We start from the raw sequence: 144179 nt of genomic DNA, 5'->3' as shown, positions 1-144179 counted from the left end.
TTAGCTGGACATGGTGGTGTACACCTGTAGTCCCAGCTATCCCAGCTACCCAGGAGGCTGAGGTGGGAAGATCACTTGAGCCCAGGAGGCAGCGGTTGCAATGAGCCAAGTTCATGGCACTGTACTCCACCCTGGGAGACAGAGCCAGACCCTATTTCAAAAAACAAAAAAGGAAAAAAAGGTTTTCATTTGTTAAATGTCTCTATCAATCCTGAACGTCTAATCTAAAAAAAATAAATAAGAGGTAGGATTTGATTTTCTCTGAGCTCTCACCTAGCTTTCACACTTTAAAACCCATGCAGAGTTGGACACTGTTATAAAATCAAACTGTGATGGGCTTTTACAGTCAATCTGAGTTGGGCTTCGTTTTAAGAGCAAGGAAGAGCCATTGAAGAATGGAAGAGAAGGGCAATTTTAAAACTCTAATACATTTATGAAAGTGCTTTCAGAAATATTGTCTCCTTGAGCTGTACATTAACTGTGAACACGTGGGAAATTTCAGGCTGAGAAACAGTGGGTGTCTTCCCTGAGGTCACCAGCAAGCAAATGGCAGCTATGGAGCTCACACCTTCACCTCCTAGCCAGTCCTGTAGGCTCTACCTAATGGTATTCCAGGGAGTTTGAAGTTGTGGGAAGGGACTTCAGGCCTCTTGGCCAGAGGTGGGAGCACATTTCCAAGGATGAATGATGGGGCCTGGTTTAATCTGCACCCCTTTCCCACCCCACAGCAGAATCCCTAGGAATACATTCATATATATTTCACACTAGTCCTTTCAAAATATTTATCCTTTCACTTACTTCTATTATTTGGGATAAGATAGCTAGTCCCAGTTCTCTCTTCCTCCTAAACCTATTGATTGGGTGTCCCCAAATCACACATCTTAAGGAATGCTTATTTCCTCTGTTTTTCATTCCCACTCACTTAAATATCACCTTAAGTATCACCAAGGGGATGCTTCACATTCAGCCCTGATGAAGCAAGGGGCTGTAAGTACTCCTGGTTGCTAAACCGTGATGAATTTGGGATTCCTACCCAGGCTCATTCCAACCTAGCAGCATCCTCATCCTCTGTCACTATCTTAGATGAACAAAAGCTGACTAGAGGCAATGCAGGATTCTAAGTAAACTATTTTTTTTAAGAGTCTAATTAACAAAATAAGTGAAACAAACAGTAAGTTGAAGGGATATCATCTTAAAAAACAAAACTTCTTTTCCTTTCTCACCCCTCTGGCCTCCAACTCCATGCACAAGCGAGGAACAGGCAAACATAGAACACAAACCACATGCAACGGCCTTGATAGCCTTCTGACAAATACCTTTGTGTTAGAAAATGTCCTAAGAAAGTCAGAGAACTAATTATAAGGAGGAAAAGGCATGAAGGTAATGAATGTAATTTAGATAGTAAACATCCACATTTGTCTTCCCCCCCATGAACTCCCAGCGAGTACGCCCTCTCCTTAACCCTCATCTTAAGCAAACAGGAGGTCATGTAAGCCAAACCAGGGTCCCTGAAGATTTCAGAATAATATTTATTACTATTTCACAAAAAGCTTCTGGGATACCATTTTTTTTTGGTAGGATTAATTTACATTATTGAATTTGAGGCATGCTAGAAACATCGGAAACCTCTCCCGACCCACCATAAGGACAAATTGCTCACTGTCCAGATGTCCATATACGGCCAGACTTCCTATAAGTCTGACAGCTCCGTGTATGCATTGCGTATGGGTCTTGGCTCTGAGTCACATTCCTCCGGTATGTTCCCTGGGAGCTTTGATTTCCGCTTTGAGGGCTGGCACTAACTCCTACTTGCTCTTATAAGAAAATGTCTACAACTGAAAGTTGAAAATGTGAAGATTCCTTCTTTAAGTACACAAACACTCCAACCCTGGCCACTTTTCTGTAGTCCTGCCAGGTTTTCTCTGTGACTGATACCTGATCAAGAAACTTTTTTTTTTAGGGAGGAAAAAACAACAAAAAACATAAGGGAAGGAATGTAGTACATCCACAGCTGAACATCTTACAAGACTTAACCAAACGACCGGTACAAATGATGCCCTAGCAGACACATACACATACCTTATATAGCTTGGTAAACAGGACTCAGTGGCCAGCTTAGTTAATTCCTCATTTTACCACGAGGAAAAAAATGCTCTCTAAAAAGCATTTGCTAGATAAATACTTGCTTACAAGTCAAAATTAGTGCATCTTAACCATTTTGCACACAAATTCAAAGACCTTTTTCTCCCAACTCTGACCTGCTGTCAGTCAAAAGGACTGAGGTAAGTCAAAGTTGGACGAAGTTATAAGAAGCCACTATTTCCCACTTTACCGCCCAGGCACACGCAAACATTTGCTGAGTCATTTATAATAGTGCAAGAATTCAGATCCCATGGCATGAATTAAGGATGGAGTGTCAGCCTTTCCCTTTGAGTTTCCTGGCATTTGATGGTCCATATCACAATAAAAACATACTTCTGAGTCTGTGAATGTCTTGGGTGTCTTCTCACATTCTCTCTCTCTCTGGGTGTGTGTGCCTGTGTGTGTCTGTCTGTCTCTGTGTCACTTTCTTAATAATAATCTTTTATTTTAACTCCTTCAAAAAGAGATTCGATCATAAAGCCTCAACCTAACCTGATAATGCACAGAATCTTTTTCTATCCCGAGATTTCATAAGTTCTATATATTTCAATATGCTTATTTTCTCTTAAGCAACATTAAAATCATCTATTGGGAACTGACTATAGATTTTTTTGAGACTTCGAAGGACTATGAGAATTTTATAGTAAAACCAAATTCTTTCTCTTGACATTTTTAACAACAGAGCAGAATGGTAATATACTTACTATACACAGACAATGAAAAAAAAATCAAGAAAGACAAAACAATAAAGCACCAATTCCCTAAGAATTTTCATCTACTCAGCTCTCACTGAACCCTATTAAATTAAAAAAATTATGATTACCTACATTTTTTAAATGGAAATGGGAATATGGCTCCTACGTGTGACTTCCCTGAGATCTGTGAAAGGCAGTTCCAAGAATACAACCTAGGTCATCCAACTATAACCCAGTACAACAATTTATCCCCTCCATGAATGAGTCTTCCTGCTGCATAAGTAAAGATGTTGGTGGTAGCTTTCAGACTTTCCTGAGGATTCAGAAATTCCCCAACCCTTCTCCCATCTACCTCATTCTGCAAGTTAGGCGAGCTCACCACCAAGCCCACATCCCACCTTAGGTGAGACTTGTACTGCACATCCCTACCCTTCCCCAGCCACCACACCTTTCCAACCATTAGTGGTAGATGTAATTGGGGGTTTAGGTCTTGAAAGGTTTCACTGTGGCTTCCCACATATTTTGGACTTTTAAAATCATCCACAAGGGAAGAAAAAGTTGAGGGCCAAGTTGCCTTTAATACACATGTGGCTATTAAGTTAACTTGGAATGTTCCTTCTTTAAATAGGAACTCTTAGGCCTCTTCTTTTTGAGGAATGCTTGGAAAGGACATTAAATAACAATGATAAAAATTCTTCCTGAGCTTCAGAGGGCACCCCCGCCCCTTTGCTGGCCATTCACACTACTGACATGCAACTACACTGTACAACATGTGGCTGGCTTAATGAAGTAATTGTGCACAGATGATATGCTCTGTGCTGAAGTTGGAGTGGTTATATTTCTTCTTGGCTATTTTTCAATAGAATGTACTGAAACTTTAAAAATTTGATCAGCTTAAACAGGCTGTTTTCAAATGATAAATCTATAATACGTTGTTTCTAAAGCTGATCTTTGCACCAGAAATAGACATGCTTATCTTGAACCCATGCTCTGAAGCATCAACAACTTAAAGGAATCTACTCATTGGTAACACCAATGTCAAATGATGCGGTATTACAGAATACGAAAATGGTATGGCCCTAGAATCACTCTCTTTATATAAAATGGGAACTGGAGTTATTAGTAAAAGCCACTAAACAATATAGATTCCAAATGAAAGCACAGTGAACTAATTGGGTCCTTAGTGAAGCTAAGTAGCACTATATTAAGAAATGGAGATATGCTTAGGTTTATTGGCCATATTCGACATCTGCACACACCAAGGGAGAATAAAACCTATTCTTTCCTTGTCCTGACCTCACTCCCTCAGGCTGCACGCTCCTTGGGTAATGAGAAGTCAAGTAATGAGAAGTCACAATCACTATTCATAGATGTGTGGGGAGTCACTAAAAATATATTATTCACTGTCAGTCTTAGTTTATATCCACATACAACGGGGTACACTGCTCTTGTTATGGAATTAGGCTCTTATTTTAACAAGACAAACCAAATCCAATCCACATTTGAAGATTATACGTTTTAATATAAGAAAATGCACTCATTTCTCAAAGACCCTAGTGAAGCTGTGTTTAAATGCCCCTAGGTGAACCCCCTTTGAATCCCAGTGTTCCCACCCTGACACCCAGAGCCCCTACCTACCCAACAAAGAATCATTTGCTCTGGTAGAACAATGGATCCATTTTTCTGGAAACATTCATGGCCACTCGTCCCTTGTCTTTCCCTATATAAAACTCCTACATATATTAAGAGAAAACTAAGCAAGAGTTCTGGAAATCTGCTCCAGGAGACTGCATCCTGAGTCAGATCCCCGGCTTTGTTCTCTTTTTTGTCCCAAACCCGTTACCTCAAGTGACAAAGGATCAAATCTCAAATATAGAATTCGGGGTTTTCAGGTAGGCATCTTGAGGATTTCAAAAGGTCAAAAGCAACTCACTCTTTTTCTGCTCTTTGGAGAGTTTCAAGAGCCTATAGCCTCTAAAACGGAATCATTGCTAAGGAGGGGGGAGAAATCTTTTCGAATTTTTTAGGAATTCCTGCTGTTTGCCTCTTCAGCTACCTACTTCCTAAAAAGGATGTATGTCAGTGGATAGAACAGGGCACATTTATTCGAAAAAGAAACGATATAAGAAATAATTGCCAGTGTGTTTTTAAATGATATGAATCAAGAGTGGTGCGAAGAGGATAGGGTAAAAAAAATTCTATTTGGTGCTGGAAATACTGCGCTTTTTTTTCTTTCTTTCTTTTTTTTTTTTTTTTTTTTTTTTTCTGTGAGTTGGAGTGTGCCAGCTTTTTCAGACGGAGGAATGCTGAGTGTCAAGGGGTCAGGATCAATCCGGTGTGAGTTGATGAGGCAGGAAGGTGGGGAGGAATGCGAGGAATGTCCCTGTTTGTGTAGGACTCCATTCAGCTCATTGGCGAGCCGCGGCCGCCCAGAGCGTATAAAAGCCTCGGGCCGCCCGCCCCAGTCTCACACAACAACTCTTCCCTGCTGAGAGGAGGCAGCCAGTGCGACTCCACCCTCCAGCTCGACGGCAGCCGCCCCGGCCGACAGCCCCGAGAGGACAGCCCGGCGCGTCCCGGTCCCCACCTCCGACCACCGCCAGCGCTCCCGGCCTCGCCACTACCCGCTCGCCGCCACCGCGCCCTCAGTTCCGCCCGCAGCGCCAACCATGACCGCCGCCGGCGTGGGCCCCGTCCGCGTCGCCTTCGTGCTCTTCCTCGCCTTCTGCAGCCGGGTAAGCGCCGGGAGCTCCCGCTGCGGCCGGCGGCTGCCAGGGAGGGACTCGGGGCCGGCCGGGGAGGGCGTGCGAGCCGACCGAGCGCCGCTGACCGCCTGGTCCTCCCCGCAGCCGGCCGTCGGCCAGAACTGCAGCGGGCCGTGCCGATGCCCGGCCGAGCAGGCGCCGCGCTGCCCGGCGGGCGTGAGCCTAGTGTTGGACGGTTGCGGCTGCTGCCGCGTCTGCGCCAAGCAGCTGGGCGAGCTGTGCACCGAGCGCGACCCCTGCGACCCGCACAAGGGCCTCTTCTGCGACTTCGGCTCCCCGGCCAACCGCAAGATCGGCGTGTGCACCGGTAAGACACGCAGCCCCCGCCGCTAGGTGTCCGGCCGCCTCCTCCCTCACGCCTACCCGCCCGCTGGAAAAAGAAACTGCTCGTACTGAGTTTCTTTCACCAGCTGCTGCCAGCCCGCCCCCTGCAGCCCAGATCCCAACTCGCATCTCTGACACTCTGGATGTGAGCGCCCCAATGCCTGACCTCTGCATCCCCCACCCCTCTCTTCCCTTCCTCTTCTCCAGCCAAAGATGGTGCTCCCTGCATCTTCGGTGGCACGGTGTACCGCAGCGGTGAGTCCTTCCAGAGCAGCTGCAAGTACCAGTGCACGTGCCTGGACGGGGCGGTGGGCTGCATGCCCCTGTGCAGCATGGACGTTCGCCTGCCCAGCCCTGACTGCCCCTTCCCGAGGAGGGTCAAGCTGCCCGGGAAATGCTGTGAGGAGTGGGTGTGTGACGAGCCCAAGGACCAAACCGTGGTTGGGCCTGCCCTCGCGGGTGAGTCGAGTCTTCCTCTAAGTCAGGGTCGTGATTCTCTCCCAGGGAGGGAGTCCTAATTGTGCCAAGTGAAGGGGGTAAATATCTTATCCAGGCGTTTTACATGGTGTTTTTGTGCTCTGCTCTCGCAGCTTACCGACTGGAAGACACGTTTGGCCCAGACCCAACTATGATTAGAGCCAACTGCCTGGTCCAGACCACAGAGTGGAGCGCCTGTTCCAAGACCTGTGGGATGGGCATCTCCACCCGGGTTACCAATGACAACGCCTCTTGCAGGCTAGAGAAGCAGAGCCGCCTGTGCATGGTCAGGCCTTGCGAAGCTGACCTGGAAGAGAACATTAAGGTACATGTTCTGCTCCTATTAACTATTTTTCACAGGAAAAACAGTGGATAGGACCCAACTTAGGGCTCTTGCCACCCTTGTTAGTGTAACTCCGTTATCTCCAAAACTATCTAGCCATTGAGCTGTTTTGCTGGAATGAGAGCTTGTGTAATAGCAACCACAAGTTTTCCACTACGAAATCTTCTGCAGGGTTAGTTAATTCAAGACATTCCAAGAGAGGCCCTGGCTATTTTTGGACATAGCAAATGAGACTCAAACTTCCTCCCCTCAAAATATAAACAGAAGTCAGACAACAGAAGACTAAAACACAGAGGGTTGAAGAAAGCCACTCCCCTTGTAGAGTTGTTGATTTTTTTTTTTCCTCTTTCTTTTCTCTTGTCTATCTTAGAAGGGCAAAAAGTGCATCCGTACCCCCAAAATCTCCAAGCCTATCAAGTTTGAGCTTTCTGGCTGCACCAGCGTGAAGACATACCGAGCTAAATTCTGCGGAGTATGTACCGACGGCCGATGCTGCACCCCCCACAGAACCACCACCCTGCCGGTGGAGTTCAAGTGCCCTGACGGCGAGGTCATGAAGAAGAACATGATGTTCATCAAGACCTGTGCCTGCCATTACAACTGTCCCGGAGACAATGACATCTTTGAGTCACTGTACTACAGGAAGATGTACGGAGACATGGCGTGAAGCCAGAGAGTGAGACATTAACTCATTAGACTGGAACTTGAAATGATTCACATCTCATTTTTATGTAAAAATGATTTCAGTAGCACAAGTTATTTAAATCTGTTTTTCTAACTGGGGGAAAAGATTCCGACCCAATTCGAAACATTGTGCCATGTCAAACAAATAGTCTATCAACCCCAGACACTGGTTTGAAGAATGTTAAGACTTGACAGTGGAACTGCATTAGTACACAGCACCAGAATGTATATTAAGGTGTGACTTTAGGAGCAGTGGGAGGGTACCAACAGAAAGGTTGGTATCATCAGATAGCGTCTTATACGAGTAATGTGCCTGCTATTTGAAGTGTAATTGAGAAGGAAAATGTTAGCGTGCTCACTGACATGCCTGTAGCCCCAGTGACAGCGAGGATGTGCATTCTCTAGTCATCAAGAGACTGAGTCTAGTTGTTCCTTAAGTCAGAACAGCAGATTCAGCTCTGACATTCTGATTCGAATGACACTGTTCAGGAATCGGAATCCTGTCGATTAGACTGGACAGCTTGTGGCAAGTGAATTTGCCTGTAACAAGCCACATTTTTAAAAATTTATATTGTAAATATTGTGTGCGTGTGTGTGTGTGTGTGTATATATATATATGTACAGTTATCTAAGTTAATTTAAAGTTGTTTGTGCCTTTTTATTTTTGTTTTTAATGCTTTGATATTTCAATGTTAGCCTCAATTTCTGAACACCATAGGTAGAATGTAAAGCTTGTCTGATCATTCAAAGCGTGAAATGGATACTTATATGGAAATTCTGCTCAGATAGAATGACAGTCCGTCAAAACAGATTGTTTGCAAAAGCGAGGCATTAGTGACCTTGGAAGGCTGATTTCTAGGTAGGAAATGTGGTAGCCTCACTTTTAATGAACAAATGGCCTTTATTAAAAACCGAGCGGCTCTATATAGCTGATCAGTTTTCTCACCTAGAAGCATTTGTTTCTACTTTGATATGACTGTTTTCCGGACAGTTTATTTGTTGAGAGTGTGACCAAAAGTTACATGTTTGCACCTTTCTAGTTGAAAATAAAGTATATATTTTTTCTATAAATGGCTTGGTTATTCAATTATCCTTCTAAACATTTCTGAGTTTTCTTGAGCATAAATAGGAAACTCTTGTTAATCGTAAGGTAATTCACCAATAGTTTTCTAAATATTTTTTATTCTATATATTAATAAATTGATTATTCCATAGAATTTTTATGTAAACATACTTCACACGGAATCAAGTATCACAGACTTGCAGGTACAAACACCACATTGACTACACAGTCATTTTTTTAACAAAAAAATGTGTTATCTTCACAGAACTTTATAGACATTTTAAATTCAGTTCTATCTAGAATTCTTCAGTCTCCATTAACCCTGCTGTATTATACTTGGTCCTTTTGGCATTTAGTATCTCTCTGGCCATTATAGGTTAATTTCCAACCCTTCACATCACAAACTAGTCTATGTGCCTTGTATGTGGAAAATGTTTAAATTTTTTAAAAAATTTTATGCTCTAGGTCTATTTCTGAACCTCATTACCTGGCTGTTAAATCTGAAAATTATGAAATGAAGTCCTCATTTAAATGGAGCTATGTCATAAGTCTTGTTGTGTATAATTCTGTTTTCAGTTGCCATGATAACCAATGACAAATAGATGGCATAAATAGAAAAGGGAGGATGAGCAAATCTGCCATTCATTAACATTAATAGAAATTTGTTTTGAAAGTAATTCCTCCATTTGCCCAAATCTTTGACTTTATCAGACCTCCAGATTAATGGATCCTAACTTACCAAGTGGTTTATACATGAAAAAATGGAATTGTTCAAGAACACTGGTGTGGAAACAATATTGTACCTACCCAGGTAGGTTTTGACTAAAGAGTGAACCAAAGTGAATGGTAAACAAAAGAAACACACCAAAGGCAACTAGAGTCTTCTCCACACGAGGGTAGCTGGGGATTCTAGGGGAAAAAAAGATTGCAGACAGACTAACCTTTCCCAAGGTGATTAGCAATGTTGTAGTGCCAGTGTCATTTGGACAGACAAAAATACACCTGAAAATAAAGACTAGCTCTACAAACAAATGTCCACACCACAAACCAAAGGGGAAACTTCCCGTGTTCAGAATGTGAAGAGAATTTATAGTCAAAGCACGGGGCTTTAAGGATACACTCACATCTGTATACAGCAGTGCTGCCAGGAGCAGCACCCCACCTCCCCAAATAAATGCACATGTACACATACACCTAGGCATGCACACAGAGTACACTGTTAGTTCACACTTCCTCTCTGTCAATTCCTAACTGCAAAGATGAAGGGCCATGCATGATGAACGAGCCTGACTGTGCTGAATGAGAGCATTCTGGAAATACAGAAGTAGCAGGAAAAGCATAGATTTCACAGTTTCCAAATACCCACATTAAAAAAAAAAGAGTCAGTAGATTGCAAAATAAAAGTCCCACAGGCAATATTTGTAAGAAAATTAGATGGTAATGCACACTTTCACCCCCCAAATATCAGAGGTAGGGAGTGCCAAATCATCAACCACCATAAGATCTGCACTGTGTCAGCACGTGTGTGAGAAAAGCAGAGAAACAACAAGGTATCTGATGCTTCTGAGAACCCGAGAGCTCTCAAACAGCCAGCAGGTAGTCACTAGATATATAGAAGGCCAGGGTGAGAGCAGCTGTTGAACCTAGTAGGGGTTTGGCCTAGCACTCCAACAAAACTTACAAGCCAGGGCTCCCCTCCCAGGAGAAGACCCCCACACTCTTGGAAGTAGAATCTAAATTGAGCAGGTCACCAGACAGATATTTCTCAAAAGAAGACACACAAATGGCCAACAAGTATATGAAAAGATGTTCAACATTACTAACCATCAGGGAAATGCAAATCAAAACCACAATGAGCTATCACTTCGCACTTGTTAAAATGACTACTATCAAAAAAAACAAAAGATAACAAAATTGTCAGCAAGGATGTGGAGGAAAAAAAAACTCTTGTGCATTGTTGGCAGGAATGTAAATTAGTACAGCCATTATGAAAAACAGAAAGAAAATTCCATAAAAAATTAAGAATACAATTACTACATGATCTAGTAATCCCACTACTGGGTATATACGCAATGAAAAAGAAGTCAGTATGTTGAAAAGGTATCTGCACTTCCATGTTCACTGCAGCACTATCCACAATAGCTAAGTTATGGAATCAACCTAAGTGTCCATCAACAGATGGATGGATAAAGAAGATGAGGCATATATACACAATGGAGTGCTCTTCATTAAAAAAGAAGAGAACCCTGTCATTTGTGACAACATGGAGGAACCTAGAGTACATTGTGTTAAGTGAAATAAGCCAGGTTACAGAAAGAGAAATATAGCACTATCTCACTTACGTGTGGAATCTGAAAGGTTGACCTCATAGAAGTAGAGAGTAGAATGATGGTTACAAGGGGATTGGGGTTGGGGAAGAAAGTTAGTCAAAAAATATAAAATCTCACTTAAGCAATAAGAATAAGTTCAAGAGATCTATTTTACAATGTGATGACTCTAGTTAATAATACGTTCTATTCTTTAAAAATGCTAAGAGAATGGTTGTAAAGTGTTCTTAGCACAAAACTCTAACTATATGAGGTAACGCATATGTTAATTAACTAGATTTAGTCATGCCACAATGTATATATACTTCAAAACATTATGTTTTACTTGGTAAATTATGACTTTATCTGTCAATATAAAATAAAAATTGAGTGGGTCAGGGACAACAGAGACATTAAAGGATTTGGATTAAAATGAGGAGGGAAACAGAGGTTCAAAATCTCAGAAAGTAAACTGCAATATTTTTAATGCTGCATGAAAACAATAAAAGAGGGAGGTCTGTGAATTTAGAAAATTAAACCAAACCTCCTTCTTGAGCCAAGTTTAGTAAAACTAATTTTATATAAATTAGTAAAACAAAATTACTGAAGCCAAATCCCTACGAAGTCACTATATTTAAAAAAAGAAAATAAAGAATAGAATAACTTCTCTGCAGATAATAAAAAATGTGAGAAATACATACCTATAAAACATAGCAAAATATGAACTACTATTTCAAAAGAACATTAAGAAAATGATGTTGGACATAAATGATATTAATAGTAAGGAAATGACTAATGACATAAAATAGCAACATAAATCAGAATTACCATAACTTAAAAATATAGTGTCAGAAATCAATAGAGATTTAGAAATAAAGGAACTATATCAAACTAGAAGGAACATAAGAGTGAATAAACTAACAGATAAGAAGAAAAAATGTTTATATATAAAAGAAGAAATAAAAATGTTTAATAAAAAGCAATAAATATTGTGGATAGGCAAAGAAAATCCAGTATGTGGAGGGTAGAAATTCTTAAAGAAGGAAAAAAAAAAATCCTAAAAGCTATAAGTAAAAAAAAAACTTTACTAGAATAAAAAAATATTTGAAAGCACGTGTTGAAAGGGCGTGCCATATGCCTAAACAAATCAACCAACACCAAAACACATTCTAGTAAAACTGCTGGAGTTTAAAGAAAAGGGAAACGCTATTTGAACATGAAGACAAAAAGAACATGAGCCTTATAAATAAAAAGAAAATTAGCTCATCGTTAGATTTTTTTAATAGCAATACTTTATGCCAGAAAAAAAAAATGGAATAACTTATTTAAGATACTTAAGGAAAGAAAATGAGAGTCAAGAAACTTTTATCCTCTAAAACTGACTTTCAAGAATCAAGGATACAGACAAACTGTATGTGAAGGACACATACAAAATCTTGTATGTTAAAAACATACAAGAATTCAGGGCATATTGTTCCTGTGAGCCCTTCCTGAGGAACCTACTAGCAAACAAGCTCAAACACCACAAATGTCTGAGAGATATTAACCTAAGGACTGTAGTGAGAATTGAATATAGCTTAAACCCGGGAGATGGAGGTTGCAGTGAGCCAAGATCACGCCACTGCACTCCAGCCTGGGTGACAGAGCAAGACTCCGTCTCAAAAATAATAACAACAATAAATTAAAAATAAAAAGTAAAAAAAAGAAGAACTAATTGCTCACCTTCTGGGAGTGATAAGGAACTGAATCAGTATACACAAAATATAATTTTTTCTGATGACTTCAGTATCATTTTGTGTGTGTGTGTGTGTATTACACATCTCTCAGTGCCTCAGAAAAGACAGGCTGAATCTTTGCCAAACCCCAACATCACCTAAAGATGGCTTTTTTAAAAAAATAAATAATCTTTTAGTCAATAGTGCTCATCTCATGATGGTTAGTTTAAAGTAATTTTCTATTTCTTTTAATAATTTTTAAACTTTTTCAAATTTTCTGAAATGAATACACATTATAAGAGAGAGATTTTTGAAAAAACAAATATTCCATCTCAAAAAAACAGCAAGGAAAAGTGTTCAAGTATTTTATGATTTTCATTTAGATGAAACAATCCACAATACATAAATAAGTAAATAACTTAGCTATTCAAACCACTATATCTTAATTAGCCACGTGCCTAAGAGTACATGCAACACACATAGAATCTCTAGGGAATGCACATATTCATTGTATATTCAGTGTTTAACTCCATTTCTCTATGCCATAAATAAAATGGTGAACGATTTTCCTCTGTATAGCTATCCCTTACCTCATGAATCATACTAATTATATATAGACTGTTCCTAAGACTAAGAATAAAATAAGCAAAATAAAATATATTCTTAAAATACTGTCAGATTCTAAACCTAAATATAGGATTCAAAGCAATAGATATGTAGACCCATCTTCTATATTAGATGTTTAAAAGATAGTCAAAGAAGAGTTAGTAAGAAATGAGGAGCATCATTGATTAATTCGAATTTCTATCTCAATAATATAAAACATTTATATTAGGTCAACAAATTCTAACACAATTTTTGTCAGCACAGTTAACATGTATAATTTAGATAACTACAATAACTTTTAGTCTTTGGTATATATTCAAGAGAAATGAGCAAAAGACATACAAAATTCTCAAAGCAGTTTCGTCCATTCAAAAACTGAAAGTAAAAATCTGAATTCTGTAAACAGAAAAATTGATAGAGTGTAGAATATTTATATAACGGAACAATATCCATCAATTAAAAAGTGCATTTCCCCAAAACATGTTTCTTTGCCATATTTTGAAATGGCCCTGCAAAGTTGTTCTTTGTGGGGGAAAATTTGCACCTCTAAAGAATCTCTATTAATATAGCTAGATCTTTTTCTTCCAGACTCTCCCAATCCTAAAGAGATGAACTATGATTTGAATAGGAAACATTTGTCACTTCTTGTCTCTAAGGGCAGCCACTGTAAGACTTCAAAAGAACTTGGGTTTCCACAATGTTTATCTTAACCTGAACATTCCCTTATTCCCTATCTATCCCAGGTTTTTGTTTTTTGGTTTTTTTTTGATACAAAGTCTCTCTCTCTCTCCCAGGATGGAGTGCAGCGGCAGGATCTCGACTCACTGCTACCATCGCCTCGCGGGCTCAAGCGATTCTCCTGCCTCAGCCTTCCGAGTAGCTGGGATTACAGGCGTGCACTACCACATGTATTTTTAATAGAGACGGGGTTTCACCGTGTTGCCCAGACTGGTCTTGAACTTCTGAGCTCAGGTGATCCGCCCGCCTCGGCCCCCCAAAGTGCTGGGATTATAGGCATGAGCCACCGCACCCTGCCTCTATCCCAAGTCTTTAGACAAACTCAACCAATTGTCAATCAGAAAATGTTTAAATTCACCTCCAACCTGGAAGCCTCCCCTTCCCCCTACCACCCGCCCCACATCTGGACCAAACTAATGTATTTCTTAAAATGAATTTGATTGATGTCTCATGCTTCTCTAAAATGTATAAAACCAAGCTGTGCCCGGACCACCTTGGCCACATGTTCCCAGGACCTCCTGAGGGCTGTGTCCTGGGCCATGGTCACTCATATTTGGCTCAGAATAAATCTCTTACAAAAAACAAAAAGAAAAAAAGCACTATTATGGTGAATGAAAGAAGTCAGGCACAAAAGCATACACAGTGCATAATGTCATCTATATGAGATTGAAGAGGAAGCAAAACTAAGTAGTGATAAAGTCAGGGTAGTGGTTACTTTGGAGGTGGGGGCATGAGAGAACTTGGCTCACATTATTAAATCTATAATATATTTCAATTAAAAAGTTTAAAAATTAAATAAATATATTCAATAACTTTTTCTTTTTTTTACTTTAAGTTCTGGGATACATGTGCAGAACGTGCAGGTTTGTTACTTATGTATACATGTGCCACGGTGGTTTGCTGCACCTATCAAGCCATCATCTAGATTTGAAGCCCTGCATACATTAGGTATTTGTCCTAATGTTTTCCCTTCCTTCGCTCCCACCCCCTAACAGGCTCTTGTGTGTGATGTTCCCCTCCCTGTGTCCATGTGTTCTCATTGTTCAACTCCCACTTATGAGTGAGAACATACACTGTTTGGTTTTCTGTTCCTGGGTTAATTGGCTGAGAATGATGGCTTCTAGCTTCATTCATGTCCCTCCAAAGGACATGAACTCATTCTTTTTTTACGGCTGCATAGTGTTCCCATGATGCATATGTGCCACATTTTCTTTAGCACTTTTTAAAAAGAATTTTGCCAAAATATTAAAAGTGATTATTTAGGGGTTACTTTTTTCATCTGTATTATATTCCACACTTTCCAAATCACTTACAAAGAGTAGTTATTCCTTGTAATTAGAAAAAAAAAGTCTTATTTTAAATATTTAAGATGAATTCCTGAAAAATAATGCTCATAACAAGTTTCACTGCATAATTAAATTTCTACAGCACCATATAAATGCGAGATTGGAAGGACTATTTAATGAGGATAGAAACTCAAAGATAGAAGTACCTATAAGAAGAAATTTCCTCAAAAGGTATAAATGTCTTAGGGAGTCACTGAATTTCCCTTTTAACATCCCATGTGTAGGCATATCAATTTTTATTTAAGTCTGAGAGGATGGGTTGCTCTCTTTCAACATTCATATTTTTATTAACTTATCAGCAGGCTTATTCATTGAGTCATAATTCCAAAATAAAACTAATGAATAGAAACTGCTGAAACTATATGTTTATGTATATATAATGGGACGGAATCAACATCATTTAAGTATAGAGCATGACAAGATTTTAAGGTTTCTGGAGTCCCATGAGGAAAATAACATCTCACTATGTGTGTTCCACTTCAGCAATAAGGGTTATCAACACATTACATCACGTGTGTGTGCACTACAGTAGGACACTGAGAGGCAAATAAATAGAAAATACCACTTTTATGAAAAACAAAAATTGCTCTTATTTACTCTGCCTTTATCTATTTTTAAAAAAATACAAAAATTAACAAAACCAAAAATTAGAGACACTAGTTCAGGAAATATCTTGGAACTGGCAGGAGAAGCCAAAAGAAGGGAAGAGATAACACTGTCAGTCATTTTTACTTACATGTGAATAGATATTTTAAAGCAAATTCAGCTTTTGTTTTTAAGTTACTCTACATAGACTCACTTTCATACAAGAAACCAGGTTTGATGAAGGGCATCTAGGTCCCTTCCCTGCAAAAGCTGGGCTATAAATAAATACTGTAGTAATTACATTTTTAGTCCAAAATACAATAAAGACAAAGAGAATGATAATAAGGCCCATGAATCTAATTGACTGAAAACCATTTTGTATTCATTATCTTGTATTTTCAAATAACCTTCAGTCTACCATCATCTTTATAAAAACAATGCACAAAAACATGTAAAGTGTTTCAGTTTAACTGCTCCTGTGCTCCACGAAAAAGTTGGAGTTTAGAAAATACAGACATGTAACACAAACCATATGTAATCCAAGAGTCAAAAAAGCAATTTGAATTGGGAAATTTTGATCAACATTTTGAACTTAAAAATCTTCATTCACCGACAATGTTGACTGTTCTCCATTTTTCAATCCCATATATGTACTTGGGATTGAAGTCCTTTAAAATGGAAACACTTAGCATTAAAAAGGAAAAGATAAACTGCCATTCTTTCAGTCTTTTAAAAAATGTTCTTTTATGTCATTCCAGAGGGATTTATTTTTAAATGAGAATAGGCCCAACTCCTTATTTTTCTCCCCAATCTGAATTCCTCCCCAGCTAAATTCTTTCTGATCTGTGTCATCCTTGTTCAGTATTTGTTATACCCTCTCTAGGGAGGTATGATCAAACTCTAAAAATGACATTAAATCCAAGAGCTTAGGAAATATTTTCTACAACGTAAGACTGGTTTGTGTGTGGGTTTTCTTGCATTTTATTTATTTGTTTGTTTTTAACCTTTAACCATAATTTCAGCTGAAGACTCCCAGTGTGAAGATTATTTTATGTCATTCATAATTTTAAACTCAGGGTTATTAGGCAAGCTTGCATATTTATGTTAAGGAGCCCTGGGAGGTCTGGGCTATTTGCCAGGACTCTGTTTACATAGATGCCTCAATATCATATCTGGATGTGGTTAGAGAAAGGAGGCATGTAGAGCATCAGCCAATGCCATGCTTCTCTTGCTTTTGCTATTTGGGGGAAGAAGTTATATGCTTTCTAGTGTGAACTTTAGGAGACAATTTCTAGGGAGGACAGGAGCTCTGCCTGAGCACTGGGAATGTATGTTCCTGTGTTTGGCCTCGGTGAACAGCAAAAGAAAGTGGGAAAGGCAACTAGGAATGGGATCCTGGATGGTATGAAACACACTCGTAGTTCACTCATAACATTTCTTGTTGGCATTCATCCTTTTTAATTTGAGTCTGTCAATTTTCTATCTGTGGTTTTAGTCTTTCCCTAACATGGTAGTTTAGTGACCACACATATGCAGAAGATGCTCAGCTAACCGGAGTACAGAGAGGATCCGTTTGATGAGAAAACATTCACCAATATTTCAAGCCTGAAGCCCAGAATGTCTGTCTATGGGACTCTTCTATCAGAGGTATGTATAGTAGCCAATGGAGATAATAAAGGACTTTGAAAAAACAGTGTGGCATTCTAACTGCCCCCTAGGGCTTCGTAAGGAGCCTATTGAGACCTGGCTTGGGGGTGCTGCTAGAAATCAAATGCTCCCTCTAGCTATTGAAGAAATCCGACGTTTTGTAGAGATGTTTGGGATTGAGGTCCTTTAAAATTGAACATTTTAGGATTCACTGAATGAGATTCTAGGGGAATGGAAGTCATTAATCACTTGGAGCAGCATTCACCAGCAGGAAGATCTGCAGGGAGGTGCTGCTGGTGGTAAGGACTCAGGCCAAAAGGAGTGGCTGCTAGAAGCTGCTGCTATGGAAACCCATGCTAATTACTGTTGAAAGGAGCAACCAATGGAAGCTGCCATGGCCAGGAGCAACAGCCAAGAGGCTCTACTGGGAGATGTTTGAGAGCACCATTGGGTGTATCTAAAAGAGCTCAGTCAGGGGATCATCTGCTTGAAGAATCTTTAGGGTGGAGGGTGTTGTTTTGGTTCTGTTGAAACATGCTTAGGTGAATCATCTTTGATTTTGGAGAAAAAGAAAAAGACTATTGGTCTTATTACCCTCCACACTAAGACAGCATCATAATTTCCCTCAAAACCAGCTTTTCTGTGTGATTCTGTATTTCTATTACCAGAAGTACGAATCTACTTGTTACCCAGACAGAAACACCCCATTGTCAATGAATCCTCCATTTCCCCTTTTTCGGTTTTAATAATAGTTAGATTTTATTTCATTACACATCTATCTCGAGGAAAATATAAATGATAAAAGATCAGAGACATTCTTTCAATAAAAGCAATTAACTGATTAATTCAAACACCTGTGGTATTGGGTTGCCATTAGTAGTACCAGTGGTCAAATTTTTTAAAAGCCAGATTAAAATAGAAATTTTATTCAAAAAGGCTACAGTTGGCCCTTGAAGAACATGGGTTTGAACTGCACAAATCCACTTATACATGAATTTTTTTCAATAATAGCTATGCCGAGGGACAGCAAAACCAACTCGTACTCTTTTCCCTTCTCCTCAGCCTGCGCGTCATGAAGACAGCGAGGATGAAGACCTCTATGATGATCTACTCCCATTTAATAAGTATTAAATATTTTTTATCTTCCATATAATTTTCGTAATAGTATTTTTTTCGTTTTATTTTCTCTTACTTTATTATAAGAATTCAGTGTCAAATATATACAACACACAAAATATGTGTTAATCTATTGTTTGTGTTACTGGTAAAGCTTCCAGTCAACAGTCGGCCAGTAGTAGTTAAGTTTACGGTGAGTCAAAAATTTTACGTGAATTTTTAACTGCGCAAGGGGTCAGCACCCCTAACCGCTGTGTTTTTCAAGGATCAACTGCACTGCAGTATGGGGAAGGGGACTTTGCAATAGGGAGAACACTCTAATTGCAGGAGCGGCAAAGTCTAAAGTTTGAACAGAAAAAGGCCTTTCTTTTATAAGGAGAAGTAAATAGGGCTAGCAGGAAGTTTGTGGTTTGTGACAGAGTGGGGCAAGCGAATGGGGGTAGACAGATGGCATGAGAGTGGCATTTGACAGTAAATTTTTATTCTCTTTGGTCACCGGATTCTTGGAGCGAGCCACTGAGAAGATATTCTGTATCTTAGCATTTGCTTAAAAGCTTGGGTATAAGATAAAGTTCTGGGGCCTGTAGGGAGAAGCCTGACTAACATTTGGTCAAGCCAAGTCAATGAGCAATTGTGAGGCTTGGGCATAGCACAACTCACAGTTTCAACGTATGTATATGTATACACAGACATAAATATAGAATGGGTTTCTATATGCACGTAGGTGTATGTGTATTTTCTGTCAACTGAACTGTGATCAATCCTAAGAGCTGTGACACCCCAGAATAATTAACATATGTAGAATCCAAATTTTAATAATGTCCAATAAAAGGAACTAGGGTTTTTTGGAAAAATGGCTGATTTCATGGCTCAGGCAGAGAAAATACAAGATAAACCTGCAAAAATTTGTGGCACCAGCAAGTAAGAAATTGCTGAAAAAATGTTAGTTTTATACTGAAAAGACACCTTGAAGGAGCTCCCAATAATTAAACCTGAGGCAATTTAAGCAAAAAAAAAAAAAAAAAAAAAAAAGTAATGAGTCACAAGTACCAGAATAACTCCATTTCTTTTTCACCAACACTCAAATATTTGAACTTCAATTTAGAGATTCATTTATATAAAAAGTGGTTCCAGATACAGTCATGGGCCCCCTGTCCCTCCACCCACACATGTTTTGGGGAGTTTTATCTCCCAAAATATTGGAGAAAAATTTCCTTGCACTTCCAGCAGTGGGAGGAGGAAAGTAACCCTTTTGAAATACATCAGAGTACCCTTCTGAGCAGGGACTACCGTCGGGAGAAAGTATTTTACTAGAATTTAACCTGTGGGTGTTTTGTCAGAGTCTAACCAATTTAACACGAGATTCTTACAGACAATAATTAGTTGGGTCTTGATTTTTTGTTTGTTTGTTTTTCTTTGAGACAAGGTCTCCGTATATTGCACAGGCTGGTCGTGAACTCCTACGGTCAGTATCCTCCGTGCAGTCTCCCAGGTAGCTGGGGTTACACAAGTGCACCACCACGGCTGGTGTGTTTTTAATCTACCCTAACAAGCTCTGTCTTTTAATTGGCATATTTAGACCACTGACCTCTAAAGTGATTATTGATATAGTTGGCTTAATATCTACCATATTTGTTACTGTTTTCTATGTGTTGCCCTTGTTCTTTGTTTCTTCTTGTGTTCCACAGGGCTTTTGTCTTTTGTGGCATTAACTGAGCATTTTACATGATTCCATTTTCTCTCCTTTCTTAGCAAATCAATTCTACTTTTTTAAAAAGTTTTTTTTTAACGGTTGCCCTAGAATTTGCAATACACATTTACAACGAACCCAGGTTCACTTTCTTTTTTTGTTGTTTTTTTTGTTTGTTTGTTTTTTTGAGATGGAATCTCACTCTGTCACCTAGGCTGGAGTGCAGTGGTGCAATCTCAGCTCACTGCAACCTCTGCCTCCCGAGTTCAAACAATTCTCCTGCCTCAGACTCCTGAGTAGCAGGGACTACAGGCACCTGCCACCAAGCCCTGCTAATTTTTGTATTTTTAGTAGAGACGGGGTTTCACCATATTGGCCAGGCTGGTCTCGAACTCCTGACCTTGTGATCCACCCACCTCGGCCTCCCAAAGTGCTGGGATTACAGGCTTGAGCCACTGCACCCGGCCCCGCCAGGTTCACCTTCATATAACACTGTACAGCTTCATGGATAATACAAGTACTTTACAATAACAAGTAACCCGAATTCCTCCCTCCTGTCCCTTGTATCATTGTTGTCATTCATTTCACTTATACATAAACATGCATATATATACATGTACACACACAGAGATATACATAAATGTACATAACTTCTCTAAAAAATACAGTTTATTAATTAAAAAGTAGTCTCAGGCTGTAGTACCAGCAAGGCAACTGGTGGGAGGATATACAAAAAATGCAAACAGTCTCTGGAGGAACACACCCTCATCTCACATCCCACCTCATTCCTCTTGTACATCTAGTTCCTAAGGGTTGAAGGGAGCTCCTGGAGGGATACAGAAGCAGGTTTCTCTTACATATCCGGTCACATGTAACTGGGAAGGAAGGCATCCCTGGCTTCACTTGGGATGATGCAGCTGCTGCTAACAGCTCCTACCAATGAGACTGTGAAAATACTGGGCCTGGTTTCCTCGGGTTGGTGATCAGCTTTCTTCCTGCCTCTTCAGTCATTGGGAAACCATTCCCAGAGAGACAATGACGCGTCTCTTTAGCCCCACAATCTATCCACACTGCCAAGCCTAAGTGCGGCTTCCTAAGGGGGCTGATCACTGGCTAGTCCTATCACTCCTGCCCTTCCTCTAACCCCTCATATGCTTCAGTGAGCAGTGGATACCAAAGTCTTCTTTCCTTTTTTCTCAGAAAGCTTCCTAAAAGTGAGACTGAGTTGGGCTTTCCCCATCTTATTCCCAGGCATGAGGTCCCTTCTTGCCCTGATGATGGAAGTCAACACTGCAGGCCATCCTATCTTCAGAAATTTCTAGACAAGAAGCAATTGCCAATCTCTATTCACATATTCACATAACTCCAAACTCAGAAAATCTCTTCTAAATCATCTCCAACTTTCCATTTCCATAGTTCTCATTACAGGCCTCACTATTTTTGACGGCAATGTGTGTATGAGTCGGCTAATTAGTTTTGCTGTTCCACCCTCATTCTCCTTCTTAATTACTGATGCCAGATTAATATCTCTGGTCACATAAGTTTGTTGCTCAAAAAAAAAAAAATTAAGTAGCTTCTTAACTATTATCAAGATAAATACTAACTTTTCTGTATGGTATCAAAGATTTTCTGCAAAATAGCCTCGAAGGAACGACAAGAATCTCAAATTACTCTTGGACATACCTTTTATGCAAAAACCAAACTGGACTTACTCGTATTTCCTAAATAGTTTCCACATGTAACTTCACTTAATCTAGTGTCTCTGCCTGAAGAATTCTCTCCTTGATCTTTTCATAATGTATGTGTGTATATGTATATATATAAGCACATATACATTTATATTTAAGTCAACTTCACTTAGGATTTAAAGCCCTTCCCAGAAGTCAATTCCATGATCTTTGAATACTACCCTGAATCCCATAACCTCCTGGCAGTTCTCTTTCCTTTAAGATGCCCTAACAAATACTGTTCATGACTTTATCATTTATATCAGTTTTACCCATATTCTAGTTTTTTTCTGTCCATAGTAGCCAATAGACAAATGTGGCTATTGCATTTAAATGAATTAAAATTAAATACAGTATAAAAGTCAGCCTCTGTGTCACAGTAGCAATATTTCAAACCCTCAGTAGTGACATGTGGCTAATGGCTTCCACACTAGACAGCACAGATATAGAACATTTCCATCATCACCAAAAGTGACATTGGAAAGCACTGTTCTGGTTGTTTATTGAAGTTACTTTATTCCTTCTCCTTTCAGCTCCAATTAAAAAGGAGAGAGTGTTCGGAGATGAGGCTGGGAGGGTTGAGGAAGTCTAGGTCATAGAGACCTTGTAAACTATGCTGAGGTTTAGTTTTAAACACAAGGAGGCTGTGCATGGTGGCTCACCACCTGTAATCTTTGCACTTTGGGAGGCCGAGGAGGGCGGACCACCTGAGGTCAGGAGTTCGAGACCAGCCTGGCTGACATGGTAAAACCACTTCTCTACTAAAAATAAAAAAATTAGCCAGGTGTGGTGATGCATACCTGTAGTCCCAGCTACTTGGGAGGCTGAGGCAGGAGAACTGCTTGAACCTGGGAGGCAGAGGTTGCAATGAGCCGAAATCATGCCACTGCACTCCAATCTGGGTGACAGAGGGAGACTCCATCTCAATAAATAAATGAATAACATAACATATAACATAACATAACATAACATAACATAACATGACATAATTAGAGGTCATGGGAGGATTTAGATGTTAGAAAGATCATTCTGGCTGCTGAATTAAGAAAGGACAGGAGCAAGAGGGAGGAGGGAGAGTGGGGAGGCTACTGGAGAAGTCCAGGAGAGGCACATGGTGACACGGGTGGGAGCTATGTTGGTGGAGGTAAACGCAGTGGTCAGATTTAGTGCATATTCTGCACTTGGGACTTGCTGATAGGTTGGCTGGGGGATATTAACAGGAAAAAAAATATATCACCCCAGCCTTTTGCCTAAATGAATGGATAAACTGTGGTGCTATTACCTGGCATTGGAAAGACTAAGGAAGAAGTAGATTAATTTTTCTGAGGAGAGAGGTTTTATATTTTAGCATGTGTTATATCTAGAAGCAAATCATTTGATTCTGGGGCTGCTACTGTCCATAGGCTTGCTACCATGAAGGCTGCTACCTTTCTACCTGGATCCCAAGCATTTGCAAAAGCCACCACCTGGACACTCAGTAGACCATTTTAATTTGAGGTCAGGTGAACTTCGGAAGAAAAAGAGCTTCCTAAAGTCATCTGTTATGGCTCTTATTACAAAGAGAGAGAAAAGCTAAAGACCCAGAGAAGCAGGATATCTATATTATTCTATGCATGTGGTGGACATTTGTTACTTGCTTTTATAGCCTGACTTCCAGTCTGATAAGTGTACTTAATCTCTCTCTAGTGCAGGAGTTTGCAAACTATGGCCTGTCATCTGAATCTGGCCTACTCTCTGATTTTGTAAATAAAGTTTTATTGGTACACAGTCATGCCCTTTAAAAAAAAAAAATGTAGTATCCATGGCTGCTTTTGAGCTACAGTGGCAGAATTGAGTGACAGATTGTACGGCCCACAAAGGCTAAAAATATTTACTGTGAGGCCCTTTTCAGAAAACAAAAATTGCTGATCTTTGCTCTGGTGGAACCATTATTACCCAAGTTTCAGCCCATGTGCTTTGGGTAAAGCTGACCCCACTCATGGTCTCTAAGGCTTGCCTGGGCTAAATCAGCCTGCACATTCACTGCCACTGTCATGAGTGATGGCTTCAGAGGTAAGTGTTAGCCTCTGCCTGCCTAAACCATGAAAGCTCAAGAATTTTGTTGGGACTTCCGTGACAAAGATTGTAGCTTTTTGTGCTGGTTCTGAGTCCAGAAAAATCTAGCTCTGGAAGTGCCAATAGCCACCTTGGAACAGCTTATCTGAGGCTGAAGGTACTGTAAAGAAGAAAGAAGAGTTAATGCAGAGATATAGAAAGTACTAAATCCTGGTGATATGTTTTCAGCTTCTTTATCCCTCTCTGTCACAGTAGCAATATTTCAAGCACTCAGTAGTGACATGTGGCTAGTGGCTTCCATTCTAGACAGCACAAATATAGAACATTTCCATCACCAAAAGTGAGATTTGAAAGCACTGTTCTGGTTGTTTATTTTATTATTACTTTTTTTTTTTTTTTTTTTTTGAGAGACAAGAGTCTAGCCCTGTTGCCCAGGCTGGAGTACAGTGGCATGATCTCGGCTCACTGCAACTTCTGCCTCCCAGGTTCAAGCACTTCTCATGCCTCAGCCTCCCCAGTAGCTGGGATTACAGGCACCCACCACCATGCCCAACTAACTTTTGTATTTTTAGTAGAGACGGAATTTCACCATGTTGGCCAGACTGATCTCGAACTCCTGACGTTAAACGATCAGCCCACCTTGGCCTCCCAAAGTGCTGGGATCACAGGCGTGAGCACTGCGCCTGGCCTATTCTGGTTGTTTATTGAAATTACTTTAAGCCTCCTCCACATGGGATAATACAGAAATGTTCAGAATAATGCAATAATCCCAAGCTTCCAAAGAAAGACAATCTCTCCGTTTAAAGTTTCATTGCCTGGTCAGATGGTTGCACAAGAACACTTAAAAGTAGCATTCAATCAGTCAATCAATCAATCAATCAAAATAAACCAGAAACAATAACAGCAACACCAGAATCTTAGCAGTTTCTACTTTTCTATAATTAATAAAAGGTTATGTTCTTCTGAGTCAAGGTACCTCATTTAAGCTCAGAGAAGAAAGAACAGATTCACACCATATGGAAATAAGCAGTGTGTTAAATGAAGCCGTTGGGAGCTGAATTGATTTATTTAATGCTGATTTTCCATGAAGTGCAGAAAGTACCTTGCAAAGAATTCCTAACACTAGCAAAATTGGCAACAAGAATATTTCACACTTGTAGTTGAAAAAAGCGAATTGCCTACCTCAGTAAATCCTAGGAGGTGTCATTAGAGACAAATAAGTAACGTTATTGGACGCTCAAATACATCTATGACTTCACTCCCAGCATCCTGACGTGGAACCTAGTGACACCATGACAAGGATTCACTTCATGTTAACTCTCTAATTCTGTTAAAGTGCTAGTTACTGTAAGGTATGTACAACACTATTCTAGGAGAGTGGAACATACTGTTCTGTTGTTGTTGTTGTTGTTGTTGTTGTTGTTGTTTTACCGATTAATGCAAAAAGCCCCAGTTTTCAAATTGAATCATAGAAGAACTACTAGGGAGCTTTCCTCCTGAACAACTCTATCAGTCAGCGTTCCTGTAGAAACAAACGGCCCCCAAATCACAGTGACTTGTAACAACAAATGTTTATTTTTTTGCACAATTACATTTTGGCAGCTGTACCTCTGTTGCTGTGGCTTTGCTCTTTGCACCTTCTCATTCCAGGAACCAAGCTAAAAGAGTAGCCCCTACTGGGGACATACCATCTTTCCTGAGGCAGAGGGAAGAAAGTAAGAGGCAGAGCCAAATCACACAATTCCCCCTTCAAGCCGCTGCTTGGCTGTAGCATTGTACACTTCCAATGGCTGAAGCAAGTTACACGGCGAACCTGACCTGGTGCAGGAAGTGTATGCTGCCAAAGAGGGGCTCTGCAAGGAACATGGTAAGAGGTGAAAATGCATAATTATCTCACAGGGCCGAGAATGAATCCTTGGAACAGCAATGCAATCTACCACAAGACCAAATGTGTACAACCACCTTAACTGTATCCTTCCTGCAATAGACAATACCAAATTTCATCTTTTTAAAGTTTAAATTCACACAGGGTTTTGCTGTATTGCTCAGGCTGGTCTCAAGCTCCTGGGCTCAAGTCATCTTCCTGCCTTGGCCTCCCAGATTGCTGGATTACAAAGGTGAGCCACCGCTCCTGGACACACCAAATTTTATAAGGATAAGTATTTGATCCTATGTTCAATTCTACTCTTACGGAGAATTGAACAGCCTATTCTTCACTGTATACAAAGACTTAGCCCCTGTCCTCTTTTTCCCAGACTATACAACCAACCCACTGGGTAGCATCATCTGTAATCCTCCCAGAAATAAGAAATATCTGCATATTCAAATAAACGAAAGAACAGAAAGGCTAATGAAGCTGCCAAAATTCTTCTTCTTTTTTTTTTTAATGGAATTTTGCTCTTGTCCCCAGGCTGGAGTGCAGTGGCACCATCTCGGCTCAGTGCAACCTCTGCCCCTTGGGCTCAAGCGATTCTCCTGCCTCAGCATACCGAGTAGCTGGGATTACAGGCATGCACCACGCCCAGCTAGTTTTTGTATTTTTAGTAGAAACAGGGTTTCACCATGTTGGCCAGGCTGGTCTTGAACTCCAGACCTCAAGTAATTTGTCTGCCTCAGCCTCCCAAAGTGCTAGGATTACAGGACTGAGCCACCGCATCCAGCCACTGCCAAAATTCTTACTGCTAGAAATTTATGTGTTCCACTGACTCTTTTTGACACACCACGCTACCTACTATGTGCAATTGTCCTGTCAGGGAAATGGAAAGGCCAGGTATGGTCTGGGTGGAAAGGGGTTTTCAGTGTCATTTTAAGGCCTTAATAAACTCTGAGAATTCTTACTGTGGAGGTTCCTCTCTATAGCATATTAAAAAATCAAAACAAACCCTCATCCCACATTAAATATAATTCAGGACTGTACATTTTTGAAGGGGTGTTTATAATTTTGCTTTTGAAATCATTTGCCTCCAAGTGGCATTTGATTTATGATTGGCTATGATTTATTAGCTATCATCACCCCGTATACTTAGGAATTCTTTCAAAGTAAGAAATCCCAACTTCCAAAATTATTTTTGAATGTAATGAAATTCGTATGCATCCTAAATTTTACAATTAATACAGTTGACATAGTGTTATAGTCATAAGACTTTAATATTTATTACTTTCAATTTTCCCATTTCTAATATTATTTTGAGCCTATGCGTATTTTTTCAGGACTCAGTCATTTCATGGCCCTCTGAAAAGTCTCTGTGCCTATGCTGCCCAAGGAATAAAATAGCCCCAAAGATGCATTATCCCAAAACTATTCTGGATGAGAAAAAAATGCATCCCAAAAGTGGATCTCAGAAATAGAACCTTAAGAAGAAACTAAAATAAAAAGTCATTTTGCAAAGGTCAAAGAATAGAAGCTATGTGTGAGACAGCAGCACAAAAGCTAGAAACTTGAAATTAAAACTGAGGAACGGGAGTGAAGGGGAGGAAGTGGAGGGAAGGATGCTTAAGTAGTAAGCTGTAGACATTGCACCCCAGTGGCCTCATGGAAGTAGGGCCTGTTGAAGAGCTTGCTTTTAAGTATATTACATTTTTATGATGATCTGGAGCCAAAAATATGCCTTCATTTTCTCGCTCCAAATAACTACTTCCCCTGACTCCAGAACTCCTGCCCTGACACCATTCTTTCTCTAGTTTTCTGAGAGGCCTCTTAGCTCCCATTCCAGGGTCCTTGCATGATGCTTTCCCTCAGTGGGCCCTAGTGGTTCCTCCTTAGACACTGGGCTATCCTGAACTGATCTTTCAATTAAGAGTCTCTGACTCTTATCCCAGAAAAGCCTATATTTTTTTGGATGTTTTTCTCCTCGTGATTTGATTTGTCTAAAGCAAATTGTCACCCCAGTTGTTAAGGCAGATTCCTTCCTTAAGGCAAGTTGCACTTCTGTTCCCAAGATTCAAAAGGAAGTCTTGCTATCACTCTTTTATACTTATACTTCTAACCCCATTACTCTTAGAGTCAGGTGATCTCAGTGATTAAAGGATTTCTCTGACTGTGATGGAGCATCTCAGTCCTCTGACTTCCCATTTCCCACTGAATTCATGTTTCCAGTCTGAAGACCACTAAGTTTCAGGTTTTGAAGCAGAGACAATTGTTATACCATAAGTAAAATTATTTCCATAGATTCTAATGATAAAATCAGATGTCTCTTCACTCAATCTCAGAAAGAGAACTTCTGGAATCTAATTACTACCTTTTTTTCAGTTTCATTGTTGCTCTTGTTGGTGTTTTACTTTTAGTAATAATGCCCTGATTGATGAGAAGCAAAAGTGTAAGTCTGACCCTCAAGCCTAACCTCATCCCATCTTCTTCATGGAATGAGCAAGCAAGACATAAGCAGTCTCTGATCATGGAGCCATTGAGAATTTGCTTGTTCATGGTAAAGAGTTCTTGGGGAAGGAAGTATCACCAGTGGAGCTGTGGCTGCCTGCCCTAATCTCGGGTGGGTTAGGAGGGAAGTTGAGGTGATTGAGCAGAGCACATCACGAAGGAGGCTGATGGAGAAAGAAGCCTGGAGTTGAGTGTGCTGGATGCCCCAGACACCCACCCACATCTGACCTGATGGTATCAGCTGGAGGCCACTAGCAGTGCACGACGGTGTGAGTGCCATCCCTAGAATTACAGCGTGTGCCATATGTGTCATTGCCCACAAGGGGCCTGACACAGGGAGCTGAGCCTGGTAACAGAAATGATGTTGAAAGCAGGACAAGCTGGCAGGAACCGGAAAAGCTATCCTCTAGGTCTATATGTGAAAATGCAGGTGAGATGCTATGGAAATCCTTTACCACTGCACTGTCCAGAGCTGTCGCCACTAGCCACACATTGTTACTGAGCATTTGAAACGTGTCTAGTGCAACTAAGGAACTAATTTTTAAACTTTATTTAACTTGAATGTATTTAACTTTAAAAAGCAATACTCTGTTCAGTTATTGAAAAAGTTTAATATATGACTAGAATAATTTAAGTATATGACTCTATGTTTCAGTCATTAATTTTATAAAATCTGTACACAAATCAGATATTTTCAATGGAAATTTAGTGTCTGAGTTGAGATGTGCTTTCAAAGGCTAAGTATTAAAAAGTGTAAAATATATCAATTTTATAATGAATATGCATTGAAATAACAACATTGTATTGGGCTTAAATAAAATATATCACTTTCACTATGTGGCATTAACGTATTATTAATAGACTAATTTAATATATATTTAAATATAAATATACTAAACATTTGTATATTTTATGTAAAATATGTAACTATATAAATGTATAAAGTAATATATTTAAGAATATATTAATGTAACATTGAAACTAATTTTACCTGTTTCTTTTTATTTTTTAATGGGACTCCTGAAAATTTTTCAATTACATATATGACTCATGTATTTCTTCTTCTTCTTTTTTTTTTTTTGAGACAGAGTTTTGCTCTTGTTGCTCAGCTGGAGTACAATGGCATGATCTCGGCTCACCACAACCTCTGCCTCCCGGGTTCAAACAATTCTCCTGCCTCAGCCTCCTGAGTAGCTGGGATTACAGGCATCTGCCACCACACCCAGCTAATTTATTTTGTGTTTTTAGTAGAGACGGGGTTTCACCATGTTGGCCAGGCTGGTCTTGAACTCTTGACCTCAGGTGATCTGCCCGCCTCAGCCTCCCAAAGTGCTGGGATTATAGGCGTGAGCCACCGTGCCTGGCCTGACTCATGTATTTCTATTGAACAGCACTACTCTATTGCATGTTGGTGTGTATATCCATCTAAATTGTTCAATAAATGTAATTTTAATGGTTAAATACTGTACAAACTATTTGATAACTATTTTTTCCACTTCTCAATATGTCAAGAACATGTTGCCATAGCAATATTCATCTACAACCTTGCAAAGACTAAAATGAATGAGATATCCTTATCTGCCGGCATGAACTTACTGCTAAGCAAATTATTTGTATTGGACCTCCATTCCTCAATTAGACCTCCTCCTAAAACACTGAGGGCAGAGCAGAGAGGTAGCAGGTAGGGGAGCCCTGGACCATGCAATGAGATGTATTTCCAAGAATCTAAGTACGGACTTGGATGAAAGGAGTATTTACGAACTAAACTTTTCATAATACATCTGCCCTCGTTGTAGTAACAATAACAGACAATCATCTGTCAATAGTTTCTACGGGCTATTCTCTCATTCAGGATTATGATCAAGCAATAAATACCATTTTTAGGAGGTGACTGTATAGTTGACAAACCATACAGTACCCACAGAGTGCCTCTAAGCAACCAATACAAAACAGATTGACGAGACTTGCTATACTTAAAGTCTTGTAAGAGAACAGGGAGTAATAAAGTCTCAAAATAGATTCTCTAATAAGAAAAATTTTCCTTAAATGTCAACTTTTGAATTTCAGCTCAACTATAGCAAATCTGGACTTCTCATACTTAAAGAATAATTATTCTTAGATGGAAATATACTGTATTTGATATATTGAATATACTGGCACAAAAAGGCTAAATTATTTCACAAATTTTCAGATCCCAAAGGAATTGTTAATGGCACCAATACTCCTTGCACAGTAAAAATTGTCTAGAGACAATATTCATCATCAATGCTACTTCTCAGAGATGCAGCATGGTATTGGGAAAAAAATTACGTGTTTCTAGTGTTTCAACAACCTGCATTTAAATCCTGGATCCCCATTTACCAGTTGTGTGGCCTTAGAATGTAATTTAATCTTCCTAAACCTTTCCCCATCTTAAAAGGAAGCAGTAATAAATGCCCTGTATGTCAATGTAAATATCAAAATTTAGTATTTCATTCAATGGATCTTTTGAAGCATTTATTTTGTGCTAGGTACATAGTAGCTCATATATAAGTGCTAAGTAAACATTCTTTTTTTTTTTTTTCTTTTCCCCTTTATGTTACTTAACCATCTAACCCAGCTACATTGGAGAACACACAGGTGAAAGAGCAGAGATAGGAAGAAAATAAAAATAAAACATGACACCCTGCCATAAAAGACTAATAGGATTATATACAGTTTGGGTTTTTTCCCCCTCATTTCACTTGCCCCTAATGATTTTGTTTCAAAAGACGTTGCAATGGAAGTCCACTGCAATAGAGTCATTTGCGCTTTCTTTTGTATTACACTGACATCGTGTGGCCATCTGAAGACGTCTCTAGAAATTGACAACTGTCATTCCCAGATTTTTAACCTTCAGCTGCAGAGATGCCGCATGAGTAGTTGAATCTCTATATTTAAGAACCAAATGACAAAACAAGTCCCTTTTGGAGGCTTTAAACATACTATGTACATGGATAATTCTAAGAATTCAGATTAGTTGAATAATTTGACATATTATTCTTTTGTGCTTTAGATAGTTAATAAAATAGTTATAGTTTGTTTGTAAGTTTTAGGGAGACAAGGTTTCACTCTGCCACCCAGACTGGAGTGCAATAGCGGGATCATAGGTTACCACAACCCCAAATTCTTGGGCTTAAGTTATCCTCCTGCCTCAGTCTCTGAACTAGCTAGGACTACAGGCACATACCATCATGCCTGGCTATTTTCTTTTTTTTTTTTTTGGTTGAGACAGGGTCTTGCTATGTTGCCCCAGACTGGTCTCAAACTCCTGGCCTCAAGAAATCCTCGAGCCAGCCTCCAAAAGCACTGGGATTATAGATGTGAGCCACTGCTGTCGGCCCATTAGTCCTGATTTACACTTTAGTATTTTTCTTTTGTGATTTGGAGACAAAACTTTACAAACATTTTTGTAGGCCTTTAAAACTTTATGTCCATAAGCACTCCATCTGGAGTTCCTAATAGATGAAATATTGTTTTATGACAAGGCTTCCCAAACTTTAATCCAAATCATCAAAATCCTTGGCATAAGATTTGTTAAAACAAAGATTGGTGGTCTCCATCTCCAGAGTTTTTGACTCTGTAGGTCTGAGGTGGGATCTGAAAATTTGCATTTCTAACAAATTTCCTGGTGATGCTGATACTCCTGGTCCCAGCACTACATTTGAGAAAACCACTGGTGTTGTGTTTGCAACTGCTAGAATTCAGAGCAGACCATGAGTGAGGCGAATTCCACTTAGAGGAGCAAGGGTATGTGCAGCTGTATAAGAGATATTTGGTTTTTACCTCAAACTGCTTACCATGCAGCAAGAGATACTGTCCAAAACACTTGGTGGTGGTGCAGTGGGCAGTGAATTTCCAGCTCTTCTATTAATTTGTAGATTCCCCTGGGAAGGTCATTGCCCCTCTTTGGGGTTCAGTACTGCCTGCATAGAGTGAGTTTTGAGGATCAAAAAATTATGAGATAGCAGGGCACTGTATCCATGAGAGTTATTACTTTATCTGTATTAAGTGAGAAGTGAAAAGAATGTGGAAGCATAATATTCTTGAAATAAATATATGCAGTCTAAACACTAACACAATGCAAGAGAACAGGAAAACCTAAGTGAGAACTGGTTTGGCACAGCATTAGCTAAGGCTAAAAGACCCTCAGGACCAACTACTCTGCCATAGCATCAGAATACAATTGCTAAAAATCTGGAGTGAACTAAAGACTGTAACCTTATCGTACAAATGAGAGTACCAGCACAGATGATATCGCAGTGGCAGACAAGTGGCCTCTGAACCCAGCAAGACCCATGTCCAACAGCGACACCTTGTGGCAATGTCTGAGATAGCTGCACTGAGGGGTAACAGACTCCATTGCTCTCTGTCTGGCACTTGGAAGAGGACCAACTCCCTTGTATTGAATAATCCTTAGGAGTTCTTCAATAATTTAGGGGAGACAGTAAGACCTCAAAAGAGAGACACTGGATTATTGCATAAAGAATAATCCAGAAATTACACAGAAAAATTGTGACCACATTTGTGTATTAAAAATCAGTAATATGGGTCATGCCTGTAATATATTTGTTTCTGCCATGGGAGAGTGAAGAAGGGCTCAGTCTTCTATATCTAGATCTGCAAAGGACTCAGATAATCAAAGAAGGAGCAGTTGTCACTGGTCCTACTTTGTTGCTAAATGTATCTATGGATGCTGAGGACTGCTTGAATGAATGACCTCAGGTGTTCAGAATTCGCTGGATGGATTTATGTTTCTGAGCTGTAGATAAACTGAACATTCTCCCACTACAAACCTAGAAATGCTGGGTAAAATATAGCCAACATTATTTTAAATGCATTGTTGCGCTCACAAGGAAAAAGAGGAATTCTACATGGTCTTCAAATAATAATAAACTTAAAACTATGGCTATGAGTGCCAAATAACACGGCGGCCACCCTGGGAGGGAGGAAGGTTTCCAGTCCCAGTCACCAAAAGTCTGCAGTCTTAGCATCCACATGAGCACAGAATGTAAACTCTGAACCCAGCAGATGAAGCTGAAACTACAATCACCTCCCCGTGACCATCCCCCCATAAAGCCAGAACACTTATTGAACCAAAACCTTATTGAAGGGGTGGCTTAGAAAAAATCCACCCACTAGCACAAGGAGAAACGGTTCGATCTGTCTGGATAGGAAAACAATTTTCCCCACCATTTATATCTGTGAGTCTTCCCATAAAACTGCTTGAGGTTTGAAGTAGCACTACCTATGTAGTCTGAGAACCCCCAAGACAGGAGATTAATATAATGTTAGTCTCAAGATACTAATATCTCCAGGGTGTCTGACTAAAGCACACTGGAAACCTCTTCAGAGGGGGATATTTCCAAGTCACGTTGTAGAGGATTTCCACAGATGAAGCCTAAGATGAGTTCTCTATTCAAAATTACAAAACATGATTTAACGTAATCATTTGTAAGAGAAGGTTGGGATACAAAAGCAGGAATGATAGACCACACGCCACGAGTTAACAGAGAGGAAGAGCAGAACATCAGTTAGGGATGGGGACGGGATAAAGAATAGGCCTCCACTCCATGCAAGTGGAAAATGGCTGCCAGTGGCTCTCGCAAGCTCTGTGTTGAGAATGTTCTGAGGCCATGTCCGGGCTCCATGGGAAAGCTTCATTGCCATATTTAGTGTTCTCTTCCTATTGGAAAAGTGTGTTTATTTTCTCTCTTTCTTTATTTGTCAATCTTCTCAGACAAATGAAAACAATTCACTTTACCCAAAGCACTAAAAAAAAAAAATAGACACATATATACATATATTTATCTATGTCTTCCCTCCCGCCCTCACCAGAACCTGTGACTGTAACACATAGAAGGCACTCACCTGATTTTTATTTTTAATTTTTGTGGGCACATAGTAGGTGTACATACTGATGAGGTACATGAGCTGTTTTGATACAGGCATTCAATGGTAACTAAACACATAATGGAGAATGGGTTATCCATCCCCTCAAGCATTTATCTGTTGAGTAACAAATCATCCAGTTACACTCTTTAAGCTATTTTAAAATGTACAATTAAGTTATTATTGACTATAGTCACCCTATTATGCTATCATATAGTAGGTCTTATTCATTTTCTTTCTTTCTATTTTTTTTGTACCCATTAAGTATCCCCACCTCCCTGCCAGCCCCCTACTACCGTTCCCAGCCTCTGGTAACCATTCTTCTACTCTCTATGTTCATGAGTTCAATTGTTTTGATTTTTAGGTCCCACAAATGAATAAGAACATGTGATGTTTATCTTTCTGTGCCTGACTTCTTTCACATAATATAATGATCTCCAGTTTCATTCATGTTGTTTCAAACAACTGGATCTCGTTCTTTTTTTCATGGCTAAATAGTATTCCCTTGTGTATCTGTACCACATTTTCTTTATCCATTCATCTGTTGATGGACACTTAGGTTGCTCTCAAATCTTAGCTATTGTAAACAGTGCTGCAACAAACATAGAAGTGCAAATATCTCTTCAGCATACTGATTTCCTTTCTTTTGCATGTATATCCAGCAAAAGTGGGATTGCTGGATCATATGGTAACTCAATTTCTAGTTTTTTTGTGGAAACTGTAAACTGTTCTCCATACTGTATGCACTAATTTACATTCCCATCAACAGTACACAAAGGTTCCCTTTTCTCTATGTCCTCACCAGCATTTTTATTGCCTGTCTTTTAGATATAAGCCATTTTAACTGGGGTGAGATGATACCTGATTGTAGTTTTGACTTGTATTTATCTGATGATCAATGTTGAGCACCTTTTCATATGCCTGTTTGCCATTTATGTGTCTTTTTATAACTTTTATTTTAAGTCCAGGAGTATATGTGTAGGTTTGTTACACAGGTAAACCTGTGTCATGGGGATTTATTGTACAGATTGTTTAGTCACTCAAGTATTGAACGTAGTACTCATTAGCTATTATTCCTGATTCTCTCCCTCCTCCCACCCCCTTCCCTTTGACAGGCCCCAATAAATATTGTTCCTTCACATGTGTCCATGTGTTCTCATCACTTATAAGTAAGAACATGCAGTATTTGGTTTTCTGTTCCTGCCTTTGTTTGCTAAGGGTAATGGCCTCCAGCTCCATCCACGTTCCTGAAAAGGACATGATCTCGTTCTTTTTTATGGCTGTGGAATACCATGTATTCTATGGTGTATATGCACTACATTTTCTTTACCCAGTCTATCATTGATGGGTATTTAAATTGATTTTATGTCTTTGTTATTGTAAATAGTGCTGCAATGAACATGCAAGTGCAGGTGTCTTTATAATAGAATGATTTATATATATCTGGTATATACCCAGTAATGGCATTGCTGGGTAGAATTATATTTCTGTTTTCAGGTCTTTGAGGAATCACCACACTGTTAACCACAACGATTGAACTAATTTACACTCCCACCAACAGTGTATAAGCATTCCCTTTTCTCCACAACCTTGCCAGCATATTATTTTTTGACTTTTTAATAACAGCCATCAGCTGTTCTGACTAGTTTGAGATGGTATTTCATTGTGGTTTTGATTTGCATTTCTCTAATGATTTGTGGTGTTGAGCCTTTTTCATGTTTGTTGACTGCATGTATGTCTTCTTTTGAAAAGTGTCTGTTCATACTCTTTGCCCACTTTTTAATGGGGTTGTTTTTGGAAATTTGTTTACGTTTCTTAGAGATGCTGAATATTAGACCTTTGTTGGATGTATAGTTTGCAAATACTGTCATTCTGTAGGTTGCCTGTTCACTCTGTTGATATTTTCTTTGCTGGGCAGAAGCTCCTTAGTTTTATTTAGATCCTATTTGTCAATTTTTGCTTTTGTTTCAATTGCTTTTGGTGTCTTTGTCACGAAATTTTTGCCTGTTCCTATATCCAAGATGGTATTGCCTAGGTTGTCTTCTATTGTTCTTATAGTTTGGGGTTTTACATTTAAGTCTTTCATCCATCTTGAGTTGATTTTTGTGTATCAACAAAAATCATGAGGAAGGGGTCCAGTTTTAATCTTCTGCATATGGCTAGCCAGTTATTCCAGCACCATTTAGTGAATACAGAATCATTTCCCCATTGTTTATTTTTGTCAGGTTTATCGAAGATCAGATAGTTGTAGGTGTATGTCATCATTTCTGGGTTCTCTATTCTGTTCCATTGGTCTATGTGTCTGTTTTTGTACCAATACCATGCTGTTTTGGTTACTGTACTCCTGTAGTATAATTTGAAGTTGGATAGCATGATGCTTCCAGCTTTCTTCTTTTTGCTTAGAATTTCCTTGGCTATTCAGGCTCTTTTTTTGGTTCCATATGCACTTTAAAATAATTTTCTCTAGTTTGGTGAAGAATATAAATGGTAGTTTAATAGGAATAGCATTGAATCTATAAATTGCTTTTTATGATATTGATTTTTATATTGATTCTCCCTATCCATGAGCATTGCATGTTTTTCCATTTGTTTGTGTCATCTTTGATTATTTTGAGCAGTGTTTTGTAGTTCTCCTCGTAGAGATCTTTCACTTCTATGCTGAAGACTGGGTGCAGGGTACTGCCAGATGTGGTGTTGGCTTGGGGGCAGGGCACTGGTGTGAGCAGGTCTGGACACCTTCTCTGTGCCCCGCAAGCAGGAGTGATCACTCAGGGTGGGAGGAGGATCCACTGTTCTCTGCACAGTGTTAGCACAAGGGCCAGGTGCTGGGGCGGGGGTTGGGGGGAGTTGGCTGGCTCTGTGCCCACCAAGGCTCTGTCTTCAATGGCGGCCAGAAGGGGCAGGGGGCAGATTACACTCCCATGCACTGGCAGGGCAAGGAAGGCAAAACCTACCTGTGCAGACTTGTGCCAGCAAAGAGATATGAGGAGTTTCCTGGACCTAGGGAAGCTGCAGTATGGGGAAGGGGTGGATGGGCTGGCGTGTTGCCTAGGGGCAGCCTTGCTGGAGTCTCCACCAGTCGGATACCGTCTGCCAGCACAGAAGCTACATTGTGGCCTCCAGGGCACCCAAGACTGCCCTGCAAGCAGGTCTGGCCAGGCTGGGACCCCAGAAAGGCCAGCAGACCAAGGGGTGCTCAGGTCGAATAAGCCCTGTCTGATGGACAAGACCACCCTGCAGAGTTCAGGAGGGACAGTTCCCCTAGGGCTAAAGTCTCCTATGGGAGCAAGTCAGGCCTGGGGAGATGGCCGTCCCTGGCTGTGCTCCACTTCAGGCGCTCCCACATCAAACCCTCCTGGCTGACAGCTTGCTTGCCCTCCCACGACTTCTCTAAGGAGCATTTCCTGCCAACTTGAGTGTCCACAGTGATCAAGGGATCTTCTCCTACCGGGGTTCCAGAGGCCTGTGGAGAGATAAGGTTGCTCCTTGCCAGTTCAATTCACCCATTCTCCTGGAGCTGCTGTGGTCCAAAAATCAGTACCAGTGAGCAGTATCCCCAGGCAGCGTTCCCGGGTCTCTTCCCCTCCAACCCAGCTTCTGTGTCTTCCCTCCATCCACTCTCAGTGCCTTCCCTCGGAGGATCTGTTATAAGCATGCCAGTCATCTGGGTCCCTCTGTGGGAGATGTTCCACCTGGCTGTGTCTATCTGGCTATGTCTAGCCAGCTATTTTACATTCCCCCCACTTGCCCCCATATCTGTATGTCTTCTTTTAAGAAATGTCTATTTAGATCTTTTGCCCTTTATCTTAATCAAATTATTATTTTTTTTCCTATAGAGTCGTTTGAGCTCCTTATGTATTCTGGTTATTAATCTCTTGCCAGATGGTGATTGGTAGATCAGCTTTCATGAAACAAACCTTCTCTTCCTCTTTGCTAAGTTACCTGTCTTCCTGAAATTCTTGGCCTGAGTAGTGACACCAGCTGGTTAGAGGCATCAAAGGCAGCAATCAGCCCTCAGAGGACAGTCCCAGTGGGGCACAGGAAGTCAGCTAATGAAAGGGCTGGCCACCGAACCTCCTCATATGCCACTTAAAAGCCACTATTTTTACTCTTTGCAAGATATTTTCCACTTCAAAGCTGCTGCCTTTCCCCCCTTGATATAGCCCTTACTTCCCAATTAAACTTCAGGCATGCTTTCTTCCAGTTTCAAGCCAAAATTCCCTCTGAAAAGCTCTCTCTCCAAACATGGTTTTATGAAGAAAGCTAACAGACCTGAACTGTGGGGTGTTGAGGGCACCTTTGATATGGCCCAGAGCACAGACAGCCCAGTCTCCTCCAAGGAGCACTGCCAAACAGACAGCTACTTTAAATAGACAGAACTCCACCTCTGCCAGCCTTGCTCTCCTCCCCTTCACAACCCACATCCGAAATCTCTATCATCCACACTCCTCTGTTTGGTCTGGACAAGGGAGTGACTTTGACAAGGCTCTCAGAATAATCTTCATGAACGCCAGCATTCCTCTTTGTGGTCTGGTTAACCACAGTGGATGAGTTTAGTTTCCCTTTTCATGGAATTTTAGAAGTTAGTGGACAGATGCAACACTGTAGAGATCTGATTACTGAGAGTGGCAGAATCAAAAAGAAAAGGAGAAAATAGCTTCACAGAGAAAACGGCATTTGAGCAAGACCCTAAAGGAAACATGAAAGGCTGCCCATGAGGAGGGAAGAGCACACACAAAGATGGAGAGAGAAGATGTGAGGTGGATATGGGGCAAACCAAGGGCCACAGCTTAAGAAAAATCTAGCAAATATCATGAAGATGAATAATAAAAAAAAATGTTATAGGTTGGTTGGGGTCAGATCATGGAACAAAAAAGAATTGAAAAGTTATTCTGTGGTAAAAACAAAAACCACAACCATTTAATGAGCATCTATCTACCATGTGCCAAGATCTACCATAGCCACCGAGGTTACCATGAAGTCACACGGACCTCAAAGTCCCCTCTAGGAACACAGAGGCTAATGTCTAGCCACTAAGTTGTTGAGAAACACATGTTATAAAATAAGAGTATTTTACCCTGTGACATAAGCAAAGAGCTTTAGGAAACCAGAGGCAAGGGAAGAAGAGGTGATGGTGGGAGAGTGGCCAAGTTCAGTGTCACTGCAGGGGAAGAATTTGGACAGAGCTTTGCAGAGTGAGATAATGAGAGGTTTGGGGATTGATGGTGTATTAGTCTGTTTTCACATTGCTATAAATAACTACCTGAGACTGGGTAATTTATGAAGAAAAGAGGTTTAATTGACTCACAGTTCTGCAGACTTAACAGGAAACATGGCTGGGAGGCCTCAGGAAACTTACTTTATTAGTCTGTTTTCACACTGCTAATAAAGACATACCCAAGATTGGGTAATTTATAAAGAAAAGAGATTTAATTGGCTTACAGTTCCACGTGGCTGGGGAGGCCTCACAATCATAGCAGGAGGCAAAAAACACATCTTACATGGTGGTAGACAAGAGAGAATGAGAGCCAGTCAAAAAGTGGAAACCTGTTACAAAATCATCAGATCTCATGAGGCTGATTCACTACCTCAAGCACAGTATGGAGGAAACCGCCCCATAATTCAGTTGTCTCCCACCGGGTCCTTCCCACAACAAGTGGGAATTATGGGAGCTACAATTCAAGATGAGATTTGGGCGGGGACACCACCAAACCTAATCACTTACAGTCATGGCGGAAGGTGAAGGGGAAGCAAGCACCTCTTCACATGATGGCGTGACAGAGAGAGAGCTAAGGGGGAAGTGCCACACACTTTTAAACCATCATATCTCATGAGAACTCACTCAGTATGATAAGAACAGCCTGGGGGAAATCCGCCCCATGCTCCAGTCACCCCCCACCAGGCCCCTCCTCCAAGTCAACATGAGATTTGGGCAGGGACACAAATTCAAACCGTATCAGATGGGATATATCGGCAGGAAAAGGGATGTTGTTCAAGGAGAAAGCAAGTGTGCTTAGATCAGTGTAACATTACTAAATATTGAATAAACAGCTGGAGGCGAGGGGGAGATCTTTGTTGGTAGAATTACAAGACTTCTATTATAAATGCTTCCACTGTGGATAATTTCAAACTACCAATGTGAAGTCAACCAGCTTGCAAAACCTCTGACAATTCATCAATGGACTCTTCTAAGTAGGTGGAGGCTGGTCCCTGCACACCACTGCTTGGTTTGAATATACTGAATTCGGGTGACTTTGTAAGAATTACAAATTACTTTGTAAGAAACAGACTTGTAAGAATTCCATGTCTGTTGTTCCACAGAGAAGTTGAGCCAAAGCAGGGTCTTCAAAGACTCAATGGTCTGCTGTATTTGGGGAAGATGGCACTGAGTAGGTAGCCTCCAGCTCTCATGCCCCTATTCAACTGAAGCAGCTCTACTGTAAAATCTACGCTCAAACAGTATGCACCACTTCACCAGCTTAGAGGCACCCAATAAAACAGTATTACAGTTGATATCTAAATTAAAAGCTAACTTCAGATTCTCAGAATGTTGAAAAGTTAATCCTTCCAAGTAGCCCTGAGTATACTCTAAAGTCTCTTACGCTGATGGTTGTTACCATATTTCTTGTAATCGCTTACTGCCACCTGCTGGGCAAAGAGATGTAGCCCTTAAGGACAAATTGTATCACAAGAACAAATTTAACCCTAAGCAGCTGTAACATCCAGTTCTTGGTCCTGCGGTGTCACTACAATTGTTAAGACAGAAGCCGTTGAAAAATGACAGTCTAGACAGTTCAGAGAAATGTTCCCAGTGGCAGTTGCAGCCATTGCCATTCATTCTGAAAGCTTCCATGTGACTGGTGAAGGTCCTACTGATTGGCCCAGACTGCAGCGAGCCATGAGGTACAAGGGAAGGCATTTCTCCCCATATGATGCTCCTCTCAGTGTTCAAAGATCCCAGTGGATACTCCTTGATTCCCCCAAAATTCCCATGGCATCTGTGTATCTAGTTCATGAGCACTCTTACGTCAAATACCCCTAACATTTCCTAAACTAAAAATATCCAAGAATGATACTTCACCGAGATCTAATATTTAAAAGACTTTGCATTGTCTATTATACAAAAACATAATTATAAGACCTAAATATAGTTGCTGACTTACTTTTCTTACTTCACAAAGAAGAGGGCTTCATTATGAGAAGAAAGAAAAAACACTCAGAAGACACAAAAGATATTTTATTTATTGATGGATTAATTATTAATGTGATCACCACTTTTCACATGATTACCACAAGGTGAAATTTACAATTATTTATAAATATGCTAATATGGGTATTAAAAATTTTTACCAGGAGTGCAAGTTTTTCTTTGCATTATTTATTATTTTTTCTAGGTGTGTGCGTGTGTTTTAATAACTACTATTTAATGTGACTCTTTGGTGAGTCACCTGCTCAACATCACATGTGCTATGGTTTAAATGTGTCTCCCAAAAGGCATGTGTTGGAAACTTAATCCCTAATGCAACAGTGTTAAGAGGTGAGATCATTAAGGAGGTAGGTAGGCCACGAGGGCTCCACCTTCACGAGTGGATCAAGGCCATTATCTAGGGAGTTGGTTTGTTACAAAAGGACAAGGTTAGTTCATTCCTCTCTCACTTGCCCTTCACCTTCCTCTATGGGATGACATAGCACAAAAGCCCTCATTAGCACTGGCACCGTGATATTGGACTTTTCAGCCTCCAGAAATGTGAGCCAATGAAAATTTCTGGTTTTGATTAAAAAAAATAAAATAACTACTATTTAATACAAAAGTGGAAACTTCATAAGCATAACAACTAACATTCTGATTTAACTTGATTGAGAAAAATTAAATAAAGTGGAGTTTCTTGCACCTTAGAGTGGTGGACAAATTCAGATGTTATATTTGTTTCTAAAAACAGAGAATACTAATATCAACACCCCCAAAAATATCCCTACAGCTAACATCATTCTTCAGAGTGAAAGACAATACATTCTTGCTAGAATCAGGAACAAGGCAAAAATGTCCACTTACCACCGTTTTTCAGCATGGTACTAGCAGTGCTAGCCAGTGCAATAAAGCAAGGAAATGAAATAAAAGGTATGCATATTGGAAAGAGAAAAATAAAACTGTCCCTTTTTGTAGAGAGCATGATTGTCTATCTACAAAAGTCCCAAGGAATCCACCAAAACACCCTCCCAGAGCAAAAATTAATTGTATTTCTATATACTAGCAATGGAAATGTGGAAGCTTAAATTTTAGATATAGTAGCATTTACAATTGCTAAAAATATTATTGGGTGTGAATCTAATAAAAGCATGCTGAAAACTATAAAACAGCAATGAAAGAAAGAAAAAATCTAAATGAATGGAGAGACATACTGTGGTCATGGATCTTACAACTCAACACAGTTAAGATGTCAGTTCTCCCCAAATTGATATATAGGTTTATTGCAATTCCCACGACAATCCCAGCAAGAAATTTTGTTGATAAGGACAAAGACAAGATTATTCTAAAATTTATATGGTGCTGGGCACAGTGGTTCTTGCCTGTAATCCCAACACTTTGGGAGGCCAACCTGGGAGAGTGCTTGAGCCCGGGAGTTCAAGACCAGCCTTGGCGATGTAGGAAGACCTTGTTTATTTATTTACTTAGAGATGGAGTCTCGCTGTCTCCCAGGCTGGTGTGCAGTGGCGCCTCCTCAGCTCGCTGAAGCCTCCCACCTCCCAGGTTCAAGCAATTCTCCTGGCTCAGCCTCCCGAGTAGCTGGAACTACAGGCGCATGCCGCATGCCCAACTAATTTTTTGTATTTTAGTAGAGACAGGGTTTCACCATGTTGCCCTGGCTGGTCATGAACTCCTGAGTTCAGAAAATTCACCCGCCTTGGCCTCCCAAAGTGCTAGGATTACAGGGGACCACGCCCAGCGCAAGACACCATCTCTAAAAATTTAAAAAAAAAAAAAAAATTAGCCAGGTGTGGTGGTCCACACCTGTGGTCCCAGTCACTCAGGAGACTGAGGCAGGAGAATCTACTGATCCTGGGAGGTTGAGGCTGCAGTGAACAGTGATCATGCCACCGCACTCCAGCCTGGGTGATAGAGTGAGAACTTGTTTCAAAAATAAAATAAGATAAAATGTATATGGAAAGGCAAAGGAATTAGAATAGCTAAAAACAATTTTGAAAAAGATGAATCAAGTGGAAAGACTCACTGTACCCAATTTCAAGACTTACTTTGCTGACACAGTAAACAGGTTACATGGTATTGACGGAGGGACAGTGACATAAATCAATGGAACAGGATAAAAAACCCGGAAGTACACCCAGGAAAATACACTGAACTTAGTCTTAACAAAAGTCAAAAAGCATTGTAATGGAGGAAAGATAGCCTTTTCAATATATGATCCTGCAGCTATTGTATATTCATAGGTAAAAATGTGAACCTTGACCTAAATCTCACACATTATTTAAAAATTAACTCAGATTTTTGAATCATAGATTTAAAAATAAAATATAAACTATAAAACTTTAGAAGAAATCATAGGCAAACATTTTCAGGACCTGGAGTATGAGGAAGAGTTCTTAGACCTGACACTAAAACCTGCTTCATAAAAGAAAAAAAAAATGATAAATTAAACTTCATCCAAATTAAAAGTGTTTGTCTTGCAGAAGACTCAGTAAAGGTGTGAAAATACAAGCTGAAGACTAAGAGAAAATATTTGCAAAACACATATCTGATAAAGGGGTCACGTGTGGAATTTATAAGAACTCTCAAACTGCAACAGTAAACAGTTAACCTATTCACTTAGAAAATAGGCAAAAGACATGATGAGGTATTTCACCACAAAGCATATATAAATGTCAAATAAGCACATGAAGACATATGCAACATCATAATCCAATTGTGAAATGCAAATTAGGATCACTATGAGCTATCACAGCATGCCTATCAAATCAAATCAATGAAAAATAATGACAATAATGAAAAATAATGCCAGTAAGAATATGGAAATACTAGATGTTTCACACATCACAGGTGGTGATGTTAAGTGTTATGGTCACTCTGAAAAATAGTTTGCAGATTCTCAAAAAGAACTAAACATTCACTTACTAATCAACCTAGCAATCATCCTCCTGGACATTTAACTCAGAGAAATGCAACTTTATGTCCACAAAGGAACCTGCATACAGTTGTTCATAGCGGTGTTATATGTAACCGATAAGAACTGGAAATAACTGAAAATGTTCTACAATAGGTGAGTGATTCAACAAACTGTGTACCTCCAAACTAGAAACATAACTTGGCAGTAAAAAAGCAACAAACTATTGATACACGCAGCAACTTGGCTTGATTACAGGAAAGTGCACTGATTAGGGGGAATAAAGTCAATCTCAAAGAGTCACATACTGCATGATTTCATTTATATAACATTGAAGTTACAAGCTATTACAGGTTACAAGCTTAGTTTATTCTCTGCATTAGATTTGCATGATTTACTTGTCTGTGTCTCTGTTCGATGTCATCTCCAGTGCCAATGTCATCCTTTAATAAATGAACAGTTGCCAGGGTTTAACGATGCTAGAGGGAGGAGGTTAGTAGTATTGTAAAGGGGTAGCCCTGGGAGATCCGTGTGGTAATGAAATAGTCCTATATCTTGATTGAAGTGGTGCTTATCAAATCTAAACATATGGTAAAAGGACATAGAATTATGTATACATTTTTTATCGCTGTCAATCAACTCCTTAGTTTTGATGATGTAATCGCTGGGGAAACCAGGTAAAGGATACACATAACCTCTGTACTATCCACCTCCGCACTATCCACCTCTGCAATTTCCTGTGAATTTGTAATTATTTCAAAATGAAAGTCTTAAAAAAAAAAAATCCAGCTAACAAAAACAGAGAGAGAATGTGGTGTGTGCCTGTAATCCAGCTACTCAGGAGACTGAGGCAGGAGAATGGCTTGAACCCAGAAGGGGGAGGTTTGCAGTGACCCGACATGCCCCTGCACTCCAGCCTGGGCAGCAGAGCGAGATTCAGTCTCAAAAATAATAATAATAATTTTAAAAAGGGCAGGAATCCGATATATTAATTATACTCCTGCTGGATCCGTTTACTGCTTCCTTTATGCCCCAATTCTCATACTCTAGCACATAGATGGTTTCTATTACAGTTACAACTCCATCAGATATCAAACCTGGGTCCGCACCAATGTCATCTGTGAAATCCCAGTGTTTAGCACAACAGTGCATATTAAGAGTTAAATACAGGTCGGTGAATGGATGAGCTATCCTCCAATAAATTGTACATTCATTTTAAGAAGTGGAAGAATTGGATTTAATCATTCCGCAATGTATACACATATAAAAAGTTTACATTGTACACTGTAAATATATATAATCTGTCATTTGTCAATTAAAATATTTAAAAGAAATAAGCGGAAGAATGTATTAGTGAATAACTTCAGATAATAGCTATGGGAGTTTGGTATCTTTCTAGGAAATATTTTGATGAATGAAAGCACCCACGTTTTAATGACCAGAGTATCTTACTGAGAACGTTCTCACGCTAGCTGTCCTGGTTCCTTCCCCAAACTGAACAATTCCAAGACTTGTCAGCAGGGGGAGAGCAACTCCTTAGAATTGGCCTCTAACTACATACTACCCTGCATATATATAACATTGAAATTCCTATGTTCAATTTTATCTAATGTATAGAGTTAACAATGTTTCTGAAGTGACAATTGTATTTATTGCTGTTGTTTTTAGTATTGCTACGAAACATAGTCATAACAAACTTGCAAATTCTCCATCTCCAGTCAGGATTTACCATTTTATGCTGTCAACACGTCCTCCTCTTCCACCTCATTAAAAAAAAAAAATTGTGGTTAACCACAATTTTTTAAAAACCCACATAAAATAAAATTTGCCATCTTAAACACTTGTAATGATGTGGTTTAGAAGTGTTAACATTGTTGTGCAACAGATCTGTAGAACTCTTTCATCTTGTAAAAGTGAAAATCTACACCCATTAGCTCCCCATTCTCCCAGTTCCTTGTAAGCACTATTCTACTTTCTATTTCTAGAAATTTGACTCCTTTGGATGCCTTATGTAAGTAGAATCATACTTTGTCTTTTTGTGAATGGCTTATTTTACTTAGCATAATGTCCTCAAGGTTCATCCATGTTGTAGCATGTGTGAGAACTTCCTTCTTTTATAAGGCTGAATAATATTCTATAAATATCCCACATTTTATTTCTTCATTTATCTGTCAATGGCCACTTGGGTTGTCTCCACCCTCTGGCTACTGTGAACAATGCTGTGAACATGGGTATGCATCTACTATGTCCTTTGAAGTATGAAAGCAATATGCTCACTCAAATGACTTCTGCCCCAATTCTACTTTTTTTTTTTTTTTGAGATGGAGTTTCACTCTTTTCGCCCAGGCTGGATTGCAGTGGTGCGATCTTGTCACCGCAACCTCTGCCTCCCGGGTTCAAGCAATTCTCCTGCCTCAGCCTCCTAAGTAGCTGGGATTACAGGCATGAGCCACCACGCCCAGCTAATTTTGTATTTTTAGTACAGATGGGGTTTCTCCATGTTGGTCAGGCTGGTCTTGAACTGCCAACCTCAGATGATCCACCCACCTCAGCCTCTCAAAGTGCTGGGATTACAGGCGAGAGCCACCGCGCCCTGCCTCAATTCTTTATATTTTTGAGACAGGGTCTTACTCTGTTTCCAAACTGGAGTGCAGTGGTATGATCATGGCTCACTACAGCCTCAAACTCCTGGGCTCAAGGGATCCTCCCACCTCAGCCTCCTAAGTAGCTGGGACTATAGGTGCACACCACTCTATGTATGGCTAATTTGTTTTTGTATCTTTTGTAGACATGGAATCTCGCTTTGGCACTTAGGCTGTGTCTCAATTATTAAAATTCACAAACAACTGATGGAAAGAAGTAAAACTGGACCTATTATTCTCTGAAATGTTAGATTTATGTCAATTGTATTTCTCAAAGTGTAGATCACTAGCCTCAGAATTACCTAGTGTGTATTTACAAGGAAGAGCTACAGACTGTTGTGAGAGTGATGGGCAGGATTCTATCCATCAGTAGGGTTGACTGAGTTTTACAGACTGTAATGGTAGAGAACCACAGCCTCAAGCCAAGTTTCCCCAAGCAGACCGTAATTAGGTTCACCCAATCCAAGGGAGAGAGGCCAAAGTGGCTTTAAAATGACACATTGTATTATAAGAATGAGCATAGCAGAAGAGTGGCTTAGACTCCCTCTTAATTGGAGAAACAGCTAAACCTCCTGAAATAAACAGGAGATTCTGAATGTGAGAAGTAGAGCCAGAATTGGCTCTGAATTCTGCCCCAGCCTTTCAGAATCCTGATTTTTTTCTCACTAATTCCCTCAAATATGAAGAAAAGCAAATTGACTATATAGGTTTACCTGTTCCTTTTCCTGAATACTTTGGGATGGAAATCAGTTGTCTTATTTAGCTAATGCTACATAACAAATCATATGTCTATTTATTGGCTTTGCACAAGTTCCTATTTTTCACGATTCTGTGGCTTGTCTAGGCTCATATAGGTTGTCCTTCTTATGGGCTTTTCTGGGGTCACTTGTGCCGCAGCAGTCATCTGGCAGCTCTATTGGGACCGGAGGGCATAAAATGGCCTTACTCTCTCATGTGGGGCCTTGGTGCTGGCTGTGAGCCTGGGCCTCTCTACTGGGTGGTCTCTCATCATTCAAGTAGTTTAACCTGAGCTTTTTTTCATAGTGGTAGGAGTTCCATTTTTGGAACCTAAAGCAGAAGCTGCAAAACCTCCTAAGGATGCCTTATAAAATGCAAAATGTCACTTCTGCCATATTCTATTGGTCAAAGCAAGTCCCAAGGCTAGCCTACATTCAGAGGATGTGGAAACAGGCTCTGCCTATTGATGGGGGAGCAGCAAAGTCACTGCAAAGGAGCATGCAGGATGGAAAGATAAAACAAGCACTACGGAAAATGGTAACATGATGGGAAAACTGGTGAAACAAGGAAAGGGAAAACACAGGCCAGGGACAGTGGCATGCACCTGTAGTCCCAGCTACTTGGGAGGCTGAGGCAGGAGGATGACTTGAGCACAAGAAAAAAGTAATAGAAAACAGAGTTGACAGAGATGTGATATCTCCTGGGTAGGTGATAAATAAATGGGCCAAAGTACAAGAGCACTCAACACAGGAATTATTTATATCTCAAATGAAGAGAAACTTCATATGAGACACAATTTCAGAAGAGTAAAACAGCCCAGATATCACGGAAAGTCTGAGGACAACCTCAATCCATCCTTTCTTCTACCCCTAACCTTCCTTTGGGCTTCAGAAAAGTTGATAAGTTACAAAATGTTCCTCCCTGACACTGCAGTTTAAAAGAAGAAACAAACAACTCAGACACAATTTGGAAGATGGTCACTTATCCGTCTCAGAGTGAAATAGGATGTCGATCATGAATGGCATAAAAAGAAATGGCATTAAACTCAGTAAATATACTATAGGGTTAAAACAAGGAAACAAAGAAAGGAAGAGAGGGAACAAGGAAGGATGGAATAAAAGAAGGAAGAAGGGAAGAAAGAAATGGAGGGAGAGAGGAAGGGAGAAAGGAAAGGCTCATTCCACCTGCTCCACTTACAAGAAAATATAGGGGAAAATATAGGGGATAAAAAATAAGAATAAACACTGAAAAAACTGCTTCATGTTATATAACAGGTTGATAGGAAGGAACATAAATCCAATAAATAAAAATAAGCTCAAAGAAGAAATGATAAAACAACAGAAGGAGATTTTAAAACAGGGAATAGCAGGTCCCAAAAAATAAAAATATAGAAATAATAAACTACAAATAGCAGGTAAGACAATAAGTGTTGATAAAAAATGAAAGCAATGGGATATATAGGAATGTTTGAGATAATCACAGTGATGAAAAATATTTTTAAAAGAGATTAATGCAATAATCAAGAAGCTAACAAAAAAGACAGAACGTTAACTGTCGTGGGTTGCATGGATGCTTGTTATTTTCTTCCTTATACTTTACAGTATTATTTTTTAATTTTCAAAATAAAAATAAAATCTGTCCATTGGAAAATCACTATTATTTTTTAAAGGGAGGTTATGGGAGGTGGGGAGGTGTTGGGAGGGGGTCAGAAACAGACATATAAAAAAGGGAGAGCTTAGTAAGGAAATAAGCACAGAAAATATAAACCAAGCACTTATTAGTCCTGTCCCACAGTAAGAAGAGAAGCCTGAGAGAGCCAGAGGGAACAAAAGGAATGAGGTAAAGACAATAGAAAAATGGAAGGAAAAGAGCATATTCAAGAAGAGAGACGGAAGCAGTGCAGAGGTGGGAATTACAGGGCTGTGTGTGTGTGTGTGTGTGTGTGTGTGTGTGTGTGTGTGTGTATGAGAAACAAAGCCTTGAAGGAAGTGAGGTGTCAGGTGTGAAAGAAAAAGAGTCACACTTCCTCTATGAAGAACTAGAAAGAAGGTCAGCAGGTGTGAACTCAGAAATGCTTGAAAGTGGAAAAGAAGGCCGGGCGCGGTGGCTCAAGCCTGTAATCCCAGCACTTTGGGAGGCCGAGACGGGCGGATCACGAGGTCAGGAGATCGAGACCATCCTGGCTAACAAGGTGAAACCCCATCTCAACTAAAAAATACAAAAAAATAACTAGCCGGGCGAGGTGGCAGGCGCCTGTAGTCCCAGCTACTCGGGAGGCTGAGGCAGGAGAATGGCGTAAACCCGGGAGGTGGAGCTTGCAGTGAGCTGAGATCCGGCCACTGCATCCCAGCCTGGGCGACAGAGCGAGACTCCCTCTCAAAAAAAAAAAAAAAAAAAAGAAAGTGGAAAAGAAGATGATAAAATACAAATGTCTTGTGCAGTGCAGCAGAATTCAAGCCAGAGCGAGTCTTTTGGAAATCTGTTAACATCGCTGTCGCAAACAGCAATACAATGAGGGGATATCACGTATTCACCATGAAACTGCACCTAATCAATGTCATTAGGTACTGGATACTTTCTGCTGTTTGTACACTTACTATCTTATATATAGAGATGGGTAAAGATACTTCAAGAACTTTAGGACATTTAAAAATATCTTTTGCCTAAATGAATTTTACTGATCACTTCTTCCAGGTTATAAAAGTAGTTCATTATAGAGGAATAAGAATGTGAGAATCATCCTAAATCCCACCACTCAGATGTAGTAACTGTGAGCATTTTAGTGCATTAAGTTCCAGAGAGAAGAATAAGAGGGAAGAAACTGAAGACGGGAGATAAGGAAGCAGAGAAAGAGGAGTGGAAGGAAGAAAGGAAGAAAAAGAGATTCCATTTTTTCACTCATCAAAATGGATATATTATCATAAATAAGAGCTGTCATTTTCAATTAAGATATTGTGAAGTTTTCTACTTTACAAAATTAAATAAACATCAAATTTTTTATTGTTAGTAAATTAAACATCAAATTGTTTTAATGTATTGTCACATAAATATACTGTATTGTTACCATTTCACCAATAAAAATAAACCATTTTGATTAAACTTCACTTTGTATTTTTGTAAAAATATACAATAGTTTCTTCTGAATAAATGTGAAGAACTGAAATATGAGTCATAGTTGAACAAGCATTAGAGTTTTGGAACACAATTAAATCGCCCTCAGATATGTCACAGCACCTTATGACACAAGATGTCCCCAAAGTATGACTGTCTATAATTGCACCTTCACGACACTGGAGATCTGCATCTTTTAAATCTTTTCCCATGTGGTAAGCACAAAAATATGTCATTTGTTTATCTCTGATTCAATTAATAAACTAAAACATTTTTATGTATCTGTTAGCTCTTTGCGTTTGTTTCCTGTGAACATCTTAATTTCATCTTGTGCCCATTTTTCATTTAGTTAAAAGTTAAAAGAGTTAACTTTTATTGATTTTGTTTTCAAGTGTTCTTTTTTACTGATAATATTTCATGTTGTTAGCACACTATTAATAAATTTATTTCAATAACTGGTTTAGAATGCAACTACTGATGGTATAGAACTTAACGAAGGAACAGCAGCATTTTCAATGTGCTTTCAAAGGAGACAATATAATGTATTATTTAAATATATAAGCTTTGCCAAGTCCTGCGTTCAAATTCTCTCTTGGATAATGTAAATCATTTAGCACAATGTCTGGAACAAAACAGGCACCCAGTAAATGATAGCTATGATTATTTTCATGTTTGTATTTGATCTATTTCAGTGATATCTTGGTTATCACAGTATTACTGATTCATTGGGTCTATGAAAATTTATGTTCCATATTTTAGTTTCACTGTCAACTTTCCATCAGACACCTGATGGATGGGATGATTTGTTTACCTCTAATTCACTTCACTACTATCTTAGCCAATGCTAAACTCCATTGCCCTGAATTTCAAAGACAGGAGGGAGGGTGAAAAAATGTCTCTCCTCTTTGGTAAAGTGTGTGAAAATTGCCCAAAATCGATTTGTTCCAGATGCCCCGGTGTGTTTGCTACTGGGGTGGTAACACCAGTAACACCGACGTTCTTTTCCTCACAGCAGAAGGTGGTACCTGGAGTTGAGGGATGTGAGAACCAAGAGGCACTCCCCTGCATCTCCACCTTTGCCGGTGAATGTTTGTGATAGCTGGTCGCTGGAGAAACACCATGTGCTTTGTAGAGAGGTTTTCATTTGAGATGTCAAAGCTGAAAAGCTCGTGCTTTCCCTTCAGCTCACCAGGCAGCAGACTTTCCACAGGACAGATTAACTGAAACAATTGTGAATGGCTCTTGAAAAGTATTCTTATTCTTTTATTATTATTTTTAAAAATTCTGCTTTGTGCACTGGGATGATATCTATAAAGGAACTCTTTCAAAAAATATCCCATTGAAAGTGTCAACTAGCACTTAACAGCTAGGGAGGCAAGGAATAATTACTGTGAAATTGTCCTCTGGCTGTATTTCTATAACCTCTTATTCCTTAGCTATCTTTTTTTTTTTTTTTTTTGGTTTTTTTTTGTTTGTTTTTTAATGAGATGGAGTCTCGCTCTGTCGCCCAGGCTGGAGTTCCTTAGCTATCTCAAGTGGATGTTTGCTATGATTGTACCTTTGGTTTTCATTCATCTGGACATTTTTTACTGAGCAACTCCTATGTGCCAGACATTATGCTAGAAATAACAGATGGATTTGGAGACATGACTGATATGGTTTGGATGTTTTCCCCCCTCCAGATCTCATGTTGAAATACGACATTCGATGCCAGAGATGGGCCTGGTGGGAGGTGTTTTGGTCATGGAGGTGGATCCCTCATGAATGGCTCTGTCCTTGTGATAATGAATTCTCACGTTATGAGCTCACACAAGACCTACCGTTTAAAAGAGCTTGACACCTCCCTGTCTCTCTTACTCCCTCTCTTGCCACGTGACATGCTGGCTCACCCTTTGCCTTCTGCTATGATTGGAAGCTCTCCGGGCCTCACAAGAAGCCAAGCAGATGCTGGCACCATGCTTACATAGCCTGCAGAGCTGTGAAGCAAATAAACCTCTTTTCTTTTTAAATTACCCAGTTGTGGGTATTCCTGTATAGCAATGCAAATAGACAAACACAGTGACGATAAACACACGAAAAGGAATCTATCTCGAAGAAATATATGCCAATATGGTTTGGGTCTGTGTCCCCACCCAACTCTCATGTCAAATTGTAATTCTCACTGTTAGAGGAAGGCCCTGGGAGGAGGTGACTGGATCATGGGGGCAGACTTCCATTTCTTGTTCTCATGATAATGAGTGAGTTCTTATGACATCTGGTTTTAAAGTATGTAGCCCATCCCCTTATGCTCTTGCTCTCTCCTGCTGGCCATGTGAATATGTGCTTCCTTCCCCTTCACCTTCTGCCATGATTGTAAGTTTCCTGAGGCCTTTCGAGAAGCAGAAGCCTGTGCAGCCTGCAGAACTGTGAGCCAATTAAACAACCTCTTTTCTTTATAAATTACCCAGTCTCAGGTATATCTTTATAGCAGTGTGAGAATGGACTAATACAGATTCTAAAATGCTAAATGAGAGTTACAGTCACTGAAAAAAAAAATCCCACAATATTGAGCTATCGCCCTGTGAAACTGCCTTTGCAAAGATTATGACAGTGAGAGAAATCTAATGTGGCTGACTCTATCTTGTTTCTAGCCTCACAGGCTGGCTGTCTTCACTCAATTCAGTGAAGCAAATTTGTGACTTCCTCAATTGTCCCTGTAGATAACGTCACTATTGTAGAACTTAAGATTGATCTTTTGATAAATTTTTCTGATTTTTGTGTTCTGGCAACTAACTGACTTCACCTGGACCCATGACTCATAACTTAACCAGTCCTGTGGTCTCCCACTCAGAGGTGGACTCAGTGCGTGAGGACTGTTTTCACACCCCTATGATTGCCTCCCCAACCAATCAGCAGTATCCATTCCCCAGTCCCATGCTTACTAAGCTGTCCTTGAAAAACCCTAATCTCTGAGCCACGTGGCAAGCCTAATATTAACTAAATGCTTTGTTTACTGCAATGTCACAATCTCAGTGAACTGGTTTTGTCTAGTCACTGGGCAGGAAGAACCCAGCTGGTGATTACACTTGTGAAACAGCACTCTTGGGACACATAAATCTCATTAGGGTTACAGTTTTCAGGAATATGCTCACAGTGTGCAGTCTAAGAAAATGTAACTGATGTTGACCTAAAAGAAGAAACTGAACCAAACTTAATACAAGCAGAGTTTATTTGGGCCAGTTTTGAGAGTTGTAATCCAGGGACATGGATTCAAGTTTGCCCTGAATATGTGCTCCAATTAGCAGCAGTTACAAGTAGGTTTTTGAAGGACAAAAGAGACTGTTCTTAAATTGTTTACCAATTAGTTACATCAAAATAACATAAGCTACTGACTTGCTGTACATTGTTCTTTGCATCACAAACTCCAGGTACGTGAGGATAATGAGTGAGGCAACTAATGAGTAATGAAATGACTTTAAACAACTGCCCCCAGGCATGGGGGGAGGTGGGTGGTAAGAATAAAGCCTCGCACTCACATCTCTCTGGGCCTAATAAATTCTACATGCCTCACACAGCTCAGGCTGCCCTGAGCTATTTTTCTTTTCTCACAGGATCACAGGCTGGGAAATGTTTAGGTGGCGCAGTTTCTCTGGGCTTTCCAATTTCCTTAAGAGGTTGGTGTTCTCTGTAGGATAAGATCTTGCCAGGTCCCTGGAAGCCCCAAGTGGAAGCTAACAATCCTCTTATACCTATAACCACACCACCTTGAAATTATTTTATTTCATGTTAAGCTTGCAAAGATTGCTTTTAGCAAGTTGTGTATTTGGATTTGGAGTCTGCGTTCTGGGTATAATTTCTTAATAGGCCACAGTGCCATCTAACAACATAGTGTGGGGGTTATGGAATAATCAACTGCATTACACATCTGTAGTTGTATTGCAACCATAATACATAACAAGAACTAGACTGAGTGCATGTACTGTCTGTTACCTCCAATGTTGGGAAAGTCTGACCACATGACCAATGGATCCTAAGGATATGGCTTTGGGCTGGACCTTGAAATAGAGGTAACACATTGATGAGAGCACCAAGGGGGTAGGCATCCCGTCTGCCCTGTTCTCCAACTTAACCCAATGCCTGACACAGAGTAAGCACAGCTTTGAAATCTACTGTCAACCCTGAGCTGGGAAAATCTATTCCAGTGCCAATGTCTTCAAGTGTGCTATTGAGTAAAACTGCAGAGACAGCTTATGAACAAGTACACAGACAAAAGACCCACAGATTTACCATCTTGTTTCTGTTTGGACCTTAATACAAGTGGTTAACTCTCCAGACAGTGACACTGTCTCAAGATATAGAATATAACAGAGAATCTAAAATTGTAGGTATCATCAGATTTTTTTTTTTTTTTTTGAGACGGAGTCTCGCTCTGTCGCCCAGGCTGCAGTGCAGTGGCGTGATCTCAACTCACTGCAAGCTCCGCCTCCCAGGTGCAAGCCATTCTCCTGCCTCAGCCTCCCCAGTAGCAGGGACTACAGGCACCTGCCACCACACCCGGCTAGTGTTTTTTGTTTTTTTTTTTTTGTATTTTTAGTAGAGATGGGGTTTCACTGTGTTAGCCAGGATGGTCTCGATCTCCTGACCTTGTGATCTGCCCACCTTGGCCTCCCAAAGTGCTGGGATTACAGGTTGAGCCACCGCGCCTGCCCAGTGATATTTACTACAAAAATTTGAACAAGATCCATTCATTGGACTGAGAAAATTTCAGTCTCATTTAAAATCCTTTAGAATTTTTAGTAAGTTATAAACTTTCAGTTCGGAGATCCCTGTTTTATTTCCTTTATGTCACAGCCAGTACAATGCCATCTAAGCAAATGCATACATTTTTTGACAGTGAAAAATATCTAAACACTGTGGGGCAAAACTATGAGACACTGTATGAGACACTGTAAAAAATTTATTTCCTATATATTTCTTCAATTGTTTTGTATCTCTACTATGTGAAAGCCAAAGTATATTCCATTCTGAGTTCTGAATTTCTGATATATCATTTAAAATATGTAATTTTAATTAAAATCCTAAAACTATCCCTTGAATCGAGAATTTACAGGCAAGTAAAAAGTTAAATTTAAAACAATAGCATTGGGTAGGATGAAAGAGATTTCTTTTATGTTCCTTCCTTTTGACATCCCATGAGCATAATGCCTCTTCCAGGGATTCTTCCATTTCAAGTAGACTAAAATGTACTTCACGTATCTATGGGTTCTGGTATGCATATGATTTCTAGTAAACATTTTTTTGTTCAGTCACTATAATGGAGAGAATAAATACAAATATTTCACATTAAAAGAATCTACAGAAGTGCCAAGTTTGGTTCCAGACCATTCTAAAGAACATATATGCCTGTCATTTATTTTTACTTGGAACTATGATTAAATATAATTAAAATACCAAGAACAAGGATATAGGTCACAGATCAGGAATGTTTACTCCATGAAACTGAAATGAACTCGCCTTTTAACATTACAGCTGTGGTTAACTGTCAACAACCCTTGGACTCAGTTTCACGCCTGCAGAGAAGCACCCTCGGCCGTGACCCTACCCATCCTCCACACACACACAGCCACAAAGGAAAGCACCCAGGGTTCCGTATATATGTTTTATTTGAACATCCACATTTCTTAGCTTAGAGACAATTATATTCCGTACACTTTTCTTCTCTCTCTCTTACAATATTTAGACTGGCCAAAAACCAGGGAAAATGTCCTTGGCTTCAGTCATTATGAAATTTTACTTAATGCTTATGAAAGCACTCCTGTGATAAGCTTCAGCATGAAGTGTAATCACCACATTCAGTTTCAAAGTTCAAAGGCCCATTCCTATGATGGGTAAACACCTACCACAGTACAAAGAAGGAAAGTGACTGTGGGTAATGGCAGAGGAAAAGTGAAGGCGGTAACAACTTCTCCTAGAGGAGGGGATGGTCCCTGTTTCATGCCCATCTTGTCTCCTTAAATAGGAACGGCCAACAGGCCTGACAGTCCCTGAACTCTATGCAGCTACTTCCCTTGCTGGAACATGAGCATCTGCCTTCTTCTCCCTAAGGTTTGTCCTCTTTTCTCTGATTCTTGGAAACATTTTTAAGTTCTGCCAGGTTCTCTGTTCTTTCATGAATAAACTGATGGAAATTTTCTATGGAAGTTACTTACCTCACTTAAGAAGTAACAGTGGCTCACGCCTGTAATCCTAGCACTTTGGGAGGCCAAGGTGGGGGGATTGTCTGAGCTCAGGAGCTCGAGACTAGCCTGGGCAACACGGTGAAACCCTGTCTCTACTAAAATACAAAAACTTGGCCAGGCGTGGCGGTGTGCGCCTGTAATCCCAGCTACTCAGGAGGCTGAGGCAGGAGAATTGCTAGAACCTGGGAGGTGGAGGTTGCGGTGAGTCAAGATCATGCCACTGCACTCCAGCCTGGGCTACAGAGTGAGACTCCATTTCTTAAAAAAAAAAAAAAAAAAAGAAGTACTGACTTGAGGCATGGCAGTAGAAATCAGGATAAGGTTTCACTTTGCATTTGAAAAGCTAAGAACAGCCTTTATTGGAGAAAGTAGGATAAAGACATTTCCATATATGTTCATGGGAATTTACCATTTAAATTTACCATTCAAATTTGAATTTACCATTCAAACTAGGGAGTAGAGATCAGTCACTTTTGCCATTTTATCAGTTTAAAACTCTTTCAAGAAAAGAAAAGAAAGGAGGAATCTCTGCCAAGAAAACAAAAGAAAAAAGTACTACTGTGTAAGAACCACAGAAGAAAAGCTAAGTAGGAGCAGATGTGGGTGCTCTTTCCTTAAGAGTCAGCATAGAATGTAGAGAGTGACATTTTCTTTAAGAGCAGATTATTATAACAAAGCAAGAAAAAGTATATTTGTACATAAGTTGGTCACAGTGACACTTGTAGAAAATATAAGTAGCTGTAAATGGGAAAATGTCAAAAATGTTCCATCCAAGGAATGTTAGAAGGTCCCTTCTTTGCCTTGCTCATCTGAAAAGTTCCAATTCACCCTACAAGCCTTAGCCCCAAGGCTGGGAAGCCACTGCCTCTACTACCAAGAAGAATCCAGAGTCTCTTTTGTGCTGCGTGGCACCCGTCCTGTGGCTTCATGATAACATCTATCACTCTTTAGGGATCATTTACACTTCTGCTGCCTCTTCTCCCTAAGACAGAGAAAACTGTCACTAGTTCTTTTTTGTATTCTTGGTGTCCAGCAAAGGGAATAGGCATCTATCTATCCATTTAATTAAGCTCTGCTAAGATGCTTTGAGTTAAATTGTGTATGTTTGTGTGCTGGAAGAATATATAAAAATCAGTGAGACACTTCTACAAAGACAGAGTAGATATCCTTCTGCTAAATGCATATAAAAATCCTGGATATTATATTAAAACACAGCAAGACTCTGAACAGTACAGAGAAAACAGACAGGCTGGGAACATTGGGGCCCAAGGAACAACACTGTGATGAGTTCCTTGCGTTTTCTTTTCAGCTCATATATTTCCAACTTGGAGCTGAAAAAGTCAGCAACCTGGCAATGTCAACAAATGCAGGGGGAAAAAACCCTAAAAGAGTCCCGCTCTCTCTCCTGCCAAAGGACCAGAAAAGGGTAGCCAAGCAAGGGTAAAAATGGTTCTACTCCAACCAAACACCATGGAAAAAACCACAGCCCCACCCATACCAGCAAATGCTGAGTGGGGAGTCTAGACTTACACTCTCACCAAGCTGTAAAGAGGTGTCCCAGCTCCCCTATTTTTGTATTCTTAGTGTCCAGCAAAAGGGAACAGGCATCTATCCATTTAATTAAGCTCTGCTAAGATGCTTTGAGTTAAATTGTGTATGTTTGTGTGCTGGAAGAATACAACACCAGAGTGGTGTTGGAGAAGGCTGTGTAGGCCACTGGGAATTTCATTCTCACCTGGTGTAATGAAGCCCTTCCTGGTCACTCCTGTCCCATAGCATTAGTGGAGATTCCCAGGGTGCAGCACAAGGTGCCCTGCACATCCCAGTCAGGGAGGAATCAATAGAGGCCTAATGGGAAACTGAATTCTCACCTTGCTCAGTAGTAACAAGCGGACCCTGTCACTCAGTGTCAAGGGAGGCTGACTGGGGAACCTGGACTCCCAGCCACACCTGGTAATATTGAAGCAGTACTCCCAATTCCCCTGCTGTGGTGGTATCAGAGACAGTTGCCTAAAGCAGAAGGTTTAAATAAGACGCATAGTCTCAAAACATAATACCTAAAAATATCCAGGTTTCAATAAAAAATCATTTCACACACCAAGAAACAGGAAAATGCTTCTGAATGGAAAAAAGACCATCAGTAGATGCAAACAATGAGGTGACAGATGTTGGAATTATCTGATAAGGATTTTACAGCAGCCATTATAAAAATGCTTCAACGAGCAAGTATAAATGCACTTGAAACAAATGAAAATGTAGAAAGTCTCAGCAGAGACAGAAATTCTCAGCAAATAGAAGATATAAAGAAAAACCAAATGGACATTTTAGAAATAAAACACACAATAACTAAAATATAAAAATCAGGAATAAATGGGCTCAACAGCAGAACAGATTAGACAGAAGAAAGAATCACTGAACTTCGAGACAGAAGAATAGAAATTACCTAATCTGAACAAGAGAGAAGCAGGCTGAAAAAAATATCATATACAGAGCCTCAGGAAACTGCAGGACTTAAAAACAAAAACAAAAACAATTTCCTAAATTATTAAATAATTTTCAGTTGCAAATTGGATTTTCCAAAGGTCTTTGCAGCTGGCCCTTAGGCTGTTAAAGAATGATCATACGAAGGACATATAAAAATCTTTGGTGTATGTACTGATATTATACCTAAATTGGACCTAGGTAGCCTAAAAGTTAATGCAGTCTTTGAAGATTCACAGATAGGGACAAAAAGGTACAGTCAAGGTAGTAAAAAATCAAGATCACTGTGTCATTTATCATGTCCACCAAGAAGATGTGAGGTGACATGTTCTCTTCAATCTATGGAACTTCAAAATGCACTGCTTAACAGAGAACAGCTCTGCAGCTGGTAGGATAAGTCTTGTGCACAGAGAGAAACATTCCTACCATCTCAGTAAAAAATGGTACCTTGCATGTACTGACTGGTGCTCTGAAGTTTCGCCAAAGATAAGATACAATTTTAACAGTCAAAGGGCCACATTTAAAGCCATTGTAAACCTATGTTAATTACCAGTGAGCAGGATGGGAATATTTCTCTTTCTTTTATACAAATACAAAGTAAGATTTTGTAATAAGTAAGTATGTTCAAAGATCATCCCTCAAAGTTGAACTTGTTTGAACCATTAAATCTAAAGAAATCCAATCAAAAAAATAAAAAAAAAAACCACACAAGATTAACAATTTGGCTTTTGAGGGGATACACAACAAAGACTGAAACAAGATCTCAGAAGTATTTTGGCTTCTGTTAATTTTTTTTTTTTTTTTTTGATTAAAATGAAAAGAAATGAAACTCCAACTTAAAAGAAATCCAGAACTACTTTAAAATTCTCGTAAAGATAGTCACGTAACATGGGCTACCCCAATCCTACTAAGTCTACTGTTTGCCCAATGCCATCAAGGTTTATATAGTAAGATTCAAATATCTGGTATCCAGACAATGTTCACAGCTACTTCTCCCTTAAGAGAAGCAGAAAGGCAGTTTTAGGTGTGGTCTGTCTTTATCCCCCAAACTTGATCAATGTATACAATGCTTACACATCCAAATATGTGCAAGATTCAACAGGAGCACTCTCCCACTGCCGTGCTGAGTACGCAAGTTTCCCTGAGATGTCCGCATCACCAAGGGCTCCGTTCTAACTCTGGTCGACAGTTTCTGAACAATGCGATAGTGTAGATAGAGGACTATATAAAATATAAGGTTCTCTCAAAAAGATTTATGGTGTTTGGGGATAAAAAAATATATCAGTCTTCTTGGCTAAAGGTTGGCAAATGTGTTTTCAACTTTAAAATGTCTGAAACTGGCTCTTTTCTTTGTTGATAGAAGCTGAGTCCAGTGATGTGCTCAACATCTGTGATCCGTGCTCTGTGTAACATTAACAATTCTTCAATCCATGAGGATTCATGCTTCCCATGCTAGCAGAATAAGAAATATAAAAGAAAAGTTACCAAGAGAACACTCAGTTCACTTCTATATGCGCTCCATCTTCCCAGTTTAATCATTTATGAGACTTCAGCCCTAAAGTGGAACATGCCATATGATTTGTTAGGCATCATCTCTCCTCTCGAGTAGCTTTCCTTCTAATACATACCATGTATGTTTGTTTAATTAGATGCATCAAGTTTGGGAAAAGAAAGTATACATGGAAAAGACGGTCCTGCATTAAATAGGTTTAAGAAACTTCAATGGTGTGGAGTTAAAAAAAGTCGGAAAACAGAAATTACATGGCATGGTAGAAAGAATATGGGAATTAATATAAAGAATCTGGTTCTCAGTCAGAATGACTATTATTAAAAAGTCAAAAAATAACAGATGCTGGCAAGGTTGTGGAGAAAAAGGAATGCTTTTACACTGCTGGTGGGGAGTGTAAATTAGTTCAACCACTGTGGAAGACAGTGTGGCAATTCCTCAAAGACCTAGAGGCAAAAATACCATTTGATCCAGCAATCCCATTACTGGGTATATAAGCACAGGAATATAAATCATTCTATTATACAGATACATGCACACATATGTTCAGTGCAGCACTAGTCACAATAGGAAAGACAAGGAATCAACTTAAATGCCCCTCAGTGATAGACTGGATCAAGAAAATGTGGTTCATATACACCTTGGAACACTATGGTGTATGTGGTCAATGATAGACTAAATAAAGAAAATGTGGTACATGTATACCATGGAATACTATGCAGCCATAAAAGATCATGTCCTTTGCAGGGACGTGGATGGAGCTGGAGGCCATTATCCTTAGCAAACACTGCATGTTCTCAATTGTAAGAGCGTGCTGAAGGATGAGAACACATAGACACGTGTGGGGGAACAACATACACTGGGGCCTGTTGGAGGGCAGGGGGTGGGAGGAGGGAGAGCATCAGAAAGAACAGCTAATGGATGCTGGGCTTAATACCTAGGTGATGGGATGATCTGTGTAGCAAACCACCATGGCACACATTTACCTATGCAACAAACCTGCACATCCTGCATACATACCCCGAACTTAAAATAAAAGTTGGAAATTTTTTAAAAAGAGACTGGTTCTGTGACTATCTTATCGGGTAAACTAAGGAAAGTTATTTAACATATAAATCTTGATTCCTTTATCTGTATCCTCCTCATTGGGTTATTTTGACAATCAAATATAATGATGTGTGCAAACATACTACAAAAATACTAGTTTTTATGAGAATGTGTTATCTACAAAGATGCATGAAGATGCCCACATGGGCCAAAGCCACATGCTAAGAACGGTGGAGCAGAAAGAGGGAAAAGTTCTGGGTCCCCAGTGGTTCAGTTTACCCAAAGCGCCATCCCAGGACTGTGTACAGCTGGACTTCCTGTTCTATGAGGAATCCCTGACTTGCTTAAGCCACTGCAAAGGGGTTTCTGTTATTTGCTGCAGAACCCTACTCTAATTGATACATTCAATGACGATATAATCTCTCAAAATAAAGAAAGTAATGAAGCAGGCAATAGCTGCATGTATCTAAGAATGCTCACAAAACTGACAACTTTCAGCGGAGTCAGATCAGGCAACCAACTAGTTAAAGTCTTGCTATTCTGTATCTAATTCTGAAGAATAAGGGGAAAAATAACTCAATGAGAAATGTGCTCTATAGGAACAAGTAATTCTGAAAGTTTATCATAGAAACAAGGAGAGACATATCTTCATGAATTTTAACGATATATAGAAAGACTACTACCATCAAGGATGGCAAATGGACCACTGTATTCTACTCCTGGGCCCAGAGAAGAGCTCACTATTTTGTTTACTTCTGAGTCCTCAGTACCTAGAGCACCTGATTATAAATATCAAAGGAATGAATGGCTGAATCAAAGTAGTAGTGAATGAATGAATGAGTGAATGCAGCACTCTTCCCTGATGAGCTCATACTGGATCTCAAGATCCTAACTCCAGGTATACCTACCACCCATTCACTGGGACTGGTATGAAAGTTACATCTTTTTGCAGATTCAGGTCAAGACTTACTTGGTGTCACTTCAAGGGGGAAAAAAAAAAAAACACCAGGAAATATGGGAAGTACTCTGAGAGGAAAATGTTTTGGTTCACCATAAGGGAAAACTTAAAAATTGCTAAAATGGGCCGGGCGCAGTGGCTCACGACTATAACCCCTGCACTTTGGGAGGCCGAGGCCGGCAGATCACCTGAGGTCAGAAGGTCGAGAACAGCCTGGCCAACATGGCGAAACTCCATCGCCATTAAAAATACAAAAATCAGCCAGGCATGGTGGCAGGCGCCTGTAATCCAAGCTACTTGGGAGGCTGAGCCAGGAGAATCGCTTGAGCATGGGAAGCGGAGGTTGCAGTGAGCGGAGATCAAGCCACTGCCCTCCAGCCCAGGCGACAGAGCGAGACTCCATCTCAAAAAAAAAAAAAAAAAAAAAAAAAAAAAAGGCCGGGTGCAGTGGCTCATGACTGTAATCCCAGCACTTCGGGAGGCCGAGGTGGGCGGATCACGAGGTCAGGAGATCCGAGACCATCCTGGCTGACACGGTGAAATCCCGTCTCTACTAAAAAAAAAATACAAAAACAATTAGCCGGGCGCAGAGGGGGGTGCCTGTAGTCCCAGCTACTCGGGAGGCTGAGTCAGGAGAATGGCGTGAACCCGGGAGGCGGAGCTGGCAGTGAGCCGAGATCACGCCACTGCACTCCAGCCTGGGTGCCAAAGCGAGACTCTGCCTCAAAAAAAAAAAAAAAAAAAAAGGCTTAAATGTTATGCAGTCATGATGTCCCAATCTACAATGTAGATTTTTAAAATTCTGAGCAAATAAGATTATAAAACAATTATTCCCAAATACACTGGTATGACAATAGGATAAGAAAGGAAAATATTTTTTATAATTAAGTGATACATAGAAAATTTGAAATGTTGTCTAACAACTTTAAGACTAATGTATAACAGTGCTGACACTTTGAAATTATAAATCCAGTTCTGAAATAAGAGAAAATCCATACTTCAGATAAACCCAGACTTTAGTGGTTAAGCCATACAAAGTTTGATTCTGATCTGATTTTTAGTATCTTTACCAGACAAAGGGGCCAGGCAGGGTGGCTCATGCCTGCAATCTCAGCACTTTGGGAGGCCAAGGCAGGAGGATTATTTGAGGCCAGGAGTTCAAGACCTGCTTGGGCAACATAGCAAGACCCTCTCTCTAAAAAAAAAGAAAATGAAAAATAAAAGCAGACAAGGGTAGTCTTCCCCAAAGATATGTCATCTTAAAAGATCAAATTTAAAAGCATCCTGTAATTTCAAAGTCCATATATACTCAAGAGTTGTGCTTTCTCTCACTGTAATGTCAGATGTATGACACAAACAAATATGCATATGTCTAGATTTTCAACACGCAAAGAAAATATACAAAAGCTACTTACAACACAGCTCTCACTGTTATCAGTCCTGTGAGGCAAAATGAAAGCTAAGGTGTCTAAGTTTTCACAGTGCAAAGGAGTCTGAGATGCATCTTTACAGCTTGTTAGCACAATAAAGAAGTGAGTTGGAATCAAAATTTCTTGATTACGGATGACTCTTCTTTTTCTGTAAAATATGCCAATATTCATTTTAAGAAAGAAATAACTATCTTCCTTTTGATGACTATTTCAGTGGAGCATGCTTTTAATACATATAAAAATCAAATTCAAACAAATAATTAAATATAAGAAGCTAGTAATCACAATGCCTCAACATATTCTGCCAGATTCAGAGTAATAATTAGAAGACAGGCAGATAAACACAGTCCAAATAATTTTTGTTTTCTGTAGAAATTTATGGACTTTTGGAATTCTTTTAGTTCTACTTAAAGACACTGAAATTGAAACACTAAAGAAAAGAAAATACCATTTTTAAACACCTACGACCAAGAGTATAAACCATTATCGATAGTCTTAACTTCTAGGCCATTATAGACAAATAGTGGGCAGAGAAAGAACTGGTTAGGAGTTTTTTATTTCAGCCCCTTCAGAGAGGACATGTTGTCATGAATTGTTTGTTCTAACTGGATTTTCTTCCTTATCTTAGTAACTTAATCTTTTAAACTGCAGTATAGTATCAAAGATGTCCCAAATATCTTTACCTCATAGTCATTCTCCTATTTCTTTTTGTTTTAAGGCTGTTTGTTTTTTTAACATCTTCCAAAACTTAAGGTAGTGGAATCATTGTTTTCAAATATGACCTTATGTAGAATCATAATCTCTAAAACTATTTAAACAGGGGGCTCTGGGTGAAGCCGTGGGTAGGAAGCATATGCAGTTTTCTTCTTTATCCTCTCTAGTGCTACAGTTTCTGAGGCAGCTTTATGCCTCAAGGGAAAGTAAAAAACTGTAACTTTACAAATTGATGTGCTCTCCCGTGTATTTGTAAGTCACATATATCTAAGTCAGCCTGGGAGAGTAGGAAAGTTCTGAGAGGGGATGAATCGCAGTGGAATCTCAGTCTTTTTCCTACGGACTTAACAGCGAAATTGCTTCCCAAACTACTGTAATTATTGTTTTAATAAAGATCAACCAGTTTCCAAAATGTTCTCTCCCTCTCTTTTTTTAAAAAAGCGCCACCGATAGTTTCCTTCAGACAGTTGCTTTTTATCATGCCCTTCCAGCCAGAGTTGGGTAAAAGCTGTTACATTCACCCAAGGCCACCAGACTCCCAAGCACTACAGCTTTATAACCCTATTCATTCCTAGACTCAGGATATGTGTAGCCACACCATAGAGTTCTTCATCTTCTGAATGACAATATATTAAGATCATACCTTAACAATTAGCCACACAGAGATCTTAAATGAGTTCAACATTTAAACTGAGCTCAAAAATTACTCAACTGAACTGAATGGGTGAGAAACACTACTTCTTTTACCTAAAAAATATTTTACTGAATGTTGAGCAAAACGCCAAAATTGATCAGATATTTCAAAAGGATTCCTGTGTAGTCAGAAATGTCATACACAAACATATGACACTGGGTAAAAAGGGTTCTGTTGACTCAACTGGATGGTAATCCCATTTGGTTCCTATTTTTAAGAGTAATGAAATATGTTCTTACTGCCTCAGAATCTCTAAGGAATCATAACGTCCATCATAATCAAAGTCAAACACAGGACCACTGACGACATTGACACCATTTCTTTCTTCAGCATACTTTCGCAGTAGGGTGTCATGAAAGTAGCGCCATATAACTGAAACGAGATAGAAGACAGTGTAGTTTCAAAAGAACAAGGTACCATGTTGTCATGTGAAATAAACTAACACCATGATTCAAAATTAGCATTTATGGTAAATAAAGATAAAGTCAAGTTTGGCTTCAGTCTTTGTTTTGTTTTTTGTTTAGAGACAGGGTCTTGCTATATCACCCAGGCTGGAGTGCAGTGGCACAATCATAGCTCACTGCAGCCTCAAACTCTTGGGGTCAAGAGATGCTGCTGCCTCAGTCTCTAGAATAGCTAGGACTACAGGTGCACATCACCATGCCCAATTAATTAAAATTTTTTGTAGAGACTAGAGACCGGGTCTCACTGTTTTCCAGGCTGATCTTGAACTCCTGGCCTCAAGCAGTCCTTCTGAGTTGGCCTCCCCAAAGTGCTGGGACTGCAAGCATGAGTCACCACACCCAGCCTTGGCTCCAATCTTAGTGTGAGGCCAAAACTTCATCGTTCAGCCTTGGCCTTTGAAAGGACTCACAGACAAACGTTAAACCCAACTCTATTTGAGGCATCACTGAACAAGTACATCATGTTCAAATTGTGATCATATGTCATCATTAAGCATAGCAACATTGCAGACACAAACGAGGCATATTATTCAGATTTCCTATTAATATCTGAATATTAACTTTGAAATATTCACAAGTATTCTAGATATAAATTAGAGTAAAAACTCCTTTTATGCTTATATTTTGATATTCTATACATCAATATAAGTAACTATATTTTTATTCCTGTAAAAGTCAAATGCTGCAAGTCAATGATGATGTAAAATCTATTTATTTGAAAGCACAGACAATTATCAAGAACTTCCAAAAAGTTAAATAAGGAAGCCGAATGAAAGTTAATATAAGCGATAGCAGACTGTATTAGCTGAATAACTTTAGGAAGCGCATCATATACTTTCTCACCAAAAATGTTTGCAAACAATTAAATACAAAGCAGAATGGATACTGAAATATACGATAATTCTAATATTTGTAGAATTTTTGTGTACTAGTATGCTCATAGTTAAATCTTTAAGAATGTATTTGGTATTAATTCATTTAATCTAGACTGTAAGTCCTATTACATATGAATTATGCCTATATGTGCAGAAGTTAATTAAAATTATCAAATATAGAGTTAACTTTTTTTTTTACCTTGAAAACTCTGGTACATTGGCACTATATTTGTAGTAAGCAAAGCTTCAGAATATATTCCACTTGAATTTTTATTTAGTTCTACAAAGAGAAAAGAGGACAAGTTTTTCATTCTTCACAAATGACATAAGAAATTATAGTTTCTCATGGCAGAGGCGAGCATTTTTAAAAACTAGCTGAGTACCATCTTAAACCTGAAAAACTTTTCCAAGTACTGGGTCAAGGGAAAATGTAATGTGTTTGGTCAAGTCCTTTACAAAAATAAAATATTTAAGTCTTTTCAAGATGAGCATGTCAAAGAAACATAAACTTTAATAACAAGAGCCCCAAATTAAACATATTCAAACTTTATTGACCTTATTTCAACTAAAAGGAATTGTGTTGACAATCTTCTTTCCTTACACTTTTTCACAGTGAAAGAAAAAAGAGAACATCTGGCTCCAGAACAACACCTGCTACCCAGAAAAAACATCACAGGACGTCTGTCTCGAAACGCCATACAAGGCTTCTCTGTATGAATCTGAGGCTTGGACCTAGTCTATTTTTATAATGCAATAGCCAAGTTCTGACTTCAGACACACACTCTGGGAACTGAACTGGATGCTGATGGTAGTTGAGCACCTGCAGCTTTCGATTTTTGCCTTTTAAGGCTGGCCGCAAAATGGCTTCTCATCAACATACAAATTTGCCATTTCAAAAAATAGTATACTTAGCTTCAAAAAAGCCATTCCCTAGAGGTTCTGGATCAGTGAAAAAGCAAGACTATTTAAGCCTCTACCTTTACCTACTTCTCTGACAATCTCATTTTCTTTATAAACAACAAAGTTAGATCTCCTTCCTAAGAACCTTGATATATTCTTCCAACTTGATATATATATATATTCCAATTTCACAGTATTCTCAAATTCTGTTATAAGGAACCATGAAGTGTACTGCCCACCACATCTGCACTAAATCAACTACCCCCCAACCAAAAGAAAATTTTATAAAATTCAAGTTTTAGATGATTAAAATTTTTCCTTTGGCAGTTATAGACCAAATCCACAATTTTTCACCAATAAATAATGTATGGTAGGATTTATAAACAAGAAAGAAAACAAAAAGGAGGAGAAGAGGATAAGAAAAGGGAAGGTCAGGAGAGGAAGAAACTTACGTGGTGGGGAGAGGAACCCGTAACTCACTTTGGTGTTATTTTTATAAAATGAACATTTATGGACAGGACTAAGAGAAATTCTAAAGTCCTGGTACAGACAGTTGGAAAAGTCTTCCGTAGAGAAACTGTCCTGAAGAACGAAATGAAAAGAACTCTCAGATATCAGGCACAGAGAAGAAAATTGCTCTATTAATATTTAAAGGTGAACTACATCATAAAATTATGAAGCTCTAGCTGTCAGCTCATGTCCTTGACTATTTTCCCATTTTCCTACTAGTATAGTCATCTTTTTTTCTAACTAAAGTGTAAAAATGCTTTAAAATATTAAAGATACTAATGGTCATATTTGTGCAAATATTTTCAGATTCTGCTATGCTAATATGAAATAATGTTTAGAATGTCTTTATCTACAATTTTAAATTTTTATTTATTTATTTATTTTTTAAGACGGAGTCTCTCTCTGTCACCCAGGCTAGAATGCCGTGGCGCAATCTCGGCTCACTGCAACTCTGCTCCCCAGGTGCAAGCGATTCTCCTGCCTCAGCCTCCCGAGTAGCTGAGACTATAGGCATCTGACACCACACCCAGCTAATTTGTGTGTTTTTAGTAGAGATGGGGTTTCACCATATTGGCAAGGCTGGTCTTGAGCTCCTGACCTCAGGTGATCCACCCGCTGCAGCCCCCACAAAGTGCTGGGATTATAGGTGTGACCCACCACGCCTGGCTAATTTTTTGTATTTTTAGTAGAGACGGGTTTCACTGTGTTAGCCAGGATGGTCTCGATCTCCTGACCTCGTGACTCGCCCCCCTCGGCCTCCCAACGTGCCGGGATTACAGGTGTGAGCCACCACGCCTGGCCAATTTTAAGCTTTTATATAGTAAAATGCTGATTTTTAGAGATCTGAGTCTATGTTCCATAGCCAACTACACTGCCAAAAGTCGCTGGAGCAAGGGAGCAGAGTCACTGAACAGCAACGCAAAAACCTCAAGCATCGCAATGACTGTAAAGTCATGCATTTTAATTATATAAGAAAACTGAAAATGCAATCAAGGAACACCATAATTAAGGTATAAATATTAATAGGATGGGGTGCCTATAAAAAGTAGTGTAGACTGATGAATCAGAAAGTCAAAAATTTTTTTAAGTGTTTGGTGTTTGAAGACAGTCTTGAAAAATTTTTAAAATCAACGTTCAAGAAACTTTATATAAATATATGTGTGTATTATATATTTGGAACATAGAAATTATACATAAACAGACATTTCCCTATCTTTTTATTTGGCCATTTCACTGATTAGTAAAAATAATTTTATTTTTTAAATCAAATTGCTGCCCTCCACTATGCTCTCTCAAATCCCTTTGTCATTCCCTTAGGGCATCCTGTACCTTGCCAGTCACTTTCAGTTTCATCCCAGTTTAAAATTTCAATTCCATATAAGACCAAAATCTCATCTTTCCTCTTCTCTCTTTCCAGCACCATCTCCTTCACCATTCCTTCTTCTACCAGAGCACCCAGGCGGCCATGAGTGAGGGAGAAGGCTGCTTTTATTCTGGGATATTTGCCCTCACTCTTTTCAAGGCCTGACTCCTCTGGTGTTGGTGGTGGGCAGGATTCTGGCCTCTCCCTGGTTTGGGCTCGTGTCTTCCTATAGATGGTACATGCAATGGTGTTACTGAGCTTTAATGGCTTTGCCAAACAGTGAGGGCTCCCTTAGATTTGAACAGCTGAGGGAAATACTTGTCCTCACACAGCCATGTATTTAGAAATGGGTAACTGTGACTGATCCTAAGGCTGATTTCATGCAATTATAAATTGGAATCATAAAATATTAAAATTGGGGTCAGGGAGGCAAAAGAGAATTCTTTTCTTTTTTCTTTTTCTTTTTTTTTGTTTTTTTTGAGACGGAGTCTCACTCTATAGTCCAGGCTGGAGTCTCCTGCCTCAGCCTCCCGAGTAGCTGGGACTACAGGCGCCTGCCACCACGCCCGGCTAATTTTTCTGTATTTTCAGTAGAGACGGGGTTTCACCATGTTAGCCAGGATGGTCTCGATCTCCTGACCTTGTGATCCACCCGCCTCGGCCTCCCAAATTGCTGGGATTACAAGCGTGAGCCACTGCGCCTGGCCCAAAAGAGAATTCTTTACTGCACAACCCTCATTTCACAGAAGAAATTTGGTCTGAGTTCTCAAAGTCATGCAGTAGCTCAGTGGCAGAGCTTGAACTGGAACTGAATTTTTCTGACTCCCTGTTCAGTGTTCCTCTAATGCAGGAACTGATATAAAGCCAAGGTGAACAGTGAGAAACTATGCATTCAACGTTCTGCTTAATCATTAATTTGAAATAGCCACACATGAAGAGGTGACAAATACTTGCATTTCTGTCCACGGTATAGGATGTCCAAAGCGGCATTAAGATGTCTTGGCTGTATCCACTCATAAACTGGTGCTGGGAGAGAAGACAGATGGTGTTTTTCTTCTGGAGAACTCTGGGTCTTCCATAGGGTAAAGTTTCATGCTTAATATTCTTCTCTTGGGTCACAGGATGAAAATAAATAAATTTAGTTAGTGTGTATTATATGACAATATATAGTGTGATACCCTCATCTAATCCTTTCTTCTACTTAACCATATTGAAGATTTACTTTTAACTATTAAAAAAACTGATTACAAAGGGTAGAAGCATAAACACTTAAGAAGACACGTGAGATTCACTGTAATTTTTGCCTATAAAGATTCTGAAATCAATGTAATATCAAGATACCATGAGGACACTACATGAAATTGCTAAATATTCCAGTTAATTCAAAGTTATATTATCAAAAATTCTTAAGCATTATTTTAATTACGTATTCTTTAGGACACACTCCAGAAAGTAAATTTTTTTAATGATATGTGTACTTGGAAAGCAAAAGTTCAGATGAAACTATGAGATTAAACTAAATAAAACAATAACAATATAGATATTATTTATTGCCCTTTTCCCAAATGTCAAGTGCTTGCTACACATCATATAACTAATTTTTACATTTCCATATGAATTAAGGTTATATGCCCATTTTACAGATGCGGAAACAGCAGCTGACAGGCAATACTCCTTCCATGAACATATAGTACCTAAGCTCATATTCAAACTTGGATCTACTCAATTCTGAAAGTGCCACCATTCACTACAATACTTTGCCACCTTGAAGATATCCTAGGGATTTTACAGAGACAAGCTCATATCAGAATTAACACAGAATTTACCTCTTTATTCTAGTAGAAAGAAAAAAAAAATGTGTGCCAGGTAACATAAGGATGAGAGAGTGTATTATAGTGACTCCAAACATTCAAGTCATAATTGAAAATTTCATCAGTTGTCTGTATATCCTTGATTTTTGGTCAAAAGTGATGAAGAAATAGCTTTAGATCAAAAAATCAATATATAACCTTGTATGATTAACTAAGAACCAGGTGAGATAGAAACTTAGGTATTTCAAATGGGAATCTGAGTCTCTACTATCAACCTATAGAAATCGTCAAAAATTTCAGAACACCTCCATTATGTTCATAAAGTGTGATCCAGCTTCCACTAAATACGTTACATACAATATCCACTGCAAAATATCTCTTCTTTCCTTATGTTTAACAGTCTAAACTGTCAAGCAAAGAAACCTCTATGTTTCATCAGGTGGTCCTCCAGAACTCCCTTTATTTTATTGGTTATTCTCAAATCATGTCCCCAAACCAGTTCTCTGCATTTCACACTGATGAGAAAATTGTTTCACATTCCAAGCTTGAGGGTAGCATGCCTTACCTTCTGCCACGGTCAGATTAAACTGTGTCTGAAAATCCTCAATTGGCAAAATCTAAAAAAGGTTATAAAACTATTTTTAAGAACTGAGAGACATGTTTTAATTTTTGTAACACAGAACTGCTATAGATTGATTATCCCAACATAGAACAAAGATCATTTACAATAGTCTTGTATGAGTGGATTTTTTTTTTTTTCTCTTTAAAGGCAAGAGTCTTGCTCTTTCACCCAGGCTGGCGTGCATTGGTGCAATCATGACTCGCTGCAGGCTGGGCCTACTGGGCTCAAGCAATCCTCCCACCTAGGTTCCCAAGTAAATGGGACTCCAGGCATATGCCACCATGCCCAGCTAATTTTTTTAGCTTTTTGTACAGATGGGGTCTCCCTATGTTGCCCAGTCTGGTCTTGAACTCCTGGTCTCAAGCAATCCTCTCACCTCGGCCTCCCAAAGTACTGGGATCACAGGTGTGGTACACCATGCCTGGACAGAAGTTACTTTTTTGATGAACAGGACAGAGGAGAGGAATGACAGTTGCAAAAGACAAAATTGTTAGTATACTAACATTATTGTTAGTATACTAACATTATTGTTAGTATACCAGCATTCCGCCAGTAATTAAAAAATAAGAATATGATTGCTGCTTTGTAATTCTTATCTCGGTACCCCAAGTCTTTCTTCTAGTCTAACTCAAGTCTAAAACAAAATGTAAAGCATAAAATAAACTACTCTCCAAGTTGCTATATATACACATATAGAGTATATATACACACACATATAGTGTATATATATGTATATTTTTGATATATATCAAAATATATTTATATATATTTATATTTATATATTATATTTTTAATATTATAATATATTTTATAGATATATATTTATATATGTTTTTGTATATATGTGTGCACGTGTGTGTGTGTATATATATATATTTTTTTTTGAGACGGAGTCTCACCCTGTTGCCCAGTCTGCAATGCAGTGGTGCGATCTCGGCTCACTGCCACCTCTGCCTCCCAGGTTCAAACGATTCTCCTGCCTCAGCCTCCTAAGTAGCTGGGATTACAGGTGCCTGCTTATGGATGTTATCAATTTTGTTCATAACTTGTCTAGCATTTTTATCTTTTTATAATAATGATATATTAACATGGAAGTAAAAAAGGACAGTGTAATATATTCATTTCATACCAAGAAATCTTTTTTCCTCCCTACACTTAAACAACCTGAATTGTATTTTTAAAAAGGTACATTGTGATTGGTTTCCTATGTGCTCATGACCTCACTGCTAGAGTAACAGTACAGATTCCCTAATACAGGAGGCTCAAGAACTGAACTAGACTTCTTCACATCTGCACCCAAGTCAAGTCACAGCTCCAAGGAATTAAAAATAAGAGCATAAAATGCAAAAACTAGAAAGAGAAAAGAAATATTACAAAAGATCTGCATGTGCCCCCTAGGATTAAAATATATGTTTACCTACCCCCACTCCTAAATTCTAATTTGATTATTAAGTATTTCTACAGCACATGCTGTGCAGAGGGTGCTATCAAACCATACATACTGGACCAAACTTCCTGACAATACTTACCGAAGGGTTACATGAGCAGCCAAGGTTATCTCTGGGGTTTCTTGTGAAGGGGCACTGTATCAGGGGGTGCACCTCTTTGGGATGCTTTGGTGTGTAAACGGGATTCTTTAGAAGGTGGTTAAGACTTCCATGAGTTCCGTTATTAGGAGCCGGTGTTAAATTCAGTAAATCTGCATCATTTCAAGAATGGTAGAGTTACTTAGATGTTTCAAATCAAACAAATAGTAGACTTGTGCCATGATCTTTACTTTTTTAAAACCAAATACATGAGTCCTTTACTCTTTAACTAAAAGAAAAGTATAAAACTCTCTTGAGTTTTAGAGTATTTAAGACTAGCTTCTTTTTAATAGAAGTACTGATATGTATATGCTGTATTTCAGTACAAAATTTCTGATTTTTAAAGTGTACAATAACTAGTCACCACCTGTTGAATGCATATTTTCTGCCAATCATGGTGCTAACATATTTTCTTATTTATTCCCCAAAACAATTTTATAAGTTATCATCAATATTTGGTAGATGAGTAATCAAAGTGTTTTGCCCAAGTCTCAAAGTTACTAACTGAACGATCTAGAATTCAAAACCATCTTTGTCTGAGTCTAAGACTCATGCTCTTAAATGTGATAACAGCAAATACTTATGTAGTAAGCACTTACTATATGCCAGGTGCTGTTTTAAGTATTTTAGGATATATTAACTCATTTAAACTATATAGACTCCCACCAAAAGAATTATAGTTAGGACATATTTAAGGTTTTGTAAATGCCTAGGACCATTATGAGAATAAGAAATTAATATTTAAAACACAATGCTTCACTATAAAAGGACTACTTCAGAAGGTACAAAGTAAACCAAGAATATCCCTAATGTGTCCTCCGTCATTTCTACAACCTTGACATTGACTTACATTCAACCATTATGGCTACCAGAAGTTCCACAAGTTTTGTCCACCTTTCACTGCCCTCAATGTCTTTTCTCTGGCTTCTATCACTGCTCTGAGTCAAGAATCAAATAATTAAGCTGAGGGTCTAGAAAAGTGCTGAGCACTGGGGGTGTGCAGACCACCCTGCTGTGAGTGGTGTACTTTAACCAGTAAGCAGCCTAGTGGAACAAACAGATAAGTAATAAGATGACATGTTCCCCATATTTCTTCAGTGAGTCCGAGTCAGGAAGAAGGTAAAAATCTGTCTTGCCTCACCGTCCTCTCCACAAAGGTGCCTACAATGTGACCTGCTTTTGACAATCTTATTTCAGGTCTGTTTTCAGAAGGGAAAAAAGCCACCTGTTCACACTTACCACACATTAAGTTATAGACTTCAATGTTTTCAAAGGTGTCAACCTCAATGCCATGCTTGAATCCAGGTCCATAGCCAACAAAGAGGGCCTAGATGGCCAAAAAAGGAAGTTTATCAGTGCATTTCAGCTGTCTGCAGGTTAGTCCAAAAAATTCTGTTATCCAAATTGTACACATACAAACTGGTTATGATAAGATAAGAGGAAAACTACCATGCTGAGTGGACTTTGTGGGAAATATAGTTTTAACTCTATCACACATATAATCTAAGAACATCTAGGATATGTCTCTTAGTTTTATTACAATTCTTGACTTGACAATCAGAACAGAATGAATGATAATTTTTTTTTTCATCTATGACATTGAATATAAACTTCACCCTGCCCACCTTACACAGTGCTGCAGGGATCAAATTAGAAAATTACTATAAGTTTATTTTGAAAACATTAAAGTGCTGGGTAAATGTAAGATACTATCTCTTCTAAGAATGTAAATATGATACTTTCTTATCTATCACTAGCTTTCTTAACTGTAAAGCAATATTCTTAACAGAGCACAAAAAACATGAAAAATAATTATTAGAAATATAATAGGAGATATGTCATATGCTTATGAAACATGAATATAAAATTTTATTAATTTTTTAATTTTTATGGATTTAGGGGTATGTGTACAGTTATCTTTCATGGATATATTGCACAGTGGTGAAGTCTGAGCTTTTAGTGTTACCCATCACCAGAACAGTGTACATTGAACCCAATAAGTGGTATTTCATACCTCACACTCCTCCCACCTTCCCACCTTTGGGGAGTCTCCAATATCTATTATTCCACTCTGTACGTCCGTGCGTGCCTACTGTTTAGCTACCACTTACAAGCGAGAACATGTGGTTTTTAGTTTTTTGTTTGAGTTATTTCACTAAGGATAATGGCCTCCAATTCCATCCACATTGCTGCAAAGGACATGATTTCATTTCTTTTTATGGCTGAGCAGCATTCCACGATATATATATATATATATATATATAAATATATATATATATATATAAATATATATATATATATAAATATATATACACACACATACATATACACACACACACACACCACATTTTTAATCCATAATCCACTGATAAATATTTAAGTTGATTCCATGACTTTACTTCTGTGAACAGTGCTGTGATAAACATATGAGTGCAGGTGTCTGTTTGATAAAATGATTTATTTTCCTTTCGGAAATCCCAGTAGTGGGATTGCTGGATTAGGTGTAGTTTCATTATTATTTCTTTGAGAAATCTCTATACAGTGATCCACGGAAGTTGTACTAACTTACATTCCCTTCGACTGTGTATAAGTATTCCCTTTTCTCCACATCCTTACCACATCTGTTGTTTTTTGACTTTTTAGTAATAGCCAATGAATATAAAATTTTAACAAAAGTCTTTAATGTTCAAATAAAAATTGCTTTATGAAAGTATGTTTCATTAATTCTCATTCAAGACATAGAATCGCAGTCTGTTTTCAAATGTAAAACTTTGTATATCATTTTTTCTTTAGATTCAATTCAATTAAGTATAATAGGTTTACTCACTTGCATATTTGAAAATATATTGTCAGAGCCATGAAATCCACTTCCACAATATTTCCGTTCTGAGGGATTCCTAATGTTGACATATATGAATTAAAAATGTAAAGTCCTTTCATAAAACATAACATTATTTTCATTAATAAAAAGTATGTAACTATTTTGTTAAACCAACATAACAGGTAAATAAAACCACCTGGCTTTGAAAAGCATTAAGAAGTCACTTCTATCTTTTATTTCATGGACAAACAAACTATAAGCAATATAGTAGACAGAAGAAAAACCACTAGCATCAGGACAGAAGTGGTTTTGAACATTGGCTGTGTGATTAACTGCCCGTGAATTTAGATAGATTTAACTATCATCTTTGATTTCAATTTCTCATGTTGGTTATTTGTAAAAATTCAATGATGTAGCCTAAAGAAATGCTTCCAACATGGTGTTTAGATATTTACTAAATATTAGTTCTCTCACGAAGATAGGACCATTTCTCCTTTCATATTCTTTTTTTTTTTTTTTTTTTTTTTTAAACTAAAAGCCCAGCTCTCCAATAAGAGTGGAGACAGTATAATTCTGTTTACTGAATTGTGGTTCACTGCCTAGGTTTTGCTTGACAGGGGTATGTATCATGACTGGCTTCTTGGCAACCACCAAAACAGTTAATGAACAAATTGTGAGATATTAACACTATTAACTATCCAAATAATTTGCCAAACACACCAATAAACTAAAGTTTATTGATGGATTAGTATGAGAAGAATGAAAAAACAACTGTGTATAATGAAGATAGTTACTGATTATTATAAAGTAAAGTGCTTTTAGCAACTGTTGGCTGGGCTTTGGTGGCACAATTAGACATACTGTAATGTGTAGAAGACATGCAATGGCAAGTGGTAACAAATGTAGATTATAAGAAGTAATCAATATAGATATGAAAAGCCAGACCAGTGATTCTTAGCCAAGGATGGTCTGGGTGATTCCTCCTTCCCAGGGGACTTTTGGCAATGCTGAGGGACATTTTTGGTTGTCACATTAGAGAAGAAGTGCTACTTTCATCCAGTGGGGAGAAGTAAAGGATCCTTGTCAAATATCCCACAATGTGCAGGACAGCTCTCCACAACAAAGACTTATCTAACTCGAACATCCATAGGCCGACAATAGAAATCCTGAGTTAGAGTGAAGAGAATCATACTTCTACAGTTTTCACATAACAATATTGTTAGAAAGGGCCCAGTGGTTACCCTGAATCACTAACCGATCAGGTTAAGTTTACCTGGGACACTGTCAGAACTTACAATGCAAGTTGCCACTGAGGGTCCAAATAGAATGTCAAGGGCTCAATTCTATCACTCTTAGCAAAGTGCAAACGCTTAGGTAAGAAATGTTTCAGGTAAGGTTTGAAGTGTTGGTTTGGTTCCCGGCACTGAAATTGCAAACAGCAAAGAAAAAGTATTATTTCCCTGTTATCTAAAGTGTTAACTTTTCTTGAAATTGCTTTCTAACTTCACATGAAATTTTTTTTCACAAACATTTCATCAGCCGGCCCAATAAGTCAGATGAAAAAACAGCTAAAAGTTCTTACTATTTGTATAATGTAAAAGGTAAATCTTCCAAACTACTTGAAACATTTAGAGGAAATCATAATTATTACTGCATAAAAGCCCCAGAACTCAGACAGTGTCACTAGATTATATTAAGTTACCACTGATGGTTCTATTTTCAAACATCCTTATAACTGCAATTTAAGAGTTTTCTTGCAGATTTAAAATGTGTGAGTATAAAATGTAGTATAGATAACTCAGCACTAGTATAAAAACTTATTTTTTAAGGCATAAAAAAAGACTGGAAGGAAATATATCATAATGCTAATGATGTTTATGGTGGTACAGCCATATGGTTTTTCCTTCTACTTTAAAAATTATTTCTTGTAAATAGTTTTAAAATTATTTCTTCTTCTCATATACATTTCATAATGCCAATAGATAAATTCTTTAAAAATTTTCAAATCTACATTATTGGGACACAACCTTAAAGATCTTTAAACTACACAGCATTTCCATGTTGGCCCAGGTTACTAAAATATTTTTTTTTTTTTTTTTGAGACGGAGTCTCGCTCTGTTGCCCAGGCTGGAGTGCAGTGGCACAATCTCGGCTCACTGCAAGCTCCGCCTCCCGGGTTCACGCCATTCTCCTGCCTCAGCCTCCCAAGTAGCTGGGACTACAGGCGCCCGCCCCTGCGCCCGGCTAATTTTTTCTATTTTTAGTAGAGACCGGGTTTCACCATGGTCTCTATCTCCTGACCTTGTGATCCGCCCGCCTCGGCCTCCCAAAGTGCTGGGATTACAGGCGTGAGCCACCGCACCCGCCCTAAAATATTCTAATCCTTCAATCCCAATAACAGATGCTGAAACTTTTCTCTGTATATATTATACAAAACTAAAAATAACTAGATAATGGAAAATAAAGATACTCACAGAAAGATTTCGGGCAATGCCTTCATAGTTAACTGGAGGGGAACAAACATAAGAATTAATAGTTGATTGTATGCTATAACTAAAACATAATACAAAAATGTAGAATGTCAGATCCAAACTCTATACTTAAACACCAAGGCAGGTTTTAAAGAGTTCATTTAAGTCATTACATTGTAGCCACTGAAAGGAATTAGACAGACCTTCAGGTATCATATTGTTAAATGGAAAGACAAGTTACAGAACATCTACGTATCCATCCATCTGATAACCCACATGTCCATTCATCCATCTAACTATCCATCCACCTGTCCAACCATCTTTCCATCCGGTTAGTAACCAATATCCATCCATCCCTCAAAGTATCTATCCATCTAGATCTGGTATGGTTTCACTGGGTAAAAATAAAAACTGTATGTGTTTTGTAAAGCTGATTTGTACCTCTAGTTCCCTAGGAAATACTCAACAACAAAAATAATTATTCGAATATCACAATTATCCGGGAAGACATAATCCAAGCTTAACAACGGTTGTTTCTAAACAGGGGAAATGAATTGTCAAGTAGGAGGACTTCAGGTGGGAAGCTGTTACTTTTTACTTTGTATACTTCAATATTCAATGACAGTTCTAGAATTTTCAAATAAGAGGGGTATGAGGAAACTTCAAAGAGAAGGCAAGTAGACTAATTTAAAAACTGAATTTGCATAGTAAGGCCATGGATTTACTTAGGGTACTTTCTACTACAAATCAATAACTGTCTAGCTTCCCAGATTTTATTTTAGCCAAACATTACACAAATTGGAGAAAATTATCCAGATAAGAGTATACATTTTATATACATATATTTTATATATTTATGTAAAGTGATATACATATATAGTTTTTGCTTTAATTTGGGAAACTTGAGGGCCTAACTGAGATAAGGGTATGGCACAGCTTAGCTATCCCATCCCAAACATCTCTGGAGACTGCTATTGCCCTAAAATTTTTTTTTTTTTTTTTTTTTTAGATGGAGTCTCTCTGTCACCAGGCTGGAGTGCAGTAGTGCTATCTCAGCTCACTACAACCTCTGCCTCCCAAGTTCAAGCGATTCTCCTGCCTCAGCCTCCCCAGTAGCTGGGACTACAGGCACGTGCCATCATGCCCGGCTAATTTTTATATTTTTAGTAGAGACAGGGTTTCACCATGTTGGCCAGGATGGTCTCGATCTCTTAACCTTGTGATCCGCCTGCCTTGGCCTCCCAAAGTGCTGGAATTACAGGTGTGAGCCACCATCATGCCTAGCGTATCTGTATAATTTTTAGAACAGGTTTTATAACAGTCATGTGCTACTTTTCTAAATTAAAAAAATACTAATTAAAACTTGGTATTAGGCATACACAGCCTGTGCTTTGTAACACTGTGTAAATATATCTGCATAACCATTTTCCTGCAGTGAAATATATTTTCCTCATTGATAGTCAATAGTATCTATCTATTGAAACATATCTTACCAAATAGCCCAACCTAACCCAATTCTGATAATTGTCAGAAAAGCTTATTCTATTTCTGTTTCAAAGTTAACTATATCAAAAAGACAAACAAAATTTGCTCTACACATCTGAAAGTTATCATGTATGGTAATCAAAATGAGAGGGAGGTAACAAACAGAGGTGGCAACAGTTATGAAATACACTTGACTGGCAAAAGAATAAATATTTTAAAACATCTTTTGGCAGTTTATGTTCCATATGTGGTCAAGAGAGAATGTGAAATTCATTCTTCCCTATTTAAAAGATACATTCTTTATTGTTTCTGAAATGGTTTAAGGGAGGACAGGAATCAATTGCCTATAGAATTAATCATTTCTGCCAGCATTCCTCCTCACAATAGAATATTATTCCCATACTAAGTAATTTTAATGGAGTGTCATTAATTAATTAAACTTGAATAAATGTAGTTGGATTTTTCTCTTAAACTTTTTTTCTAGTATAATCTTCACTCTGATACACAAGTAAAACACATACTTCAACATAAAATTGCACTAAGCTCACCAAATACTATGCTTAGTCCATGAATAACCAATAGGTAAGTTGTGTTCTCACATCCAGTCCCATAAAATCCATTTGTGTACAAAAGATCTGCATTGGAGATTTAATCATGAAAAAAATTAACTCTGATTCCCTTTAGTTTAGAGATATAATGATTTAAAGGAAGGTATTCTTTTTTTTTTTTTTTTTTTTTTGAGACCAAGTCTCACTCTGTTGCCCAGGCTGGAGTACAGTGGCATGACCTTAGATCACTGCAACCTCCACCTCCTGGGTTCAAGTGATTCTTGTGCCTCCGCCCCCCGAGTAGTTGGGATTACAGGCATCCACCACCAAGCCAGGCTAATTTTTATATTTTTAGTATAGATATAGTATAGTATCATATATGTATTTTCAGGGTTTCACTACGTTGGCTAGGCTGGTCTCGAACTCCTGACCTCAGGTGATCCGCCCACTTCGGCCTCCCGAAGTGCTGTGATTACAGCGTGAGCCACCATGCCTGGCCTAGAGGAAGGTATTCTTAATATGACCATATTCAAAGTTATCACAGAGATATACTTACATGAATAGTATTTATCTGGGACATCAGAGGGTCTCAGTCGAGCTGCAGGTCCATAGATAACTTTAATATTTTTAACATCCCCCAAATATTTATTCAGATATATGTATTTCTTACAACTGCCTTGTTCCATGCCTAGGAGAAAAAAAAAAATCCCAAAACATGCTGTAACTTGAATAAAAAATTTAATATGCAGAGCAGAATTTCCTTCACTTCCAGAGTTAAATTCGTTAAACAAGGGTGTGTAGCACTCATATTAGTTGAACATCTGATAGGTAAGACAGAATTTCAGTTGTACCTATCGCTTCACTTTTTTCAAAATCTTTTCCATCACCCAAATTTAGTTTAATGTTTCTTTTTATTTATATATTACAATATCATCATGAGAGTAAAGAAGAATGTCTTATCACAGTTTTAGACTGAATGTGAAAGCCCAGTTATTTGCCCCAAACCACTTGGGAGTGGATGTGTATGAGTCACTCTCATTCCAAGACTGGAACTTCTTTAGTATGTAACTTCTTAGGACTGCTTCTAAACACAGATTTCTATAATTATTTCTGAAGCAAACAACAAGAACAATAACAAAAAGAACCTATTTTCTACTTTCTGTAGGCACACTGCTCCTATAGTCCCCAAACTGTACACAAGTGTGTTACAAAGATCACAGTAAGTACAAGTGAAATTAAAATACTATCAAAATTAATACATAATGCTTCTAAAGTCACATTTATCATGCTAAAGAAAATTGAAGGCTGGGCACGATGGCTAATCCCTGTAATCCCACCACTTTGAGAGGCAGCGGTGGGAGCTTGAGACCACGAGTTCGAGACCAGCCTGGTCAACATAGCAAGATCCCAACTCTACCAAAAAAAATTCTCTTTATTAGTCAAGGCACATGCCTGTAGTTCCACTACTCAGGAGGCTAAGGCAGGAGAATCACTTGAGCCCAGGAAGCTGAGGCTGCAGTGAGCTGTGATCATGCTACTGTACTCCAGCCTGGGTAACAGTGTGAGACTGTCTCAAAAACAAAAAAAGACAATTGAAGACATAATAATCAGTTCCAATTAAATCTAAAATTGTAGAGTTATAAAAATTTAATGTTGAAAATGTATATTTTTTAACTATTCAAATTCTTGGTGTATTCTTTTTTCTCAAATCAGAAGATTGGTACATTGTGCTTGACAAGCACTTAGGTTTCTGTGAATTCTGTGTTTCACTTACATTTTATATTTAATGTATTTTTTTCCTAAAGACTTTCCACAAGAAACTACATTTTTAAAAAAGAATTCACTATAACATTCAGAAGAAATTAGGAAACAATCAAGTAAACTTTGTTCAGCCCTTTATCCTGAAGAGCAAATAATGCAAATTCAGATTACCATGATCCGAAACAAGGATGAGGTTCAGGCATCTGTGCAAGTTCAGCTCTTTCAGACCATCCATCAGCATACCAACCATATTGTCAACCCTCTGCAAGGCTTTGATGACCTAAGAATGGGAAGCAACAACCTCATGCGATGCATTCCACACTAATGGCTATTTATACATAAAGCTATCTCTGTTAAAAATAAAAATAAAAAAAAAGAAGAAGAAGAAGAAAAAGAAAGAAAGATAGATAGATAAGGGCCAGTGGATGCAACTAGGATGAGCTGATTCACATTAGACTAAGACAGGTCAGGGTCAGAGATACAAAGAACAGTAAATAACAGCAGATCATTAACAATGCAAGAGTCCTAATTCTATACATGTTCAATTTTAAGTTTTGTGAATGAGATTAGCTGATCTACTAGTTCTCCCTTCCTGAGGTCAGAATGCTACTACTTAAATTAGACCCAACTTAAGCCAAAATAATAATAGCTCAAATCTACAGTGTTTGGCCAGAAACCAACATGTTCTTAATTACCACTTCATTTTCCTCAATTAATTTCTTCTTATACTTTCTGATCATTCAAATGGTCATTGTATAAATACGTTTCCTAATTTTCAAAAATGTTCAAATTATTCATGAAATGCTTCTTATAATTCAATGTATTTAATTTTCTAAATTAGAACTCATAGGACTACAACTCATTATTTCCTTACAAACTGCATGTATTTTACGTATGAATATTACAAGAACACAGAATGACAAATGATATTGGCAAATTGCTTTCTGGCACTCATTTTACCCTCTCTCCTTGCAAAACCATTTGAGAAAAATTCTTGTGCAGTTTTGTATGTTTTCTGTAACGTGTGGAATCAGTTTAATCTTCATTCATTGTCAGTATATTTCACTGTAATATGAGATAAGCTTTTTCACTGTAATATGAAACAAGACAAGGTCTTTCATTCAAAGATATCCAAGCAACATGAATTGGAATTTTTAAGCATTAAGATAAAGTGGGTTTTGTTGTGCCAGTAATGCTGGAGTTTACAGAGTTTACAAATTGATGGATATGATTTGAAAAGTAATGGGCTCAACCTTAAATGAAGATGAGTCAGAAAAGCAGATGCTTTGGCACATTGTTAGTGAATTAGAAAAGGTAGCAATGATTTTAAACTGTATGTAACCTTATAAACAAGTATAAAACGATCCTTGGATTTTTCTGTAGCCAAATTGACCCAGACACAAGTCTTGGGTATCAGTGACTTTAGTGAAAGAGCAAAAATCAAACTACCATGTAGCCAATTGTTCAAATCAAGACAACAGCTACAAGAAACTTTTCCCTTTGACCAATTATGACATGTCCAAGTTGTTGGCATGCATCTTCCTTATCCTCCCTCTAAGCCAGGAGTATTTCTGCTAAGTTGAAGGACAGAATGAAAGGAAGGCACAATGGAGTTACTAACTACAGTGGAGCTGCTGGAGATGGATTTTGATGGAAAGAATACAAAGGGTAAAAAGGGACCTAGATGAGGGTCAACTTCCTTCTCTCTTCACTCTCTTTTATCCAAGGTGATAGTGATCCAGGCAGTACCTACTTTTTAAGAGGGGCAAATCTAGGGCAGAATCAGGGAAAGGGAAATGAAGGGAAGATGGTTTAGGCAGCTGTTGTAAATTCAAGTGAGAAAAATAAGGATGCTTTTTTTTCCTGCCTCTGCTGCTGCTGAATTAGGCAAGCAGCACCCTCAAAAACAGGGATCATGACAGACATGTCAGGCTAGGCTTTAGTCTCGACTCTGTGCTGAAGAGTCCTTAAAGCTCACCAACTATCCAACCTGGGCTACCTGGGCAGGAGAACTGATAGGAATTTGAGAGTGAAGCCCTAGAAATTAAGAAAGAGTGTTTTTTTTTTTTAAATAGTCTATGACCTCCTTGGAATCACAGGCGGCACAAGATAACTACACAAGGATTCAGACAGGAGGGATCCTGGCAATACCTCTTTCCACTTTCATCATGACCCAAAATAGTCAAGATCCTTACTTTTTACTTCCTTTCATATCTTAGGTCACAGACAAAATATATATCAGAAGGAAAGTTAACTTAGAGGTACAAGGAAATATGCTCAAATCATTATCTTTTTCTTTCTCTTTTTTTTTTTTTTTTTTTTTTTTTTTTTTTGAGACAGAGTCCCGCTCTGTCGCCCAGGCTGGAGTGTAGTGGTGCAATCTCAGCTCACTGCAACCTCCCACTTCTGGGTTCAAGCGATTCTCTTGCCTCAGCCTCCTGAGTAGCTGGGATTATGGACACACACCACAAGGCCTGGCTAATTTTTTTGTATTTTTAGTAAAGATAGGGTTTTGCCATGTTGGCCAGGCTGGCGTCAAACTCCTGACCTCAGGTGATCCATCCATCTCGGCCTCCCAAAGTGCTGGAATTACAGGTGTTAGCCACCGTGCCCAGCCTTCAAATCATTTTCTGTTCTAATGCTTCCCGTGTTCCAAAATACTAGGTTGGCCGGGCGCGGTGGCTCGCACCTGTAATCCCAGCACTCTGGGAGGCCGAGACGGGTGGATCACGAGGTCAGGAGATCGAGACCATCCTGGCTAACACGGTGAAACCCCATCTCTACTAAAGATACAAAAAAATTAGCCGGGCGCAGTGGCGGGCGCCTATAGTCCCAGCTACTCAGGAGGCTGAGGCAGGAGAATGGCGTGAACCCGGGAGGCAGAGCTTGCAGTGAGCTGAGATCCGGCCACTGCACTCCAGCCTGGGCGACAGAGCGAGACTTCGTCTCAAAAAAAAAAAAAAAAAAAATACTAGGTTGGTGCAAAAGTTATTGTGGTTTTTTGCCATTAAAATGGTAACAAAAATGATATGGCCACATGAAAACTGAAAGAAGTGTTTGCTGTTTTAAAGTGCTATACAGATTAAAAACATAGCTAGGAGCTGGCTAAGTTCCTGAAAGGGTGTCAGATCAAACGAGATGTTACATTGAAAGTGTTAGTCCATGAGCTGTTTCATACCTCTAGTTTCCTAGGAAATACTCAACAAAAATAATTATTCAAATATCGCTATAATTTTGATAAAATCTCCCATCCTTCTATGGGACCTCTGTTGTAAGCATGGTCTCAGGTGGCCAAAGCATATCTCCTAAGCAAGAGAGTTCAGAGGAGGATTCCTCTACTATTTGACTTATTACCCTGTATTTTCTACTGGAGGTTTAGCTGTTTACAACATTCTCAAAAAGCACTTAGTATTTAGGCCAAGGTAGGGGGCGATGGAGTGGATAAAGGCTTTCACATTGAAAATATAGAAGCTAATTCATCATCAGTTCAATTTAGCACTGTGGAAAACACAGGCTAAACAATTCTCCCAACTCTTATTGTGTTTAAAGTACATCCTTTTATTTAGTAATATTGTGTATAATACTTGCTTTTTCCAGAAACCACAGAATCCTACAGAACGGTCCAGCAGCCTCCTTCAAAGCAAGGTTCAGTTTGATGACTGGGTTTAATGAAATAATTACTGATAAAAATGTACTTACTTCACTGCTGACGGGTCCATATGAATGACCTGAAGAATCTGGTTCTTCTAAATACAGAGTGTAAAAGTGTGGTCTAAATCAAACAGTATCAAAATGTAATATTTTACGAACACATTGAAAAACAGAATGGAAAAAATAATTCATCAATTGATAGGGATTAAATTTTATAACACTGGGGTAACAGTTCTACTGAGAAACAATTTACAACTTTGAAATTCTTCAAAATGTGGTATGATCATTAAAGAATTTATTTCGATATAAAACAGCACAGCAAATAGCAAAGTTTTGTTGTAGTCTATTTTTAAAATAATATATCATTTCTACAAAATGAAGTATTTACAATAGAAATTAATTGCCTACAGACCTTTCATCTTTAGGAAGCTGTAGCCACTGAAGAACAGCCAAAATCCTTTCTTCAAATGGTACTGAACTAAAATTAAGAACAAACAAAAATAAAAGATGTCTGACAATTGTTCGGGTTTAAAATACAGGTTTTTTTTTTTTCATTGAAAATGTCATTAAGAACTACTAAAAGCTATTTCACATCTATTGTGTTGGAAATCAAGTAGGAGTTTTATTTGAAAAATTTATTTTCCCAGTGAAGGAATGAAAGTTAGGTTTTACACAGATAAAAGTTGCAACTGGATTTAAAACTTTGCTTGCTATCTTCTACTTGAGGATAATATTCATGGGCCTGAAAACAGTCACTGCATACCACATGAATAACTCATGTGTTAATATACTTTGCAAAGCCTCCAGCACGAAGCACTCACTCACTGATGAGTCAGCACAGCTGTGAAGCAGGCACCTGAGAAGCAGATAGTAGTTCTCTAGGCAGTATTTCCTGAGCAGCATTGACTATGCCTTATGCCTTTCTCTGGACACAGGCTTTGTTTACACACTTCTAATCAGAGTTCTTGCCACACCCAAGTACAATTAGTTGTGTACTGTTAAAAAGCCAACAGACCATATACTATTAATCTTTGAATCCCCTATTCTTAGTACATAAACTCTTTTTTTTTTCTTTTCTTTTTTGAGATGGAATCTCACTGTGTTGCCAGGTTGGAGTGCAGTAGCGCGATCTCGGTTCACTGCAATCTCCGCCTCCCAGGTTCAAGCAATTCCCCTGCCTCAGTCTCCTGAGCAGCTGGGACTACAGGTGTGCACCACTACACCTGGCTATTTTTTTCTTTTTTCTTTTTTTTATTTTAGTAATGACGGGGTTTCACCGTGTTAGCCAGGTAATCTCCTGACCTCGTGCTCTGCCCGCCTAGGCCTCCCAAAGTGCTGAGATTACATGTGTGAGCCACCATGCCCAGCCCATAAACTCTTAATTACTGTCCATGGAATAAAAACAGTGGCAAATAAGAAGGTGAAGAAGAGGCATTGCACTGTGCTCACGGAAGCCATAAAGAACACAAACTAGCATAAGATCACAAGGAAAACTGCTATGCATTTCGTGTCTGGGATTTAAGATATTTTCTGTTCATCCTTCTAAATGCATTGTATTGATATTGTGACAGAAATTTTATAATTTAAAAATAAATAAAATTATTTCAGTAATCTTGCTCAAATGGGCCAAAGAGTTTCTCCTATTAAAAAGTTTTTGTTTTTTTCTCAATGCATCATGGATCTCAAATATCACACAGAGGTTAATTCTAATCCATTTCTTACACTAGAAAGCATATTTACTACTTTAGAAATGGAAATTTTTGTATTTTTAGTAGAGATGGGGTTTTACCACGTTGGCCAGGCTGGTCTCGAACTCCTGACCTCAGGTGACCCACTCGCCTCAGTCTCCCAAAGTGCTGGGATTACAGGTGTGAGCCACCGAGGCCGGCCCACTTCTCTAGTTTTACTGTCCATTTGCCATCTATCTAAACTCTTTGAGAAAGAGTTCTTCAGTTCTCATTTTTCAGTCAACATATCACTCAAATGCTAAAGCTTAGGATTTGATAAAAAGGAGATTACATAAGAATAAGCTGTTCTATGTTACAGATCCTAGAAAAAGTTCATTTCACATACCCATTATACATTTTATAGATGTCTGGGAAAATTCCATTAATTTCCACATCTGATCCTGGCCAGAAAAACGTGCCAGACTTGAGGCCTTGATACTTAGCTGTGACCCAAATCTGGAGCAGATAATGAAGGAAAATTAAGAAATCATGCAAACATTCATCTCTCATGAAAGTATGTGTTCATGCAACACCAATGAATTCCTCTCTAGTGCTAGAATGTTTTTAAGGTCAACAAGCTTCAGCACTTAGATCACAATAATCATGTAATATGACTCTTAAGCAGCAACAAGATATTAAATAGTCAGAGATTAACTCCTGCAGCTTTTGGAGCTATTCCCCTAATTGACTGTTTTCTCTAAAAAGAAAAAAAAAATCACAAATATACATGTCTTTAACTTGTTGAGATATTTGTGTATGTAACTAACATTTATTAAGCACTTATTATGGCCAATCATGGTTCTAAATAGTATTCCTACAAGCATCCTACATTATTAATTCACATAATCCCACAATAATCCTACGAAGTAGTAAACAATATTATCTACAGTATAGATACGATAAAACGGAGGCAGAAACAGAATGATTTGTCCAAAGTCACACAGCTTTAAATGTCAGAGCTAAAATTTGAATTCATAACCTGCAAACTCTTATGCTCTCTGTCCTTCTAAGAGGAATATCGTGATTATTTAAATAGACCTTATATAATTATTGTGGCAATTTAAAATATTGTGGCAACTTTTTAAAAAATTTTTTTAAATTGTGGCAATTTTTAAAAGTAAATTGGAGAATTGGAGAATTTTAAAAAGTAAAAAGGAGAATACAGTTAAATCACAATTGGAAAGAACCTCCTAAATTAGCACACGTAAATCGAACCAAGACTTTCAAAAGCAACAGAGTTTTGTGTAGATCAAAGTTATTACCCCCACACTACTGCTTTATGCTACTGGTAGAAGAAGAATTGATCAGAAAAGAAAAATGGCCCAGCACAACCCAAATCCACCTCTGAAATAAACTACTCTCCTTTTATGCAATTATACAAATTATGTTTAGGATTATCAGCATTCATCTCCATTTACAAAAGAACGGCCACAGACACACTAAATGAAATCGGTTATTAAAAGCTCCAGAGAACTGGTTATTTTACTCTAATTGAAATAGATGAGAATAATAAACTATTTCAGTAGAAAAACAAAGAACTCACTGGTTCTCCTTTGTACCACTCAGGATTAAATTTCTCTTTACTTTTAAGTGAAAAGGAAGCATTCATTTTGGGATCATACATTTTATTGTCAATTATGCCATGAGATTCTGGATACAACCCCTAAAAAAGATAAAACAGATTATATGCAAGTTGTGTTTACTTAATGTTAAATAAATTCACAGAAAAAAAATCATCAAAAAGAAACCGATAACTGAAGCCACATGGAATTATAATAAGTTTAAGGAAAGAAAAACAAAAAAATCAGGTAACGGCAAAACACAACCACTTAAGATTTTATGTAGTATTTGTGATTTAAATTATGTAATAGGAGAAAATAAGTCAGTAATACTAAGGATAAAGATCTATATAAAAAAGGCAGCCTTGGCCGGGCCCAGTGGCTCACACTTGTAATCTCAGTACTTTGGGAGGGTGAGGCAGGCGGATCACGAGGTCAAGAGATGGAGACCATTCTGGCCAATATGGTGAAACCCTGCAGGGAGCCGAAGGCCTGTGGAACATGACCAACTCAGCATTCCACTGGAGGCTATATGATCAAACAGCAAACTGTTTATCATGAATGCAGGATGTGGGCAAACTCACACTGCCCTGCCACCAAAAGGTTTGCTGAGGGCCTCACTCCCTGGCGCCAGGATCCTTGAAGTTATCTACTGAAAAATCTAGCCTATTGTTCGAAGAATGCAGTCTCACAAGCCTGCTGTGAACCAAAAGGCCAACTGACAATTAGCCCCCACTCGCTATCTCTTTTGCCTAATAAATATGGAGGGCTGTGTAAAGCTCAGGGTCCTTGTCCACTAGAGGCAAGGTACCCCCTGACCCCTTCTTCCAGATACACTCTTTTGACTTTGTCTTTTATTCCCACATGCCCTGCCTCTGCCACTTGGTCAGTCCCCCTAGGCCCATGCAGGCTACAAAACCCCGACTCTACTAAAAATACAAAAACTAGCTGGGTGTGGTGGTGTGCACCTGTAGTCCCAGCTACTTGGGAGGCTGAGGCAGGGGAAGTATTTGAACTCGGGCAGTGGAGGTTGCAGTGAGCCGAGACTGCACCACTGCACTCCAGCCTGGTGACAGTGAGAGAGCCCATCTCAAAAAAAAAAAAAAAAAAAAAAAAGTAGCGTCTCAAATTTTGAAAACAATGCTGTTATCTTTTTAAATTGTTGAGTAAAGCATTTCTGCAGAACAAATTCCTTTTTTGGTGAGGTCCCAGAGTAGCTTGAATCAATATAAGCTAACATACTAATTTTCTGGCTTCAATTCTAAAGTTTAATGAGTCCTGCTGTTTTATTTGACTCAAATTAAATCTGGAAACGTTGAAACAAAAACAGGATTGTAATCCTATTCGGAGTCAGGCGAAGTGGCTTGCTTAAATTCATCATCAAGATGATTGGAAAGACAAGTTGTGAACACAGGAGTTTGGGACAGTTTTTTGGCTCAAATAAAGTAAGCCTCAAAACTAAGATACAAGAATCACAGAATATTAACACTGAAAGGAAACCAGGAAATCGTTTCTTGAGGTCTTGAGTCATCTCTTTTCACAGATGAGAAAATGGAGACGCAGCCAGTAAAGTGACCTTTCCAAAGCCACAGCTAGTTCGTGGCACAGCAAAGATCAGAACCTGGGTTTCCTTGCTTAACTACATACTGGAAAATAAGTTGTTTTTCTTTTATCTTAAATCTATTCTCTCAAAAACTGCTACAATCCTATCTCACTTCTGCAAACAGATAGAAGTTGAAATGCAGAGCTTACGGTGACAATGCTGTAGTGATTGGGGAAAGTTTTTGTTGGATATACTGGTCTCATGTTTTTAGTATATGTTCCACATTTTTCTAGAAGGGAAAAAAATAAACATTGTTATTAAACACATCTGACAATTGGCCTACCTCTTTTAGTGGTGGTACCACAACAGTCTAAATCACATAAAAAAAAATTAGCCCAGGAGGGATTTTACTCAGATAAAAATTCAGTATGAATATAATTATAAAGCAACACTGTGGATACAAATCCAATGTTAAAGATGACTTCATTTTTCTCTTAGTCAGAAAAACTTTAAAATAATTAAGCCAATTACCCATAACATTACTTCATTCAAGATGAACAGGTTATAATAAAATGATGCTTGTAAGTTCTTTGATACTACTTAGTGGTCAAATACCTAAATCATAAGACGTAGAAAAAGAAAACCCTGAACTAAGTCTAAAAATTAAAACAAGGGTGAAGGAGTAGCTGGGAAGACAGTGTCCCAGGCCATAGATCTAGAACCAGCTGACCTTGGACAAACTCAGCCGCTTTAAAGACAAAAGGCATCTTGTGGCTTCAAGTCCACGAAAGTGCCAAGGTCCGACTATTCCTGTTGGCCTGCTGATCTAGTTCTGGTGCCTCGTTCTTTTTCTCCTGCCTCTACTATTGAGGAGGGAACACATAACTAATGATTCTAGCGTTCAATACTCCATTCGCCCAAAAACGTCCCTCAAATTGGCATGTGTCTATATTATCTCACTGCCTTCTCTCAGTTCAGAATTACAGGCTACATTCCCTAATTATTCAAAGCTAGGGCGTGGGCTCATTGTTTAATGATTTATTGTAAACTTCATATATAGGCACCTCCACCTCTCAACTCTAAACTCACAATGCCGCATTTGGTACCATAGAGACAAGCTCTCCTGATAATGGTAACAAAGGGCTGTATTTAAACATCAAAGGCCATGGGCCTGCTGGGAAGAACACAGCTTTGTTCATGCAAAGCTGAAGACTTTTTATGCAAAATATTAAAACAAAATAAAACCATCTTCTTCTATGTAGAAATTAAAAACTAAACATTTTTAAAACTCTCCCAAAATTATTTTGGCACTTCATAAGACAAGCATAGTGACATACATATGAATATACAGAGAGTGATGTTAATGTTTAAAGCACCTCACATACTCTAATCTGGTAAAAAATAATTTAGAATTCCAGAAAAAAGCTAAAGTAATTGTATTTACTTACTTCTGTTTTGGTCCAGTATTACATTGTAGCTGCTTAAAGGTTGTTAACGTGATTTAAAACTTTAGCATCAATATTAAGAAAACATTCTACGATTTTATGGGGAATTTATAGAAAAACCACTTAATTAAGGCCTGATTGAGATTTAAAAAAAAAAAAAAAATTGGAAGAATCCAATTCAATCCAAAGGAGAATACAGAATAACTGACAAATAGTCTGTCTGTACTTGTAATATCTCAGAAATACCTTTAGTTTTTGAAATTCTATTTCTGAAATAAAACATCTGTAAAATAAGGCTGGGCGTGGTGGCTCATGCCTATAATCCCAGCACTTTGGGAGGCCAAGGTGGGTGGATTGCTTGAGCCCAGGAGTTCGAGACCAGCCTGGGAAACATGGCAAAACCCTGTCTCTACTAAAAATACAAAAATTAGCCAGGCGTGGTGTCATGCGCTTGTAATCCCAGCTACTTGGGAGGCTGTGGCATAAGAATCGCTTGAACCTGGGAGGCAGAGGTTGCAGTGAGCCAAGATCACGCCACTGCACTCCAGCCTGGGTGACAGAGTAAGACTCAGTCTCAAAAATAATAATAATAATATTTGTAAAATAAATAAACAAGGGACTTTTTCACAAGGAATTCAAAATTCTGAGAAAGAATAAATATATATAAAAATGGCCAAAGGTTAAAATTCTAAGATAACCATATTAACTTATTTTTTTTGAAGGACAGCTTCAGAGTAATCACACTATTAAAGGTAAGTTCCTTATCACCAGGTTCAACTACTTTGCCGTAGAAAAGTTTAGTGAAACAATTAGGTTCTGCCAGTACTTTTCCAAGAAAGACTGCCTGCCTAGTCGATCGCACTGAAATCGTGATAGTCCAGCAGTAGACTCCGAAGTTACTCACTTAGTTTGCTAATAACAGGAAGAAGTCCACCCCAAGTGTGTAAATATTCTGCCCTGAATCCATCCAAAGAAAATAAGAGGGTAGGAGGCGTTTCAAACCTGGGTAATGAAAAAGAAAAAAAAATGTTTAAAGAAGCAAAGACAAGACATATCCAATGAAGATGTGCTACCTTCTAGGCACAGGTCCAGTGAAGATTTTCCACTAAGGTCTGTGTGATCTTAAGAAAACTAACAAAGTCGGCAAGCATACTGATAAAGTATATTTTACATGCATTTATATTTATATTTATATACATGCTCTATCATTTCATAATACGTACATCATCAAATAGTATATATTAAGCATTCATATCATTTTGAGCCACCATACAGAAACATCATTCATGGTTCCTGCTGTTCGAAAAGCTAAACCAATTGCTACTGAAATATAATATTGTTTTCCCAATTTGCAGGAAAATAAACAATAAAAAAAACCAGCATATAATATTTCCGTAAATATTTTTCCTGAACCACCACTTTCTGATATGGACTCTAATATAGTAAACAGTACTTCATATAGTATATACATTACACACTATTTTATTATTTTATTTTTATTTTATTTTTGAGACAGGGTCTCACTCTGTTGCTCAGGCTGCAGTGCAGTGGCGCTATCACAGCTCACTGCGGCCTTAACCTCCTGGGCTCAAGTGATCCTCCTGCCTCACCCTCCTGAGTAGCTGGGACTACAAACACATACCACCACACCTGGTTAATATTTTTATTTTTATTTTTTGTAGAGATGAGGTCTCACTATGTTGCCCAGCCTGGTCTCGAATTCCTAGGCTCAAGCAATCTTCCCTCCTCGGCCTCCCAAAGTGTTAGGATTACAGGTATGAGCCACCCACCAAGCCTATGTATACTGTATTTAGTTTTTAGGCTTATTATATTTAAAAGATATAAATACTTAATACAAAATTTGAAAGATACTATATTTAAATATATAAACAACAAAGAAATGATTCCAAAGCTGGGAATGATCAATGAGGTTTCAACAACACATACATACATATACAAAGAGTTAACATGTAGTGTGGAAATTCCAAAGAGGCCAAAAACCACAGAGGATTCTAATATACTTGACAAATGAGAATAGCTATGGACGGTGGCTATGTGGCTACCCCCAAACAGCCATGGCTCAGACATTTTGTAACATCTAGTGATACATGGTAGGTGGTAGGGAACTTGTATAATGTTGGGAACAGGCCCCCCAAAATCTGGCCATAAACTGGCCCCAAAACTGGCCATAAACAAAATCTCTGCAGCACTGTGACATGTTCATGATGGCCATAACACCCACGCTGGAAGGTTGTGGGTTTACCAGAATGAGGGCAAGGAACACCTGGCCCCCACAGGGCAGAAAACCCACTTAAAGGCATTCTTAAGCCACAAACAATAGCATGAGCGATCTGTGCCTTAAGGACATGCTCCTGCTGCAGTTAACTAGCCCAACCTATTCCTTTAATTTGGCCCATCCCTTCCTTCATTTCCTATAAGGGATACTTTTAGTTAATTTAATATCTATAGCAACAATGCTAATGACTGGCTTGCTATTAATAAATATATGGGTAAATCTCTGTTCGGGGCTCTCAGTTCTAAATGCTGTGAGACCCCTGATTTCCCACTTCACACCTCAGTATTTCTGTGTGTGTGTCTTTAATTCCTCTAGCGCCGCTGGGTTGGGTCGCCCCAGCCGAGCTGCTCTTGGCAGTTTAACACTGGATAACTGTGAGAAGACTTCCCACTGAAAGTTTACTCAGAAAATTTAAATTTGACAGCAAATATCTTACCTTGCCTTTTCAACTCTGCCTCCTCCCATCTTACCCTCATACACAAACACAAAAGCAACCCGACAAGGAGAAAATTTTTATACAATTTTCACTAGCTACTATCTGTAACATAGCTCCACTGAGAGACTCTACAGAACCAGTGTATATAGTCTTAATGGTCCAAATAAAACTATATAAAACTAGTTTTATTCAATCAACAGAAATCATAAAAGCAGGTTAGTGGGCCATCAGGTAAACACACTGGTAAATTATCCAGTGTAATAATAAGTGGCCTAAGTTACGATCTTCTTGTAAAGAAAGGGTTATGTTTTCCACTAAAAGATTCAATATTACAATTGAAAAATTATAAGCAATATTTAGAAGAAAAAGAAAGATTCGAAATTCACTAAGTCTAACATTCCTAGTATTCCTTGGATTTAAAAGACAGTTTAGGGTACATGAAAAGTTTTCCTTAAAAAAAGCTTCTTCTGTTGAAATCATTTGGTTGAGGTTTAGTTCTGGCTGCTGTTGCTCCTGCTTATTTAAATCAAAAGTACTCTTCCTTCCAAAAGAAAAAAAGAAGACATATAACAAAAATTATATACATGAACAAAATGAACTAAAATACAGCTTAAAAATTTTAATAGTCTGAGAAAACTATCATTTTAAAGAGGTAAAAATACATTTCTGAAGATGAATAATTCAAATGGATGAGATGGTAGACCTCAAATGGAACAAAGATAAATACACCTAACACCTTTATAAAATCTTCACCCTTTAAATTCCACACACACTCTTTTCGACGGTGTCATATATGGAAGACCCTGTACAAAATATTTGAAGGACAAAAAAAAAAAATACATGAATTATTTTTAAAAATGTATCATCTCTCACAAACAGGTTGTTTATCCCAAAAATGTATAAATGGAGCAAAATACAAAAAAAAAAAAAGAACTTAAATTTTCTACAAGTTTAGCAGCTCTCAAAACTCCAAATGAAAGTAAAGATCCTTCCTTCCTGAAAAGGAAAATGCAAATATTTCTATCTAGCATTCTTCAATACTAAAGACTAAATATTCATGACCTCTCTTTTTTCTATAAACTTCCAGAATAGGGATAACTCCATAATAATCTCTGTTCCACCATTGCCAAACAAAAGATCTGGCTAAAAACACAGGTTGGACATCCCAAATCTGAAAATCTGATATCTCAAATGCTTCAAAATCCATAACTTTTGAGCACTGATATGATGCTCGAAGGAAATGCTCACTGGAGCATTTGGGATTTTCAGATTTGAGATGCTCAAACTGGTAAAACGCAAATATTCCAAAATCCAAAAAAATCCAAAATCCAAAACAGTTCTCATACCAAACATTTTGGATAAAGGATACACAACCTGTAATGTTTAATAAATCAGTGATTTTATTATTTTTATCATCTTAATTTGGAAAGGAAAAAAATGATGCTGTACTTCTAAAAAAGAAAAAATGAATACCTCAGAATATAATCTTACCCTGCTGGGCACTGTGGCTCATTAATGCTCTCACATGGTTCTTCTACCCAACTTTTCTCACCTAAAATATTTTCAAGAAAATAAAATGAATTCAACACACTTAACAGTAATAATAATTGTGATGCTTGTGAGACACATTAGGACAGACTCTAAAAACAAAGTATGCGAACAGATTGATAGATAACACAGGACATGATTCTGGAGGTGTATAATCAATAAAGATAATTATTCTGTTTCAAAATAAGAGTTAGTTGATATCAGAAATTAAAAATGGATGCATAATTGTAAGACTAAAACATACTACTATATTTGTGAGAACTTGAAGGTATCTTTTCCATTGTCAAATTCTTAATATTTTCAGTCAAAATTTACAACCCTCTCCTTCTATCCACTCATCAAAATCCTTGGTATTTTGGTGTCTTAGTTCTCTCTCATATAGAGTCAAATTCTGTTAAGAAATTTGAAAAAAATAATAATACCTGGACAAGACACCATAATAGTATCACCTTACAAAATGCCCTCGAATCTTTCTAAACAATTTCACATCGACTCTCTCAATGCACAGCAGACAGTGTCCCCATCTACTAGGAGGGAAGCCGGGACATAAAAGCCAGCCAGGACTGTAAGAAGGATCTTTCCACAAATACAGCATTAAGTATGCTGCTATTATCAAAATAACATGAGAGGGTGGTGGCAGGAGAATGCATGGTTATAGATAAAATATGATTTGCCATGTGTACATAATAATAATCATTAAGCTGGGTGATGGGTACAATGTTCATTACATACTTTCTCTCCTCATGTGTATGTTTAAAAGTTTCTTTAATAAAAAGTTTTAAAATTATTTTTTTCAGCTAATACAGTTGGCCAATAGCCATGACTCCTAGTATAAAAGATAACACCTATGTAAAGCCCAGCTAAGACGCTGGAAGATGCCAAGCTGCTGCAGAGCCCAACGAGCACCTGACCTTGACACACAGAACTGTAGTTGATGCAGCAGTCGCCCTGGTCCTTGCAGTCATCTGAACAGGCACAGAGGCTTCTGGTCAACCTTTTCTCACCACACCTGAATTTGTTGCAAGTCCATATATGTTCTAGAAACAAACATCAGCAAAATGTGTTTTATGTCTCAAATTCAACATGTGCAAAGTGAACACAGAATTGCTGTCTTCCTGAGTGTGATCCATGAGCAACAATGAACAATTTCACAGCTCTTAGTCACTCACAGAATCTGCCGCTACCATGGCCACTCCAAACTAAGGGGGGGTAAAATATGTAGGAACCAATTATTATTATTTCACTAAAACTCCAAAATTTTGTCATTTTCAAATTTAGATGTGCCTTACCACTATGCAATTCATATGCAGACTTGGCTTCTTCTACTTCCTAAAACTTAATCTAAGTCTGACTTTCAGGCCAAGGTGAGAGGATTGCTTGAGGCCAGGAGTTTCAGATCAACCTGGGCAATGCAGTGAGACCTCATCTCTACAAAAATTTTAAAAATCAGTTGGGCACAATGGTGTAAGCCTGTAGCTCCAGCTACTTGGGAGGCTGAGGCAGGAGGATCTCTTGAGCCCAGGAGTTCAAGGTTGCAATGAGCCATGATCGAGCAACTGCTCTCCAGCCTGGGTGACAGAACAAGTCCCTGTCTTTAAAAAATAAAAACTAATGAAAAATAGATAAATCTCTCTCATTTAAATATTATTCCATGTCATATGCAGAGAAGTCCAAATCTAACTGAGAAAATTTTCATATTCTGATAGTTTTATTTTTAAAAATATAGGTGGACATATAAGACCTCTTGCTGTCAGAGAACCATAATGAAAATATTCCTATATTTCAAGCAGGCTTTTAGAATTTGAATGCAAATTAGATTACAAAGGTTTTCAGCATACATTAAAAATAGGCAAAGTTCTGCTATCCATAAAATGTTTAACAAAGAATTCTGTAAATTTGTTTCTCTTAAGGAACTGTTGAAAGAAAATATAAAAGCTAATGTCAAAATGTGTATGTATGCTAAATAAAAAAACATTCAAATGAATTAGGTAAATCACATACCTGAAAGACACAGAACTTTCCTTGATCTTTTCCTAATGACCATAACTCCATTTTTTCCCTGCACATCCTTACCTGGTTCTATACATGTCTCCTGGTAATCTAAACAGCAGTTTCCAAGCTCAACACAGGCAGCATCACAGCGACAGTTCCCAAATGTTCTCTCAAAACAGCGACCTTTGCAACTTTTAACTGAAAATATTGAACAATAAGTCAGATGTTTCTAATCATTATATAATTCAAAGAAAACATCAACTAATACAACTAAGGTGTATACTAGTTTCAAATACCACTTTAGAAGATGCAGATGGAGTAATAAAGTGACCCAAAAGTCTTTTCACAAATACACACAAAAAGTGACACAAACAGAAAGTAACCTTATGTACCTGGTTTGTGATTTTTATATCTTGATGTAGGAAAGAAAGGGAACTTTATTATTATCATTATTACAAACCTTACTGGGTCTGATAAGACTTAAATACCTATGGTATGATAAAATAAAAGTCAGAATAAAGGCTTGTTCTGAATATTTCATGCTATGAAAAAGTTGGATTAAGCAGGCATGAGGTTCCCTAAAATTTCAAAATGTGGGGAAAAAAATTTTTTAGAAGTGATTACGAATATTTTAGAAAGGAAAAGATTACCTAGCCTGCCTCACTCTCAATCCTGGTGTAAAGAAGTAGTGGGTTTGTTCAGAACATGCTCCCTGGCATAGCTCTTCCCTCCCTGACCTGAAACACCCATTTCACCTTTAGATCCAGCCTGGCTCCCTCCAAAAAGCTTTCCTAACTCCCCAGCTAGGCCTGATTTCCACTTTTTAAGCTCATATAAAACCTTGTCCTTCCCCTCAATTACTTAATTCTACTTGTAACTAGGTTATTTGGTTAATATCCCAGTTAGACGGCAAACCAAGACCACATCTGGCTTTTACCCAGCATACTGTATCTCTAAAACCCAGCCAGGTGCATGCCATGTAGTTAAGATTAGCACATTTTTGCTAAATGAATAAATGGTAGACATGGGAGGAAAGTACTTTTCATGACAAACAACAATTTAACTGTTGAAGTTCATTACTAGATACCTTGAATAAGCCAGGTTTCAGTGGAGAAGGAGAAAATTAGGACAATGAGAAAAAGAAGAAAAAAAGGAACACATGGAAAATAATGGACATCCAACAACAACGAAAAGGAAATAATCTTAGTTCTTGACTTTAACGGTGTTCTGACCCAAAAAGACACTGCCATGGAATTTAACTCTCATTTGATACTGGGAAATCAGTCAATTTTAAGAAGATGAAGTAACAATAATAATTTCTAGTGTCAGAAATACGAACTTTCCTAACCTGGAGTGGGGTTCGGGGAAGTCTGTTAGAATAATGGCTATTACTTGGAGCTCATTAATATGTACCTAATAATTTTTTAAAATATGATATATACTATGTCGGGCTTGGATTAAAATTGCTATTTTTCCATTTGTATGTGTCAACTCAAGAGTGATTCACTTCCTGCTAAAAGATGACATAGGTAAACAATAAAGTCTGTAACTGTTTACTTCAGTTAAACTTAGATACATGTGTTCTGAATAGTTTACTGAATACATAAAATGACTACCTTTCAACAGTGCATGATAGGTTAATAATCACTAAAAATTTTTTAAATAATTAATACTACAATCACAGAATAGCCAAACAGAAGAACCTGTTCAATTTTCAAAGCTGAATTCTCTAGGATGACCATCAGTGATTTTATTGCGAGGGGATCGGGGGGGAACTACCTCAAAGACAAAATAATAACCACTACAATTTACTGTGATCCAGTTTAATTATTTATTGTAATCTCATCAATGCTGGATAGATTTCTGCAATTGATGGAAAGAAAAAAATATATCTAGAAGTTCAAAAAATATCACTATGGCTTTGAAACAACCAATGTCTGCAATTTTGGAACCTTAAGAGCACGTACTGATAAGTTTCTGGTTGCCCAGGGATGGTAACCGTCACCTAGTAGCCTACGGGGTTGCTTCAGCAACTAACTCCTTAGGGGACAAGAGCAGTAAAGAATGCCCTCCGAGTCCATGGAGGAAGTTAAGGAGCGTGAGCTCCAGGACAACTGCATCAGAACCCCCGGCCGTGTCTGCTTATTCGTTCTTAATTTTTTATTATTTGAAGATATTTGTTTGTTTATTGGTCATAGCCCTTCCTCTCTGTTTGGGGATAAAGTTTTGTAAGTTTTGTTAGTAGAATTTTACATGGCTAATATAATACAAGAGTTTCAAGAAGAAGGCTCAAACCAGTGTTGACTTGACAATATCTATGGAGTACTCATAGAAACAGGAGATAATGTTTACCTCAATCACATTCTCAATAAGGCTGTGCACACACATACACACACACACACACGACTAATTACCTTCTTTGGCACAGCTTGGTTTCAACCCAAATATACAACCAAGTATTGTTGTTAACACACATACTGACAATACCTGTAGGGAGAAAAGAGAAAATTATATGGTTTCTTTTTTAAAAAATATTTTATTATTTTATATTTTTAGAGATAGTGTCTTACTCTGTTACCCAGGCTAGGGTACAGTGGCATGATCATAGTTCACTATAACCTTGAAATCCTGGCATCAAGGGATCCTCCTGCCTCAGACTCCCAAAGTGCTGGGATTATAGGCAAGAGCCACTATGCCTGGCCTTATACAGTTTCAAAATCCTTTTATTTCTCCTTTTATTGCTTTAAATGTTTCTAAATTTGCTGGTGCTGTTCTTTTTTCCAACCTGGGGCTAGTCACATAGATGTGTTCACTTTTTGAAAATTCCAGCTATACACATGTGATTTGTATACATTTCTGTAAGTATTTTGTACTTCAATAAGAAGTTTACTCAAATGTCAACCAACCATTCTATACCATCCTATGTTAATGTAATTAGAAACTCTTCCAGTTAGTATAAATGAATTAGTCATAAAAATTATAATTATTAAGGGAAGGAGAGAGAAAACTCTATTTAGAGTCTGGATTACCCATGTATTAATCCATTAAAGGCAATATATGGAATATTATATGCCTCCTTTAACAGTTCTACACAAACCCAAACCTAACATCCTCACATGTACTGTGGCACCTTGTGGGAACAAGCCCTGAAGAGGGTCAACTGACAACCTCCCAGACCAAGTGTTACCACAAACTAGTTGTGTGATTTCAGGCAGGTTACTGAAGCTTTCTAGATACCAGTTTATTCATCTATACAATTTAAGGGTTGGACTACGTGATCTCTAAACATCTTTCCAGTGCTAACGCTTTGCCACTTTCCCATTTTCCACTCTTCTGGTCTTTGACATTTTAAAATAAGTGGACATACCCTACAACCCCTAAGAATAATGACGGAACTTCTATGAGTTAGAAGACAAAGGAGCAGAATAACCCACAAAACAATCCTCAAATTTTTTTTAGTGGGACAAAGTTTCCTTGAAAGCTCCCTGGAATGTCAGATTATAGGGCACCTCGATAAAATATTAATTGAGTACTAATGATGTGCAAAGACTGTTATACACAGAAGGAAAAAATAAGAGATAGCTCAAGGAGTTTCTATTTAGGTACAAGAAGTTAAAAACAGCACATCAATGGCCCATATTTGGTAGGCCCTACAAACCTCCTGCAAAGTTCTACAGTTGTTTAAAGAAGGAGAAAGGTTGGGGTGGTTGGGGAGAGGGATATCAGAAAGAGTTTCCTAGAGCAAGCTTTTGGCATGGCTCTGAATGGGGGGAAATGATGGCATGATGTTGCCAGGTGGAACTGGAGGAAGGGAAGAGAGGACAGAACACAGCAAACTTCTAGGAGAAAGGGCAGCATAAAGAAGGGTTCCAGGAAGGCAGGCACATGGAAGGTGGCAGATGAATAATGAGCAGCCTATCTTAGCTGGAACCAAGAAAATGCAAAGGGGAATGGACAATGGGTGGAGGTATGGAAAGATGGTGTAGTATTTCCGGAAAGCTAAGGTGAAGAGACAGGAGGAATGGGTGAATAGGACCAAGTGGATGGTGGGTGGAAGCTTTTATGAATTCATTCCTTCAGATGAAGAATATCGAGTACCGACTATGTACTGGACATTCAGTAATAAAACAGACATGACCTCTGCTCTCAACTTGTCTACTGTCAAGTGACCGCAAAGACTTAAGAGGAAGTGAATGGTAAGGAAAGTGAGGCCGCAGGTCTAACTTACTTCAAAATAAAATGGATAAAAGAGAGGAAGAGTTTTTGCAAAGAGAGCAAAAGGTTAGCCTTCTTTAAGGACACAAAAACGTATGTGTGTGTGTGTGTGTGTGTGTGTATTCATTAAAATAAGGAGGTATCAGAGGAAGAGCTTGAACAAATAAGTTAACAAGGGCAAATAAGCAGAACAAGGTATCAGAAGAGAGTAGTAATGGATTCTCCTAAACCTCTGATGGTGGTGTAAACTGACACAACTGTATGGAAAGATAATCTCTAAAAATATCTATCAAAAACATCAAAAACGACCAGGCGTGGTGGCTCACGCCTATAATCCCAGCACTTTGAGAGGCTGAGGTGGGTGGATCACTTGAGGCCAGGAGTTCGAGACCTGCCTGGTCAACACGGTGAAACCCCATCTCTACTAAAAATACAAAAAAATTAGCCCAGTATGGTGGTGCACGCCTATAATCCCCGCTGCTTGGCGGTGCTGAGGAAGGAGAATCACTTGAACCCGGGAGGCGGAGGTTGCAGTGAGCACAGATCGTGCCACTGCACTCCAGCCTGGGCGACAGAGCAAGATGCTCAAAAATAACAACAACAACAACAAAAAGAAAAACCTAAAACAAACCAACAACAAAAAATACTGTTTTACTGTCAATTATAAATGTATAAGAAAATAAAACATAGTAAAACATCTATATTTAGTGTATTATAATTTAAAACATGAAGAATCGGCCAGGCACAGTGACTCATGCTTGTAATTCCAGCACTCTGGGAGGCCAAGGCAGGTGGATCACGAAGTCAGGAGTTAAAGACCAGCCTGGCCAAGATGGTGAAACCCCGTCTCTACTAAAAGTACAAAAATTTGTCAGTCGCAGTGGTAGGCTCCTGTAATCCCAGCTACTTGGGAGGCTGAGGCAGGAGAATCATTTGAACTCGCAGAGGCAGAGGTTGCAGTGAGCCATGATCCAGCCTGGGCAACAGAGTGAGACTCTGTCTTTAAAAAAAAAAAAAAAAATGAAGAATTGAAACTGAATTTATCTGTAAACTTATCTAGAATAGTCTAAACAGTACCTACCTTGTCTCATCTATCACATAACTCACAATACAGAGTGAGAATATTTTCTATGCCTTGGAGAATTATCATATTCCATATTCCTTTCTAAGTTTAGATCAGTTTCCAATGTTTTCACATAACCTTTGCACCTTCAACACTATGAAATGTCTCCAAGAGGAAGTTTTGTACCAGTGTCACTTCCTCTGGGATATCTTCATTCCTTTTCTCACAACCACTCCCGTCATTCGTTTCGAAAAATTCAGTTTCACTAGACTCCTCTGGCTTCATATCTGGAGTCTATCACACCTGGCAGTGTTACCATTCCCATGGTTAGCTGTTTCTTCCATAACTCCATTTACTTTGGCTTCAGTTTCACTTCCAGCATTATTACCTCTTTTCTTTTCTTTACTTTACTTTCATTCTTTATCAGTCCATTCACTTTTTCAATTATCTACTTTTTGAAAATGTCATATAGGTTTACGTAACTCCGAGAGGCAAAGCAACAACGCAACTACATGCTTTGCTGTCTGTGCATGAACTGACTAAAAGATGCCTAAGGGCTAATCACTGACAGACTTTGAAAGAAATGATGCAATTGGTCACTGACCATAATTTGCACTTGCTATTTGCACAGCGATTTGTGGATTGATGAGCTAGCAGCAAAGTCTGTACTTTATGCAATTACTCACAGTTAATATATCTTGGTAAATGAAATTTGAACTACATTGCTGGGAGCTGCTTTTATTTAATTAAACTATAGTAACTGAAATTGTGCATGCAGAGAATCATGCAAAGCTAGTGCTAACTGTACTCTCACAAATGGCCAAAATAGTTGTCCAAGGGTGTTTATTTCAAAACTATATTCATAAAACAAACAAAAAAATTAGGAACAATCTAAGCTCATTTTAAGGAAGATATCTTTAAAAAGATAAACATTTTAAGTTTAAGAAACACATGCAAGAAAAAACCCACCACATACACACACAAAACAAACTAAGGTATAGCAATAGGAGCTAGAAACAGCTGATGATGAACCTCTTCAATCTTCTTGGTCAAGTAAGAAGCATCTGGGTGGGAGTGTGGAAGGAATAGAGAGGGCTTAGGGCATCCCATGTGAAAGATGGCAATAAACCAGTGGGGACAATGAAGACTAAGTCAACGAGGAAAGAGTAAAAAGACCCTCAAGCTCTGGGAGCCCAGCTTAATCTGAAATCATGGAATATAACAAACTTGAATGGCTTGAAATTCTAGGAGTAGAAGCGGGAAAATGGGGGGGAAAAAAAAAAGATGATATGCCCTGGGAGAGGGAAAGGTGGCGAAAACAGAATACAAAAGGGGATAAGAGAATTAAGGCATGGGTGGAATGGCTGAAAGGGGCAGGACCAATTGGATATGGGTATTTGAGTAGGAGAACTAGATAGACAGGAAAACTACTGTGGAAAGACTAGGTGGTAAGCAAGCATTTCAATGGTAATCATTGGTTTAAAATACACATGGTTTATACACAGCCCTTTATCCTTTTGTTAAGTGGCTGAAGACACATGCTGACTTTTAAAAATCCCCTCTTCATTATTAAAAAGAAGTTCTTGATTTATCTTTTATAAGATGAGGCATAGCATAGAACTGAAACAAAAGTATGATGATAGAAACAATCATTTCTCATTTACAGTCACATCCATAAAAGAGGAAATTCAGAATATCTACTACTCTGTTGCAAAACACCTAATCAGAATGATTTTTAGTAGGAAATTCCCCTTCAACAGTTTTCAGAGCTGTGAAATCTAATTTAGTTTGAATTTTCTTGTCAAAGTAGTTGAATTCATCAATGTCATAATCTACCATCCATTTTAATCTCCATAACAATTTAGGTATTTTTCAAATTTTAATATTTTCTAAGAAGCCATAGAAAAACATCTTATCTTAGAAAACAAGAAACTGGGAGACAGAAAGTAAAAGCAAAGTTTTTGGAATATTTGGAGTTTCCTGCTTCTTTAGTTAACTAAATCACTGGTTCTTAGACATTTAGTGAGTCAAAAGAAATACTCAAAAAAAATTTTTTTTTCCTCACCGATTCCCTCAAATACAATGGCATTAATATTATGTGTATTATTCTTTCTGTATCGGGCATTCATTGAAATATGAGTGTCTACAGTGTGCAGTCCCTGTACTAAAGACCAGAGATACAAAGAAAACAACTCCTACCCTTACAGAGAAACAAAGAAGTTGGGTGCGGGGAGCATTAAAATAAATGATTGCAATGGACTTTGGTAGAAACATATAAAAAATGCTAACACACTAACAACACAGTGGAGAACAGAAAAGAAGAAAAGGGTTTCAAAAGGCTTTACAGAAAGAGATTTGGAGAAAAAGGGAACTTTCCCTCTATCAGTAAACAAAGGTTTGAGTATCTGCAAGATGCAATGTATTTAGATTCTGTGAGGAAATACCAAAAAAAAAAAAAAAAAAAATTTGTGGTAAAGTCCTAATGTCAGAGTTTATAAATCTAATAAAGGCAACAACAACTTTGGAATGATGCTATAGGCTGATGACTATGACATAGTTAGAAACAACCTAAGAAATGACATAGTGGTGACCATATACGCTGGTGCTTCGTGCAAAGCCACAGAGGTAGGGAAGACAACACCAGCCTGGGAAGGAGAAAATAGCAATAACAATCATGGCTGCCACTTCTCTAGTAATTCCTACGTGCCGGGCACTTTTCTAAGAGTTTTATATTAAATCATTTATTCCCCACTATAACATTACAAGATAGATTATGATTAACACAGTTTAAGGAAGGTGCGCTATGGAGGTTAGTAACTTGCCAAGGACCGGGGGTTAATAAGCATCCATGGCAAGATTTGAACATAGGCAGGCAGAGTGTAAAGGAGGCAGGTAGGAGTGGGAAGGGAAGTGGCTGGAGGGAAAAGGGAGGGAACAAAAGGGTCCTGAGGCAGCCTGGGGGCGATCAGTGGAGTGTGTTCAGGCACTGAAATATGAAAGTGACAGGACTGGATTTCCAAATCCCAGAACAATCCCTTTGGATCATTGTGGAAGGCTATGTTATGAGTCCAGTGGGAAATAAGGCCTTGGACTTGCCGACCCCTCTTCACCCAGAAGATGCTAGCACCGTGTTTCTCTAGGTCTTTCCTCACCCCTAGTTACTGCAGCTCTTACCATGCTCCATAAGATTTGTCTGTCTCTGGCTACACTGTGAGTTCCCGAGAGGCATGGATTTATTTACTCAGTCCTGTGTTTTCCATGTCTAGCACGGTGCCTTGCACAAAGTAAACATTCAACAAATAATCGTTAAGCTGAACATCAGCAAGCTGTGATTTAATTAAACATAATTGGGGAGAAATCTTAAATCCCCTAATTTTCCTCATCTAAGCTGACAAAGTCAGTTTGTTAAGTGACATTGTGTCTGCTTTACATAAAGCATACCTACAACAAATATACAAACAAAATTTTTTGGGGGAAATGGTAGATTGCTGGACGTGGTATTCCAATGTGACGGATGGTATGAAAATGCCATTTGAAATGAATTAGCTGACTACATTGCCTATCAGTCCTCTGACCTTTGACCAAAGTTGCGTGTTTTCTGAAAAAGAACTGTGAGGATTCGGACCAGCATGGTGCTGGGAGTCTTCCAGGGATTTCGTTTGCTGGAAGATGGGGATTCGATCCTATTGAGTAAATCCAGTGCCAAGAAACTTCTACTAGAGATTCAAAGGGAGACTCAAAGACAATACATTCCTGAAGAACTTTTGAGCATTACAAAAGCTCAAAGCAGAAGTTAGAATCTTCTAAAAAAAGTTCCTAAGTCCACTCAAGCAGTTGTTCATGCATGCTTGGTCTCTTATGCACTCAGTATCATTTTAGTTACGCTAGACTTATCTGAAGAAGATCCTCTCAAACTGCAGTGAAACTTGATGTGAAGCCACTTACAACGTAACTAGTCACATGAAAATCAGGAAAAGAGACATCCAGCAGTGAACAAGCACATCACATAGGGACAAATCTCACAATCTCTCAGTGAAACACTAAAACTGAAGAAATTGACATCTGTCTGGCAGAAAGAACTTCAAGTTCAAAATGACTTTGGTTCAAATCCCACCTTTCGATTCATGTATTCAGCATTGAACAAATATTTCTTGAGACCTACTATATCTCAGGCACTGATCTAGTGCGAGAGATACACCTGTGCACAAAAGAACTGCAGAGGTCTCAGGCAGCTTGCATTCTTCTGACTTCTAGACAACCAGCAGCTGTGAAAGTAGGGAATGTTTCAAATCCTCACTAAGCCTCATTTTTAAATCTATGAAGCGGTGATAATACCCACCTCACAAAGTTGGCAGGAGCCTTCGGCGGAATGTACCAAACATGCCTAGATTGGTGATGGGGGCACAGGGTTACTGAATAAATGGTGGTTCCCACTAGAAATATCCAATCGCTGAAAGGACTGGGCCCACTACAGGTTCTTCCAAAGGGATAGTACAACTTTACCAATGTTTGTCAACTGTAGGACAACCTAGTTCCTATTTTCTTAAATGCCATAAACCAGTGCATTAACATTTTTCCTCTTTTTGTTTTAGTTCTACAGTAATCTGTTTTCAACAGCAGCTGAAGACCATGCAGGAGAAAGGAATCTGAGAAGAAATACAACATATTATTTTGCAGGAAATGATGGTACTAGACATTTTAGTTATAGGTATACAGTGGCCAAGCAGCCCATGCTACTGAAAAGGGAATCCATATAAACACCAATTTGTATTAATATATTAGAGATTTCTACAGATTCATATCTATCTGCACTTTTAATATATTGCAGCCTTAGACTGATCCAAGCATTTTGGGTACAAGTAGCTGTGAAAAATCCTAAAACAAATGCCACAAAACATATTATTTGCACTTCTGGGAGTTTATACTAAGGTTAAGAAAGCATGTACAAATATTTAGATACAAACATCTAACTGTACATTATAGTACTATGTATAAGAAAAAATAGACATACACATAATGTCCAAGAGTAGGAAAATAGCTAAAGAAAATGTAGACCATTTATATAACTGGCTGTTATAGAGCCGTTAACAGTGATGATTTAGAAGAATATTTAATTGACATGGATAAATGACACATTATTGGGTACAAAGAACAGACTGTAAAACAGAATGGGTAATATGGTCCCAATTTTTGGTTATATATAAATCTACAGTTGATGGATGGGCTTACAAGTTATTTTGTCATCTTCTTAGTGTTTATATTTATTTTCCAAAGTTTCTCCAATAAACCCATGTACTTTTGGAATCAGTACACAGGACAACCACAGGGCTAGTATGGGTATTAGTGACGCAGAGTAAACTCTTCCTCATTCTGGCATTTCAGGGGTTCTCAGCATAACAGTAAGCTCCTTCTCTGCCTATTTACCTTAAGCAAACTCCAATAAACAAATTCTGCCTGAATACTCAAAGCTCTATGAAATCTACCTAATCTCTCATTCTTAAATATAAATGAACCACCATGATTCACCAGTCATTTCAGGTAAGCCTACAACAAAAGTCTAAGATCAACACAGAAGGGTAAAGGGGAGAGGGGAAGAGAAAAAAATTAGAAATAAAAAGACATCTTACTAAGTATATTCAATGGGATTCAAAAAGACATATACAAAACTTCACATCAAAGAGTCCTAATATCCAAAATAATAAATCATAGAAGAAAGCTCATACCAATTCACATCATTGCAAAATTCCAGGACAACAACAGTAAAAAGATCTTCAGGTGAAAGGCCACGCTAACTTCATAAACTAGGCTGTAAGGATGGTAAGATTAGAGTTCGCTTCTCCTTGGAGGTTTAGAAGAACTCAGTGGTAAAGGTATCTGGGCCTAGAAAAATCTGTGTAAGAAGTTTATTCATTTGTGGTTCAATCTCTTCATGGGTTACAGAATTACTTAGATTTTCTAATTATTCTTGAGTCATTTTGATGAGTTGTATTTTTTCTTGTAATTTTTCATTTCACCTACATTTTCAAACATATTGTTATAAAGTTGTTTATAATAACCCTTTGTTATACTTTCAATGTCTGGAGCACCTCTATTCATGTTCTTTTTCATTCCTGATATTATTTGTACTGCCGCCCTATTTTCGTCTGTTTTTTGCTTAATCAGGCTAACCAGGAGTAATCTTATCTTCTCTTTTGTATGCTTACTGTTATTTGATTAATTTCTGGTCTTACTCTTATTTTTCTTTCTTTCCATATCTAGGCTTAATGTTCTGGGTTTGGTTTTTTATTTTTTTCTTACTGTTAATATGGATGCTTAGATTATTGCTTTTCAGACTTTTCTTTTAATATTACTATTATTCTAACTTGTAAACCCCTTAAGACATCATTGTTTTACAAGTTCATTTAAACTTACCAAATATTTACCATTTTCTTTATGCATTTTTTTTTCTCAGCTTTCATCTGTAATCATCAGCCTAAAGTACATCTTTTAGATTTTTCCTGATGGCAGACTCTCTCAGTATTCGTTAGTCTGTACATGTCTTTGGTTTATTCATGTTTTTGAAAGATATTTCTCCTGGATATACAAATTCCAGTTTGGCAATTATTTTGTTTTGGCATAGTGATGATATCATGACACTACCTTATGCTTTAATCATCACCACTGAGAATCCAGTCATCAGAATATCATACATTTGAAGTGAATCTGTCTTATTTTCTCCAATACCTTTAAACTTTTTTATTTTCAACTTTGTGTTCTACAATGTTATTCTGTTGTCAACATATATTTATTTTATCTATTCTGCTTAAGATTCAATAAGCTACATGAATCTAAAGATTGGTGTCATTCACGAGTTCCTGAATTGTCATCTCTTCAAATAGTGTTCAAAATAAGAAATAAGGCAAGATAGAAAATAGTAACAGAAAACAGTATGAATAAAATTAACTCAATGTTTTAAGAGCAAAAGAGACATGGTAGAAGACTCTAAAGATTAAATATTAATGCCTGACTATATGATGCCTGGGAACATCTAATATGATTATTGCCTTAGAGCAGAATGCCCTATATCCTCATAATCACGTCAGCCTTGGCAATTATGAGAATAGTAATATTTACTATCTCATTAACAGGTCTCAAGTTTCACAGAAATCATTATAGGAATATTTATCAACTTACAGCCAGCATAGGTTGAAAATGACAATGATAGAAGGAAGGGGAAGTAGTAAAGAAGTAATGGAAGAGTTATTTTATAAACTTTTGTTTGTTTGGTTGGTTGGTTGGTTTTTTTTTTTTTTTTTTTTTTTTGAGACGGAGTCTCACCCTGTCATCCAGGCTGGAATACAGTGGCAAGAGCTCACTGCAACCTCCGCCTCCCAGGTTCAAATGATTCTCCTGCCTCAGCCTCCCGAGTGGCTGGGACTACAGGCATGCGCCACCATGCCCGGCTAATTTTTGTATTTTTAGTAGAGACGGGGTTTCACCATGTTGGCCAGTCTGGCTTCAAACTCCTGACCCCAGGCAATCCGCCCACCTCAGCCTCCCAAAGTGCTGGGATTACAGGCATGAGCCACCGTGTCTGGTCTTTATAAACTTTTAAGCAATTTATTAAACTACACACACACACAATGACAACAGGAACCCCAAATAAGCTAGAAAACTCACTCTGGTTCTTGGTGGACAAGGCCATTTATTACCAAACCACTGCTTGTAAAGATTGACAAGGAGCAATCAGTAGGCTAATGGCAACGTAACAGAGGGGAACCCTACTGGTTTCCTTTGGCTGTGCACAGATCCACACATAAGGTAGTACTTGCCACTACCTGCTCAAGTCCAACTGCTAAAGCACGTCTAGGACCTCCTCGTGTGAGTTCTAAGCAAGCTAAGATCACAAGCACTTTCCCTAAAAAGGGATTCCTGCCTCTATGGATAAAAAGAATCTCTGCCCTATGGATGCCAACCAGTACTGCACTTTCCACAAACATAAAAGGAAGAATATCGGCTTGAAAATGAGTAATGTTAAGACAGGAGTCCACAAAAACATGGTTCAAAGACATATCACAGCAATTTTGTTTGACTTTCCAAGAATCCACCATCAACCCATTTTTTTACAATAATGATTAATGAAATTGCTGGACGCATGCCATCATGTCAAACAGTACTTGCTTCTAATTTGTGTCAGTGTCATGAATCTCGTGCATTTAAAAAAACGCCAAGTTCTTTTATTATTTGGTAAGTGGGAAAAATCCGGTAGCAGGCTGAGTTTAATAGATTTTATCTAAGTGGATTCTAATTGTGAATAAAGAGAGCAATAAGATTTTATCTAAGTGGATTCCTATTGTGAATAAAGAGAACAGTATTCATATAAAAAAAATAAAATAAAAAAACACACTCGGCTGGGCGTGGTGTCTCACTCCTGTAATTCCAGCACTCTGGGAGGCTGAGGCGGGCAGATCACCTGAGGTTAGGAGTTCAAGACCAGCCTAACCAACATGGTGAAACTTCGTCTCTACTAAAAATACAAAAAATTAACCAGGCATGGTGGCGGGTGCCCGTGATCCCAGCTACTAGGGAGGCTGAGGCAGGAGAATTGCTTGAACCCAGGAGGCAGAGGTTGCAGTAAGCTGAGATCACGCCATTGCACTCCAGCCTGGGCAGCAAGAACAAAACTCCGTCTCAAAAAAAAAAAAGAAAACCACACACTCTTTTTGGGGATCTTTTGTGCTTTTTGTCACATCTTTCTTTTAAAAGAACAGAAGACAAGAGAAATAAAGTCAGAGAAGGTTGAGAAGTTTTACGATTATGACATGAAATAGAAATTCTTAAGTGGTCCCCATATGTCACTTAGGGGCTCTGGGCCTTTAACCTTTCTTTAAATGAAAAATTAAGATAAGAACACAATCCCCGGCCAGGCACGGTGGCTCACGCCTGTAATCCCAGCACTTTGGGAGGCCGAGGTGGGCGGATCACAAGGTCAGGAGTTCAAGACCAGCCTGGCCAATATGGTGAAACACCATCTCTACTAAAAATACAAAAATTAGCCGGGAGTGGTGGCGGACGCCTGTAGTCCCAGCTACTCGGGAGGCTGAGGCAGGAGAATCGCTTGAACCAGGGAGGCAGAGGTTGTAGTGAGCCAAGATCAGGCCACTGCACTCCAGCCTGGGAGACAGAGTGAGACTCCGTTTCAAAAAAAAAAAAAAAAAAAACAAAATAGAACACAATACCCTAAATTTAATATAATGTTAGGAGTCACTGGTAATAGAAAATGCAGCTCAAAACAATTATTTAAATTATGAGAACACATGGATACATGGGGGAACAACACACACTGGGCCTGTCAGGGGTGTGGGGAGGGAGAGCATCAGGAAGAATAGCTAATAGATGCTGGGCTTAATATCTGGGTGATAGGATGATCTGTGCAGCAAACCACCATGGCACATGTTCACCTATGAAACAAACCTGCACATTCTGCACAGGAACCCCTGAATTTAAAATAGAATTTGAAGAAAAAAATAATAAAAATAACAATAAACAATTATTTTAGATAAACACAGTATAGATTTGGTTGGACTAGTATCTTGGGCAAATAAAACTATCAGATTCTTCTCTAAACTAAAATTAGTAATCCAGGAAAGGTATTTTAGTACTTCTGATATTTAAGCAAAGAATCATTACATCATTTCTCTTTTTAATTAATTATCCTGATAAATAAGTATTTGAAGAACAGACTCAAAGAAAACTCCTATCAGTAACTCGTGGGAGCTGGTAATGACAATTGACAAAATAATTTTTATTAGAAGGAAAAGTTAAAATGAAATACCAAATTAAAAGAATGGCTTAAGAAAGCAGGAATGACTCATATTTTACCAGTTAAACTGTAAGTAAATTATACATTAAAATTCCAGCCATATTCAATTAAAAATACTAAGTTTGGTGAAATTGTGACCATAATCACAAGGGACCAGTAACTCTCAATGGCTTCATATCTGAATTAAGACATGTATTACTTTTGGAGCTTTGTGATCTTGAGAAAGTTACATTATTTATGTCCCTTTACCAATAAAAATAAAGAGTTGGACTAAATATCTTCTGTGGTTCCTAATAAATGTAAAATGTCTACAAATTTACTTCTCTCTGGAAACTAATTATACCTTTATTTGGATAAACCCTGACCCTACATCCTGTACCCTCTTCTCTTAAAGACTATTACCTCGGCTGGGCGCGATGACTCATGCCTGTAATTCCAGCTCTTTGGAAGGCCAAGGAGGGTAGATCAGGAGGTCAGGAGTTCAAGAACAGCCTGGCCAACATGGTGAAACCCCGCCTCTACTAAAAAAAAAATTAGCCAGACGTGGTGGCACACACCTGTAATCCTAGCTACTCAGGAGGCTGAGGCAGGAGAACTGCTTGAACCCAGGAGGCAGAGGTTGCAGTGGGCTTAGATCATGCCACTGCACTCCAGCATTGGTGACAGAGTGAGACTCTGTCTCAGGAAAAAAAGAAAAAAAGACTATTACCTCAAATATGTACATGCATAAAATTCTTGGTTGAACACAGGCTATTAGAAGGAGAAGCTTGTCTTGAGAAGCTCCTGAAACACCAGCCCAGGAGCCTCACTTCCCCAGTTAAAGGAGAAAAGTGGTCAGAAACTCACCTGCAGCAGGCCCTTTATATTTGAAATCTTTCCTGGGTTTCTGCAAGCCCTTTAGACAGCTGATATTTCTAGGGCAATTATTCTCCTCTCCTACCATGCTCATTCATTTTTGTTTCAGTAAGCACCAAACATTTTCAAAGAAAATATAAACAGCACCTATAACTTCTGCCTCAGTGGGCAAATCCCTTCTTTACTAATATCTCACCAAGTGCTTTCACAGGTCATTTCTCTCTGAAGTTAAAGGTCAAAGAATAAAACATCCATCTCACAGTATAAAGTAATGGTTTCATTGAGCTTTGATGTTCACCTTCACTCCATGACTTGTAGACCGACATTGAATCTTAAGACACAAGCATCTCATCAATAAGGAGAGTGACAGAAAACACTTCAACTGCACAGCAGAATCACTCTTCAAAAGGCTAATGGGTCCCTCCTCGGATACACCTCCAGCCACTGGAACTTCTATTTAGATTCACAAATAGTTAACCCCCAGAAGTAATCACAGAATTATCAAATATCCATTCTTCTGTTCTTGGTCCGATGGTTTAACTGTCTCCTGTCTTCAGTAGGACTGTCACTGTAGCAAAATGCTGGCTTTGTGGCTTTTCTTTATCTATGGTACTGATTTACTTCAGCATCTTAAGAAAAGCAATCTATTGAGAAAAAACATCTTGAGGAAAGTGCTTAGTAAACAAAATTTCTATCTCTTGCTTGATAACAAAATTAAATGGCAAATAGAGCAAGTGTTTAAACGTATAAAATAAAATCACCAGAAGAAAAGATGAGCAAATATTTTTACAATTTTGCTTTACATGTATGACACAAAATCCAAAAATTATAATGGAAAAGTTGATACATTTGAGTTCATAAAAATTGAAAATTCCTGTAAAGCCAAAAAAAAAAAAAAAAAATCCACCACATTGGGATGGGGGAACTAGGATAAGACATTTTTGGTATATGACAATAGACAATAGGGTATAAAAATCAAGTAGAAAAAAAAACCCCAATTTTTAAAAATACCAAAAGTAATAAACCAACTATTTAAAGAAAATGGCTAATAAAAATATAAAACATTCACTTTCATTAAAAAAATCAAAGAACTAAAAATCAATGAGTCCCTTTTCTACCCAACAAAATGAACAAACATTAAAAAGACTGATGATCACCAGTGCTGACAAGCACGTGAGGAGAAATAGACCCTTTCACACTGTCTTCACAGAAGTGTAAGTTCCTTTCTAAAAGGTCATTTCAATGAATCTATCTAAATTCAAAGTGTGCACATTTACCACTCTTGCAATTCCATGTCTATTATCTGCTAGAAATATTCACATAAGCACACAAAGATATGCACACAGAGATATTTATTGTAGCAGTGTTTGGAACTGCAAAAACTTGCAAATAACCTACATTTCTGTTTATAAATAATGGAGCAAATACAATACAATGTGGTAAATCCAAACAACACAAAATACTATCCAATTCCTTTAAAGTTATGTAGATCCATCACTGGAATACTTGCTGTTAAAGCCTTCAGCCTCCACATAAGCAGTTACCCTTACACAGAGGCCACCATGCTATGAGGAATCCCAACCATTCCATGCATAGAGACCACATGAGGAGGCCCTAAGACTGCATGAAGAGAGAGAAAGATGCCTGGCCAGCTCCCAAATGCCCAGCCCTTGCTGTTCCAACTCTAAGTCACCATCTAATTGCAGCTGCATGAGAGACCCTGATTCACACAGGTTCAATCAAGCCTTTTGGGGACTCCTGACATACCAAAAACTATGAGAGATTTTTGAGTCTACAGAGCTGATGACCAGGTGCTGAACAGAGATTAATTTATCAAGTTGTTCACACAAATCAAGATGGCTCCCTGCCCACATGAGGAAGCATGCTTGCCTTTCTCCTTCTCCCACATTTTATGCCTAAATCATTCCCAAGGTAAAGTGCACATCTGGCCAGCTTCATTCTGAGGTAATAACCTGGTTGTTCATCACTTCATTGGAGAAAGGGAGATGTCTGAAAACTAATCCACACATATGGTGCAATGGAGGCATGGGTGGTGTGATGTCGCCTTTGGGAAATGCACAGAGTTCAGGCACAATGGTTTATGTAAGTCTACTCCTAATTGTCAGGGTGGAGAAATTGACTTTTGATTATACACACTAGTTTTATGTAAGAAAAACAAAAAACAAAAAACAAGTCAAGAGAACCTAAAAGCCTGGAACATCCTGTAGGGGCAGAAAGTAAGGAAGTACCAAACACATACAAACACACACACGTCAAAGGGTCACAGAAATTAACTGCCAGTTGGCCATGGCTGGAACAAGTTGAGCAAAAACATGGAAAACAGAGTACCAGGTTATAATTCAAAGTATAAAATAGACATTAATGACTCCATACTGAAAAAGACTGAATAAATAAATATAAGGGGGAGAACAAATTTCTAATTCAGAACAATTCCAAATAATGTATGCAGATACTCCACCATCAAGGAGGTGGAATGTAACTCTCTACCCTTTAAGGTGACTTCCTTCCAAAGGTACAGTATGGAAAGGGACAAAAAAGAGTATATTTACAGCAAAGAAACCTGAAAAAGACTACCTCAGCTGGGTAGTCAAGGTTAACATCATCAATGACAAGATGTATTAATAGCAGATACTCTCGACATGATGTGTTAAGAATGGCATTTTACCATCTGTCATGTGCTTCCCAAAAATACATCAATCAAGTATAATCATGAGAAAAACATCAGACAAATCCCAGTTGAAGGACATTCCACAAAATACATGACTCATACTCTTTAAAACTGTCAAGATCATCAAAAACAAGGAAAGTCTGAGGCGCTTCACCAAGAAAAGCCTAAGTAAACCTGACAACTCAATGTAATGTGGTATTCCTGGATGGGGTACTGGAACAAAAAAACAAAAAAAGACATTAGGGAAAAAATAAGTAATTCTGAATAAAGTATGGACTTTAGTTAATAATCATGTATCACTGTTGATTCATGAGCTGTAACAAATGTAAGATGTTAATGACAGAGGAATTGGGTATGGAGTATATGGAACTCTGCACAAGCCTCACAGCTTTTCTGTAACTCTAAAACTAGTTTCAAACAATATGTTTATTGAAAGGAAAAAGAGAAAAGAGAAAAGAGAGACAGGCATGAATCCATATTATTCTACCAAAAAATTTCTATTTCATTTTTTTAAATTTTTGATCTATTTTTCTTTTTCTTTTTTTTCTTTTTTCTTTTTTTTTTTTTTTTTTTTTTTTTTTGAGAGATGGGCTGTCACTCTGTCACCCAGACTGGAGTGCAGTGGCGTGATCTTGGCTCACTGCAACCTCCACCTCCCAGGCGCAGGTGATCCTCCCACCTCAGCCTCTCAAGTAGCTGGGACTACAGGCACATGCCACCATGCCCAGCCAATTTTCTGTATTTTTGGTAGAGACGGTGGTTTCATCATGTTGCCAAGGCTGGTCTTGAACTCCTGAGCTCAAGCAATCCACCCACCTCAGTTTTCCAGAATTCTGGGATTACAGGCGTGAGCCACTCAGCCTGGCCTTATTTATTTTTTTTTTTTATTGTTTTAAATGCATTTACACACTCAAACCCATATATGTATATAACTGAGAAATGATTCTATATGCAATTTTTGTTTCATCTTTTTGCATGTAATGCTATTTTTAAAATATTTTCTTATCAATAAATCTAAAATATACATATTTTAATTCAGGTAGATCTACAGGCTGGGACATGGAAATATGTAAATCATAAACAGAATTAAGTTTAAAAGGCAAACTGAACTTTCACTTTATACATTTCATCCATGTATGATTCTTTTAAATCAATAATGTGCAGACAGTGCTTTCACATCCTTTCCCTGCCTGTGATGGACACTGTGGTCAGGTGCCTCGACTCCCCTTCAGAGATAAAGGCACCACTGCTCCTCTGGCTGCTGGGAGTGGTCCCCTATAGGGAGTGTCTCAGCTAAAGACAGCTACTTTGCCCAAAGTCTCTCCTCCTTCCTGGGGCATCTTGCTCCCTCCTGGACCACTCTAGAGGGTCTCAGACTAGTTTAAGAAGATCCGTAGAGTGGACATAGCCTCCAATAAGCATCACATCCACTGAGCACTGCAGCTCACCTTCACCCTCTGCACAGCCCTACTTTCCTGCCTTGCCTTCCACAGGTGCAGAGCCTCCAATGAGCATCACACCCAATGAGCACTGCAGCTCACATTCATTCTCTGTACAACCCTAATTCCTCGTCTTGCCTTTCACAGGTGCTGATCTCAAGAACATACTCCAGTGAAATTCCAGGCATGCTCATTTCCATCTAATAGTCTGTTTCCCAAAAAACCCAAGTCGTGTTACTGCCTTTCTTTTGATCTGCCAGCTCAGAGAAATAAGTTTGACTACCACATTTCCCAGGCTCCCAGACTCCAAGCATCAGGCCAGGGTAAGTCAACAGGAAAGAGAACATTGGAGGGTGGGAGGAAGGGAGCAATCAGAATGTATCTACCTTGTCCTCCCTGCTCCAGGTGGGACCCCTGCAGTGGCTGCAGCTCCCCAGGGTCCCAGCTGCTACAGCAAAGTCCTAGCTCCCAAGCTCTGGTTTCATCACCTTTTTCTGTTGCCCTTCCTGCTCTCCAGGTGGTAGTGGCTTCCTTCTGTTACTCTTCTCAGGGTTGCCTAAGGGCCCCACCATTCCCTGTTTGACCATTAGCTCTTCTAACACTTTTGGCATTTGTTTCCTATATTAAATTCTTTTGACTAAGCTACTGAATATGAGCTTTGTTTTTCTAATTGGACTCTGACTAACAGTAAATAATCAGAGCAAGACAGATAAATACATGGATGGACGGATAGACAGACAGACAGACACACATCCCAAGGCACAATCCAAACTAAATTTAACATAGGCAAAGAACGCTCCATTTTGAGGGTTATCTTGGTTTCTAATTCTCAAATCTCTTTGATGCAAAAACATATTTTAATTAGATCTTTCTTCAGTTGGTTTTAAAAAAAAAAGAAAAATTGTCCCCCAATCGTTGGTCTATTTTGCAGCAACTATCAAGAAAGGTATATCGTTAAGTAAAAGTAGTATTAAATTAGTTTAGAAAAGAATTATAAAGTTTAGTTCAGCTCATAAGATAGGAAAGGGAGGAAAGCAGTTTTATTAATGGTGCAGAACAGCTCTTTCTGCTTTCAGGCAGAGGACCCAACAGACGGACCGAAAGGAGAAGCCTCATGAATCTTATCCAAAAAACATAGTTTTTCCTGCCTAGGCAAGTATCTTGCCTACGCAGATAGTAGGTCAGAGACGAAAAACAAAGTGTGGAAAGAACATAATGTGCAGTTAAGTTTCTGTAATTTATTTGCTGTTTTTATCTGAAATAATTTTTGGAACATAGTCATTTGGGCACCTTGTGTTTATCCTTGAAAGATGGGCTCAGTAGAAACAAACAAAAAGACAACTAAACAAAGGATTTCTAGTAATGCTTCCTGCGGACAGGAAATGGGAGACACAAACCACCACTTAATTTCTGTAAAGGCCTAGTATTTACTCAATCACAATTACAGTGACAACTTAAAGACAGAATTTTAAAATTGGTAATGGAAGGGAATGTGCAGGCCCGGGGCCGGGGCTGGAGTCACACAAAGGCTCCGGCTTATTTTCCAGCTGCCTACTGGACCTCACTACCTGGATGGCCCACAGGTACTGAAAACTCCACGTTTTCAATACCACACTCATTAGCCTCGTCCACCATTGACCCTGTGGCTAAAGACAGGAAATTTTTCAATTTGAGACTGATTGCAGGGTTTCAGTTGGCCAGCATTCATAGGAATGAAGACAAACACAGAGATGGTATGTCTAAGAAACTTCAAAAGGTGTAGACCACCTGATTGAAGCATTTCTGATTTATTTTATATTTTTTCATTATATTTCTGTCCTCCTACAAGGGAAAGTCATGATTATACTAACTGAGCTAAAATGTTTATTAGCAGATGCCCAGTCATCTTCTCACATCTTAAAATCATAGTAGGATGTCTTCTGGTGTTACATCATGTTGATCATGTGGACACGCTGGCTGGAGCTCTCCAGCTGACACAGAGCAGGGTTCTGTGCTGTCTTCATACAAAGTGGAATTTGACAATCACTGCGCCATGCCTTGGGACATCCTGAAAGCCAGCATAAACACATCCTCTAATCCTGGGACACTACTTTCCGCTCCCACTGGGAATCCAGAATGACCTCCACTGACAGCAGCACTCCTACATCAATGCTGTCTGTTACGAGACACAGCTCCATTGGTTTGCAAAGTTTTTTCCCTTCCTGGTGCTCTTACTCTTTTTTGCAGCCTGCAGCAACTTTTGGCTTCACTACCCCAGTACCAGATCCAGGCTTGAGCATTTTGTGGCCATCTTTACAAGTGCTTTGATTCTCCATGGACCACCCGCGTCCTGTCAGAAACAGTGGCCGAGCAGTCAGTGATGCCTCTGAAACTCTCCCAGTTCGATTTTGCTTTTGTCCTCAGGGTGTTTAACTGACATAGATTCCAGCAAGCAGTCATTGTCCTACCCGCAGCCGGGTTTGGAGTCAGCTGGTATAGAAAGCCCAACTTCCAGTCGCCTGGACAAGAAGAAGGGGCAACAGGCCACAGCCATCTTTGAAAAAGTGAGAAGATTCCGCATGCGCGTGGAACAGGACATCATTTATAGTGTGTATCTGAAGCAGATAACAGTCAAAGTCATTTTATTCGTGCTCATCATAACTTATGTTCCGTATTTTTTAACCTATGTCACTCTTTAAATTGACTGTTCAGTTGACATGCAGGCTTTTACAGAATATAAGCCTACCAGTGTGTCTATTCCTTCACAGAAATCTTGAAGCTTCTGGCTTAATTTTACGCCATTTTGAATATACTCTACAGTCTGACCTCCTCCTACAGGCTGTGGTGGATGCTGAGGAGTTCCCTGAAGCAATATTCCTTTGAGGTGTTAAGAGACAAAAGCAACTATAGTGACACCCCTGATGTCAAGAATGACTTTCCTTTCATCCTTCATCTGGCTAATCAGTATGATCCTTTTTATTCCAGACGCTTCTCCATATTCCTATCAGAGGTCAGTGAGAACAAACTGAAACAGATCAAGCTCAATACCAAATGGACAGTTGAGAAATTGAAACATTAGCTTGCGGAAAATGCCCAAGACAAGATAGAACTGCATCTTTTCATGCTCAACAGTCTTCCAGACAAATGGAGGTGCTAAGCCTGGAGCAGATCCTGGAGGTGCAGCTGCCCTCTACCGTCTCACAGCTGATCAACCTCAAGGAGCTTCATGTGGACCATTCATCTTTGGTAGTAGACCATCCTGCACTGGCTTTATGGAGCAGAATTTTAAAATCCTCTGCCTGAAGCATCCTGAAATGGGAAAAATCCTATGCTGGGTATTTCACCTGAAGAATCTGAGGGAACCTTTTCTCTCCCACACAGGGAGGCTGTGTTCTCCCTGAACAGTTGAGTACTATGCAGTTAGAGGGCTTTGGGGACTGAAAAATATCCAAGGACCCTCTACTTGAAGGGCAGCCTCTCCCAGATCCCACAAGTCATTGCAGACCTCCTGCCTTCACTGCAGAAATTGTCCCTTGACAATGATGGATGCAAACTGGCTGTGCTGAACAACTTCAAAACCATGGTCAATAAGAAAAGTCCAGAACTGATCAGCTGTGACCTGGAACGCATTCCATCCTCCATTTTCAGCCTGAATAATTTGCATGAGTTAGACCTAAAGGAAAATAACCTTAGAACTGTGGAAGAGATCATTAGCTGTCAGCATCTTCAGAATCTTTCCTGCTTAAAGTTACGGCACAATAACATTACTTATATTCCTGGATGAATTGGGGCATTATCTAACCCAGAGCAGCTCTTTTGGGGTCTTATTAATATTGAGAATCTGCCCTTGCAGATTTTCCTATGCAGCAAACTACATTATTTGAATCTAAGCTATAACCACTTGACCTTCATTCCAGAAGAAATCCAGTATCTGAGTAATTTGCAGTACTGTGCTGTGACCAGCAATAGTGAGATGCTACCAGATGGGCTGTTTCAGTGCAAAAAGCTGCAATGTTTACCTCTGGGGAAAAATAGCTTGATGAATTTGTCCCCTCATGTGGGTAAGCTGTCAAACCTTACTCATCTGGAGCTCACTGGAAATTGCCTGGAAACACTTCCTCCTGAACTAGAAGGATATCAGTCCCTAAAACAGAGCAGTCTGATTGTTGAAGAAAATTTGCTCAATACTCTTCCTCTTCCTGTAACAGAATATTTATAGATGTACTTAGACAAATGTTGACCTAATGAAGAGACCCATGTTTCAAAATCATTTTTAAAAGTATGCTCCAGGGCTTTAAACAAGAAGTAAAATTTTCTAAGTTAATAAAGATGAAAAATGGGTGACTATTATGAAAAAAATTAGTAATTGATACATGAGTTTATAATTAGAAAGGGAACACAATTTTAGAAATGTGTCACCTCTTCATGTATATATTTAGGCTTAAATCAACTTAATCATATTCAATAATCATTTGGATAAGGAATCTTAAAATAATATTTATAAGAACATTGATACGTTAACCCTTTTAATTTGTCTTCTGGTAAATGTTTCTTGAACAAGTACTATGTACATTTTCATCAGTGTTAATTGGAGAACTATCAAGGTATTTTTTAAAAACTATAATATCACAATTTTTACATGCTATCCAAGATAAGATTTTAAGATGCTAAAAATGTTCCACACATCTATATCGTCAATATGAAAGTGACTAGCCGTGTGCCATTGCACAGCAGTACGGATGTGGCAAATGTGATTGAGGAACTAAACTTTTTACTTCATTAAACTTTAATTAAATAAAATTTTAATTTAAATAGCCACATGTAGCTAGTGGTTATCATCTTGGAGTGAACACATCTATGAACTCAAAATCTGGCAGGAAAAAAAAAGTTACAAAGTGGTCAATTAACAACAACAAAAAAAAAAGACAATGTGTTCTTTTTTTTTCAGGCTCCCTTTGATTTGCTAGTGCCACTAAAGCTATTACAGTTTTCAGGCTCCTGTTGATTTGTTTGTGCCACTAAAGCTATTATAAAATAACTTTTCCAAAAGTAAATCAGACCTTGTCTTGTCATTAAGAACAAAAGTAAAAAGAAACCAAACAGAAAAATATTTCAGTGATTTTCAATGGCTTTCAATTGCTTTTTTTTTTTTGAGACATAGTCTCGCTCTGTCACCCAGGCTGGAGTGTAGTGGCACCATCTCGGCTCACTGCAACCTCCACCTCCCAGGTTTAAGCAATTCTGGTGCCTCAGTCTCCCGAGTAGCTGGGATTATAGGTGTGTGCCACCATGATGGGCTAATTCTTGTATTTTTGGTAGACATGGGGTTTCACCATGTTGCCCAGGCTGGTCTTGAACTCTTGGCTCAAGTGATCCGCCTGCCTTGGCCTCCCAAAATGTTGGGATTACAGGCGTGAGTCACTGTGCCCGGCCTCCAATTGCTCTTAAAACAAAAATCGGCTGGGTGCAGTGGCTCACACTTGTAATCCCAGCACTTTGGGAGGCCAAGGCAGGTGGATCACGAGGTCAGGAGTTCGAGACCAGCCTGGCCATCACAGTGAAACCCCGTCTCTACTAAAAATACAAAAATTCGCTGGGCGTGGTGGTGGGCGCCTGTAATCCCAGCTACTCGGGAGGCTGAGGCAGGAGAATCGTTTGAACCTGGGAGGCAGAGGTGGCAGTGAGCCAAGATGGCACTACTGCACTACAGCCTGGGTGACAGAGCGAGAATCCGTCTCAAAAAACAACAACAACAACACCAACAACAACAACAAAAATCCTGCCTGGAGATGGCTCTGGCAACATTTCCCACCTCACCCCCATTACACTCCACTCAGCGCTGCATACCAGCCATCCTGGCCTCCTCCAAGCTCTGGGATGGGCCATGTCGTCTCCTCTCCTAGGGCCTTTTCCCTGCTGCTGCCTTATCTCATAATCCTCTTCTGCTTGCCTGTCACTTCCTAAGAAATGCCTTCTCAGACCTCCCGGACAAGGCTAATTCCCCCTCACTATTCCCTCTCTAACCCGTACACAGCTTCTGGGCTGCAATTATTTCAGCTGCAACTTGAGATATTCTTGTGTAATTCTTTGATAAGTATCTGGTCCCCTCGGATAAAACCCAAAAAACAGACAGTAAGTAAACTTTCCCTTTGACCATTTAGCCCCCAGCCTCTTGCACCAGACTGCCCACACAGTAGAAACTCTACATATTTGTTAAATAAGTTACAAGCCACAGAAATAACAATATTGAACCCTGATCTAGCATCTACTATCAGGCATTCTTCTCATTAGTTTATAAATACGAATCCATCTAACCCTCAAAACAAACCTATGAGGTACCTACTATTATTATCTCCATTTAATAGGCAAGGAAGCTACAACACAGAGAAGTTAAGGGACCTGCCCAAAGACCCAAAGCAATTATTGGCAGAGATGTGATTTACACTCCAGTAATCTGGCTCCAGGGTCTGGCCCTTACTCACTAAGCTCTATGGCCTCAACAGGATTCAGTAGCAATTGAGTGGTTCTGGGACAGGAAGATGGGGCCAAAGAGCATCTAAGGAATGTTTGTTTTGAGAGGACACATTGAGTTGGGTCTTGGTGGGTGCCTGATGTTGGGTGAGAAAAGGAGAGGTCAAACAAATCACTCTGGGGTAGAAAACAGATATAATCTGTACAGAGTGTATTTGGAGAACTGTACAAGGCTGAGCTGAACGTCATGGAAGGCATGCTTCAGAGGTGTGGAATGCTGAACAGAGATATGCATCTTCAGTCCTTTTTTGACTCTCTAAACTGGCAAAGTGCCATCAGAGCAGCAGTTGACTGAAACATATCTGAGCCCTACAAACTCCTAAATACAAAGTATGCACATAATATATGCATATACTATACAACATACAGGATACTGAGTCCCACTGAGGTATGGCAGCTAGGCCAGACAGACAATCCCAAGCCAACAGGTTTGCTCCCTCCTACCTCACAGAACTGTACCCATTAAAGGAGATAAGTGCTTAGCATAGGGCCAGACAAATAGTAAACACAAATATGTATGTATGTATTTAATGAACACACATAGCACTTACTACCAGCAAGGTCTACTCTAAGAGGTTGACAAATATTAACTCATAAATGACTGAACACATATGTCACAGACTTTCAGCACTGCTACGAATGGATGCAACTATTCATGGTGAGCCCCACAGTGATTAACGTCTACTCTTACCCCAAGTGTGGGAAATAAAAACTAGTCTCAGCTTAGGAGTATATATTTTCTCATTGTGTGCTGTGGCAGTCCCAGAAAAATTCTGAGCGGAAACATAATGCAGAGAAGTTATTATTTTAGAAAACCTAATACTCTAACCATGAGAAAGAGACATGAGCAACAGAGGTGGAGCTGAGGAATGAATAAAACAGAAAATAAACACATACCAAAAAGCTGAAAATTCTTGGGGACTGAGAATGTCTAAAGTATGCATAGAAATAGTTTCAAAGATTACCTATTGAATTGAGGATACTAAAATAAAAATCTCAAAATCCTACTTATGAAAAGTACATTAGAAAGCTGTCTATCAATAGTAAACTTTCATAGTGGATTATAAATGAAAAAAGGCAACAGAATAATATGCACAAAGTTATCTCATCTTTGTTTTTTTTTTAAAAAAAAAAAAAAAGTGATACGTACACACAGAAAAGTCCTGGAGGGGAAAAAATCCAAAAGCAATTTTCATTTTCTTCTTTATACTTTTTTATATTTTCTGAATTTTTTGCAATAGATAGTATTTTTATAACAAGTGGGAAAATATTATAAGTTCTCAAAACAAATATTTTAGAACTAGAAGGAACCCATCTAATCCAACCTCTCATATTACAGTTAAGGAAACTGAAAGTCAAAGAAAGAAAGTAATTGTTCAAAGGTCACATAGCAAATGATTCTTGTGATTCAAGTTTAGACCCTTTACATGATCCCTGTCTCTGAAGACCTTTGCTTGAATCATTCCATAATAGTCAATATTCTTTTTCTTTGAAAGTTTCTAAGAGATAACAAATGTATAAATACTTATATATGTCAATATTCTTCACATTTACCTCCTTTATGCTGATTAGTAAGGTATTCAAATAAATCGTGTCCAAGTAGAGTTGTCTCCTGCTTATTTCCCTGACTAATTCAAAAGTAGATAAGACCAACAGAGTCTATCCATAATGCTCCTAAACCACACGTTCCCACATGAATATTTCATTCACCCATTTCCTAGGATCCCAGAGATTCTAATCAAAATGGTGCTGGGTGGCAGTTTATAGGAAGCTAGTGTGTTTGGATGATAAAGTATTATGGAATAAACTCTGGGTCAAGGACATTTAACCTCATTTTACATCACCTGAAAAAGCATTGGTATAAGATTCCTTTGTTTTGGTTTTGTGTCAAGTATACTGTCGATTGTTGAGAGGGGACTGCAGTGGAAACTTGGAATTGGAAAGTTCCATTGATGGTGCAATGAAAAGCACCATCTACATGATATTTTAATAGATGGATGGCTGAATTGGAAAAACATCTGAATGTTATCAGGTAACAGCAAAGATAGAAGACTGGCAAAGCTAAGGGCAATAAAGAGCAATTAAAGGACAAGCCAGTGCAGAGTAAAAGAAGGTAATTAAATTATAAGCAACAAACGAGAGCACAGGCAGATTCCTGAAAGACGCAGACTGCATATACAGAGGGAGGAGACTATGCCGTGTTCTATATGTGCAAAAGCAATCAGGCTACTTGTATCCATGTGCCACTGAGGTTCTCAGAAGGGGCCAAATGCAAACCACGGTAGCACCAATTCAACCTAATGCAATTACAGTTGAGGTCATGGAGGCCCACTGAGTTTTTTCATTTTGTTTTAGGTTTCTAATCACAACATCACGTACGAAGTCAGTGGCACAGCGAGGGTTAATTAGAATTCCCAGCTACGGAAATTCTACATGTGGTGCCTTCTGTGCTGTCTCATAGCCTTATGGAGTGTTGATGCTCAAACTTAACTGTGCGGACAAACCTCTGAGGATCTATGAAAATGCAGATCTTGGTTTGGTGGGTCTGGGGTGGGGCCCGAGATTCTGCATTTCTTACAAATTCTAAGAGGATAATGCTGATATGTCAGTCTGCAGACCACACTTTGGGTAGTAAGGATATAAAGTGCCTTCTGAGTAAGGAAAAATAAAAAATTCTCAGTCACACTGAAGCTTATCAAGAACAACAACAACAACAAAAAAAAACACTTATTCAGGGTCCATTATGTACCATTTTGTACACATTATAATTTACTTATCCTAACAATATGATTTTGTTTCTATGCTACAGTTGTGGTACTATTTGGGAAACTTTTTGGTCTATATTCAAACAGCTAGTAACAGTACCAGGATTTAAGTCTGACTTTGTCTGACTCCAAAACTATTCACCAGTAAACTACAGAGATGAGATTAACAGAATTATTAATTTTGTGATCTTGGAAAGTCTCCAAACTTTCTCTGAGCCATGATTTTTTCATCTCTAACACGGGGATGGATAACAGCAGCGCTGTGGCTTGGACTAATGAGGTAGGAGGTGCAGAAGTATTTTGAAATCTATAAAAGAATGTAAAGATACAATCATTGTAACTAGGTTAATTTTCACTCTCCTCTCCCCAGTTCTTGAGAGTTTGTTTGGAGGTTCTAGCAGGGGAGTGCAGCTACTCATATACCCTTGGCCAAAGACTGGTCCTCGTCTATGGAAGATGGTCATTTTCTTCAACCGAGTGCACATCTTCGGGAGGGACACACGTGGAGTAGTGAGGGAGGAAGGAGACACCCGCCTAGCCAGCCACATCAGCCAAATCAGCCCTGGTGATCAATGAGGTGATAGATGTCGCAGCCAGATCGCCCTCACATCCCCTAGTTTTTAAAAATATTACTGAAAATATTACTGAATATACACCTATTTCCTAAATATTTGTAAATATATTCACAAAATTTTTCTTATCAGGATCCCATTATACTTCTAAAAGTTACTAACAACCCTGAGATGCCTTTTCAGATGATTATGGACATTCTTCCTTAAAACCACACCAAAATTCTAAAAGTAGTAATATCTTAAACTGTGGTTAGTTGCTCCGAAGCAGGGAAGGGGGGCAAGATGGTTTACATCTCGAACTGACAAGTGTTGGACAGCTGGAGTCAGTCTCCATGGAGATTATCTTTGATAACAGATTTCTTCTGGGGAATAGCAGAGTTTGTGGTTTTGCTTTTCAAAACCCTGCTTCAGCAAGATGTGGAAAAAAAAAAAAAAAAGAAGCTATGGAAACTCATCTGATTCCAGATATGATGATGGAAGAGGAACACAGGGAAATCCTCCCCAAAGAATGGGTCGAATCAATCATTTGCGTGGCCCCAGTCCTCCTCCAATGGCTGGTGGATGAGGAAGGCAAATGTCTGCTCTACGAAGAAGACAACTGGACATGCACATTCACAGCAGGAAAAAACCAGCAAGAAGTGGGGGGCTGGCCATGCTGGAGCAGTAGACAAATGTGTGTATCTAAATAGGGACTGCTCTGTGTCCTCACAGATGAATGAGGTAACGTTGAGAATTCCCTCTGCAGGGAACTGGCTGACGGACATGCAGTTCCACAAATGCACATCTGTCTCATTATCTTTTTTATATAGTTTATTAAAGTATTAATACAGTTTCAATAAGTAAATATTTTTAGATTGCAAAATGAACTCCTCATCTTTATATTAAATGCACAAAAAAACCTGAATCTGAAGAATATAAATAAAAGGCTGTGTATTTAACACTGTTAGTGTCACCTTTTCAACTTCTGAAATACTGTTCATTGGTAATTTGTTCTCATTTATAAATCACATTGTATTTATTTCGATAGTATGCACATATCTGTGCTCTTGAATTAATTTTATCTTATATTTGTCTTATTAAAAAAGTAAATTATGGCATAAAAATAGAAAAGGTATTACTGAACTTTTCATACTGTTACATTAAAATCCATTAGTGTATCTTGCACTTTGAATGGAAATTATACCAATGCCATAATTTTGTAACATCATCCACTTGTCCTTTGGAAAATATTGGTTCACTAAGTTTTATCATTCTTCCAAATGTTAACGCATGTCATTAAACAACATGAAAAAAAACCACACATTCCTCGCTATCTTCATCAATTTTGTATAAGGATCAGTAAGCTGTGACACTCAAATGGCAAATACAAGTTTTTCAAAATTCAAATTTTTGCTTGGAAGCTCAGATTTTATCATAGACAACTGATAGCTTCATAGGTTTTCCTTGAAGGGACAAGCTAACATCACTCATTTTTGAGAAAATATGTCAAATGATTAAGTCTAAATAAAAAGCTTGTCAGTTCTTTCAAATAAAAATGGGTGTTCTTCGAAAAAAAAATTAGTTCAGCTTGCAACTTAAACAACTGCACAGCTGCTTTTCCTCTAGAAAACAGTACTTCAGTATGCAGCAGATATGCTACATGCATACTTCCAATTGTGTCACATAGAATATCAAAAAGACAGGCAATCTAGGTTTGAGATTATTAAATCTGCTTCATCAAGGACATTTATTTTTTTGAGATGAGTCTTGCTCTGTCGCCCAGGCTGGAGTGCAGTGGCGCAATCCCGGCTCACTGCAACCTCCGCCTTCTGGGTTCATGCCATTCTCCTGCCTCAGCCTCCCAAGTAGGTGGGACTACAGGTGCCCGCCACCATGCCCAGCTAAGTTTTTTTGTATTTTTAGTAGAGACGGGGTTTCACCATGTTAGCCAGGATGGTCTCCATCTCCCAACCTCGTGGTCTGCCTGTCTCAGCCTCCCAAAGTGCAGGGATTACAGGCATAAGTCACTTGTCCTTGATGCCCGGCCTCATCAAGGACATTGTTATTGCTTCATCTAAGGTGTTCTTTTTAGTGAAATGGCCTTTTTTTTTTTTTTTATTGCAAGGGCATGACTACTTGTACACCTGGTGCCACTGCAATGCCTTCTACTAAGGTGCCATCACTCCTTTAATACCACAGTGTAAAGGTCAACATAGTGAAAGGGCAAATAATGTCTTAATCTACTGAGTTTCTTTTCAGTTCTCTCTGTCTAACCATAAAAAATCATCAAGACCCCCAGATGCTTGCTAATGTCAAAAAAACTTTTCTAAGCAGGAGGGGGGTCGGGAAACACACCATTAGGAACAAGCTACTTTCTCAGAAATATTCACCTGAAAACCAAGATAGAGTGATTTTTTTTAAGACTCTCAAATCACAACTGTGATAGGATGTTTGCCAGTTAAGTCTGTGCAAAGTCCTGAAATACGGTGAGAAAATGGTTAATCCATAAATGAGAAACACTTGTGACAATTCGCTGTGACAATTTACTTCCTCCAAAATGACTTTCTTATACATATTACATATATAAAATATGGAGATATGTACATACACACTGTGTGTGTGTGTGTGTGTGTGTGTGTGTGTGTGTGTGTGTGTGTGTGTGGAGAGAGACAAAGAGAGACAGAGAGAGATTGAGAGAGAGAGAGCGAGACATGGGGTTTCATTATATTGCCCAGGCTGATCTTAAATTATGGCCTCAACTGATTCTCCTGCCTCGGCCTCCCCTTTAGAGGCATGAGCCACCTCACACAGCCCAAAATCACTTTCTATCAAAGCTCTCTATTTTTCTATTCTACTACACTTAAAAATAAGCCAAGAAGGAAACTCTAAGAAGAAAAGCATAATTTCCCAAAAGTATACCTACTTTGGAAGCTCACAGAAACAGCTGATTGTTAACTTCATACTAATAAAGTGCACTAATTTTGGCTTCCACCCAGGAAAATGTAGTCACTGAACTACCAAAGACACATGTATATCTCAATATAGAGGCAATCTTTAGCATCACCACACCAGAAATTTCTTAGGTTCTAATTACATATTGCTATACTGAAGCAGGCAAAGGAGAGTTGGAAACCCAACAGCAGGCCAAGCTTGATGAATAGGATATAACATTTAGCTATTAGTCCATGATAAAAATCTGTAGATAAAAGTCCTTCCGGTTACCATCATAGTCTATTACTTACTAATGGTGTGGCTTTTGCCTATAAATTTAGCCCATTGTTGCTAGAAGTAGAGTAATTGAACCACCTACATCTGAATAACTTGAAGTGCTTGTTAAAAAGTAAGGATTCTTTGGGTCCATTCCAAATCTAATAAATCATAATCACTGAGGTTGGAGCCTAGGAATCTCTGTCTTTAACACTTCCCAGGTGGTTTTTATGCACAATACTGTTTGCATGGAAACCTGACTGACTCCCTGACTTAGTCTCAGCTTCCTTATCTGTAAAGCAGAATTGACTGTCATCATACTTTCCTATTTCACAGTTGTTGAGTATTGAGGATCAATCAAAAATATATGGGAAATGCTTTTTAAAACTGCCAAGTGCTACAAAAATGATTATAACCATCTAAACTTCTACCACCTACATTTCTACCAACTCTTCTAAAAACTAAAAGAAAAGGTAAAAATAATTTTTCAAAGACACTACAGATATTATCTTAATTGTTATAACTAAATCTCAGATAACTAGAATACTCAGAAAATAGTCTTCTCGTTAATATTTGACTGAACATTCTGGTCACTCTTTTGAAAAACTTTAAATGTGTTACTACACTGTCTTTCCTTGGTAAATGTGTAACTTAGTTTTTATCTGATGACAAGGGATTTTCGAGTTGGGTCAGAATTCTGAGTATCAGGTTTTGTTCCACAAGATTTATGCTTAGAAGAGTAATCTATGTTCGGCCCTGAGCTCATTTGCTAAAAGGTTTCTTGTTTATTTTTTCTTGTTTGGGGGATATTTTATGGTTGATGGAGGCATGCTTATTTTAACCAAAAGCAGATCTCTAATTACAAGTTGTATTCCAAACGCTTATTTGTTCCTAAGTTGTCTGGAACTTAAAATGCCTCTCCCCATAGCAAGAAAAAATAAGAAGTTATAAATCATGATAAAGTTCTCTGGCTTGTACAAAAAGGCCACAATATAGATGAAATACATTTGCTGTATCTTAACTATCACACAAATATTTTACAGTGGTATTCATCAAGCTTGAGAGCAAAATTGAATATGAAACTATTTTCATTTACCTTTAATATTGCTACTTAAGATAAAAAGAGTCAGCTGGATGAAGATGAAAAGCTGATAGAGCCGGTGCAGTGGCTCACGCCTGTAATCCCAGCACTTTGGGAGGCCAGGGTGGGCAGATCACTTGAGGTCAGGAGTTCGAGACCAGCCTGGCCAACATGGTGAAACACTGTCTCTACTAAAAATACAAAAAAAAAAAAAAAAAAATTAGCCAAGTGTGGTGGTTCGCGACTGTAATCCCAGCTACTCAGAAGGCTGAGGCAGGAGAATTGCTTGAACCCGGGAGCCGGAGAGAGGTTCCAGTGAGCCAAGTTCACGCCACTGCACTTCAGCCTGCGCAACAGAGTGAGACTCCGTCTCAAAAAAAAAAAAAAAAAAAAGCTTACAGATAAAAGTTTCTGTAAATGTTCTAGAAAGGTTAATGGCCCCCAGTTTTTCATTATACAGAACACATAAGGTCTCTCAATGTGTCCACCAGGGATTTTCTTCAGAGTCATGATTAGGATATGATAGGGACAGGACATGACAAAACTGAGTGTCCAAAGTTAACTCAACAAGTGAAACAGAAGAGAAATTAGCAAAGTGTTTTTGAAACAGTAGCTGCGTATCCCTGAGAAAGAGACAACATGAAGTGGAAACAGCTGAGCTATAAATGGTGAGAAAAAAATACCAGAACAAGATTCAAGGCAGAAGAAAAGAAGGGACAGAAAGCAATGCTGAAGAAGAGCGTGCCGTCTACAAGAATCACAAAGACCGAATTCAGGATGTGGCAACAAAGTTACCAAAACCAAAGAGGCCTTGGTGTAAGTGAAGGAGGCTCTCCTTCATACATGCCCACTGCCACACTTGGACTGTTTGTACCTGAGAGAAGGTTCACTGACTAGATTTCTGATTCTGAATCCAAGTTATCAGAGGCCCTGTCTGCCGCCTTCTTAGGCACCCTCACCTTAGTTGGGTACTTCTGTTCCTTCACTACCTCCTCCATTTCCCTATACCCAAATAAAATTATATCCCAGTTTTAATCTTACCCCGGAATTTATATCCAAGTGTCATCTCTATTTGGATTCCTGACCATCACAGACCCTATGGGTCCCTGCTTGTGTATTCAGTCTTCCCACCTTCCTCGTTTCCAAGTCAAAGTGGGGCTCAGTCTAACTAAAAATGCAGTACATTCATTCAAGCAATTAAAAGCTGACACTGAGTGTCAGGTACTATCTTCTGCCTAATAGTAAACACAACAGTCTTGGGTTCCTAGGAATCCTTTATGTATTTTATTAGAACATGTGAAACAAATACCATAAAGGACACTGTGGACACTTTTCTAGCCTCTTAAGATGCTCTGGTAATTTTGAAATAAAATGTTCAACTATGGCTGGACAGACAAATTTTATAAACCAAAGGAACAATGTCAACTCCAAGTCTGATTAAGAGCAGAGACTTAGCTTGAACATTCTTCCTTCTGTATTCTAGAGTTCAGATAATAGATTATAAGGGAAGGAAAAGGAAGCTAACTGAATTTTAATTTTTACACCCAAATCTCAAATAATGCCAGCTTCTGCCTCTTAGAAAGAACTCTTTCACAGCACACACTCAGGGCAACTTGAATCTATGCTCCTGGGTTGCATTCCTCAAACTTGGCCCAAATAAAACTCTTTAATTATATTACTTTAGCCCTGGTTTTTTTTTTTTTTTTTCTTTAGGTCAGCAGGATTCACAGTGACTTCCCACCACCCCCTGGTGTTTTCTCTAAAATCAGTGCTTGGTACCAGCATGAACTCACTGCATTCTCCATTCTTGAAGTCCTACCACATGTGGTGGAGATGAGGTCTCACTATGTTGCCCAGGTTGGTTGTGAACTCTTGAGCTCAAGCAATCCTCCCACACCAGCCTCCCAAAGTTCTGGGATTTCAGGCATTAGCCACTATGCTCCGCCAGAAATCTTATCTTGTGTGGTTGAAGCTGATTGAGATTGGATGGATCGGCATTTCCATTGTGCAAACCACACTCAGTCTTCCAGAGTGGAAGAATAAATAAATGGAATAATGAAAAGTTAATTGGCAAAGCTTACAGAAAGCTTTAACCTTCCCTGGCCTAAGGCTCTTCCATTTGCTTAACTTACATTCTACCCTGCTTGGAAAACATCAGCTTTCTCCTTTTGAAATAAGAATGGAAAGATCCATGCACCTGGATGAAGGAGCCTATGAACCAGCTCTCCTGAAAAGTTGTAAACTAAAAATAAAATCCAAAGCCCTTGACCAACTGAGTGGACCCACTCTTGGCCAAGGAGACCCCAGAGAAACCTCAAAAACTGAGTTCTCAGTCAAAATAGGAAAAGAGGTCAAACACAGCTCATTATACTCCCTCCCTTTTGGAGATTAGATGCAACAATTGACCAGCATTAATGTTACAATAGAAATAAGACTGCAAAAACAGTTCTCTGTGGCAATAAGACATCAAGTTATAAAAAAGACCTTAAGGCTATGCCAGGAGAGGGTTAAGTCATGTCTGCAAACGATCAATCTTGCTACATAGCATGCTTAACTTACATAACTTTTTTTTTTTTATTTTTTTTGAGACACAGTCTTGCTCTCTGTCACCTGGGCTGGAGTGCAATGGTGCAATCTCTGCTCACTGCAACCTCAGCCTCCCGGGCTCAAGCGATTCTCCTGCCTCAGCTTCCCAAGTGGTTGGGACTACAGGCACGTAATACGATGCCCTGCTAGTTTTTTGTATTTTTAGTAGAGATGGGGTTTCACCATGTTGGTCATTCTGGTCTTGAACACCTGACCTCAAATGATCCCGCCTGCCTCAGCCTCCCAAAGTGCTGGGATTACAGGCTTGAGCCACCACACATGGCCATAACATCCCTTTCTGTTGATACCAAGTTTCAGACAGAGTCTTACTCCTTTAATCAACTGAAAATTAAAGAATCTCTGAATTACCAGGCATGGTGGCTCACACCTATAATAACAGCACTTTGGGAGGCTGACAGGGGTGGATTGCCTGAGCTCAGGAGTTCAAGACCAGCCTAGGCAACACAGTGAAACCCTGTCTCTACTAAAATACAAAAAATTAGCCAGGAGTGGCAGTGTGTGCATGTAATCCCAGCTACTTGGGAGGCTGAGACAGGAGAATCACTTGAACCCAGGAGGGGGAGGTTGCAGTGGGCTGAGATCATGCTATTGCACTCCAGCGTGGGCAACAGAGCACGACTCTGTCTCAAAAAAAAAAAAAAAAAAAAAAGTATCTCTGAACACGCTGAATAAATAATCTGTAAGCCCTTGCTCTAAGACATCCCACCTTTTCATATGGAATCAATGTATACCTTTCATGTACTGATTTATGTCTCTGCCAGTAACTCCTGCCTCCCCAAAATATATAAAAACAAACAGTAATCCAACTGCCTCTGGTGCACGTTCTCAGGACTCCTCGAGAAAATGTTTCCCTGAGCCACAGTCACTCATCTTGGCTCAGGATAAACCTCTTTAAAATATTTTACAGAGTTTGGTTTTTCCATTAACAAGGTGATAACTCTTCATTATTGCCAAGGCCTTATAAGTTTCTCACTGAAAATTCTAAATTAATTAAGGATTCTTTTAACAGCAAGCTCTCAGGAGAGAAAAACATCAAAGATCATGGTCTCCAACCTGGAGATTTTGTTTAATGGAAAATGCCATCAAATAAAGGACTCCCTCCAGCCATGTTAGAAGGGCCAATATCAGGCTGCCCTTCCTAAGTGGACATCTTTCTCAGTGGAGATCTTCAACACTTTGTTCTTTAGACCCCGACAAGAAGTGGATTAAAATATTCATTTGGTTACCTTCGGGAATAGAAACACTTTTCATATTTGTATTTCAAGTTGTTTTGTTGATAATTGTCCTTATTTGTGTCATCTTTTTGATTCTTAAATTGATTATGCTTTGTATTTCAAGATGTCTAAAGTCTACCACAAAATTCTATAACAAAAAACTTATCACAATAGCTAGATGCTTAGAAATGACCCAACACGCCTCAACTCCAGTGTAAGTGAATGGCCTGAGACCCCACTGCTCTGTCCCCTTATTGTTCAATCCAATCCCTGAATTGTTGCCAACCAATTTAGCCTTGGAGCCTCACTAAGTTCTTAAGTTATATACTTCTGCCCATTCCATTCCCTCTGACATGGGACAAGATTATCCGGAAATGAGCCTTCCTGGCCATGTGGGACAAACTTACATCCAAAATGCCGATCAGTATTTTCAGAAGAGAAAGATTTTTATTAAAAGGAGGAAATGAGAAAGAAAAATTGCTCAGAGCCATCGGAGATATGTGAACTATGCAAAATGTATCAGGCCCAGAGGGACACAAGCATGGGACTTCTGTCACATCTCACTGCAGCCATTCCCAGGGGCAATTATTTAAAAGCATTTTATTCCTGACAGCTGCTTCACCCACTGTCTAGTGTTCCTGGAATCTGTGATACAAAGAACAATGAATAGCCAACCAACAGCTTGTTATTGTAACATAAATGCTTGATAAACAACTTGGAACTGCCTCTTCTCTTTTCCTTTAAAAAACCATCTGTAACTGCTGCTAATAGGAGCATATACTCAGGGCAACTTGAATCTACGCTCCTGGGTTGCAGTCCTCAAACTTGGGCCAGACTCTCTACTTTTATTTAAAAAAGAAGAAGAAGAAGAAGAAAAGAGGAGAAGAAGAAGGAGAAGGAGAAGGAGAAGAAGAAGGAGAAGAAGAGGAAGAGGAAGAGGAGGAAGAAGAAGAAGAAGAAGAAGAAGAAGAAGAAGAAGAAGAAGAAGAAGAAGAAGAAGAAGAAGAAGAAGAAGAAGAGGAGGAGGAGGAGGAGGAGGAGGAGGAGGAGGAGGAGGAGGAGGAGGAGGAGGAGGAGGAGGAGGAGGAGGAAGAGGAAGAAGAACTCTTTTACTGAAACATGAAAGTAGTCTTCAGTGACCACCACCATACACAAGCCCTTTACACATACACAGATACACAGATATATGTATTCATAAGCATAGCAGAAGGTCACAAAGACACAAAAAAAATGTTTTTGAGGAGCTACCTGGAGAAACGTATTGCAATGCAGTTGAGAATTACATGACCCTGTAAAACCACGCCAAGAAACAAAAGGGATATTTAAATACATCTCCAAGTCAATACATCTCGGTGGAAGTCTACACTTCAGTTCAAAACTTCATTTACAAGCAAGGAAAGGCATCTAATATTTAACATACCTACTGACGCATGTAGAGAATAATACTTGTTTTTCCCTCTTGCTGTTTTCCTCAGTTTGGCTCAGTACCTAGGCATTACCTAGATAAGCATTCCAGGGCCCAGGGCCAAAAGCCTCTAAAGCAGAGCTTGGTAGCCCTCTCCTAAGATCAAACACCACACTGGGGAGAAGCCAGGGAAGGACAGCATCCTCACTTCTTCATCCACTCTCACACATCTACATCATTTTAGTTTATCTGAGAAAACTGCAGAATCATGTAAAAATTACATTGCCACTGCAACATAGTTGCCTCTGCAAGGCAAGGCAACTTTTCTATTTATCCTGCTAAATTAAAACAGTGTAGCTGAGGGTCACAGTGGTGGGCCTCTCCCAATCCCAACCCCAGGGTGCAATTAGTTCAGTCCATTTCTGCAGCTTTATGAAAAGTGTGCTGAGGTTTAGTCTGAAAAAAAGGAATTCTGTAATTGCAGCTCCTCTCTAGAAGACATGTCCCAGAGCTCTTTGACAATTGTCAGGTTGTTTTGGGGGCCTTTTCCCTTCAGAAGCCCATTGTTTGGGGAAGTTCTGGGGAGAGAGGGGGTTGGGGAAAAAAGGTATTGAAGTACGGAAGGGAAAGAAGAATACGAGTTTGCACTTTACGTTCAGTCGCTAAATAGCAATTTCAACAATAAAGGGTCTCACCGTGTCACCCAAGCTGGAGTGCGGTGGCACAATCACGGCTCACTGAAGCCTTAACTTTCCCTGGTTCAGCTGAATCTCCCACGTCAGCCTCCCAAGTAGCTGGGACTATAGACGCATGCTACCATACCCAGCTAATTTTTGTATCTTTTGTAGAGACGGGGTTTCATCATGTTGCCCAGCTGGTCTCAAACTCCTGGGCTCAAGCAGTGGAACCGCCTCAGCCTCCCAAAGTGCCAAGATAACAGGTATGAATCACAAACCAGGTGTATTTGGTAACATTCGCATGTTAATGTCTCAGAGTGTTCCATCAAAAGATACAAAGTAAGAATTCTTTCCAATTCAATAGATGCAAAAGACCCCAATTAATGCGATAAAAAAAAAAAAAAGGTCCATAATAGTCCTACTTGTGGAAGTAAGTCCTAGGACACTTCCATGTCAAATGCTGAGAGTAGCATCATCACACAGAATGCTGTTTGACCAGCTGACTGCAGGTCTCAAAGACTGGATAACTTGCTCCAAAAGTAGACCTTTGCTGATATCTGTTGTGGATGGATAAGTAAATGAGCAAGAAAAATTTAAAAACTGAATTTTGCAATTGGAAAACCTGTAAAGATTGGTAGGCACGTAGAAATGGTTTTACACTAGAGTTACACACAGATTCCATATACGATTACTGACTACCTCGTCGTGTGTGAAACACCCTAAGATATTGATACTAAATAATTTAAGTGATCAGGTTGTAAAAGCTAAGGTCTTCCATTAACAAAATTTTAAAAAGGTGACTCAAGAGACTAAGTTATCATCAATATAGTGTTATTATAGACTCAAACAGTGTTACAAGATGCAAAATTTTATCTTCAGATGCAAACATCATGTGGCTTGGGATACTTATTCTTTGAATCTTAGGCTTCTTTTTAAGTACTAAGTATATGACACCATCTCTTAAGTCTAGGAAGATTGATTGATTCCTCAAAGTATTATAGCATCTCCATGATATCCCAAATACGGTGAAAATGGAAATGCATACAAAATGAAAGGAGACTTCAAAAATTAGAAATTTTTCTACAAAGCATTGTTCAATCATATGTAAAGGGATATATTTTAGGGTGCAGTATACATAGAAATCTGTGATTTCCATATAATACAATAAAAACGATTCTATTTCCTTGTGGTTTTCAATTTACTTCCCTACATACTTCAGCTTGATTTTCACAATTTACTTCCCTACATACTTCAGCTTGATTTTCACAATAATCCCATGCAATGCACAAGGCAGCTGATGTTGTCCCATTTTCACACAGAAGAAATTGAGGTTTGGGGACAGTTACGCAAGGCCTCAGCAATTAATAACAGCCAGGAATCCAGGCCTTCTCTCAATCAGCACTTCCCACCATGAATTCAGAATAAAAACCAACCCCCACATTTCATAAAGTTGACTGTGGGTCCTGCAACTGTCATAGCAAAATAGCAGAGGAGTAATAGGTAGCTTTTGTTAGCAACACAAACCGTGTAGCCTATGGTTAGAAGAGTGGGCAAAGAATCATAAAGGTTTCTTCACAGTCATATAAATGTGAATATCCATGGAATTTCTGAGCAGCTGCAAGGAAATTCCAAAACGGAGCCAAAGGGAAAAAGTGTTCCCTAAAGTTCCTAATAAAACTTAAAGAGCTCTGCGAACTCTTCAGCTGGAATCAGTTAACCCAAGTGAAGTCATGTATACTGCACCCAGAGACCCCCAAAAGAAGCAACACATTGATGCACCTTCTTAAGACCAACAACATTCGCGTTTGTCATTTTTCTCCTCTAAAAACTCGTACTCTCCTGGGGCAGGGGGTCGAGTATTGCTACGGATGACGATTTTGAACAGCCTGCTTTCACAGGCATCCGTAATTCAAGTGAGAGTGAACCATCCTGCCCTGCCAGGGTACCGGGCAGAGGCGGCGGTGTAGGGCACTTGTAAAGGCTGCGGAGGAGAGCGCGCGGGCGAAGAAGCACTCCCGGGTCACGCCTCTCTCCGGGGCCCGGTGCTGACTGCGCTGCGAGTGCAGGAGCTGGGCGCCGCCCTCCCCGTCCTCCCAGCCCTCCCGGGCGCCGGGGCCTGGCCGCGGACCTACCAGCGAGAGTACTTTATAGGTGTTGGGGTCCTTGGCAGTGCGGGCGCGCGCCGCCTTCTCCAGCGGCTCCTCCCCCACGTCCATGGGGGCCAGCAAGGACGCGGCCGCCTGCGGGTCCCCGGGCGCCTCGGCGGCGTGGCTGCGGCCCCGATCGCGGCTGTTCCCCGCCGGGCCCTCCCGGGGAGCGCGCCCGCCCTCGCCGCCGCGGCTCCCGCCCCCCGCGCAGCCGTCGCGCTCCATCGTGGCCCCGGGCGCTCCGGCCCCGCCGCCCGGCCGCGCCTTTAATAGGCCCCGCGCCGCCCCGCCCCGCCGCGCCCGCCCCTCGCGGTCAGATCCTTGACTACCCGCCCTGCACCAGGTTCTCGCAGTCAGGGTAAAGCGACTCAACGCCCCGGATTATTTGGCTTCCTGTCTGATTTCGGGCACTCTGCGTGTCGGTTATTTTGGGTCCCTTACGTGGGCGTGTCTTGAACTTTCCCCCAAGCCGTCCCCTCCCCGCGCCCCGGCCACCCTCCCGACACTTGCAGGAATCGCCCTGCGTGGCCTCACGGCGCGGGCTGGACTGGAATTGCAGCGTGTGGTCTGCAGAGGGCATGAGATCATGGGGCCCCAAAATAGAGCGGGGAGGAGGAGAAGGATGCAGCCGCCGATACCGGTCCCGCTTCTCAAAGGCGGGAGAGTGTGGAGTCTTGGGGTCGACATGTGAGTTTCTGGCTGGAAATGCAAATGCACCATGGAGGAAGGCGACATTCTGTTTCTCCCCCTCTGAGTCCTGTCCCCCACTACCTACGGTACTATGAGAGAGAAATCGTCCACTTAAAATACTTGGGTTTAATATATACTGTACACACGTGTAAGGGATATTTCGTTTTCCACCGTTGTATGTGGTTTCTGGAGTTTTCTCGCTATTGTTTTTATGTGTATTTGCTTATTTTTCTACACTTTCTGCATTGAAGGTTTCAGGAGTTGGTGTTGCCCTCTCCTGAGGTTGACTCTGATACCTAGCAATATCAAAAGTGTGAATGCAATCTGAAATACTTTGATAAGCCTTATTTTTCAACTAGGACGCTAACAGTAAGCTGATTCTTGGTGGGTTTTGTTTTACCTTTGATTCTGGAACTTGTACATTTTCTGGCTCGTCGGTGAGCAAAATCACCAGTGTTTTGTGAAGTGAGACAGAGGGAAACCAGTGACTTCGAACTACTTTGCAATACCCAGGACTGACTTCAGGGACCAAGGAACAATTAATTTTCAATACATTTTGAATACATGAATGCATACAAATGTTTACACATGAGAATGAATGTGTAACAAATATAAAATGCATGTTATTCCCTTTAAAATAGTCGACTTGGGAAGCTCTTCATTTATACTGACCCATCCATCCACCCATCCATTCATTCGTCAAGTAATGAATCCTTCAACTCAATCTTTCGGCCTCTAACTATGCATACCATATAAAAAAATAAATTAAAATGTATCTTTCCTCAAGTGTCGGTGGAAGCGGGGGCGGGGGGGGGGGTGGGACCAACTTGTGAACAAAAAAATTAAAACCTAAGTCATATATGCACAATAGAGTCACACATACGATATTGATACAGGAGCGAGAAAGAAATTATTTAGGCATATAGTGTGAGCAAAAGAGCCCTCGGCACAGCTTACCTTCTAACAAAAAGCAGCCCAAGAGCCGGGCGCGGTGGCTCAAGCCTGTAATCCCAGCACTTTGGGAGGCCGAGGCGGGCGGATCACAAGGTCAGGAGATCGAGACCACAGTGAAACCCCGTCTCTACTAAAAATACAAAAAATTAGCCGGGCGCGGTGGCGGGCGCCTGTAGTCCCAGCTACTCAGGAGGCTGAGGCAGGAGAATGGCGGGAACCCGGGAGGCGGAGCTTGCAGTGAGCCGAGATCGCGCCACTGCACTCCAGCCTGGGCAACAGCGTGAGACTCCGTCTCAAAAAAAAAAAAAAAAAAAAAAAAAAAAAAGCAGCCCAAGAAATCACTTCCTTTCTAACAAAGAGCAACTTGGAAGATTGAGCTGCAAACATAGGTAAGTAAACTGGAAGCTTGCACGGGAGACGCCGGCAGCGGCACAGACAGAAGGGGCTACTGGCGGCCAGGCATGTCCACCATGGGGGTTCCACCTCCCCTCTTTTTTAGCACATGCACAGTAGGAAGGAAATAAGCAACATGGATTAGCTACCTGCCTATATAGTAGAAGATTGGGACCAGGGCTGCCAGAGATTTGAGCCCTATGCAGGTGGCACACCTGGTCCTAACCGGTTTTTCACTCTTTATGTAGATCAGACACCACCTCACCACTAGCTCATGTATAAAAACCCCTGCATTTCACCAGGTACTGGCAACCCATTTTTCTGGGACCCCTCTGTAGCAGAGAGCTATTCTCTTTCTTTTGCCCGTTAAAAATTCTGCTCTAAACGTCACCCTTTGTGTGTGTCCACGTATTTGATCTCTGTGGCCGTGAGACCAAGAACCTCGGGTGTCACCCCAGACAACAAAGCTGCTTCAATATTACCAGAGCTTAGTAGAAAGGGCAGTTGACATCTGGAAGAAGTAAAAGCCTTCCC

General features: G+C 39.0%; 2 protein-coding genes and 2 pseudogenes across 4 annotated transcripts; 3 read left to right on the top strand and 1 right to left on the bottom strand.

Annotated features, from left to right (window-relative positions):
• Positions 1-5306: 5306 nt before the first annotated feature.
• On the top strand, positions 5307-8501 carry CCN2 (cellular communication network factor 2). Of its 2 annotated transcripts, XM_015137431.3 has the most exons (5): positions 5307-5572; positions 5687-5909; positions 6134-6385; positions 6517-6728; positions 7117-8501. In XM_015137431.3, exons 1-5 carry the CDS (start codon positions 5507-5509, stop codon positions 7411-7413), a joined length of 1050 nt encoding a protein of 349 aa, XP_014992917.2. In that variant the 5' UTR covers positions 5307-5506; the 3' UTR covers positions 7414-8501. The 2 variants fall into 2 exon arrangements, with proteins under 2 accessions (XP_014992917.2, XP_028702961.1); XM_028847128.2 differs by having other exon boundaries at positions 5307-5909.
• Positions 8502-57464: 48963 nt separating this feature from the next.
• On the bottom strand, positions 57465-141860 carry ENPP1 (ectonucleotide pyrophosphatase/phosphodiesterase 1). Of its 2 annotated transcripts, none has more exons than XM_001103359.5 (25): positions 141594-141860; positions 101796-101868; positions 99463-99579; positions 98301-98426; positions 97333-97393; positions 94014-94111; positions 91874-91953; positions 90106-90225; positions 88909-89018; positions 87248-87313; positions 86884-86956; positions 83356-83464; positions 81980-82111; positions 79394-79425; positions 78215-78342; positions 76926-76995; positions 75338-75425; positions 74042-74211; positions 72456-72507; positions 71034-71188; positions 68659-68788; positions 67506-67586; positions 66207-66339; positions 64545-64707; positions 57465-61069 (listed from the first exon to the last, which is right to left on the bottom strand). In XM_001103359.5, exons 1-25 carry the CDS (start codon positions 141831-141833, stop codon positions 60899-60901), a joined length of 2778 nt encoding a protein of 925 aa, XP_001103359.3. In that variant the 5' UTR covers positions 141834-141860; the 3' UTR covers positions 57465-60898. The 2 variants fall into 2 exon arrangements, with proteins under 2 accessions (XP_001103359.3, XP_077855559.1); XM_077999433.1 differs by lacking the exon at positions 57465-61069 and adding an exon at positions 64125-64324 and having other exon boundaries at positions 141594-141852.
• LOC106998149 (volume-regulated anion channel subunit LRRC8B pseudogene) lies at positions 121281-123663 on the top strand (annotated as a pseudogene).
• Positions 129545-130228, top strand: LOC100427393 (selenoprotein K pseudogene; annotated as a pseudogene).
• Positions 141861-144179: the final 2319 nt, after the last annotated feature.

The sequence above is a fragment of the Macaca mulatta genome, chromosome 4 (genome assembly GCF_049350105.2).
Source record: "Macaca mulatta isolate MMU2019108-1 chromosome 4, T2T-MMU8v2.0, whole genome shotgun sequence".
In the NCBI taxonomy this organism is placed as follows: domain Eukaryota; kingdom Metazoa; phylum Chordata; class Mammalia; order Primates; family Cercopithecidae; genus Macaca; species Macaca mulatta.
The sequence above is the reverse complement of the archived record's forward strand: the minus strand, read 5'-3'. Positions and strand labels throughout refer to the sequence as shown.

Excerpts from the sequence above, each read along its gene's own strand:
- CCN2 (XM_028847128.2), top strand. The coding sequence starts at position 5,507 with ATGACCGCCGCCGGCGTGGGCCCCGTCCGCGTCGCCTTCGTGCTCTTC. Across the intron at positions 5,910-6,133 it reads CAAGATCGGCGTGTGCACCG|CCAAAGATGGTGCTCCCTGC; the intron begins GTAAGACACGCA and ends CCTCTTCTCCAG. Across the intron at positions 6,729-7,116 it reads ACCTGGAAGAGAACATTAAG|AAGGGCAAAAAGTGCATCCG; the intron begins GTACATGTTCTG and ends TGTCTATCTTAG.
- ENPP1 (XM_001103359.5), bottom strand. The coding sequence starts at position 141,833 with ATGGAGCGCGACGGCTGCGCGGGGGGCGGGAGCCGCGGCGGCGAGGGC. Across the intron at positions 94,112-97,332 it reads GAGCCACAGTGCCCAGCAGG|GTTTGAAACGCCTCCTACCC; the intron begins GTAAGATTATAT and ends TTCATTACCCAG. Across the intron at positions 91,954-94,013 it reads TCCTGTTATTAGCAAACTAA|AAAAATGTGGAACATATACT; the intron begins GTGAGTAACTTC and ends TTTCCCTTCTAG.